The 144,179-nt window shown below is 47.8% G+C and overlaps 2 protein-coding genes across 3 annotated transcripts in view; one reads left to right on the plus strand and one right to left on the minus strand.

The window, feature by feature from the left end:
• Positions 1-16,558: 16,558 nt before the first annotated feature.
• CGREF1 (cell growth regulator with EF-hand domain 1) lies at positions 16,559-104,714 on the minus strand. Of its 2 annotated transcripts, none has more exons than XM_075849270.1 (6): positions 104,612-104,714; positions 51,370-51,456; positions 45,877-45,939; positions 45,181-45,251; positions 25,070-25,194; positions 16,559-17,475 (listed from the first exon to the last, which is right to left on the minus strand). In XM_075849270.1, the coding sequence occupies exons 2-6, from the start codon at positions 51,444-51,446 to the stop codon at positions 17,074-17,076; spliced, it is 738 nt and encodes a 245-aa protein (XP_075705385.1). In that variant the 5' UTR covers positions 51,447-51,456; positions 104,612-104,714; the 3' UTR covers positions 16,559-17,073. The 2 variants fall into 2 exon arrangements, with proteins under 2 accessions (XP_075705385.1, XP_075705386.1); XM_075849271.1 differs by lacking the exon at positions 104,612-104,714 and adding an exon at positions 60,582-60,678.
• A 9,786-nt stretch (positions 104,715-114,500) lies between these two features.
• ABHD1 (abhydrolase domain containing 1) overlaps positions 114,501-144,179 on the plus strand; it is a 33,769-nt gene continuing 4,090 nt past the window's right edge. Inside the window, 8 exon segments of the mRNA XM_075849269.1 lie at positions 114,501-114,670; positions 124,346-124,476; positions 126,639-126,799; positions 128,046-128,228; positions 137,521-137,566; positions 137,662-137,774; positions 141,857-142,030; positions 142,144-142,192. Coding sequence (XP_075705384.1) covers positions 124,372-124,476; positions 126,639-126,799; positions 128,046-128,228; positions 137,521-137,566; positions 137,662-137,774; positions 141,857-142,030; positions 142,144-142,192 — 831 coding nt within the window. The 5' untranslated portion in view covers positions 114,501-114,670; positions 124,346-124,371.

Consider the following 144,179-nt stretch of genomic DNA (forward strand, 5'->3'; position numbering starts at 1 on the left):
TCCACCTGGGTACCATCTAGTGCTCTGCCCCCCTACACATCTGACAGGGTCCACTGAGTATAGGTCTTCTCCACCTGGGTACCATCTAGTACTCTGCCCCCTCTACACATCTGACAGGGTCCACTGAGTATAGGTCTTCTCCACCTGGGTACCATCTAGTACTCTGCCCCCTCTACACATCTGACAGGGTCCACTGAGTATAGGTCTTCTCCACCTGGGTACCATCTAGTACTCTGCCCCCCTACACATCTGACAGGGTCCACTGAGTATAGGTCTTCTCCATCTGGGTACCATCTAGTACTCTGCCCCCTCTACACATCTGACAGGGTCCACTGAGTATAGGTCTTCTCCATCTGGGTACCATCTAGTACTCTGCCCCCTCTACACATCTGACAGGGTCCACTGAGTATAGATCTTCTCCACCTGGGTACCATCTAGTGCTCTGCCCCCTCTACACATCTGACAGGGTCCACTGAGTATAGGTCTTCTCCACCTGGGTACTATCTAGTGCTCTGCCCCTCTACACATCTGACATGGTCCACTAAGTATAGGTCTTCCCCCCTACACATCTGACAGGGTCTACCGAGTATAGGTCTTCTCCATCTGGGTACCATCTAGTACTCTGCCCCCTCTACACATCTGACAGAGTCCACTGAGTGTTGGTCTTCTCCACCTGGGTACTATCTAGTGCTCTGCCCCCTACACATCTGACAGGGTCCACTGAGTATAGGTCTTCTCCGCCTGGGTACTATCTAGTGCTCTGCCCCCTACACATCTGACAGGGTCCACTGAGTATAGGTCTTCTCCGCCTGGGTACTATCTAGTGGCTCTCACCCCCTACACATCTGACGGGGCCCACTGAGTATAGGTCTTTTCCACCTTGGTACCACCTAGTTCTCTGCCCCTTCTGCACATGTGCCCCCCTCCCCCATGGACGCCTGTTATCTGTACACTGATCCCCTTTTTAGAGGATTATTCATTTGTAGCTCGGCGTCCACTGACTCATCCGTCCTGTCTCCTGGCAGTTCTCAATCTGGAACCTACATGGACCAAACTTCAACCAGAACCAAGAGAATGCCGGTAGCCTCCGGTCCAGATGATGTCAGAATCCGTTATTATCTTCTCACTTCGCCAATAACTTCTCCTTCACTTTATAATGAAGATGTTCATCTGAGATGCCGAACACCCGGATTACCGTATCATCACCCAGTGAGGGAACGTGGCGAGATGGGTGTCCTCAGCCTCCAGTCACACCACAGAAACATCCAGACAGGTTAATAGTTCAGTGTCACCTCAGTCTGTGAGATATAGAAATTGGATTGTGAGCTCCTGGGGACAGGCTTTGAAGTGAGTGATGGCAATCTATGTACAAGGCTGTGAAATGAGAGCGCTACACAACAGGCGACCCATAATAAACCTCTCCCCGTCACAGCACCGGCTATACATGTCCTATTAGACTGTGCTGCTCTACAGCAAGACCTGGTCCCGGTGCTCCGCTCTCTCCCCTCTTCAGGCTGCTGCTCGGTAGTAACGGAGCCATCCTGTGATTCCATGCCGGCTGCCGTGCTGTCTAGGAAGGGGGCTCACTTGGTCACTCACTAGTCAGCCTTTGGGGTTGCTCGGGCTGATATATAGTATATATGAGTTATGTGTATATAGGGGCTGTCCGGTAATAGCGCCTGTTATACCTTACGCCTGTCCCAGCAGCGACCTGGACCTATTACTGTATATGCACCGACCATAATGTAATGTGATACAGAGATATGAGACACGTGACATGACATCAAATGTTCCCGGATGTCATTCCTGACGGCAGCCGCAACATCTCAGGGTGTTAAATGTCAGTAAATCTCAGAAAACATTAAAGGATTGCAACTGGCAGTTCCATAGTGTGACTGCTCTTATAATGAAGACCTCCTTCCTCGCTGCCACATGGACATACCAAACCTTAGTCAGAAAATGACTTGTTCACTTCTATGGTAGGGTGTAGTGAGCATGCTCTGTGATGTGTGCAGAAGTTATTGTGCAGGAATGGGTAGGCAAGATGAACCCATCTCATATTGACTTCTATGGTAGGGTGTAGTGAGCATGCTCTGTGGCATGTTTAGAAGTCACTGACCAGGGATGGGGAGATTGACTTCTATAGTAGGATGTAGTTAGCATGCTCTGTGATATGTGCAGAAGTTACTGAGCAGGGATGGAAAGATTGACATCTATGGTAAGGTGTAGTGAGCATGCTTTGTGATATGTGCAGAAGTTACTGTGCAGGAATGGGGAGAAGGAGGTAGGCTGTCTACATGTCCTTTTGACTTCTATGGCAGGGTGTAGTCAGCTTGCTCTGTGACATATTTATGAGTAACTGAGAAGGGATGGGGACATTGACTTCTATGGAAGGGTGTAATGAGCATGCTCTGTGATATGTGCAGACGTTACTGTGCAGTGATGGGTAGGCAAGCTGACCCCATCTCATGTTGACTTCTATGGTAGGGTGTAGTGAGCATGCTCTGTGACATGTTTAGAAGTCACTGAGCAGGGATGGGGTGATTTAATTATATGGTACGGTGTAGGGGGCATGCTCTGTGATATGTGCAGAAGTTACAGTGCAGGGATGGTTAGGCAAGCTGACCCCATCTCATATTGACTTCTATGGTAGGGTGTAATGAGCATGCTCTGTGATATGTGCAGAAGTTACAGTGCAGGGATGGTTAGGCAAGCTGACCCCATCTCATATTGACTTCTATGGTAGGGTGTAGTGAGCATGCTCTGTGATATGTGCAGACGTTACTGTGCAGGGATGGGTAGGCAAGCTGGCCCCATCTCATATTGACTTCAATGGTAGGGTGTAGTGAGCATGCTCTGTGACATGTTTAGAAGTCACTGAGCAGGGATGGGGAGATTGACTTCTATGGTAGGGTGTAGTGAGCATGCTCTATGATATGTGCAGAAGTTACTGTGCAGGAATGGGGAGAAGGAGGTAGGCTGTCTTCATCTCATATTGACTTTTATGGTAGGGTGTAGTGAGCATGCTCTGTGACATGTTTAGAAGTCACTGAGCAGGGATGGGGTGATTTAATTCTATGGTACGGTGTAGCGAGCAAGCTCTGTGATATGTGCAGAAGTTACAGTGCAGGGATGGGTAGGCAAGCTTACCCATCTCATGTTGACTTCTATGGTAGGGTGTAGGGAGCATGCTCTGTGATTTGTGCAGAAGTTACTGTGCATGGATGGGAAGGCAAGCTGACCCCATCTCATATTAACTTCTATGGTAGGGTGTAGTGAGCATGCTCTGTGACATGCTTAGAAGACACTGAGAAGGGTTGGGAGATTGACTTCTAAGGTAGGGTGTAATGAGCATGCTCTGTTATATGTGCAGAAGTTACTGTGCAGGGATGGGTACGCAAGCTCAACCCATCTCATATTGACTTCTATGGTAGGGTGTAGTGAGCATGCTCTGTGATATGTGCAGACGTTACTGTGCAGGCATGGGTAGGCAAGCTGACCCCATCTCATATTGACATCTATGATCGGGTGTAGTGAGCATGCTCAATGATATGTGCAGAAGTTGCTGTGCAGGGATGGGAAGGCAAGCTAAGCTCATCCCATATTAACTTCTATGGTAGGGTGTAGTGAGCATGCTCTGTGGCATGTTTAGAAGTCACTGACCAGGGATGGGGAGATTGACTTCTATAGTAGGATGTAGTTAGCATGCTCTGTGATATGTGCAGAAGTTACTGAGCAGGGATGGAAAGATTGACATCTATGGTAAGGTGTAGTGAGCATGCTTTGTGATATGTGCAGAAGTTACTGTGCAGGAATGGGGAGAAGGAGGTAGGCTGTCTACATGTCCTTTTGACTTCTATGGCAGGGTGTAGTCAGCTTGCTCTGTGACATATTTATGAGTAACTGAGAAGGGATGGGGACATTGACTTCTATGGAAGGGTGTAATGAGCATGCTCTGTGATATGTGCAGACGTTACTGTGCAGTGATGGGTAGGCAAGCTGACCCCATCTCATGTTGACTTCTATGGTAGGGTGTAGTGAGCATGCTCTGTGACATGTTTAGAAGTCACTGAGCAGGGATGGGGTGATTTAATTATATGGTACGGTGTAGGGGGCATGCTCTGTGATATGTGCAGAAGTTACAGTGCAGGGATGGTTAGGCAAGCTGACCCCATCTCATATTGACTTCTATGGTAGGGTGTAATGAGCATGCTCTGTGATATGTGCAGAAGTTACAGTGCAGGGATGGTTAGGCAAGCTGACCCCATCTCATATTGACTTCTATGGTAGGGTGTAGTGAGCATGCTCTGTGATATGTGCAGACGTTACTGTGCAGGGATGGGTAGGCAAGCTGGCCCCATCTCATATTGACTTCAATGGTAGGGTGTAGTGAGCATGCTCTGTGACATGTTTAGAAGTCACTGAGAAGGAATGGAGAGATTGACTTCTATGGTAGGGTGTAATGAGCATGCTCTGTTATATGTGCAGAAGTTACTGAGCAATGATGGGGAGAAGGAGGTAGGCTGTTTTCATGTCCTATTGACTTCTATGGTATGGTGTAGTGAGCATGCTCTGTGACATGTTTAGAATTCACTGAGCAGGGATGGGGAGATTGACTTCTATGGTAGGGTGTAGTGAGCATGCTCTGTGGCATGTTTAGAAGTCATTAAGCAGGTATGGGTAGACAAGCTGACCCCATCTCATATTGACTTCTATGGTAGGATGTAGTGAGCATGCTCTGTGATATGTGCAGACGTTACTGTGCAGGGATCGGTAGGCAAGCTGGCCCCATCTCATATTGACTTCTAAAGTAGGATGTAGCGAGCATGCTCTGTGATATGTGCAATAGTTACTGTGCAGGGATGGGTAGGCAAGCTAACCCCATCTCATATTGACTTCTTTGGTAGGGTGTAGTGAGCATGCTCTGTGATATGTGCAGAAGTCACTGATCAGGGATGGGGAGATTGACTTCTAAAGTAGGATGTAGCGAGCATGCTCTGTGATATGTGCAATAGTTACTGTGCAGGGATGGGTAGGCAAGCTGACCCCATCTCATATTGACTTCAATGGTAGGGTGTAGTGAGCATGCTCTGTGACATGTTTAGAAGTCACTGAGCAGGGATGGGGAGATTGATTTCTATGGCAGGGTAAAGTGAACATGCTCTGTGATATGTGCAGAAGTTACTTTGCAGGTATGGGTAGGCAAGCTGTCCGGTTCTCAAATTGACTTCTATGGTAGGGTGTATTGAGCATCCTCTGTGAGATGTTTAGAAGTCACTGAGCAGGGATAGGGAGATTGACTTCTATAGTAGGATGAAGCCCACATGCTGTTTGACATGCTCAGAAGTCACTGACAGGGATGGGGAGATTGACTTTTATGGTAGGGTGTAGTGAGCATGCTCTGTTATATGTGCAGAAGTTACTGTTTAGGAATGGGGAGAAGGACGTAGGCCGTGTAGTGAGCATGCTCTGTGACATGTTTCGAATTCACTGAGCAGGGATGGGGAGATTTACTTCTATGGTAGGGTGTAGTGAGCATGCTTTGTGGCATGTTTAGAAGTCACTGAGCAGGGATGAGGAGATTGACATCTATGGTAGGGTGTAGTGAGCATGCTCTGTGGCATGTTTAGAAGTCACTGAGCAGGGATAGGGAGATTGACTTCTATAGTAGGATGAAGCGCGCATGCTCTTTGACATGCTCAGAAGTCACTGAGCAGGGATGAGGAGATTGACTTCTATGGTACGGTGTAGTGAGCATGCTCTGTTATATGTGCAGAAGTTACTGTGTAGGAATGGGGAGAAGGACGTAGGCCGTCTAGTGAGCATGCTCTGTGACATGTTTAGAATTCACTGAGCAGGGATGAGGAGATTGACTTCTATGGTACGGTGTAGTGAGCATGCGCTGTGATATGTGCAGAAGTTACTGTGCAGGGATGGGTAGGCAAGCTGACCCCATCTCATATTGACTTCTTTGGTAAGATAGATTTGAGAAGATAATGAGGTGACTCCTGAAAAGTGTGAGAACACGAAGTGACAGTTTATTGTGAGTTCATCGACCACTGTGTGGAGCGTTTCATATAGAGAGCGCCGTGGAAATCTAAAAGACGAGTAACACAAAAATGTAAACGAGATCCCTCTCTCCTTGTAGATTTCTGCTTTCTATCTCCGTCTTTCTATTGGACATGGACATTTTTATCAAATTATTCCTTTATTAGGAATCCTCTGCTGAGTAAACTGTCCCTGTAATTCACACTTGATCTTATTGCCTTGGCAGCAGCTGCCTGGCACGGGTTATTACCATTCACCGTGCAGTCCAGTAATACCCATAAGTCCTTGTCCCCCTGGTAATGTGTTACTCTGTATATACTGGAGAAGGAACCCTCACGTTTTACACTGATGACCCCCCAGTAAGTGATCAGCGATGGTTTAGTCTGAGAAATATGAAAATCCCTTCTTTTGTATTTGAATTAGGCCCCAAAGTTCATCATTTCCAGCTGTTATTTTATAAATGGCTCTTACACTGAGCAGAGTCTTCGTGTCTCGTGACTTTATTATACTGACGACTGACTGAAGGGACAGAAATAACATAAAGTGATGGGGTCCGACCCCTACAGGTGAGAATCACAGTCTGGCATAGGCAGTGGAGCCCACACAGATCATGGGGTCTCCGGCCTTCTAACCTCCCTAACCTGCTCTTACCTTCTGGATTCCTGTGGTTTTCCACCCTATAAAACACCCTGAATTTGTGGAGAGTCTGGAGCCGAGGGATAAACTCCTGTACAGCATCATAAAGGCGACCAGACCCCAACATGGAGGACACGCTGCAGGCCAAAGGGGGAAGAAGAGACTTCTATATAACCGGCTACACCCTCAATCCCAAGGCAGAGAGGACATAGTGGAGACATCACCTCTATAGAGAGGACATAGTGGAGACATCACCTCTATAGAGAGGACATAGTGGAGACATCGCCTCTATAGAGAGGACATAGCGGAGATATCACCTCTATAGAGAGGACATAGCGGAGACATCACCTCTATAGAGAGGACATAGCGGAGACATCACCTATATAGAGAGGACATAGCGGAGACATCACCTCTATAGAGAGGACATAGTGGAGACATCACCTCTATAGAGAGGACATAGTGGAGACATCACCTCTATAGAGAGGACATAGTGGAGACATCACCTCTATAGAGAGGACATAGCGGAGACATCACCACTATAGAGAGGACATAGTGGAGACATCACCTCTATAGAGAGGACATAGTGGAGACATCACCTCTAGCGCTCACTACGATATGGTGGAGACATCACCTCTATAGAGAGGACATAGTGGAGACATCACCTCTATAGAGAGGACATAGTGGAGACATCACCTCTATAGAGAGGACATAGTGGAGACATCGCCTCTATAGAGAGGACATAGCGGAGACATCACCTCTATAGAGAGGACATAGTGGAGACATCACCTCTATAGAGGACATAGTGGTGACATCACCTCTATAGAGAGGACATAGTGGAGACATCATCTCTATAGAGAGGACATAGTGGAGACATCATCTCTATAGAGAGGACATAGTGGAGACATCACCTCTATAGAGAGGACATAGCGGAGACATCACCTCTATAGAGAGGACATAGTGGAGACATCACCTCTATAGAGAGGACATAGTGGAGACATCACCTCTATAGAGAGGACATAGTGGAGACATCACCTCTATAGAGAGGACATAGTGGAGACATCATCTCTATAGAGAGTACATAGTGGAGACATCACCTCTATAGAGAGGACATAGTGGAGACATCACCTCTAGCGCTCACTACGATATGGTGGAGACATCACCTCTATAGAGAGGACATAGTGGAGACATCACCTCTATAGAGAGGACATAGTGGAGACATCACCTCTATAGAGAGGACATAGTGGAGACATCACCTCTATAGAGAGGACATAGTGGAGACATCGCCTCTATAGAGAGGACATAGCGGAGACATCACCTCTATAGAGAGGACATAGTGGAGACATCACCTCTATAGAGGACATAGTGGTGACATCACCTCTATAGAGAGTACATAGTGGAGACATCACCTCTATAGAGGACATAGTGGAGACATCACCTCTGTAGAGAGGACATAGTGGAGACGTCACCTCTATAGAGAGGACATAGTGGAGACATCGCCTCTATAGAGAGGACATAGCGGAGACATCGCATCTATAGAGAGAACATAGCGGAGACATCACCTCTATAGAGAGGACATAGCGGAGACATCACCTCTATAGAGAGGACATAGTGGAGACATCACCTCTATAGAGAGGACATAGTGGAGACATCACCTCTATAGAGGACATAGTGGAGACATCACCTCTATAGAGAGGACATAGTGGAGACATCGCCTCTATAGAGAGGACATAGCGGAGACATCGCATCTATAGAGAGGACATAGCGGAGACATCACCTCTATAGAGAGGACATAGCGGAGACATCACCTCTATAGAGAGGACATAGTGGAGACATCACCTCTATAGAGAGGATATAGCGGAGACATCGCCTCTATAGAGAGGACACAGTGGAGACATCGCCTCTATAGAGAGGACACAGTGGAGACATCACCTCTATAGAGAGGACACAGTGGAGACATCACCTCTATAGAGAGGACATAGTGGAGACATCACCTCTATAGAGAGGACATAGTGGAGACATCACCTCTATAGAGAGGACATAGTGGAGACATCACCTCTATAGAGAGGACATAGCGGAGACATCACCTCTATAGAGAGGACATAGCGGAGACATCACCTCTATAGAGAGGACATAGCGGAGACATCACCTCTATAGAGAGGACATAGCGGTGACATCACCTCTATAGAGAGGACATAGTGGAGACATCACCTCTATAGAGAGGACATAGTGGAGACATCACCTCTATAGAGAGGACATAGTGGAGACATCACCTCTATAGAGAGGACATAGTGGAGACATCACCTCTATAGAGAGCACATAGTGGAGACGTCACCTCTATAGAGAGGACATAGTGGAGACATCACCTCTATAGAGAGGACATAGTGGAGACATCACCTCTATAGAGAGGACATAATGGAGACATCACCTCTATAGAGAGGACATAGTGGAGCCATCACCTCTATAGAGAGGACATAGTGGAGCCATCACCTCTATAGAGAGGACACAGTGGAGACATCACCTCTATAGAGAGGACATAGTGGAGACATCACCTCTGTAGAGAGGACATAGTGGAGACATCACCTCTGTAGAGAGGACATAGTGGAGACATCACCTCTATAGAGAGGACATAGTGGAGACGTCACCTCTATAGAGAGGACATAGTGGAGACATCACCTCTATAGAGAGGACATAGTGGAGACATCACCTCTATAGAGGACATAGTGGAGACGTCACCTCTATAGAGAGGACATAGTGGAGACATCACCTCTATAGAGAGGACATAGTGGAGACATCACCTCTGTAGAGAGGACATAGTGGAGACATCACCTCTGTAGAGAGGACATAGTGGAGACATCACCTCTATAGAGAGGACATAGTGGAGACATCACCTCTATAGAGAGGACATAGCGGAGACATCGCATCTATAGAGAGGACATAGTGGAGCCATCACCTCTATAGAGAGGACATAGTGGAGCCATCACCTCTATAGAGAGGACACAGTGGAGACATCACCTCTATAGAGAGGACATAGTGGAGACATCACCTCTGTAGAGAGGACATAGTGGAGACATCACCTCTGTAGAGAGGACATAGTGGAGACATCACCTCTATAGAGAGGACATAGTGGAGACGTCACCTCTATAGAGGACATAGTGGAGACATCACCTCTGTAGAGAGGACATAGTGGAGACGTCACCTCTATAGAGAGTACATAGTGGAGACATCACCTCTATAGAGGACATAGTGGAGACATCACCTCTGTAGAGAGGACATAGTGGAGACGTCACCTCTATAGAGAGGACATAGTGGAGACATCGCCTCTATAGAGAGGACATAGCGGAGACATCGCATCTATAGAGAGAACATAGCGGAGACATCACCTCTATAGAGAGGACATAGCGGAGACATCACCTCTATAGAGAGGACATAGTGGAGACATCACCTCTATAGAGAGGACATAGTGGAGACATCACCTCTATAGAGGACATAGTGGAGACATCACCTCTATAGAGAGGACATAGTGGAGACATCGCCTCTATAGAGAGGACATAGCGGAGACATCGCATCTATAGAGAGGACATAGCGGAGACATCACCTCTATAGAGAGGACATAGCGGAGACATCACCTCTATAGAGAGGACATAGTGGAGACATCACCTCTATAGAGAGGATATAGCGGAGACATCGCCTCTATAGAGAGGACACAGTGGAGACATCGCCTCTATAGAGAGGACACAGTGGAGACATCACCTCTATAGAGAGGACACAGTGGAGACATCACCTCTATAGAGAGGACATAGTGGAGACATCACCTCTATAGAGAGGACATAGTGGAGACATCACCTCTATAGAGAGGACATAGTGGAGACATCACCTCTATAGAGAGGACATAGCGGAGACATCACCTCTATAGAGAGGACATAGCGGAGACATCACCTCTATAGAGAGGACATAGCGGAGACATCACCTCTATAGAGAGGACATAGCGGTGACATCACCTCTATAGAGAGGACATAGTGGAGACATCACCTCTATAGAGAGGACATAGTGGAGACATCACCTCTATAGAGAGGACATAGTGGAGACATCACCTCTATAGAGAGGACATAGTGGAGACATCACCTCTATAGAGAGCACATAGTGGAGACGTCACCTCTATAGAGAGGACATAGTGGAGACATCACCTCTATAGAGAGGACATAGTGGAGACATCACCTCTATAGAGAGGACATAATGGAGACATCACCTCTATAGAGAGGACATAGTGGAGCCATCACCTCTATAGAGAGGACATAGTGGAGCCATCACCTCTATAGAGAGGACACAGTGGAGACATCACCTCTATAGAGAGGACATAGTGGAGACATCACCTCTGTAGAGAGGACATAGTGGAGACATCACCTCTGTAGAGAGGACATAGTGGAGACATCACCTCTATAGAGAGGACATAGTGGAGACGTCACCTCTATAGAGAGGACATAGTGGAGACATCACCTCTATAGAGAGGACATAGTGGAGACATCACCTCTATAGAGGACATAGTGGAGACGTCACCTCTATAGAGAGGACATAGTGGAGACATCACCTCTATAGAGAGGACATAGTGGAGACATCACCTCTGTAGAGAGGACATAGTGGAGACATCACCTCTGTAGAGAGGACATAGTGGAGACATCACCTCTATAGAGAGGACATAGTGGAGACATCACCTCTATAGAGAGGACATAGCGGAGACATCGCATCTATAGAGAGGACATAGTGGAGCCATCACCTCTATAGAGAGGACATAGTGGAGCCATCACCTCTATAGAGAGGACACAGTGGAGACATCACCTCTATAGAGAGGACATAGTGGAGACATCACCTCTGTAGAGAGGACATAGTGGAGACATCACCTCTGTAGAGAGGACATAGTGGAGACATCACCTCTATAGAGAGGACATAGTGGAGACGTCACCTCTATAGAGAGGACATACTGGAGACATCACCTCTATAGAGAGGACATAGTGGAGACATCACCTCTATAGAGGACATAGTGGAGACGTCACCTCTATAGAGAGGACATAGTGGAGACATCACCTCTATAGAGAGGACATAGTGGAGACATCACCTCTGTAGAGAGGACATAGTGGAGACATCACCTCTGTAGAGAGGACATAGTGGAGACATCACCTCTATAGAGAGGACATAGTGGAGACATCGCCTCTATAGAGAGGACATAGCGGAGACATCGCATCTATAGAGAGGACATAGCGGAGACATCACCTCTATAGAGAGGACATAGCGGAGACATCACCTCTATAGGAGGACATAGTGGAGACATCACCTCTATAGAGAGGATATAGCGGAGACATCGCCTCTATAGAGAGGACACAGTGGAGACATCGCCTCTATAGAGAGGACACAGTGGAGACATCACCTCTATAGAGAGGACACAGTGGAGACATCACCTCTATAGAGAGGACACAGTGGAGACATCACCTCTATAGAGAGGACACAGTGGAGACATCACCTCTATAGAGAGGACACAGTGGAGACATCACCTCTATAGAGAGGACATAGTGGAGACATCACCTCTATAGAGAGGACATAGCGGAGACATCACCTCTATAGAGAGGACATAGCGGAGACATCACCTCTATAGAGAGGACATAGCGGTGACATCACCTCTATAGATAGGACATAGTGGAGACATCACCTCTATAGAGAGGACATAGTGGAGACATCACCTCTATAGAGAGGACATAGTGGAGACATCACCTCTATAGAGAGGACATAGCGGAGACATCACCTCTATAGAGAGGACATAGCGGAGATATCACCTCTATAGAGAGGACATAGCGGAGACATCACCTCTATAGAGAGGACATAGTGGAGACATCACCTCTATAGAGAGGACATAGCGGAGACATCGCATCTATAGAGAGGACATAGTGGAGCCATCACCTCTATAGAGAGGACATAGTGGAGCCATCACCTCTATAGAGAGGACACAGTGGAGACATCACCTCTATAGAGAGGACATAGTGGAGACATCACCTCTGTAGAGAGGACATAGTGGAGACATCACCTCTGTAGAGAGGACATAGTGGAGACATCACCTCTATAGAGAGGACATAGTGGAGACATCACCTCTATAGAGAGGACATAGTGGAAACGTCACCTCTATAGAGAGGACATAGTGGAGACATCACCTCTATAGAGAGGACATAGTGGAGACATCACCTCTATAGAGGACATAGTGGAGACGTCACCTCTATAGAGAGGACATAGTGGAGACATCACCTCTATAGAGAGGACATAGTGGAGACATCACCTCTGTAGAGAGGACATAGTGGAGACATCACCTCTATAGAGAGGACATAGTGGAGACATCACCTCTATAGAGAGGACATAGTGGAGACATCACCTCTATAGAGAGGACATAGCGGAGACATCACCTCTATAGAGAGGACATAGTGGAGACATCACCTCTATAGAGAGGACATAGCGGAGCCATCACCTCTATAGAGAGGACATAGTGGAGACATCACCTCTGTAGAGAGGACATAGTGGAGACATCACCTCTATAGAGAGGACATAGTGGAGACATCACCTCTATAGAGAGGACACAGCGGAGACATCACCTCTATAGAGAGGACACAGCGGAGACATCACCTCTATAGAGAGGACATAGTGGAGACATCACCTCTATAGAGAGGACATAGTGGAGACATCACCTCTATAGAGAGGACATAGTGGAGACATCACCTCTATAGAGAGGACATAGTGGAGACATCACCTCTATAGAGAGGACATAGTGGAGACATCACCTCTGTAGAGAGGACATAGTGGAGACATCACCTCTATAGAGAGGACATAGTGGAGACATCACCTCTATAGAGAGGACATAGTGGAGACATCGTCTCTATAGAGAGGACATAGTGGAGACATCACCTCTATAGAGAGGACACAGTGGAGACGTCATCTCTATAGAGAGGACATAGCGGAGACATCACCTCTGTAGAGAGGACATAGTGGAGACATCACCTCTATAGAGAGGACATAGTGGAGACATCACCTCTATAGAGAGGACACAGCGGAGACATCACCTCTATAGAGAGGACACAGCGGAGACATCACCTCTATAGAGAGGACATAGTGGAGACATCACCTCTATAGAGAGGACATAGTGGAGACATCACCTCTATAGAGAGGACATAGTGGAGACATCACCTCTATAGAGAGGACATAGTGGAGACATCACCTCTATAGAGAGGACATAGTGGAGACATCACCTCTGTAGAGAGGACATAGTGGAGACATCACCTCTGTAGAGAGGACATAGTGGAGACATCACCTCTATAGAGAGGACATAGTGGAGACATCACCTCTATAGAGAGGGCATAGTGGAGACATTCTCCCTGCAGTGGTTTATTCCTCCTGATCTGAGCAGTGATGAAATCATTAGTTGGTTATTGGGGGTTCCTCAAGGTTAAATGTATGAGAACCACTGACCTGGATAATCTTGGTTCTGACCTGGATAATCTTGGTTCTGACCTGGATAATCTTGGTTCTGACCTGGATAATCTTGTTTCTGTCCTGGGGCCATGTTGGTTCTGTGGCGTCGTAGACCTCCCTGGTGTCTCTGATTCAATGCTACTGCGCAGAGACAGCGGCACACGACTGATGTAAAAAACGGCAACCTTTGTACGTGAGCTGGTGTGTCGGACACGGCTGCGGTTTGGTCACAGTCCGGCTCTGGCTTCAGGTTTTATACAGAAACAGTGGAAGGAAAATTCTCCCAGGATTTTTTAATAAAAAGTGGCTATTATTTGTCGGGTACATTTGGCGTGGTCACTGCCCAGATCTTCACCACACCTGCTCCATCTGCGTGTGATTAAAGCCTTAAACCAACCATGCACCAGAGACATTTGTTCTTTCGACATCTATTTCTCCCAACTGCCCGGGAAACATGCACGCCGAGCCTTACTTAGATGATCATTTTATTGGGGTGGGTTGAATAAGCGGCTTCCAGACGCCTCTGTCCCCTCCAAACCCCCCTGTCTCCTCCAAACCCCCCTGTCCCCTCAAAACCCTTCTGTCTCCTCCAGACCCCTCTATCCCCCTCCATTACCTTCTGTCTCCTCCAAACTCCTCTGCCCTCATCAGACACCTCTATCCCCTCCAGACTCCTCTGTCCTCCTATAGATTCCTCTGTCCCTTCCAGACACCTCTATCCCCTCCAGACTCCTCTGTCCTCCTTTAGATTCCTCTGTCCTCCTCTAGATAACTCTGTCCTCCTCCAGACTCCTCTATCCTCCTTCAGACTCCTCTGTCCTCCTCCAGACCCCTCTGTCCTCCTCCAGATCCCTCTGTCCTCCTCCAGACTCCTGTGTCCTCCTCCAGACTACTCTGTCCTCCGTCAGACTCCTCTACCCTCATCAGACACCTCTATCCCCTCCAGACTCCTCTGTCCTCCTCTTGATTCCTCTGTCCCTTCCAGACACCTTTATCCCCTCCAGAATCCTCTGTCCCTACCAGACTCCTCTGTCCTCCTCTAGATTACTCTGTCCTCTTCCAGACTTCTCTGTCCTCCTCCAGACTCCTCTGTCCTCCTCCAGATTCCTCTGTCCTCCTCTTGATTCCTCTGTCCCTTCCAGACACCTTTAGCCCCTCCAGAATCCTCTGTCCCTACCAGACTCCTCTGTCCTCTTCTAGATTACTCTGTCCTCTTCCAGACTCATCTGTCCTCTTCCAGACTCCTCTGTCCTCCTCCAGATTCCTCTGTCCTCCTCCAGATTCCTCTGTCCCTTCCAGACACCTTTATCCCCTCCAGAATCCTCTGTCCCTACCAGACTCCTCTGTCCTCCACTAGATTCCTCTGTCCTCCTCTAAATTCCCCTGTCCTCCTCTAGATTCCTCTGTCCTTCTGCAGACTCCTCTGTCCTCCTGCAGACTCCTCCGTCCTCATCAGACATCTCTATCCCCTCCAGACTCCTCTGTCCCCTCCAGATCATCTTCCACCTCCAGAATTCTCTGTACTTCTCCAGACTCCTCTGACCTCCTACAGCTCAGTCTCCCCCCTCCAGACTGCTCTGCTCATCCCAGACACCTGTATCCTCAGCAAACACCTCTATCCCCCCTTTCTGGACACTTCTGTCTCCTCCCTACTCTTCTTCCTCCAGACTCACCTGTCTGCACCATACATTTATATCCTCAGCTGACTCCTCTGTTTCCACCAGAACTTTTGCCCTCCTCCTAGACCCCTCATTCCTTTCCAGACTCCTTTGCCCTCACCAGACATTCCTGTCTCCCTTCGGAACCCTCTGTCCCCCTCCCGACTTTGTCCAACCTTCTGGATGCCTCTGCCCTCTCCAGTCCCCTCGTTCTCCTCCAGAACTTCTTCCTCACCATCCAGGCTCCTCTGTCCCCTCAAGACTCCTATTCCTGGAATCTCTTTCACCTCCAGAGTTTTCTTTCCTCCACTAGATCCCTCGGTCTCCTCTAGTTTCCTCTCTCCCCTCCTGACACCTCTGTTCCCTCCTTACACCTCTGTCGGTGACTTAATACCTGTAACAGCAAATGATTGGATTAGGGTTAAAACCCATTATGCCCAATTCTGCATTTGCCAACCTTCTGCCATTGGGGGAGTCGGGAAGCTCTGCACACATTAGTTAGTCTGCTGATCCTGACTTTATCAACAGGTTTGGCTGAATTTTATCTCATGTCTATAGACAGATTTAAAGTGTATATTCAATATCCTTTAGGAATTATGTGTATGATGATGTCACTGAAGATAATGGTCTACCAATGCTGACCTGTGGCACAGAGAACATGATGTCACACTACTAAGGACATCCTGAGGGACACCAATGATGGTCAATTCCTGCAGTTTGTATAGAAAGTGGTATTTATTCTCAATCCCATAATGATGGGTTAAAGGCTGGTGGGTGGACATCTTGTACTAGACAATAAGTCATCCTGGAAGGAGGGCGACACCTGATCAATCAGTCATGACACAAGATGTTGCCTCCGGCTGCATAAGCATCTCCTTGTCTACATAGTCTAAGGAGTCAACGTGCAAAACCAATCAACATGTACGGCCATTTCCTCTTAAAACGACGGGATCCCCAGTAAATATAAACCCTAGAGTAATCCTTTTCTGTCAAGTTCCTACAACTTTAATGCTGTCATTTCTAGGTCGTATCTGAGTGACAGAACCTCCAGCCCAGCCCCCATGGGAGAGCGGGAGGGAGGGACTGTTGGGCTGACCTGTGGAAGTCCACAGCTGAATAAATGTAAGAACCTGCAAGGGGGGGCCGACAAGAGGATTTACTGGGGGTCTCTTGATTTTAAGGGGATATGTTCGTTAATTTCAAGTATTTTACCAACTGATGGACACAATGTTCACATCTCATCGTCAGGTTTATCCTCTTCTTCTTCTCCTGGCATCTCTACTAGTTCTACTTCATTGGTGACCTCCTCAGCCACATCATCATTGTTCACCACATCAGGTTCTTCCTGACTGGTCATGGATTCTGCCGGTGGAGGGGCCGGGTCCTGAGGAATATAGTTGACCTCCGCTGGTTGATGGAGCAGCTCTGGTTTCTCAGTTTCTTCTTTATGACTGTCCATAGGTGCTGGAAGCTTTTCAGACTGACCCCCCACAGGAGGTGGAATTGCCATGTGAGCAGAATCAGTGATCGCCTCCTCGTTAAAGCTTAGAGAATCCATTAGTTCTTGAGCACTCAGAAGTCCATCCCGGTTTACATCTTGTATCTCCAAGACCTCGTCTACCAGGGAAATCACCTGAGAAGAGAAACAAGAACTTGGGTTCATTGGATAAATTATGAAGAATGATTTATGGAGATGACTTGGAGCTCTAGATAAGGAGCTATGAAGACACAATGTACTGGATGAGATTTATGTCCATTGTTATAATACATTATAATATTGTAAAACGTAACTTTGATAGAATTTATACAAAATAGCCACAAAGTAAGTTAAAAACCCAAAGAGGTCGTGTAACTGATGCAAAAAGTGAGGCCACCACCGTGCACGCCAGCAGTCGTGTGGATGATGGGATATACCGGATCATATTACAACAAAGCGGCTGCAGACCACACTAGTAATGGATCAGTACTTCTTTATGGGACACCACATAGAGAGGAAAAATTCACAGCCCCCCCCACATGTTTTACCGTGACGTGGCGTCCTCAGCGGGATCGGGGCTAATGGTGTCAGACGCACTACTCTACCTACTTATAACCTCTGTATGACGTTGCTGTGGCCTTCCCTGTGTAATGGACCACTTATAAGGGTACAAACCCACCAATGTGCCTGATAGACAGCTCATGGGTCCAGTGTGGAGAACTTCCAGTGGGCCAATGGAGGAAGAGGGTGCGTGCCTGAGACTGTAAGCACCAGGAGAGCCCCGGGAGCACGCTCGTAGAGCGCAAACTTACAGCTCGTAGAGCGCAAACTTACAGATACAATCGTGGAGATGTGAACAGGGCGCATGACTAGAGACATCGTGAATATTTTACACAACTTCTTACGAATAGAAGGCGGAATAGAAGCGTTTTATTGGTGATGTGACTAATATTTGGCACTGTGAGTAACTAACGGGAGTCAAGTTCAAGATCATTTTATGTCCAGAGAGGGTGAAATGTCTCATCCACCGGGACGATGTAGTAATGAAGTACACAACGGCTGATGTACACGGTGGAGTCCTCACTAGTTGTATCTGATACACGACACCTTTGGGTTTTTCACTTACTTTGTGGCATTTTCTTTATATTTAGTTTCGTTTTTTTACACATTTATGATGCAGTGAGGTTTTGTGGGAGTTGTGAATATTTATGGCGGCCAGCTACTAGGGGATAATTATTGTTATAATACGCTCCAGCAGTGATGGATACGCAGAGGTTACTGGGAAGGCTGTGTAGGTGTCTCCTATATATCTCACCACCGAGGAGAATCATATAACATGCAGTACAAACGCCAATATAAGAGGAAGGGATGTACAGAGTTAACCTCCGTGTCCTCCCACTGTCATCTCTATATCCATGAGTCCAGGAACTTCTTTGTAAGAACATTTGTGCTACAATTATAAACTACTTGGGATAACCCTGTTTACTATACCCTGTTATGAAGTTCGGGACCCTCATCCATTTACCAGAGAGGAGAGCGGCTACAAAAAGCGTCTCTCAGTCTGGAGGACCTGCCACGTTCATACATCACATGAAAAGACCATTGATTTGAATGATAACCGTGTAATTAGTGGCGGAACTACCACTTTCAATTGAATCTGCATCCGCAGGAGGCCATGGTGGAGCAGGGAGTCATCACGCCTATCTGTGCCGAGTCGCCATCTCTATAGGTGGCAAGAGGCCAACAGAGGGAACTGCTCCATTCGTCATGGGAACGGGCCTTGGTTACTATTACTTTTATTATGTTAAGGGGCACTATTTCTGTGTGGGGACATGACTATTGTTTGCGTGGCACTAAGGGGGCATCAATGCTGTGGGGCACTAAGGGAGCATCACTACTGTGAAGAAAGCACTGTGGACATCATTACAGTGTGGGAGCCTCTAAGGGGGCATTATTTGTATGTATGAGCACAAAGTGAGCATCCTTACTATGAGGGGCCACTAAGCAGGCGTCGGCCACTAAGGGGCATTATTACTGTGAAAGATGGGGGACATAATTTCTATGTGAGGGCACAAAGGGACATCCTTAATATATAGGGGCTATAAAGGGCACCCTAACTGTGTGGGGCAATAAGAGAGATTATTACTGTGAGGGGGCATCTTTACTGTTTGATGGGTACTAAGGGAGATTATTACTGTAAGTGGGCATCATCACTTCTATGTGGAAACTATTACTGTGTGTGTAAAGGATCTGCCAGGCACAACTTCTGTGTATACTCCCATAGTTAATCAGTCTGCACCTGAGTCTGTGTCTCTGAGACTGACTCCATCTTCCACCACTCAGGATGGCAGGCTTAGGACTGGGAGAGCCTATCGCAGCCTGGCCAGACGGAGCTAGCTCCCGCCCTCTGTCTATTTATACCTGCCTTTCCTGTTCCTCCTTTGCTTGTGATTCTTCTCGTGTGGTTTCCTGGCCCAGCTACAGCTTCTAACTATTTGATCCTGCTCCTTACTGACCCTGGCTTACTGACTACTCTCCTGCTCTGCGTTTGGTACCTCATGCACTCCTGGTTTGACTCGGCTCCTTCACCACTCTTGTTGCTCACGGTGTTGCCGTGGGCAACTGTCCCTTTCCCTTTGCTTTGTGTTACCTTGTCTGTTTGTCTCGTGCACTTACTGAGTGTAGGGACCGCCGCCCAGTTGTACCCCGTCGCCTAGGGCGGGTCATTGCAAGTAGGCAGGGACAGAGTGGCGGGTAGATTAGGGCTCACTTGTTCGTTTCCCTACGCCCGTCATTACATAATCACAAGCCCATATACCTAGTCTACCCTGCTCCCTGACACTACTATGGACCCCCTTGAGACCCTGGCCCAGCAAATGCAGGGTCTCTCCCTACAGGTCCAGGCCCTGGCTCAGAGGGTCAACCAGCCTGACGCTACCATGGTAGTGCCCCTCACCTCACCTCTTGAACCCCACCTCAAGTTGCCTGACCGGTTCTCAGGGGACCGGAGGACTTTTCTCTCCTTTCGGGAGAGTTGTAGGCTCTACTTTCGCTTAAAGCCTCATTCCTCAGGTTCTAAGAGCCAGCGGGTGGGTATAATTATGTCCCGGCTCCAGGAAGGGCCCCAAGAGTGGGCCTTCTCCTTGGCTCCTGACGCCCCTGAACTTTCCTCCGTTGATCGTTTCTTTTCTGCTCTCTGACTCATTTATGACGAGACTGACAGGACTGCCTTTGCCGAGAGTCAGCTGGTGACCTTACGTCAGGGTAAGAGACCTGTTGAGGAGTATTGTTCTGACTTTAGGAAGTGGTGCGTAGCTTCTCGGTGGAATGACCCTGCCTTAAGGTGCCAGTTTAGGTTGGGTCTGTCGAACGCCCTGAAAGACCTGCTAGTTAGCTATCCCTCTTCTGACTCCCTAGACCAGGTTATGGCTTTAGCGGTACGACTTGACAAGCATCAAGTGAACACCTGTCCTAGGTGTAAGAATAAGCAGCCGGAAAACTTCCGCGCCTAAGTGATCATCGGGGAGGTCACTTGGGCGCACAGGTATTTCCCGTAAATATGAAACGTAATAAAATCTTGCTTCCCTTTCAGGTCTCTTTTGGTGGTAGGTCTGCTACCGGCAGTGCCTTCGTGGATTCAGGGTCGTCTGCTAATATCATGTCTGTGGAATTTGCTATGTCTCTAGCTATGCCTTTGATTGATTAGCCTAAACCTGTCCCGGTAGTGGGTATCGACTCCACTCCTCTTGCTAATGGTTATTTTACACAGCATACCCCTGTTTTCGAACTCCTTGTTGGCTCCATGCATTTGGAGCAGTGCTCTGTACTGTTGATGCAGGGATTATTGTCCGATTTGGTTTTAGGCCTTCCCTGGTTGCAGTTGCATAATCCCACGTTTGACTGGAATACTGGGGAGCTTACCAAATGGGGTAATGAATGCTTGACGTCATGCTTTTCTGTTAATTCTATTTCTCCCCCTGAGGTGGTGAACACGCTACCTGAGTTTGTTCGGGACTTCGCTGAGGTTTTCTCTAAGGAGGCCTCCGAAGTGTTACCTCCTCATAGAGAATACGATTGCGCTATCGATTTGGTACCAGGAGCTAAGCTTCCTAAGGGTAGGATATTTAATCTTTCTTGTCCCGAACGTGAAGCCATGAGAGAGTATATCCAGGAATGCCTGGCCAAGGGTTACATTCGCCCCTCTACTTCCCCGGTAGGTGCTGGCTTCTTCTTCGTAGGAAAGAAGGATGGTGGTCTTAGGCCATGCATTGACTACCATAGCCTGAATAAGGTCACTATAAGGAACCAGTATCCCCTTCCTTTGATTCCTGAACTCTTTAATCAGGTTCAGGGGGCCCAATGGTTTTCTAAATTGGATCTACGGGGGGCGTATAACCTTATCCGCATCAAAGAGGGGGATGAGTGGAAGACTGCGTTTAACACGCCCGAAGGCCATTTCGAATACCTCGTCATGCCCTTTGGGTTGTGTAATGCTCCTGCGGTCTTCCAGAATTTCATAAATGAGATTTTGAGAGATTACCTGGGGGTATTTCTTGTAGAGTACCTTGATGACATACTGGTGTTTTCCAAGGACTGGTCCTCCCACATTGAGCATGTCAGGAAGGTGCTCCAGGCCCTTCGGGAAAACAAACTGTTTGCGAAAACCGAAAAATGTGTGTTTGGGGTACAGGAGATACCATTTTTGGGTCAAATCCTCACTCCTCATGAATTCCGCATGGACCCTGCCAAGGTCCAGGCTGTGGCGGAATGGGTCCAACCTGCCTCCCTGAAGGCGTTACAGTGTTTTTTGGGGTTCGCTAATTATTACAGGAAAAATCATGACTCCGCACTATCTGGTCATCCAGGCATCCTGGGTACCAAACACCTCATTGCCAGAAACTATTGGTGGCCTGGGTTGCCTAAAGACGTTAAGGCCTACGTCGCCGCTTGTGAGGTTTGTGCTAGGTCCAAGACTCCCAGGTCCCGACCAGCGGGCTTACTGCGTTCGTTGCCCATTCCCCAGAGACCTTGGACCCATATCTCCATGGATTTTATCACCGATTTGCCTCCATCTCAAGACAAGTCGGTGGTGTGGGTGGTAGTAGACCGCTTCAGTAAGATGTGCCACTTTGTGCCCCTCAAGAAACTACCCAACGCCAAGACGTTAGCTATCTTGTTTGTCAAACACATCCTGCGTCTCCATGGGGTCCCTGTCAATATTGTTTCGGACAGAGGGGTACAATTTGTTTCATTGTTTTGGAGAGCCTTCTGTAAAAAGTTGGAGATTGATCTGTCCTTCTCCTCTGCCTTCCATCCTGAAACTAATGGCCAAACCGAGAGGACTAATCAGTCTCTAGAACAATATTTAAGGTGTTTTATCTCTGACTGTCAATATGATTGGGTCTCATTCATTCCCCTCGCCGAATTTTCCCTTAATAACCGGGTCAGTAACTCGTCAGGGGTCTCCCCCTTTTTTTGTAATTTTGGGTTTAATCCACGGTTCTCCTCCGTTTCACCTGGTAGTTCCAACAATCCCGAGGTAGAGGTCGTTCATCGGGAACTGTGCACAGTCTGGGCCCAGGTTCAGAAGAACCTAGAGGCGTCCCAGAGCGTACAAAAAACTCAGGCTGATAGAAGACGTTCTGCTAACCCCTTGTTTATGGTCGGGGATCTGGTGTGGTTATCGTCTAGGAACTTGCGCCTTAAGGTCCCGTCCAAGAAGTTTGCTCCCCGGTTTATTGGGCCGTATAAGGTCATTGAAGTCCTCAATCCTGTCTCCTTCCGGCTGGAGTTACCCCCGTCTTTTAGAATACACGATGTGTTTCATGCCTCCCTCCTTAAACGCTGCTCCCCGTCCTTGGCTCCCTCGAGGAAACCTCCTGTTTCCATTCTCACCCCTGAGGGGGTGGAATTCGAGGTGGCCAAGATTGTGGACAGCAAGATGGTCCAAGGCTCCCTCCAGTACCTGGTCCATTGGAGAGGATATGGGCCTGAGGAGAGGACTTGGGTACCCGCCCGGGATGTTCACGCTGGGGTATTGGTCAGGAGGTTCCACCTTCGTTTCCCCAATAAACTAGGTCCACTTAGAAAGGGTCCGGTGGCCCCTCATAAAAGGGGGGGTACTGTAAAGGATCTGCCAGGCACAACTTCTGTGTATACGCCCATAGGTAATCAGTCTGCACCTGAGTCTATGTCTCTGAGACTGACTCCATCTTCCACCACTCAGGATGGCAGGCTTAGGAGTGGGAGAGCCTATCGCAGCCTGGCCAGGCGGAGCTAGCTCCCGCCCTCTGTCTATTAATACCTGCCTTTCCTGTTCCTCCTTTGCTTGTGATTCTTCTCGTGTGGTTTCCTGGCCCAGCTACAGCTTCTAACTATTTGATCCTGCTCCATACTGACCCTGGCTTTCTGACTACTCTCCTGCTCTGCGTTTGGTACCTCGTGCACTCCTGGTTTGACTCGGCTCCTTCACCACTCTTGTTGCTCATGGTGTTGCCGTGGACAACTGCCCCTTTGCTTTGTGTTCCCTTGTCTGTTTGTCTCGTGCACTTACTGAGTGTAGGGACCGCCGCCCAGTTGCACCCCGTCGCCTAGGGCGGGTCGTTGCAAGTAGGCAGGGACAGAGTGGCGGGTAGATTAGGGCTCACTTGTCCGTTTCCCTACCCCCGTCATTACAGTGTGCCACACAAAGGGGGCACAATGAAAGTGTTGGGGCACAAAGGGGCACTCTTACTGAGAGAGGGCAATATTAATGTGTGGCAGGCTGTGTCTGCTTGCCCTATTATTTTTGTGGGCACAATCTGTGTGCCACTATCTTTGCAGCAGGAGGGCACTGGTAAAGGCAGCAGGGTGATAAGTTTCTGTACAGCATAAGGATGTGCTGGTTAAAGCAAAGAACTAAACAACTGGGCAGCAAACTGCGCAGAAATGAGTCATAGCGGTCTAGGTCGGATAGAGAGAAAAGTGTACGAGTCCAATCAGAGAAGACGTCACCTCTGAGTCACTGGATGTAATTGCACCATATTCACAGCAGGATTATACTCCAGCGCCAGTGTAGTACCAGTATGTAACCACTGTATGGGCACCGTATGGTGATATTATTGGTTGTATTGGTCTTTGTGGTAGATATATGTGGTCATGGTGTGGACGTATTAATTTGGAAAGTGCATGACTGTAATACTGAGAGGTAAACTGATATATATATATATCCCAAAAAAAAGAAGAGGCAGCACTCCAAGGAAATTTGTGAAAAAAAGTGGTGTGTTTATCCACCCCAGGCAGGCAACGTTTCGATCCACTTTTTTTCACCAATTTCCTTGGAGTGCCGCCTCTTCATTTTTTTGGGATTTCACTAACATGGGTTCCTAGCCTCAACCTAGGAGGCCTGCACCCACTGCTGTTGCTGTGCTGCTTTATTCTTTTTCTCATTTTATATATATATATATATATATATATTAGTGTTTATTATGGGGTCAATTACTTGGGGACTGGACTAGTGCATCTAGAGATACAGGTTCCAGGCACCACAATGTCCTAACTTTTGCGTGGAGCTGGTAAACGTTCTTTCTCAGGGAGGAATGGGCCGTACTTTCGAGTTACATCCCTGTGTGCATTGCTGCATTCTCCTGGGGTCCCAGCAGCAGGACACCCTGTGCTCAGATTAACTTTGAGATACCTTTTTAACAAAAAGGCATATGTCAATTATAACTTCCATGATGTGAAGATATTAACAGTAAGAATGAGACGTTACTGAGTATTCAGTTGGTTTCTCCTGCAGTCTCCTTGTCAGGACACCGTAAAGCAGCTGCATGAGCTCCAGACCATCAAGAAGACCACTCTTGTCATAGTCATGGAGAACAAAGAGGTGTAAGATGGCTGAAAGCAGAACAAAAGACATTCCTAAATCATGAGACATTTTCATTATTCACACATAAAATCACATACACACAACACAAATACCAAACCTGCAGAAATGTGAGCCCCAAAAATGTCAGCACTCAATACAAATGTGGAGACTATAGGACCAGAATTATGAGACCAGAGGGTCAGAAGAATATAGAAGAGCCGGTATTATGCAGAGACCAGAGCATGAGAAGAATATAGGAGATCCATATTATCGGTAGACTAAAAGGTAGAGAAGAATATAGGAGACCCAGTATTATCAGGAGACCAGAGGATGAGGAGGATATAGGAGACCCAGTATTATCAGGAGACCAGAGGATGAGGAGAATATAGGAGACCCAGTATTATCAGGAGATCAGAGGATGAGGAGAATATAGGAGACCCAGTATTATCAGGAGACCAGAGGATGAGGAGGATATAGGAGACCCAGTATTATCAGGAGACCAGAGGATGAGGAGGATATAGGAGACCCAGTATTATCAGGAGACCAGAGGATGAGGAGAATATAGGAGACCCAGTATTATCAGGAGACCAGAGGATGAGGAGAATATAGGAGACCCAGTATTATCAGGAGATCAGAGGATGAGGAGGATATAGGAGACCCAGTATTATCAGGAGATCAGAGGATGAGGAGAATATAGGACCAGTATTATCAGGAGATCAGAGGATGAGGAGGATATAGGAGACCCAGTATTATCAGGAGATCAGAGGATGAGGAGAATATAGGAGACCCAGTATTATCAGGAGATCAGAGGATGAGGAGAATATAGGAGACCCAGTATTATCAGGAGATCAGAGGATGAGGAGAATATAGGAGACATAGTATTATCAGGAGACCAGAGGATGAGGAGGACATAGGAGACCCAGTATTATCAGGAGATGAGGATGAGGAGAATATAGGAGACCCAGTATTATCAGGAGACCAGAGGATGATGAGGAGAATATAGGAGACCCAGTATTATCAGGAGACCAGAGGATGAGGAGAATATAGGAGACCCAGTATTATCAGGAGATCAGAGGATGAGGAGGATATAGGAGACCCAGTATTATCAGGAGACCAGAGGATGAGGAGAATATAGGAGACCCAGTATTATCAGGAGACCAGAGGATGAGAAGAATATAGGAGACCCAGTATTATCAGGAGACCAGAGGATGAGGAGAATATAGGAGACCCAGTATTATCAGGAGATCAGAGGATGAGGAGAATATAGGAGACCCAGTATTATCAGGAGATCAGAGGATGAGGAGAATATAGGAGACCCAGTATTATCAGGAGATCAGAGGATGAGAAGAATATAGGAGACCCAGTATTATCAGGAGACCAGAGGATGAGAAGAATATAGGAGACCCAGTATTATCAGGAGACCAGAGGATGAGGAGAATATAGGAGACCCAGTATTATCAGGAGATCAGAGGATGAGGAGAATATAGGAGACCCAGTATTATCAGGAGATCAGAGGATGAGGAGAATATAGGAGACCCAGTATTATCAGGAGATCAGAGGATGAGGAGAATATAGGAGACCCAGTATTATCAGGAGACCAGAGGATGAGGAGAATATAGGAGACCCAGTATTATCAGGAGACCAGAGGATGAGGAGAATATAGGAGACCAGTATTATCAGGAGATCAGAGGATGAGAAGGATATAGGAGACCCAGTATTATCAGGAGACCAGAGGATGAGGAGAATATAGGACCAGTATTATCAGGAGACCAGAGGATGAGGAGAATATAGGAGACCAGTATTATCAGGAGATCAGAGGATGAGGAGGATATAGGAGACCCAGTATTATCAGGAGACCAGAGGATGAGGAGAATATAGGAGACCCAGTATTATCAGGAGATCAGAAGATGAGGAGGATATAGGAGACCCAGTATTATCAGGAGACCAGAGGATGAGGAGAATATAGGAGACCCAGTATTATCAGGAGATCAGAGGATGAGGAGAATATAGGAGACCAGTATTATCAGGAGATCAGAGGATGAGAAGGATATAGGAGACCCAGTATTATCAGGAGACCAGAGGATGAGGAGAATATAGGAGACCCAGTATTATCAGGAGACCAGAGGATGAGGAGAATATAGGAGACCCAGTATTATCAGGAGACCAGAGGATGAGGAGAATATAGGAGACCAGTATTATCAGGAGACCAGAGGATGAGGAGAATATAGGAGACCAGTATTATCAGGAGATCAGAGGATGAGAAGGATATAGGAGACCCAGTATTATCAGGAGACCAGAGGATGAGGAGAATATAGGACCAGTTTTATCAGGAGACCAGAGGATGAGGAGAATATAGTAGACCAGTATTATCAGGAGATCAGAGGATGAGGAGGATATAGGAGACCCAGTATTATCAGGAGACCAGAGGATGAGGAGAATATAGGAGACCCAGTATTATCAGGAGATCAGAAGATGAGGAGGATATAGGAGACCCAGTATTATCAGGAGACCAGAGGATGTGGAGAATATAGGAGACCCAGTATTATCAGGAGACCAGAGGATGAGCAGAATATAGGAGACCCAGTATTATCAGGAGACCAGAGGATGAGAATATAGGAGACCCAGTATTATCAGGAGATCAGAGGATGAGGAGGATATAGGAGACCCAGTATTATCAGGAGACCAGAGGATGAGCAGGATATATGAGACCCAGTATTATCAGGAGACCAGAGGATGAGGAGAATATAGGACCAGTATTATCAGGAGACCAGAGGATGAGGAGGATATAGGACCAGTATTATCAGGAGACCAGAGGATGAGGAGAATATAGGAGACCCAGTATTATCAGGAGACCAGAGGAGGAGAATATAGGAGACCCAGTATTATCAGGAGACCAGAGGATGAGAATATAGGAGACCCAGTATTATCAGGAGACCAGAGGATGAGGAGAATATAGGAGACCCAGTATTATCAGGAGATCAGAGGATGAGGAGAATATAGGAGACATAGTATTATCAGGAGACCAGAGGATGAGGAGAATATAGGAGACCCAGTATTATCAGGAGATCAGAGGATGAGGAGGATATAGGAGACCCAGTATTATCAGGAGATCAGAGGATGAGGAGAATATAGGAGACCCAGTATTATCAGGAGACCAGAGGATGAGGAGAATATAGGAGACCCAGTATTATCAGGAGATCAGAGGATGAGGAGAATATAGGAGACCCAGTATTATCAGGAGATCAGAGGATGAGGAGAATATAGGAGACCCTGTATTATCAGGAGATAAGAGGATGAGGAGAATATAGGAGACCCAGTATTATCAGGAGACCAGAGGATGAGGAGAATATAGGACCAGTATTATCAGGAGACCAGAGGATGTGGAGAATATAGGAGACCCAGTATTATCAGGAGATCAGAGGATGAGGAGAATATAGGAGACCCAGTATTATCAGGAGACCAGAGGATGAGGAGAATATAGGAGACCCAGTATTATCAGGAGACCAGAGGATGAGGAGAATATAGGAGACACAGTATTATCAGGAGACCAGAGGATGAGGAGGATATAGGAGACCCAGTATTATCAGGAGACCAGAGGATGAGGAGAATATAGGAGACCCAGTATTATCAGGAGACCAGAGGATGAGGAGAATATAGGAGACCCAGTATTATCAGGAGACCAGAGGATGAGGAGAATATAGGAGACCCAGTATTATCAGGAGACCAGAGGATGAGGAGAATATAGGAGACCCAGTATTATCAGGAGACCAGAGGATGAGAAGAATATAGGAGACCCAGTATTATCAGGAGATCAGAGGATGAGGAGAATATAGGAGACCCAGTATTATCAGGAGACCAGAGGATGAGGAGAATATAGGAGACCCAGTATTATCAGGAGATCAGAGGATGAGGAGAATATAGGAGACCCAGTATTATCAGGAGACCAGAGGATGAGGAGGATATAGGAGACCCAGTATTATCAGGAGACCAGAGGATGAGGAGAATATAGGAGACCAAGTATTATCAGGAGACCAGAGGATGAGGAGAATATAGGAGACCCAGTATTATCAGGAGATCAGAGGATGAGGAGAATATAGGAGACCCAGTATTATCAGGAGACCAGAGGATGAGGAGAATATAGGAGACCCAGTATTATCAGGAGATCAGAGGATGAGGAGAATATAGGAGACCCAGTATTATCAGGAGACCAGAGGATGAGGAGAATATAGGAGACCCAGTATTATCAGTAGATCAGAGGATGAGGAGAATATAGGAGACCCAGTATTATCAGGAGACCAGAGGATGAGGAGGATATAGGAGACCCAGTATTATCAGGAGATCAGAGGATGAGGAGAATATAGGACCAGTATTATCAGGAGACCAGAGGATGAGGAGAATATAGGAGACCCAGTATTATCAGGAGACCAGACGATGAGAAGGATATAGGAGACCCAGTATTATCAGGAGACCAGAGGATGAGGAGAATATAGGAGACCCAGTATTATCAGTAGATCAGAGGATGAGGAGAATATAGGAGACCCAGTATTATCAGGAGACCAGAGGATGAGGAGGATATAGGAGACCCAGTATTATCAGGAGATCAGAGGATGAGGAGAATATAGGACCAGTATTATCAGGAGACCAGAGGATGAGGAGAATATAGGAGACCCAGTATTATCAGGAGATCAGAGGATGAGGAGAATATAGGAGACCCAGTATTATCAGGAGATCAGAGGATGAGGAGAATATAGGAGACCCAGTATTATCAGTAGATCAGAGGATGAGGAGAATATAGGAGACCCAGTATTATCAGGAGACCAGAGGATGAGGAGGATATAGGAGACCCAGTATTATCAGGAGATCAGAGGATGAGGAGAATATAGGACCAGTATTATCAGGAGACCAGAGGATGAGGAGAATATAGGAGACCCAGTATTATCAGGAGACCAGAGGATGAGGAGAATATAGGAGACCCAGTATTATCAGGAGATCAGAGGATGAGGAGAATATAGGACCAGTATTATCAGGAGACCAGAGGATGAGGAGAATATAGGAGACCCAGTATTATCAGGAGATCAGAGGATGAGGAGAATATAGGAGACCCAGTATTATCAGTAGATCAGAGGATGAGGAGAATATAGGAGACCCAGTATTATCAGGAGACCAGAGGATGAGGAGAATATAGGACCAGTATTATCAGGAGACCAGAGGATGAGGAGGATATAGGAGACCCAGTATTATCAGGAGATCAGAGGATGAGCAGAATATAGGAGACCCAGTATTATCAGGAGACCAGAGGATGAGAAGGATATAGGAGACCCAGTATTATCAGGAGACCAGAGGATGAGGAGAATATAGGAGACCCAGTATTATCAGGAGACCAGAGGATGAGGAGGATATAGGAGACCCAGTATTATCAGGAGACCAGAGGATGAGGAGAATATAGGAGACCCAGTATTATCAGGAGACCAGAGGATGAGGAGAATATAGGAGACCCAGTATTATCAGGAGACCAGAGGATGAGGAGGATATAGGACCAGTATTATCAGGAGATCAGAGGAAGAGGAGGATATAGGAGACCAGTATTATCAGGAGACCAGAGGATGAGGAGAATATAGGAGACCCAGTATTATCAGGAGACCAGAGGATGAGAAGGATATAGGAGACCCAGTATTATCAGGAGACCAGAGGATGAGGAGAATATAGGAGACCCAGTATTATCAGGAGACCAGAGGATGAGAAGGATATAGGAGACCCAGTATTATCAGGAGACCAGAGGATGAGGAGAATATAGGAGACACAGTATTATCAGGAGATCAGAGGATGAGGAGAATATAGGACCAGTATTATCAGGAGACCAGAGGATGAGGAGAATATAGGAGACCCAGTATTATCAGGAGACCAGAGGATGAGGAGAATATAGGAGACCCAGTATTATCAGGAGACCAGAGGATGAGGAGAATATAGAAGACCCAGTATTATCAGGAGACCAGAGGATGAGGAGAATATAGGAGACCCAGTATTATCAGGAGATCAGGGGATGAGAAGGATATAGCAGACCCAGTATTATCAGGAGATCAGAGGATGAGGAGAATATAGGAGACCCAGTATTATCAGGAGATCAGAGGATGAGGAGAATATAGGACCAGTATTATCAGGAGACCAGAGGATGAGGAGGATATAGGAGACCCAGTATTATCAGGAGACCAGAGGATGAGGAGGATATAGGAGACCCAGTATTATCAGGAGATCAGAGGATGAGGAGGATATAGGAGACCCAGTATTATCAGGAGATCAGAGGATGAGGAGAATATAGGAGACCCAGTATTATCAGGAGACCACAGGATGAGAAGGATATAGGAGACCCAGTATTATCAGGAGATCAGAGGATGAGGAGAATATAGGAGACCCAGTATTATCAGGAGATCAGAGGATGAGGAGAATATAGGAGACCCAGTATTATCAGTAGATCAGAGGATGAGGAGAATATAGGAGACCCAGTATTATCAGGAGACCAGAGGATGAGGAGGATATAGGAGACCCAGTATTATCAGGAGATCAGAGGATGAGGAGAATATAGGACCAGTATTATCAGGAGACCAGAGGATGAGGAGAATATAGGAGACCCAGTATTATCAGGAGACCAGAGGATGAGGAGAATATAGGAGACCCAGTATTATCAGGAGATCAGAGGATGAGGAGAATATAGGACCAGTATTATCAGGAGACCAGAGGATGAGGAGAATATAGGAGACCCAGTATTATCAGGAGATCAGAGGATGAGGAGAATATAGGAGACCCAGTATTATCAGTAGATCAGAGGATGAGGAGAATATAGGAGACCCAGTATTATCAGGAGACCAGAGGATGAGGAGAATATAGGACCAGTATTATCAGGAGACCAGAGGATGAGGAGGATATAGGAGACCCAGTATTATCAGGAGATCAGAGGATGAGCAGAATATAGGAGACCCAGTATTATCAGGAGACCAGAGGATGAGAAGGATATAGGAGACCCAGTATTATCAGGAGACCAGAGGATGAGGAGAATATAGGAGACCCAGTATTATCAGGAGACCAGAGGATGAGGAGGATATAGGAGACCCAGTATTATCAGGAGACCAGAGGATGAGGAGAATATAGGAGACCCAGTATTATCAGGAGACCAGAGGATGAGGAGAATATAGGACCAGTATTATCAGGAGACCAGAGGATGAGAAGAATATAGGAGACCAGTATTATCAGGAGATCAGAGGATGAGAAGGATATAGGAGACCAGTATTATCAGGAGACCAGAGGATGAGGAGAATATAGGAGACCAGTATTATCAGGAGACCAGAGGATGAGCAGAATATAGGAGACCCAGTATTATCAGGAGACCAGAGGATGAGGAGAATATAGGAGACCCAGTATTATCAGGAGACCAGAGGATGAGGAGAATATAGGAGACCCAGTATTATCAGGAGACCAGAGGATGAGGAGGATATAGGACCAGTATTATCAAGAGATCAGAGGAAGAGGAGGATATAGGAGACCAGTATTATCAGGAGACCAGAGGATGAGGAGAATATAGGAGACCCAGTATTATCAGGAGACCAGAGGATGAGAAGGATATAGGAGACCCAGTATTATCAGGAGACCAGAGGATGAGGAGAATATAGGAGACCCAGTATTATCAGGAGACCAGAGGATGAGAAGGATATAGGAGACCCAGTATTATCAGGAGACCAGAGGATGAGGAGAATATAGGAGACACAGTATTATCAGGAGATCAGAGGATGAGGAGAATATAGGACCAGTATTATCAGGAGACCAGAGGATGAGGAGAATATAGGAGACCCAGTATTATCAGGAGACCAGAGGATGAGGAGAATATAGGAGACCCAGTATTATCAGGAGACCAGAGGATGAGGAGAATATAGAAGACCCAGTATTATCAGGAGACCAGAGGATGAGGAGAATATAGGAGACCCAGTATTATCAGGAGATCAGGGGATGAGAAGGATATAGCAGACCCAGTATTATCAGGAGATCAGAGGATGAGGAGAATATAGGAGACCCAGTATTATCAGGAGATCAGAGGATGAGGAGAATATAGGACCAGTATTATCAGGAGACCAGAGGATGAGGAGGATATAGGAGACCCAGTATTATCAGGAGACCAGAGGATGAGGAGGATATAGGAGACCCAGTATTATCAGGAGATCAGAGGATGAGGAGGATATAGGAGACCCAGTATTATCAGGAGATCAGAGGATGAGGAGAATATAGGAGACCCAGTATTATCAGGAGACCACAGGATGAGAAGGATATAGGAGACCCAGTATTATCAGGAGATCAGAGGATGAGGAGAATATAGGAGACCCAGAATTATCAGGAGACCAGAGGATGAGGAGAATATAGGACCAGTATTATCAGGAGATCAGAGGATGAGGAGAATATAGGAGACCCAGTATTATCAGGAGACCAGAGGATGAGGAGAATATAGGAGACCCAGTATTATCAGGAGACCAGAGGATGAGGAGAATATAGGAGACCCAGTATTATCAGGAGATCAGAGGATGAGGAGAATATAGGAGACCCAGTATTATCAGGAGATCAGAGGATGAGGAGAATATAGGAGACCCTGTATTATCAGGAGATCAGAGGATGAGGAGAATATAGGAGACCCAGTATTATCAGGAGATCAGAGGATGAGGAGAATATAGGAGACCCAGTATTATCAGGAGATCAGAGGATGAGAAGGATATAGGAGACCCAGTATTATCAGGAGACCAGAGGATGAGGAGAATATAGGAGACCCAGTATTATCAGGAGACCAGAGGATGAGGAGAATATAGGAGACCCAGTATTATCAGGAGATCAGAGGATGAGGAGAATATAGGAGACCCAGTATTATCAGGAGACCAGAGGATGAGGAGAATATAGGAGACCCAGTATTATCAGGAGATCAGAGGATGAGGAGAATATAGGAGACCCAGTATTATCAGGAGACCAGAGGATGAGGAGAATATAGGAGACCCAGTATTATCAGGAGATCAGAGGATGAGAAGAATATAGGAGACCCAGTATTATCAGGAGATCAGAGGATGAGGAGAATATAGGAGACCCAGTATTATCAGGAGATCAGAGGATGAGGAGAATATAGGAGACCCAGTATTATCAGGAGACCAGAGGATGAGGAGAATATAGGAGACCCAGTATTATCAGGAGATCAGAGGATGAGGAGAATATAGGAGACCCAGTATTATCAGGAGACCAGAGGATGAGGAGAATATAGGAGACCCAGTATTATCAGGAGACCAGAGGATGAGGAGGATATAGAAGACCCAGTATTATCAGGAGATCAGAGGATGAGGAGAATATAGGAGACCCAGTATTATCAGGAGACCAGAGGATGAGGAGGATATAGGAGACCCAGTATTATCAGGAGACCAGAGGATGTGGAGGATATAGGAGACCCAGTATTATCAGGAGATCAGAGGATGAGGAGGATATAGGAGACCCAGTATTATCAGGAGACCAGAGGATGAGGAGAATATAGGACCAGTATTATCAGGAGACCAGAGGATGAGGAGAATATAGGACCAGTATTATCAGGAGATCAGAGGATGAGGAGGATATAGGAGACCCAGTATTATCAGGAGATCAGAGGATGAGGAGAATATAGGAGACCCAGTATTATCAGGAGACCAGAGGATGAGGAGAATATAGGAGACCCAGTATTATCAGGAGATCAGAGGATGATGAGGAGAATATAGGAGACCCAGTATTATCAGGAGATCAGAGGATGAGGAGGATATAGGAGACCCAGTATTATCAGGAGATCAGAGGATGATGAGGAGAATATAGGAGACCCAGTATTATCAGGAGACCAGAGGATGAGGAGGATATAGGAGAGCCAGTATTATCAGGAGACCAGAGGATGAGGAGAATATAGGAGACCCAGTATTATCAGGAGATCAGAGGATGAGGAGGATATAGGAGACCCAGTATTATCAGGAGACCAGAGGATGAGGAGAATATAGGAGACCCAGTATTATCAGGAGACCAGAGGATGAGGAGAATATAGGAGACCCAGTATTATCAGGAGACCAGAGGATGAGGAGGATATAGGACCAGTATTATCAGGAGACCAGAGGATGATGAGGAGAATATAGGAGACCCAGTATTATCAGGAGACCAGAGGATGAGCAGAATATAGGAGACCCAGTATTATCAGGAGATCAGAGGATGAGGAGAATATAGGAGACCCAGTATTATCAGGAGATCAGAGGATGAGGAGAATATAGGAGACCCAGTATTATCAGGAGACCAGAGGATGAGGAGAATATAGGAGACCCAGTATTATCAGGAGATCAGAGGATGAGGAGAATATAGGAGACCCAGTATTATCAGGAGATCAGAGGATGAGGAGAATATAGGAGACCCAGTATTATCAGTAGATCAGAGGATGAGGAGAATATAGGAGACCCAGTATTATCAGGAGACCAGAGGATGAGAAGGATATAGGAGACCCAGTATTATCAGGAGACCAGAGGATGAGGAGAATATAGGACCAGTATTATCAGGAGACCAGAGGATGAGGAGGATATAGGAGACCCAGTATTATCAGGAGATCAGAGGATGAGCAGAATATAGGAGACCCAGTATTATCAGGAGACCAGAGGATGAGAAGGATATAGGAGACCCAGTATTATCAGGAGACCAGAGGATGAGGAGAATATAGGAGACCCAGTATTATCAGGAGACCAGAGGATGAGGAGGATATAGGAGACCCAGTATTATCAGGAGACCAGAGGATGAGGAGAATATAGGAGACCCAGTATTATCAGGAGACCAGAGGATGAGGAGAATATAGGAGACCCAGTATTATCAGGAGACCAGAGGATGAGGAGAATATAGAAGACCCAGTATTATCAGGAGACCAGAGGATGAGGAGAATATAGGAGACCCAGTATTATCAGGAGATCAGGGGATGAGAAGGATATAGCAGACCCAGTATTATCAGGAGATCAGAGGATGAGGAGAATATAGGAGACCCAGTATTATCAGGAGATCAGAGGATGAGGAGAATATAGGACCAGTATTATCAGGAGACCAGAGGATGAGGAGGATATAGGAGACCCAGTATTATCAGGAGACCAGAGGATGAGGAGGATATAGGAGACCCAGTATTATCAGGAGATCAGAGGATGAGGAGAATATAGGAGAGCCAGTATTATCAGGAGACCAGAGGATGAGGAGAATATAGGACCAGTATTATCAGGAGACCAGAGGATGAGGAGAATATAGGACCAGTATTATCAGGAGATCAGAGGATGAGGAGAATATAGGAGACCCAGTATTATCAGGAGATCAGAGGATGAGGAGAATATAGGAGACCCAGTATTATCAGGAGACCACAGGATGAGAAGGATATAGGAGACCCAGTATTATCAGGAGATCAGAGGATGAGGAGAATATAGGAGACCCAGAATTATCAGGAGATCAGAGGATGAGGAGGATATAGGAGACCCAGTATTATCAGGAGACCAGAGGATGAGGAGAATATAGGAGACCCAGTATTATCAGGAGACCAGAGGATGAGGAGAATATAGGACCAGTATTATCAGGAGATCAGAGGATGAGGAGAATATAGGAGACCCAGTATTATCAGGAGACCAGAGGATGAGGAGAATATAGGAGACCCAGTATTATCAGGAGATCAGAGGATGAGGAGAATATAGGAGACCCAGTATTATCAGGAGATCAGAGGATGAGGAGAATATAGGAGACCCTGTATTATCAGGAGATCAGAGGATGAGGAGAATATAGGAGACCCAGTATTATCAGGAGATCAGAGGATGAGGAGAATATAGGAGACCCAGTATTATCAGGAGATCAGAGGATGAGAAGGATATAGGAGACCCAGTATTATCAGGAGACCAGAGGATGAGGAGAATATAGGAGACCCAGTATTATCAGGAGACCAGAGGATGAGGAGAATATAGGAGACCCAGTATTATCAGGAGATCAGAGGATGAGGAGAATATAGGAGACCCAGTATTATCAGGAGACCAGAGGATGAGGAGAATATAGGAGACCCAGTATTATCAGGAGATCAGAGGATGAGGAGAATATAGGAGACCCAGTATTATCAGGAGACCAGAGGATGAGGAGAATATAGGAGACCCAGTATTATCAGGAGATCAGAGGATGAGAAGAATATAGGAGACCCAGTATTATCAGGAGATCAGAGGATGAGGAGAATATAGGAGACCCAGTATTATCAGGAGATCAGAGGATGAGGAGAATATAGGAGACCCAGTATTATCAGGAGACCAGAGGATGAGGAGAATATAGGAGACCCAGTATTATCAGGAGATCAGAGGATGAGGAGAATATAGGAGACCCAGTATTATCAGGAGACCAGAGGATGAGGAGAATATAGGAGACCCAGTATTATCAGGAGACCAGAGGATGAGGAGGATATAGAAGACCCAGTATTATCAGGAGATCAGAGGATGAGGAGAATATAGGAGACCCAGTATTATCAGGAGACCAGAGGATGAGGAGGATATAGGAGACCCAGTATTATCAGGAGACCAGAGGATGTGGAGGATATAGGAGACCCAGTATTATCAGGAGATCAGAGGATGAGGAGGATATAGGAGACCCAGTATTATCAGGAGACCAGAGGATGAGGAGAATATAGGACCAGTATTATCAGGAGACCAGAGGATGAGGAGAATATAGGACCAGTATTATCAGGAGATCAGAGGATGAGGAGGATATAGGAGACCCAGTATTATCAGGAGATCAGAGGATGAGGAGAATATAGGAGACCCAGTATTATCAGGAGACCAGAGGATGAGCAGAATATAGGAGACCCAGTATTATCAGGAGACCAGAGGATGAGGAGAATATAGGAGACCCAGTATTATCAGGAGACCAGAGGATGAGCAGAATATAGGAGACCCAGTATTATCAGGAGACCAGAGGATGAGGAGAATATAGGAGACCCAGTATTATCAGGAGACCAGAGGATGAGGAGGATATAGGACCAGTATTATCAGGAGACCAGAGGATGATGAGGAGAATATAGGAGACCCAGTATTATCAGGAGACCAGAGGATGAGCAGAATATAGGAGACCCAGTATTATCAGGAGATCAGAGGATGAGGAGAATATAGGAGACCCAGTATTATCAGGAGATCAGAGGATGAGGAGAATATAGGAGACCCAGTATTATCAGGAGACCAGAGGATGAGGAGAATATAGGAGACCCAGTATTATCAGGAGATCAGAGGATGAGGAGAATATAGGAGACCCAGTATTATCAGGAGATCAGAGGATGAGGAGAATATAGGAGACCCAGTATTATCAGGAGATCAGAGGATGAGGAGAATATAGGAGACCCAGTATTATCAGGAGACCAGAGGATGAGAAGGATATAGGACCAGTATTATCAGGAGACCAGAGGATGAGGAGAATATAGGAGACCCAGTATTATCAGGAGATCAGAGGATGAGGAGAATATAGGAGACCCAGTATTATCAGGAGACCAGAGGATGAGAAGAATATAGGAGACCCAGTATTATCAGGAGACCAGAGGATGAGCAGAATATAGGAGACCCAGTATTATCAGGAGACCAGAGGATGAGAAGGATATAGGACCAGTATTATCAGGAGACCAGAGGATGAGGAGAATATAGGAGACCCAGTATTATCAGGAGATCAGAGGATGAGGAGAATATAGGAGACCCAGTATTATCAGGAGACCAGAGGATGAGAAGAATATAGGAGACCCAGTATTATCAGGAGACCAGAGGATGAGGAGAATATAGGAGACCCAGTATTATCAGGAGACAGAGGATGAGGAGAATATAGGAGACCCAGTATTATCAGGAGACCAGAGGATGAGGAGAATATAGGAGACCCAGTATTATCAGGAGACCAGAGGATGAGGAGAATATAGGAGACCCAGTATTTTTTAGGAGACCAGAGGATGAGGAGGATATAGGAGACCCAGTATTATCAGGAGACCAGAGGATGAGGAGAATATAGGAGACCCAGTATTATCAGGAGACCAGAGGATGAGGAGAATATAGGAGACCCAGTATTATCAGGAGATCAGAGGATGAGGAGAATATAGGAGACCCAGTATTATCAGGAGACCAGAGGATGAGGAGAATATAGGAGACCCAGTATTATCAGGAGATCAGAGGATGAGGAGAATATAGGACCAGTATTATCAGGAGACCAGAGGATGAGGAGGATATAGGAGACCCAGTATTATCAGGAGACCAGAGGATGAGGAGAATATAGGAGACCCAGTATTATCAGGAGATCAGAGGATGAGGAGAATATAGGAGACCCAGTATTATCAGGAGACCAGAGGATGAGGAGAATATAGGAGACCCAGAATTATCAGGAGATCAGAGGATGAGGAGAATATAGGAGACCCAGTATTATCAGGAGACCAGAGGATGAGGAGAATATAGGAGACCCAGAATTATCAGGAAACCAGAGGATGAGAAGAATATAGGAGACCCAGTATTATCAGGAGACCAGAGGATGAGGAGAATATAGGAGACCCAGTATTATCAGGAAACCAGAGGATGAGAAGAATATAGGAGACCCAGTATTATCAGGAGACCAGAGGATGAGGAGAATATAGGAGACCCAGTATTATCAGTAGATCAGAGGATGAGGAGAATATAGGAGACCCAGTATTATCAGGAGACCAGAGGATGAGGAGAATATAGGAGACCCAGTATTATCAGGAGACCAGAGGATGAGGAGAATATAGGAGACCCAGTATTATCAGGAGACCAGAGGATGAGGAGAATATAGGAGACCCAGTATTATCAGGAGACCAGAGGATGAGGAGAATATAGGAGACCCAGTATTATCAGGAGACCAGAGGATGAGGAGAATATAGGAGACCCAGTATTATCAGGAAACCAGAGGATGAGAAGAATATAGGAGACCCAGTATTATCAGGAGACCAGAGGATGAGGAGAATATAGGAGACCCAGTATTATCAGTAGATCAGAGGATGAGGAGAATATAGGAGACCCAGTATTATCAGGAGATCAGAGGATGAGGAGAATATAGGAGACCCAGTATTATCAGGAGATCAGAGGATGAGGAGAATATAGGAGACCCAGTATTATCAGGAGACCAGAGGATGAGGAGAATATAGGAGACCCAGTATTATCAGGAGATCAGAGGATGAGGAGAATATAGGAGACCCAGTATTATCAGGAGATCAGAGGATGAGGAGAATATAGGAGACCCAGTATTATCAGGAGATCAGAGGATGAGGAGGATATAGGAGACCCAGTATTATCAGGAGATCAGAGGATGAGGAGAATATAGGAGACCCAGTATTATCAGGAGATCAGAGGATGAGGAGAATATAGGAGACCCAGTATTATCAGGAGATCAGAGGATGAGGAGAATATAGGAGACCCAGTATTATCAGGAGATCAGAGGATGAGGAGAATATAGGAGACCCAGTATTATCAGGAGACCAGAGGATGAGGAGAATATAGGACCAGTATTATCAGGAGATCAGAGGATGAGGAGGATATAGGAGACCCAGTATTATCAGGAGACCAGAGGATGAGGAGAATATAGGAGACCCAGTATTATCAGGAGACCAGAGGATGAGGAGAATATAGGAGACCCAGTATTATCAGGAGACCAGAGGATGAGGAGAATATAGGAGACCCAGTATTATCAGGAGATCAGAGGATGAGGAGAATATAGGAGACCCTGTATTATCAGGAGATCAGAGGATGAGGAGAATATAGGAGACCCAGTATTATCAGGAGACCAGAGGATGAGGAGAATATAGGAGACCCAGTATTATCAGGAGACCAGAGGATGAGGAGAATATAGGAGACCCAGTATTATCAGGAGATCAGAGGATGAGGAGAATATAGGAGACCCAGTATTATCAGGAGACCACAGGATGAGAAGGATATAGGAGACCCAGTATTATCAGGAGACCAGAGGATGAGGAGAATATAGGAGACCCAGTATTATCAGGAGATCAGAGGATGAGGAGAATATAGGAGACCCAGTATTATCAGGAGATCAGAGGATGAGAAGAATATAGGACCAGTATTATCAGGAGATCAGAGGATGAGGAGGATATAGGAGACCAGTATTATCAGGAGATCAGAGGATGAGGAGAATATAGGAGACCCAGTATTATCAGGAGACCAGAGGATGAGGAGAATATAGGAGACCAGTATTATCAGGAGACCAGAGGATGATGAGGAGAATATAGGAGACCCAGTATTATCAGGAGACCAGAGGATGAGGAGGATATAGGAGACCCAGTATTATCAGGAGATCAGAGGATGAGGAGAATATAGGAGACCCAGTATTATCAGGAGATCAGAGGATGAGGAGAATATAGGAGACCCAGTATTATCAGGAGATCAGAGGATGAGGAGAATATAGGAGACCCAGTATTATCAGGAGACCAGAGGATGAGGAGAATATAGGAGACCCAGTATTATCAGGAGACCACAGGATGAGAAGGATATAGGAGACCCAGTATTATCAGGAGACCAGAGGATGAGGAGAATATAGGAGACCCAGTATTATCAGGAGATCAGAGGATGAGGAGAATATAGGAGACCCAGTATTATCAGGAGATCAGAGGATGAGAAGAATATAGGAGACCCAGTATTATCAGGAGACCAGAGGATGAGGAGAATATAGGAGACACAGTATTATCAGGAGATCAGAGGATGAGGAGAATATAGGAGACCCAGTATTATCAGGAGACCAGAGGATGAGGAGAATATAGGAGACCCAGTATTATCAGGAGATCAGAGGATGAGGAGAATATAGGAGACCCAGTATTATCAGGAGATCAGAGGATGAGGAGAATATAGGAGACCCAGTATTATCAGGAAACCAGAGGATGAGGAGAATATAGGAGACCAGTATTATCAGGAGACCAGAGGATGAGGAGGATATAGGAGACCCAGTATTATCAGGAGATCAGAGGATGAGGAGAATATAGGAGACCCAGTATTATCAGGAGATCAGAGGATGAGGAGAATATAGGAGACCCAGTATTATCAGGAGATCAGAGGATGAGGAGAATATAGGAGACCCAGTATTATCAGGAGATCAGAGGATGAGGAGAATATAGGAGACCCAGTATTATCAGGAGATCAGAGGATGAGGAGAATATAGGAGACCCAGTATTATCAGGAGATCAGAGGATGAGGAGAATATAGGAGACCCAGTATTATCAGGAGACCAGAGGATGAGGAGGATATAGGAGACCCAGTATTATCAGGAGACCAGAGGATGAGGAGAATATAGGAGACCCAGTATTATCAGGAGATCAGAGGATGTGGAGAATATAGGAGACCCAGTATTATCAGGAGATCAGAGGATGAGGAGAATATAGGAGACCCAGTATTATCAGGAGATGAGGATGATGAGGAGAATATAGGAGACCCAGTATTATCAGGAGATCAGAGGATGAGGAGGATATAGGACCAGTATTATCAGGAGACCAGGGGATGAGGAGGATATAGGAGACCCAGTATTATCAGGAGACCAGAGGATGAGGAGAATATAGGACCAGTATTATCAGGAGATCAGAGGAAGAGGAGGATATAGGAGACCAGTATTATCAGGAGACCAGAGGATGAGGAGAATATAGGAGACCCAGTATTATCAGGAGATCAGAGGATGAGGAGAATATAGGAGACCCAGTATTATCAGGAGATCAGAGGATGAGGAGAATATAGGAGACCCAGTATTATCAGGAGATCAGAGGATGAGGAGAATATAGGACCAGTATTATCAGGAGACCAGAGGATGAGGAGAATATAGGAGACCCAGTATTATCAGGAGATCAGAGGATGAGGAGAATATAGGAGACCCAGTATTATCAGGAGACCAGAGGATGAGGAGAATATAGGACCAGTATTATCAGGAGATCAGAGGATGAGGAGAATATAGGAGACCCAGTATTATCAGGAGATCAGAGGATGAGGAGAATATAGGAGACCTAGTATTATCAGGAGATCAGAGGATGAGGAGAATATAGGAGACCCAGTATTATCAGGAGATCAGAGGATGAGGAGAATATAGGAGACCCAGTATTATCAGGAGATCAGAGGATGAGGAGGATATAGGAGACCCAGAATTATCAGGAGATCAGAGGATGAGGAGAATATAGGAGACCCAGTATTATCAGGAGACCAGAGGATGAGGAGGATATAGGAGACCCAGTATTATCAGGAGATCAGAGGATGAGGAGAATATAGGAGACCCAGTATTATCAGGAGACCAGAGGATGAGGAGGATATAGGAGACCCAGTATTATCAGGAGACCAGAGGATGAGGAGGATATAGGAGACCCAGTATTATCAGGAGACCAGAGGATGAGGAGAATATAGGAGACCCAGTATTATCAGGAGACCAGAGGATGAGGAGGAGAATATAGGAGACCCAGTATTATCAGGAGATCAGAGGATGAGGAGGATATAGGAGACCCAGTATTATCAGGAGATCAGAGGATGAGGAGGATATAGGAGACCCAGTATTATCAGGAGATCAGAGGATGAGGAGGATATAGGAGACCCAGTATTATCAGGAGACCAGAGGATGAGGAGAATATAGGAGACCCAGTATTATCAGGAGACCAGAGGATGAGCAGAATATAGGAGACCCAGTATTATCAGGAGATCAGAGGATGAGGAGAATATAGGAGACCAGTATTATCAGGAGACCAGAGGATGAGCAGAATATAGGAGACCCAGTATTATCAGGAGATCAGAGGATGAGGAGAATATAGGAGACCCAGTATTATCAGGAGACCAGAGGATGAGGAGGATATAGGAGACCCAGTATTATCAGGAGACCAGAGGATGAGGAGAATATAGGAGACCCAGTATTATCAGGAGACCAGAGGATGAGGAGGATATAGGACCAGTATTATCAGGAGATCAGAGGATGAGGAGGATATAAGAGACCCAGTATTATCAGGAGATCAGAGGATGAGGAGAATATAGGAGACCCAGTATTATCAGGAGACCAGAGGATGAGGAGAATATAGGAGACCCAGTATTATCAGGAGACCAGAGGATGAGGAGAATATAGGAGACCCAGTATTATCAGGAGATCAGAGGATGAGGAGAATATAGGAGACCCAGTATTATCAGGAGATCAGAGGATGAGGAGAATATAGGAGACCCAGTATTATCAGGAGATCAGAGGATGAGGAGAATATAGGACCAGTATTATCAGGAGACCAGAGGATGAGGAGAATATAGGAGACCCAGTATTATCAGGAGACCAGAGGATGAGGAGAATATAGGAGACCCAGTATTATCAGGAGACCAGAGGATGAGAAGGATATAGGAGACCCAGTATTATCAGGAGACCAGAGGATGAGGAGGATATAGGAGACCCAGTATTATCAGGAGATCAGAGGATGAGGAGAATATAGGAGACCCAGTATTATCAGGAGATCAGAGGATGAGGAGAATATAGGAGACCCAGTATTATCAGGAGATCAGAGGATGAGGAGAATATAGGACCAGTATTATCAGGAGACCAGAGGATGAGGAGGATATAGGAGACCCAGTATTATCAGGAGACCAGGGGATGAGGAGAATATAGGAGACCCAGTATTATCAGGAGATGAGGATGATGAGGATATAGGAGACCCAGTATTATCAGGAGACCAGAGGATGAGGAGAATATAGGACCAGTATTATCAGGAGACCAGAGGATGATGAGGATATAGCAGACCCAGTATTATCAGGAGATGAGGATGATGAGGATATAGAAGACCCAGTATTATCAGGAGATCAGAGGATGATGAGGATATAGGAGACCCAGTATTATCAGGAGACCAGGGGATGAGGAGGATATAGGAGACCCAGTATTATCAGGAGATGAGGATGATGAGGATATAGCAGACCCAGTATTATCAGGAGATGAGGATGATGAGGATATAGAAGATCTCTCGTCACACTCACCTGTCTCTCGGGTCATGTTTGAATCATTTTCTCCCAGAGGATCTTGTTCCTTTAGATATCCGTGTAGAACACTGAGAAGAGAAGAGGCAGAACAACTTGTGTTACACCATCAGATGTATCCCGACCCCCGGGCCTGTAGCCTCATATCTGGTGCCTCAGTGCCCTCCCAAATAATAAGTCACTCTAAAAAACAAACCCTTCTTGTAGGTAAATAGGTATTTTTTTTTATTGAGCCTCCAGACCTCCAACCCATGTAGAGAAGAATGGACTGAAGACAACTGCACCAGCTCTCAGTGCTACATCCAGACCTGACCTTGAGGAGCAGCTGCCCTTTTCTGCAGGGTCACCCCTAGACCTGGTCATCCTATGACTCATGGGACATCTGGCCCTGCTGAGCCATGTACCCGGGCGACTACGAGGGAAGGCTCGTGTATGACTGACGGGATATTTCTTACTTTATTCTATGGACCAGAACTTTTTTCTCTGAAATCTGGTAGCTCAATAACAATCTGCAGCTGGCTCTGTAATGTGTCCGCTGGGGTTCTCAGGTCCAACAGAACCAACAGTTTTAGAAGTACTGAAATCTACAGGATCAGTCAGAGTAGAGATGAAGGCCAGCACGTGCTTGAGATAATAGATGGTGTGATGGGGTCACGTCACCTCACATTCGGACAGGTGGAGTCAGTTTATTCTCACCTGAGATGTTCTTCTGCCGCAGTGAATGGGTTGGATATGCGGATGCCGTCTGACTGCCCTGACCTGGGAAGAAACATCCAGGATTAGGAGGAGAAGTAATGATGGATAGTCTAGAGAAGGAGCCTCATCATTGTGGAGCAGTAATGGGGCTGAATCATTAGAGGCGACTTCTTTCATATTAAAGCCGCTGCGGCAATCAACCAATTGCTGTGGATCCATCTCCAAACAGGTAACTGTGTCGGGGGAAGCCTTCTCTGGCCGCTGCGGGGGAAATATAGTACTACATAGCCACCACTGAGAAGAATATACCATGTAATACATGAATGGCGCAAGTCCTCCATTACAGAGCAGCTCTCCATTCTGGCTCATAGGGAGAAGGTCCTGGCCTCCATATACCCTATATACAGAGCTTGTATTCATGAAATAACCCTATAATACAGAGGCTGATGTCTATCTGGATTATCTGGCTGCTGACTGGGACCAAGATCCCATAGCCGTAAATTCTCCAATACTAGAACATGGAAAATCGCTGTCCGAAGAAACAAGCAGTACCAGGGACTGTGACCGTGAAGAAGACCAACGAAATTCAGTACGTTACCACCCAAACCTGAAACTATGAAGGTACGGCCACCATCTGTGCTTCTACAAGAAGGATCCATACCATGACATCTGAAGATACTGTAGAACCAGACAGGTACCCCACTGAGATAGAAACAGAATGGAGATGTACAGGGCCTCATTAACCTGCCTGGACCTGACATCCGAAGATAGAACCAGACAGATGACCAACTAACATAGAACCAGGTAGACATTGTACTGGGGCCTCATCAGCAGGCCTGGACCTGACATCTGAAGATAGGACCATGCAGAGTACCCACTGAGATAGAACCAGGGTGACATTGTACTGGGGCCTCATCAGCATGCCTGGACCTGACATCTGAAGATAGAACCATGTAGAGAACCCACTGAGATAGAACCAGGGTGACATTGTACTCGGTCCTTATCAGCAGGCCTGGACCTGACATCTACAGATAGAACCATGCAGAGAACCCACTGAGATAGAACCAGGGTGACATTGTACTGGGTCCTTATCAGCAGACCTGGACCTGACATCTACAGATAGAACCATGCAGAGAACTCACTGAGATAGAACCAGGGTGACATTGTACTGGGTCCTTACCAGCAGGCCTGGACCTGACATCTACAGATAGAACCAGGGTGACATTGTACTCGGTCCTTATCAGCAGGCCTGGACCTGACATCTGAAGATAGAACCATGCAGGGAACCCACTGAGATAGAACCAGGGTGACATTGTACTGGGTCCTTACCAGCAGGCCTGGACCTGACATCTACAGATAGAACCATGCAGAGTACCCACTGAGATAGAACCAGGTAGACATTGTACTGGGGCCTCATCAGCAGGCCTGGACCTGACATCTACAGATAGAACCATAGAGAGAACCCACTGAGATAGAACCAGGGTGACATTGTACTGGGTCCTTATCAGCAGGCCTGGACCTTACATCTACAGATAGAACCAGGGTGACATTGTACTGGGTCCTTATCAGCAGGCCTGGACCTGACATCTACAGATAGAACCATGCAGAGAACCCACTGAGATAGAACCAGGGTGACATTGTACTGGGCCTCATCAACCTGCCTGGACCTGACATCTACAGATAGAACCAGGTAGACATTGTACTGGGGCCTCATCAGCAGGCCTGGACCTGATATCTACAGATAGAACCAGGGTGACATTGTACTGGGCCTCATCAACCTGCCTGGACCTGACATCTACAGATAGAACCATGCAGAGAACCCACTGAGATAGAACCAGGTAGACATTGTACTGGGGCCTCATCAGCAGGCCTGGACTTGACATCTGAAGATAGGACCATGCAGAGAACCCACTAAGATAGAACAAGGGTGACATTGTACTGGGTCCTTATCAGCAGGCCTGGACCTGACATCTACAGATAGAACCATGCAGAGAACCCACTGAGATAGAACCAGGGTAACATTGTACTGGGTCCTTATCAGCAGGCCTGGACCTGACATCTACAGATAGAACCAGGGTGACATTGTACTGGGTCCTTATCAGCAGGCCTGGACCTGACATCTGAAGATAGGACCATGCAGGGAACCCACTGAGATAGAACCAGGGGGACATTGTACTGGGTCCTTATCAGTAGGCCTGGACCTGACATCTGAAGATAGGACCATGCAGAGAACCCACTGAGATAGAACCAGGGTGACATTGTACTGGGGCCTCATCAGCAGGCCTGGACCTGACATCTGAAGATAGGACCATGCAGAGAACCCACTGAGATAGAACCAGGGTGACATTGTACTGGGTCCTTATCAGCAGGCCTGGACCTGATATCTACAGATAGAACCAGGGTGACATTGTGCTGGGGCCTCATCAGCAGGCCTGGACCTGACATCTACAGATAGGACCATGCAGAGTACCCACTGAGATAGAACCAGGGTGACATTGTACTGGGTCCTTATCAGCAGGCCTGGAACTGACATCTACAGATGGAACCATAGAGAACCCATTGAGATAGAACCAGGGTGACATTGTACTGGGTCCTTATCAGCAGGCCTGGACCTGACATCTGAAGATAGGACCATGTAGAGAACCCACTGAGATAGAACCAGGGTGACATTGTACTGGGGCCTCCTCAGCAGGCCTGGACCTGACATCTGAAGATAGGACCATGCAGGGAACCCACTGAGATAGAACCAGGGTGACATTGTACTGGGTCCTTATCAGCAGGCCTGGACCTGACATCTACAGATAGAACCAGGGTGACATTGTACTGGGTCCTTATCAGTAGGCCTGGACCTGACATCTACAGATGGAACCATGCAGGGAACCCACTGAGATAGAACCAGGGTGGCATTGTACTGGGGCCTCATCAACAAGCCTGGACCTGACATCTACAGATAGAACCATGCAGAGAACTCACTGAGATAGAACCAGGGTGACATTGTACTGGGTCCTTATTAGCAGGCCTGGACCTGACATCTACAGATAGAACCATGCAGAGAACCCACTGAGATAGAACCAGGGTGACATTGTACTGGGTCCTTATCAGCAGGCCTGGACCTGACATCTACAGATAGAACCATGCAGAGAACCCACTGAGATAGAACCAGGGTGACATTGTACTGGGTGCTTATCAGCAGGCCTGGACCTGACATCTACAGATAGAACCATAGAGAGAACTCACTGAGATAGAACCAGGGTGACATTGTACTGGGTCCTTATTAGCAGGCCTGGACCTGACATCTACAGATAGAACCATGCAGAGAACCCACTGAGATAGAACCAGGGTGACATTGTACTGGGTCCTTATCAGCATGCCTGGACCTGACATCTACAGATAGAACCATGCAGAGAACCCACTGAGATGGAACCACGGTGACATTGTACTGGGTCCTTATCAGCAGGCCTGGACCTGACATCTACAGATGGAACCATGCAGGGAACCCACTGAGATAGAACCAGGGTGACATTGTACTGGGTCCTTATCAGCAGGCCTGGACCTGACATCTACAGATAGAACCATGCAGAGAACCCACTGAGATAGAACCAGGGTGACATTGTACTGGGTCCTTATCAGCAGGCCTGGACCTGACATCTACAGATAGAACCATGCAGAGAACCCACTGAGATGGAACCACGGTGACATTGTACTGGGTCCTTATCAGCAGGCCTGGACCTGACATCTACAGATGGAACCATGCAGGGAACCCACTGAGATAGAACCAGGGTGACATTGTACTGGGGCCTCCTCAGCAGGCCTGGACCTGACATCTGAAGATAGGACCATGCAGGGAACCCACTGAGATAGAACCAGGGTGACATTGTACTGGGTCCTTATCAGCAGGCCTGGACCTGACATCTACAGATAGAACCAGGGTGACATTGTACTGGGTCCTTATCAGTAGGCCTCGACCTGACATCTACAGATGGAACCATGCAGGGAACCCACTGAGATAGAACCAGGGTGGCATTGTACTGGGGCCTCATCAACAAGCCTGGACCTGACATCTACAGATAGAACCATGCAGAGAACTCACTGAGATAGAACCAGGGTGACATTGTACTGGGTCCTTATTAGCAGGCCTGGACCTGACATCTACAGATAGAACCATGCAGAGAACTCACTGAGATAGAACCAGGGTGACATTGTACTGGGTCCTTATTAGCAGGCCTGGACCTGACATCTACAGATAGAACCATGCAGAGAACCCACTGAGATAGAACCAGGGTGACATTGTACTGGGTCCTTATCAGCAGGCCTGGACCTGACATCTACAGATAGAACCATGCAGAGAACCCACTGAGATGGAACCACGGTGACATTGTACTGGGTCCTTATCAGCAGGCCTGGACCTGACATCTACAGATGGAACCATGCAGGGAACCCACTGAGATAGAACCAGGGTGACATTGTACTGGGTCCTTATCAGCAGGCCTGGACCTGACATCTACAGATAGAACCTTAGAGAGAACTCACTGAGATAGAACCAGGGTGACATTGTACTGGGTCCTTATCAGCAGGCCTGGACTTGACATCTACAGATAGAACCATAGAGAGAACCCACTGAGATAGAACCAGGGTGACATTGTACTGGGTCCTTATCAGCAGGCCTGGACCTGACATCTACAGATAGAACCATGCAGAGAACCCACTGAGATGGAACCAGGGTGACATTGTACTGGGTCCTTATCAGCAGGCCTGGACCTGACATCTACAGATGGAACCATGCAGAGAACCCACTGAGATAGAACCAGGGTGACATTGTACTGGGTCCTTATCAGCAGGCCTGGACCTGACATCTACAGATAGAACCATAGAGAGAACCCACTGAGATAGAACCAGGGTGACATTGTACTGGGTCCTTATCAGCAGGCCTGGACCTGACATCTACAGATAGAACCATGCAGAGAACCCACTGAGATGGAACCACGGTGACATTGTACTGGGTCCTTATCAGCAGGCCTGGACCTGACATCTACAGATAGAACCATGCAGAGAACCCACTGAGATAGAACCAGGGTGACATTGTACTGGGTCCTTATCAGCAGGCCTGGACCTGACATCTACAGATAGAACCAGACAGATCCGATCCACATCCGGCCACGCTGATGGGAACTGAAGAGGGATTTCCAATCATTGTAGTTTTACAAGAGAGTTGGGGACATAGACTATCCAAACCAGGAGTAGGATAACTATATTGTTGGTGGACCTCAAAGACTGCATTAGGTGCTGAAGTTGCATCATAAATTAGGACTAGGAACGTATTCTAAACATAAGAAGTCACATTTATGGGTTGTATCTCGGGGTTTGACCCCAATTTGCCTGTATTTTTCATCCACTGGATTTTCTAGTAGGGGATGTGATAAGTCGGACTAGTGGAACCAGAACCTGAAGGAGACGCTGCAGCCTCCACATTGTCCCACTTACTGTGTCACTTACCTGCTATCTGTCCTAGGAGCAGCAAGTCCATGACTGAGGAACATGGGCAGCAGCCAGACCAGAACCAAACCCCTCATAGTGGAGTCTCTGCAAAGTAAAAGAAAAGGTATATCAGTCTGTCCGAGCCGTGTGCTGTGGACACAAGATGTGGACCTTCCCTCACCCTGGATACGAAAAGATCAACAAGATTATTGGTTTCTAAATGATAGAAAATGTATAAAAGAGAGGGAATAATAATCAGCAAATTACTGTATAAATATCAGCACATGAACAGGGGCGGGGCCGTGACAACCTCTCACACATGATATGCAGGCTGGTTGTCAGTAGTAATAGATGAATAGCTGTTACTGTATATAAGATGTGTGGATCTCATGTCTGATCACATGTAATTATATTATATATCAGTGATGTCAGTAACAGGGGGCGGAGCTGTGACAACCTCTCACACATGATATACAGGCTGGTTGTCAGTAGTAATAGATGAATAGCTGTGACTGTATATAAGATGTGTGGATCTCATGTCTGATCACATGTAATTATATTATATATCAGTGATGTCAGTAACAGGGGGCGGGGCTGTGACAACCTCTCACACATGATATGCAGGCTGGTTGTCAGTAGTAATAGATGAATAGCTGTGACTGTATATAAGATGTGTGGATCTCATGTCTGATCACAGTGTAATTATATTATATATCAGTGATGTCAGTAACAGGGGGCGGGGCTGTGACAACCTCTCACACATGATATAGAGGCTGGTTGTCAGTAGTAATAGATGAATAGCTGTTACTGTATATAAGATGTGTGGATCTCATGTCTGATTTACAGTGTAATTATATTATATATCAGTGATGTCAGTAACAGGGGGCGGGTGTAATGTCGGGGTAGGGAAACAGACAAGTGAGCCCTAATCTACCCGCCACTCAGTCCCTGCCTACTTGCAACGACCCGCCCTAGGCTGCGGGGTACAACTGGGCGACGGTCCCTACACTCAATAGGTGCATGACAGACAAACAGACAAGGGTACAAAGAAGACAGGGAAATGGGGAAGTTGCCCACGGGAACACCGTGAGCAACAAGCAAGGTGAACGAGCCGAGTCAAACCAGGAGATGAGCGAGGTACAAAAACGCAGAGCAGAAGAGTGGTCAGAGAAGCCAAGGTCAATCACAAGCAGAGGATCAGTAGTTCAAGAAGCTGCAGCAGGGCCAGGAAATCAACAGAGAAGAATCACAAGCAAAGGAGGAACAGGAAAGGCAGGTATAAATAGACAGAGGGCGGGAGCTAGCTCCGTCTGGCCAGGCTGTGATAGGCTCTCCCACTCCTAAGCCTGCCATCCTGAGTGGTTGAAGATGGAGTCAGTCTCACAGACATAGAAGCAGGTGCAGACTGATTACCTATGGGTGTCGACACAGAAGTTGTGTGTAATGGCAGGGGGTAGGGAGTCGGACAAGTGAGCCCTAATCTACCCGCCACTCTGTCCCTGCCTACTTGCAACGACCCGCCCTAGGCGACGGGGTACAACTGGGCGGCGGTCCCTGCGCTCAGTAAGTGCACGACAAACATACAAAGGAACACAAGCAAGGAAAAGGGGCCGTTGCCCACGGCAACACCGTGAGCAACCAGAGTGGTGAACGAGCCGAGTCAAGCCAGGAGTGTGCGAGGTACAAAACGAAAAGCAGAAGAGTAGTCGGTAAGCCAGGGTCTGTATGGAGCAGGATCAAAAATAGCAGGAGCTGTAGCTGGGCCAGGAAACCACAAGGAAAGAATCACAAGCACCGAGGGACAGGAAGTGCAGGCTTAAATAGACCGAGGGCGGGAGCTAGCTGAGTCTGGCCAGGTTACGATAGGCTCTCCCACTCCTAAGCCTGCCAGCCTGAATGGTGGAAGCAGGAGTCAGTCTCAGGGATGAAGATTCAGGTGCTGACTGATTAGTTCTGGGAGTTAACCCCGAAGCTGTGCCTGGCAGATCCTTTACAGTACCCCCCCTTTTATGAGGGGCCACCGGACCCTTTCTAAGTGGACCTGACTTACTGGGGAAACGCAGGTGGAACCTCCTGACCAATACCCCAGCGTGAACATCCCGGGCGGGTACCCAAGTCCTCTCCTCGGGCCCGTATCCTCTCCAATGGACCAGGTACTGGAGGGAGCCTTGGACCGTCTTGCTGTCCACAATCCTGGCCACCTCGAATTCCACCCCCTCAGGGGTGAGGATAAGAACAGGAGGTCTCCTCGAGGGAGCCAAGGACGGGGAGCAGCGTTTGAGGAGGGAGGCATGAAACACGTCGTGTATCCGAAAAGACGGGGGTAACTCCAGCCGGAAAGGAGACAGGATTGAGGACCTCAATGACCTTATACGGCCCAATAAACCAAGGAGCAAACTTCTTGGACGGAACCTTGAGACGCAAGTTCCTAGACGATAACCACACCAGATCCCCGACCATAAACAGGGGGTTAGCAGAACGTTTTTTATCAGCCTGAGTTTTTTGTACGCTCTGGGACACCTCTAGGTTTTTCTGAACCTGGGCCCAGACTGTGCACAGTTCCCGATGAACGACCTCTACCTCAGGATTGTTGGAACTACCAGGTGAAACGGAGGAGAACCATGGATTAAACCCAAAATTACAAAAAAAAGGAGAGACCCCTGACGAGTTACTGACCCGGTTATTAAGGGAAAATTCGGCGAGGGGAATGAATGAGACCCAATCATATTGACAGTCAGAGACAAAACACCTTAAAGAGGCTCTGTCACCAGATTTTGCAGCCCCTATCTGCTATTGCAGCAGATCGGCGCTGCAATGTAGATTACAGTAACGTTTTTATTTTTAAAAAACGAGCATTTTTGGCCAAGTTATGACCATTTTCGTATTTATGCAAATGAGGCTTGCAAAAGTACAAGTGGGCGTGTTGAAAAGTAAAAGTACAACTGGGCGTGTATTATGTGCGTACATCGGGGCGTGTTTACTACTTTTACTAGCTGGGCGTTGTGTATAGAAGTGTCATCCACTTCTCTTCACAACGCCCAGCTTCTGGCAGTGCAGCACTGTGACGTCACTCACAGGTCCTGCATCGTGTCGGCACCAGAGGCTACAGATGATTCTGCAGCAGCATCGGCGTTTGCAGGTAAGTCGATGTAGCTACTTACCTGCAAATGCTGATGCTGCTGCAGAATCAACTGTAGCCTCTGGTGCCGACACGATGCAGGACCTGTGAGTGACGTCACAGATCTGCACTGCCAGAAGCTGGGCGTTGTGAAGAGAAGTGGATGACACTTCTATACACAACGCCCAGCTAGTAATAGTAGTAAACACGCCCCGATGTACGCACATAATACACGCCCAGTTGTACTTTTACTTTTCAACACGCCCAGTTGTACTTTTGCAAGCCTCATTTGCATAAATACGAAAATGGTCATAACTTGGCCAAAAATGCTCGTTTTTTAAAAATAAAAACGTTACTGTAATCTACATTGCAGCGCCGATCTGCTGCAATAGCAGATAGGGGTTGCACAATGTGGTGACAGAGCCTCTTTAAGTATTGTTCTAGAGATTGATTAGTCCTCTCCGTTTGACCATTGGTTTCAGGATGGAAGGCAGAGGAGAAGGACAGATCAATCCCCAACTTCATACAGAAGGCTCTCCAAAACAATGAAACAAATTGTACCCCTCTGTCCGAAACAATATTGACAGGGACCCCATGGAGACGCAGGATGTGTTTGACAAACAAGGTAGCCAACGTTTTGGCGTTGGGTAGTTTCTTGAGGCACAAAGTGGCACATCTTACTGAAGCGGTCCACCACCACCCACACCACCGACTTGCCTTGGGATGGAGGCAAATCGGTGATAAAATCCATGGAGATATGTGTCCAAGGTCTCTGGGGAATGGGCAACGAACGCAGTAAGCCCGCTGGTCGGGACCTGGGAGTCTTGGACCTAGCACAAACCTCACAAGCGGCGACGTAGGCCTTAACGTCTTTAGGCAACCCAGGCCACCAATAATTTCTGGAAATGAGGTGTTTGGTACCCAGGATGCCTGGATGGCCAGATAGTGCAGAGTCATGATTTTCCCTAAGTACCCTTAGCCGGAATTGCAGGGGAACAAACAGCTTGTTCTCAGGAAGGTTCCCGGGAGCTGCACCTTGATCAGCAGCAATATCAGAGACTAAATCAGAATCGATCGAGGAAATGATTATACCTGGAGGCAAAATACAAGCAGGATCTTCCTCCGAAGGAGGGCTGGCCATGAAGCTACGCGACAGTGCATCAGCCTTAATATTTTTAGACCCAGCCCTATAGGTAACCAAAAAATTGAATCTGGTAAAAAATAACGCCCATCGAGCTTGTCTCGGGTTTAGCCTCCGGGCAGATTCTAGGAAAACCAGATTCTTGTAGTCGGTAAGGACCGTTACCTGGTGCCTAGCCCCCTCCAGGAAGTGGCGCCACTCTTCAAATGCCCATTTAATGGCTAAGAGTTTGCGGTTGCCAATATCATAGTTACTTTCAGTTGGCGAAAACTTCCTGGAGAAGTAGGCACAGGGGCGGAGATGGGTGAGGGACCTGGTACCCTGGGACAAGACAGCCCCCACTCCCACCTCAGATGCGTCAACTTCCACGATAAATGGCTCCATTTGGTTGGGCTGAACCAGCACCGGGGCCGAGACAAAGCACTTCTTAAGGACCTCAAAATCCTGGACAGCCTCAGGAGGCCAGTGAAGGAGATCAGCACCTTTGCGAGTGAGGTCCGTAAGGGGCTTAGCGATGACCGAGAAGTTAGCAATAAATCTCCTGTAATAATTAGCGAACCCCAAAAAACACTGTAACGCCTTCAGGGAGGCAGGTTGGACCCATTCCGCCACAGCCTGAACCTTGGCGGGGTCCATGCGGAATTCATGAGGAGTGAGGATTTGACCCAAAAATGGAATCTCCTGTACCCCAAACACACATTTTTCGGTTTTGGCAAACAGTTTGTTTTCCCGAAGGACCTGGAGCACCTTCCTGACATGCTCAATGTGGGAGGACCAGTCCTTGGAAAACACCAGTATGTCATCAAGGTACACTACAAGAAATACCCCCAGGTAATTTCTCAAAATCTCATTTATGAAATTCTGGAAGACCGCAGGGGCATTACACAACCCAAAGGGCATGACGAGGTATTCGAAATGGCCTTCGGGCGTGTTAAACGCAGTCTTCCACTCATCCCCCTCTTTGATGCGAATAAGGTTATACGCCCCCCGTAGATCCAATTTAGAAAACCATTGGGCCCCCTGAACCTGATTAAAGAGATCAGGAATCAAAGGAAGGGGATACTGGTTCCTTACCGTGACCTTATTCAGGCTATGGTAGTCAATGCATGGCCTAAGACCACCATCCTTCTTCCCCACGAAGAAGAAGCCAGCACCTACCGGAGAAGAAGAGGGACGAATGTAACCCTTGGCCAGGCATCCCTGGATATACTCTCTCATGGCTTCACGTTCGGGACAAGAGAGATTAAATATCCTACTCTTAGGGAGCTTAGCTCCTGGTACCAATTCGATAGCGCAATCGTATTCTCTATGAGGAGGTAACACTTCGGAGGCCTCCCTAGAGAAAACATCAGCGAAGTCCTGAACAAACTCGGGTAGCGTATTCGCCTCCTTAGGGGGAGAAATAGAATTAACAGAAAACATGACGTACAACATTCATTACCCCATTTGGTAAGCTCCCCAGTATTCCAGTCAAACGTGGTATTATGCAACTGCAACCAGGGAAGACCTAGAACCAAATCGTACGATAATCCCTGCATCAACAGTACAGAGCATTGCTCCAAATGCATGGAGCCAACAAGGAGTTCAAAAACAGGGGTATGCTGTGTAAAATAACCATTAGCAAGAGGAGTGGAGTCGATACCCACTACCGGGACAGGTTTAGGCAAATCAATCAGAGGCATAGCAAGAGACATAGCAAATTCCACAGACATGATATTAGTAGAGGACCCTGAATCCACGAAGGCACTGCCGGTAGCAGACCTACCACCAAAAGAGACCTGAAAGGGAAGCAAGATCTTAGTACGTTTCATATTTACGGGAAATACCTGAGCGCCCAAGTGACCTCCACGATGATCACTTAGACGCGGAAGTTCTCTGGCTGAAATCTTACGCTTAGGACAGTTGTTCACTTGATGCTTGTCGTCCCCACAGTAGAAGCAGAGACCATTCTTCCTGCGGAATTCTCTACGTTGTTGGGGGGACACGGAGGCCCCGAGTTGCATAGGTATCTCTGAAGCTTTCGGGGAGGAACGAAGCAACGGAGCTTCAGGAGGCATCATAGGGGAGTCGGAGGAGAAAACACATAAACGTTCACGTTGTCGTTCCCTGAGACGTCGGTCAAGTCGTACCGCTAAAGTCATAACCTGGTCTAGGGAGTCAGAAGAGGGATAGCTAACTAGCAGGTCTTTCAGGGCATTCGACAGACCCAACCTAAACTGGCACCTTAAGGCAGGGTCATTCCACCGAGAAGCTACGCACCACTTCCGAAAGTCAGAGCAATACTCCTCAACAGGTCTCTTACCCTGACTTAAGGTCACCAGCTGACTCTCGGCAAAGGCAGTCCTGTCAGTCTCGTCATAAATAAGTCCGATGTAATGGCAGGAAGGAGGTGAAGGGAAAGTGAGCCCTAATCTACCCACCGCCTGTCCCTGCCTACTTGCAACGACCCGCCCTAGGCGACGGGGTACAACTGGGCGGCGGTCCCTACGCTGTCTAAGTGCACGGGAGAACAAACATGGAACACGCAAGGGAAGGGGCAGTAGCCACGGAACGCCGCGAGGAAACGGAGCGGTGAATGAGTAGTCAGGACCAGGATGAAGTGGAGTATACCAAAGTGAGCACGGAGAAGGAAGCAAGCCAGTGGCAAAGCGAAGCAGGTTAAGCGGAACTGCAACAAGGCAGAAGCACGGCAGAAGCAGGCTGGAGCAAGCAGCAGAGAGGCCAGGAATCCAGAAGAATTACAAGCACTGAGGAAGAGAACACAGCAGGTAATAAAGGACAGGGGGCGGAGCTAACTCTGACTGACCAGGCCACGATAGGCTCTCCCACTCCTGAGCCTGCCACCCTGGTTGGTGGGAGATGGTGTCAGTCGAACAGGTCTGGCCTCAGGTGTGGATTGATTAATCCCAGGAGTATACCTAGACGTAGTACCTGGCAGATCCCTAACATCCGAGAGCAGAAAAGAAACAATCAACGGAGGAAAGTTCAGGGGCGTCAGGAGCCAAGGAGAAGGCCCACTCTTGGGGCCCTTCCTGGAGCCGGGACATAATTATACCCACCCGCTGGCTCTCAGAACCTGAGGAATGAGGCTTTAAACGAAAGTAAAGCCTACAACTCTCCCGAAAGGAGAAAAAAGCCCTCTGGTCCCCTGAGAACCGGTCGGGCAACTTGAGGTGGGGTTCAAGAGGTGCGGTGAGGGGAACTACCAGGGTAGCATCAGGCTGGTTGACCCTCTGAGCCAGGGCCTGGACCTGTAGGGAGAGACCCTGCATTTGGTGAGCCAGGGTCTCACGGGGGTCCAAAGTGGTGTCAGGGACCAGGGGTAGACTAGGTATGGGCTTGTGATTATGTAATGGCAGGGGGTAGGGAGACGGACAAGTGAGCCCTAATCTACCCGCCACTCTGTCCCTGCCTACTTGCAACGACCCGCCCTAGGCGACGGGGTACAACTGGGCGGCGGTCCCTGCGCTCAGTAAGTGCACGACAAACATACAAAGGAACACAAGCAAGGAAAAGGGGCCGTTGCCCACGGCAACACCGTGAGCAACCAGAGTGGTGAACGAGCCGAGTCAAGCCAGGAGTGTGCGAGGTACAAAATGAAAAGCAGAAGAGTAGTCGGTAAGCCAGGGTCTGTATGGAGCAGGATCAAAAATAGCAGGAGCTGTAGCTGGGCCAGGAAACCACAAGGAAAGAATCACAAGCACCGAGGGACAGGAAGTGCAGGCTTAAATAGACCGAGGGCGGGAGCTAGCTGAGTCTGGCCAGGTTACGATAGGCTCTCCCACTCCTAAGCCTGCCAGCCTGAATGGTGGAAGCAGGAGTCAGTCTCAGGGATGTATTCTCAGGTGCTGACTGATTAGTTCTGGGAGTTAACCCCGAAGCTGTGCCTGGCAGATCCTTTACATTGTGTCTGGCAGATCCTTTACAGCGGGGCTGTGACAACCTCTCACATGATATACAGGCTGGTTGTCAGTAGTAATAGATGAATCGTTGTTACTGTATATAAGATGTGTGGATCTCATGTCTGATCACATGTAATTATATTATATATCAGTGATGTCAGTAACGGGGCGGGGCTGCGACAACCTCTCACACATGATATACAGGCTGGTTGTCAGCAGTAATAGATGAATAGCTGTTACTGTATATAAGATGTGTGGATCTCGTGTCTGATCACAATGTAATTATATATCAGTGATGTCAGTAACAGGGGGCGGAGCTGTGACAACCTCTCACACATGATATACAGGCTGGTTGTCAGTAGTAATAGATGAATAGCTGTTACTGTATATAAGATGTATGGATCTCATGTCTGATCACAATGTAATTATATTATATATCAGTGATGTCAGTAACAGGGGCGGGGCTGTGACAACCTCTCACACATGATATACAGGCTGGTTGTCAGTAGTAATAGATGAATAGCTGTCACTGTATATAAGATGTATGGATCTCATGTCTGATCACAATGTAATTATATTATATATCAGTGATGTCAGTAACAGAGGGCGGAGCTGTGACAACCTCTCACACATGATATACAGGCTGGTTGTCAGTGGTAATAGATGAATAGCTGTTACTGTATATAAGATGTGTGGATCTCATGTCTGATCACAGTGTAATTATATTATATATCAGTGATGTCAGTAACAGGGGGCGGGGCTGTGACAACCTCTCACACATGATACACAGGCTGGTTGTCAGTAGTAATAGATGAATAGCTGTGACTGTATATAAGATGTGTGGATCTCATGTCTGATCACAATGTAGTTATATTATATATCAGTGATGTCAGTAACAGGGGGCGGGGCTGTGACAACCTCTCACACATGATATACAGGCGGGTTGTCAGTAGTAATAGATGAGTAGCTGTTACTGTAGTATAAGGTGTAGTATAGTGGGTGGGCGGGACTGTGACAACCTCTCATTTTGGAATGAAAGCTTCTGAATGCTGTGAAGGACGTTCCTCACCTGTCTTCTCTAGATGCTGCTGGGACAATCCAGGTGTTTTCTCAGTAGTTGTGTGAGAACATTGGGGTGGGAGCACGGGTGATAAGTTCTCGCCTTGTTTGTAGCCTGTGGGTGGAGTATAACACGTTTTTTTCCCCTGAGTAGAACCCTCAGCAGGTGTAAGTAGAAATGTTCCAGGAAGAGAGGGACAACAATGGTTATGTAGAAATCTCTGACTTTGTTTATTACGTTTCTTGGTCCCAGATAACAGATCTGTAAAGTCTCCGCCTAAACGCAGCAAGAACAGAAAGTGATAGAGAGAGAGGTCTTCCAGAGAGAGAGGTCTTCCAGAGAGAGAGGTCTTTTAGAGAGAGAGGTGTTCCAGAGAGAGAGGCGTTCCAGAGAGAGAGGTTTTTCAGAGAGAGAGGTTTTCCAGAGAGAGAGGTCTGCCAGAGAGAGAGGTTTTCTAGAGAGAGAGGTCTGCCAGAGAGAGAGGTGTTCCAGAGAGAGAGGTCTGCCAGAGAGAGGCGTTCCAGAGAGAGAGGTCTTCTAGAGTGAGATGTTTCCAGAGAGAGAGGTCTTCCAGAGAGAGAGGTTTTCTAGAGAGAGAGAGGTGTTCCAGAGAGAGAGGCGTTCCAGAGAGAGAGGTCTTCTAGAGTGAGAGGTTTCCAGAGAGAGAGAGGTTTTCTAGAGAGAGAGGTCTTCCAGAGAGAGAGGTGTTCCAGAGAGAGAGGCGTTCCAGAGAGAGAGAGGTCTTCTAGAGTGCGAGGTTTCCAGAGAGAGAGGTCTTCCATCCTCAAACCACCCATAACTTGTCCGAAATAATGTGGTAGACCAACTCTAGAGGTGGCAAACCACTGCACAAGCATCAGGGCTTTCACTAAATCACCCACACTCTTAGGGGTTGGATGTGTGAAAATGGGCCCAGCTGCAATACCAGAGACAATCATGGATGGGGAGGGGGCGCTGTAACTGGATAAAATCAGTGGCTTTCTTCAGATACCAGACAACACCACAGTTCTCGGGTGAAGGGAGTTTTGTCACTAACCTTCAACTAACCTTCAACTACTCCAGACGAGAAATAAATGGGGTTTTACACGGGGCGATTATGGGGCAGATCATTAGTTCATATAACGCTCATTGCCAATAATTGTCCTGTGTAAACACGGGAACAATCAGCAGATGAACGAGGAAATGCTGGAGACGAACGAGGAAACGCTGGAGATAAACGAGAAAACGCTGGAGATAAATGAGGAAATGCTGGAGACGAACGAGGAAACGCTGGACATAAACGAGGAAACGCTGGAGATAAACAAGGAAACGCTGGAGATAAATGAGGAAACGCTGGAGATAAACGAGGAAACGCTGGAGATAAACGAGGAAACGCTGGAGACGAACGAGGAAACGCTGGAGATAAATGAGGAAACGCTGGAGATAAACGAGGAAATGCTGGAGACGAACGAGGAAACGCTGGAGATAAATGAGGAAACGCTGGAGATAAACGAGGAAACGCTGGAGATAAATAAGGAAACGCTGCAGAAGAACGAGGAAACGCTGGAGACGAACGAGGAAACGCTGGAGATAAACGAGGAAACACTGGAGATAAACGAGGAAACGCTGGAGACGAACGAGGAAATGCTGGAGATAAACGAGAAAACGCTGGATATAAACGAGGAAACGCTGCAGACGAACGAGGAAACGTTGGAGATAAACGAGAAAACGCTGGAGATAAACGAGGAAACGCTGGAGATAAACGAGGAAACGCTGGAGATAAATGAGGAAACGCTGGAGACGAACGAGGAAACGCTGGAGATAAACGAGGAAACGCTGGAGATAAACGAGGAAACGCTGGAGATAAACGAGGAAACGCTGGAGACAAACGAGGAAACGCTGGAGATAAACGAGAAAACGCTGGAGATAAACGAGGACACGCTGAAGAAGAACGAGGAAACGCTGGAGATAAATGAGGAAACGCTGGAGATAAACGAGGAAACGCTGGAGACGAACGAGGAAACGCTGGAGATAAATGAGGAAACGCTGGAGATAAAACGAGGAAACGCTGGAGATAAACGAGGAAACGCTGGAGATAAATAAGGAAACGCTGGAGATAAACGAGGAAACGCTGGTGATAAACGAGGAAACGCTGGAGACGAACGAGGAAACGCTGGAGATAAACGAGAAAACGCTGGATATAAACGAGGAAACGCTGCAGACGAACGAGGAAACGTTGGAGATAAACGAGAAAACGCTGGAGATAAACGAGGAAACGCTGGAGATAAACGAGGAAACGCTGGATATAAACGAGGAAACGCTGGAGATAAATGAGGAAACGCTGGAGACGAACGAGGAAACGCTGGAGATAAACGAGGAAACGCTGGAGATAAACGAGGAAACGCTGGAGATAAACGAGGAAACGCTGGAGATAAATAAGGAAACGCTGCAGACGAACGAGGAAACGCTGGAGACGAACGGGGAAACGCTGGAGATAAACGAGGAAACGCTGGAGATAAACGAGGAAACGCTGGAGACGAACGAGGAAACGCTGGAGATAAACGAGAAAACGCTGGATATAAACGAGGAAACGCTGCAGACGAACGAGGAAACGTTGGAGATAAACGAGAAAACGCTGGAGATAAACGAGGAAACGCTGGAGATAAACGAGGAAACGCTGGAGATAAACGAGGAAACGCTGGAGATAAACGAGGAAACGCTGGAGATAAATAAGGAAACGCTGCAGACGAACGAGGAAACGCTGGAGACGAACGGGGAAACGCTGGAGATAAACGAGAAAACGCTGGAGATAAACGAGGAAACGCTGGAGATAAACGAGGAAACGCTGGAGATAAACGAGGAAACGCTGGAGATAAATGAGGAAACGCTGGAGACGAACGAGGAAACGCTGGAGATAAACGAGGAAACGCTGGAGATAAACGAGGAAACGCTGGAGACAAACGAGGAAACGCTGGAGATAAACGAGAAAACGCTGGAGATAAACGAAGACACGCTGGAGACGAACGAGGAAACGCTGGAGATAAATGAAGAAACGCTGGAGATAAACGAGGAAACGCTGGAGACGAACTAGGAAACGCTGGACATAAATGAGGAAACGCTGGAGATAAAACGAGGAAACGCTGGAGATAAACGAGGAAACGCTGGAGATAAATAAGGAAACGCTGCAGACGAACGAGGAAACGCTGGAGATAAACGAGAAAACGCTGGAGACAAACGAGGAAACGCTGGAGATAAACGAGGAAACGCTGGAGATAAATGAGGAAACGCTGGAGACGAACGAGGAAACGCTGGAGATAAAAGAGAAAACGCAGGATATAAACGAGGAAACGCTGCAGACGAACGAGGAAACGTTGGAGATAAACGAGAAAACGCTGGAGATAAACGAGGAAACGCTGGAGATAAATGAGGAAACGCTGGAGATAAACGAGAAAACACTGGAGATAAACGAGGAAACGCTGGAGATAAACGAGGAAACGCTGAAAATAAACGAGGAAACGCTGGAGATAAATGAGGAAACGCTGGAGACGAACGAGGAAATGCTGGAGATAAACGAGGAAACGCTGGAGATAAATGAGGAAACGCTGGAGATAAACGAGGAAACGCTGGTGATAAACGAGGAAACGCTGGAGACGAACGAGGAAACGCTGGAGATAAACGAGAAAACGCTGGATATAAACGAGGAAACGCTGCAGACGAACGAGGAAACGTTGGAGATAAACGAGAAAACGCTGGAGATAAACGAGGAAATGCTGGAGATAAACGAGGAAACGCTGGATATAAACGAGGAAACGCTGGAGATAAATGAGGAAACGCTGGAGATAAATGAGGAAACGCTGGAGACGAACGAGGAAACGCTGGAGATAAACGAGGAAACGCTGGAGATAAATGAGGAAACGCTGGAGATAAACGAGGAAACGCTGGAGACGAACGAGGAAACCCTGGAGATAAACGAGGAAATGCTGGTGATAAACGAGGAAACGCTGGAGATAAACGAGAAAACGCTGGAGATAAACGAGGACACGCTGGAGACGAACGAGGAAATGCTGCAGACGAACGAGGAAATGCTGGACATAAACGAGGAAACGCTGAAGATAAATGAGGAAACGCTGGAGACGAACGAGGAAACGCTGGAGTGAAACGAGGAAATGCTGTAGATAAATGAGGAAACGATGGAGATAAATGAGGAAACGCTGGAGATAAACGAGGACACGCTGGAGACGAACGAGGAAACGCTGCAGACGAACGAGGAAACGCTGGACATAAACGAGGAAATGCTGGAGATAAACGAGGAAACGCTGGAGATAAATAAGGAAACGCTGGAGATAAACGAGGAAATGCTGGAGATAAATGAGGAAACGCCGGAGATGAACGAGAAAACGCTGGAGAAGAACGAGGAAACGCTGCAGACGAACGAGGAAACGCTGGACATAAACGAGAAAACGCTGGAGACGAACGAGGAAACGCTGGAGATAAACGAGGAAACGCTGGAGATAAATGAGGAAACGCTGGAGACGAACGAGGAAACGCTGAAGATAAAAAAAAAAAAAGCAGGATATAAACGAGGAAACGCTGCAGATAAACGAGAAAACGCTGGAGATAAATGAGGAAACGCTGGAGATAAACGAGGAAACGCTGGAGATAAACGAGAAAACACTGGAGATAAACGAGGAAACGCTGGAGATAAACGAGGAAACGCTGGAGATAAACGAGGAAACGCTGGAGATAAACGAGGAAACGCTGGAGATAAATGAGGAAACGCTGGAGACGAACGAGGAAATGCTGGAGATAAACGAGGAAATGCTGGAGATAAATGAGGAAACGCTGGAGATAAACGAGGAAACGCTGGTGATAAACGAGGAAACGCTGGAGACGAACGAGGAAACGCTGGAGATAAACGAGAAAACGCTGGATATAAACGAGGAAACGCTGCAGACGAACGAGGAAACGTTGGAGATAAACGAGAAAACGCTGGAGATAAACGAGGAAATGCTGGAGATAAAAGAGGAAACGCTGGATATAAACGAGGAAACGCTGGAGATAAATGAGGAAACGCTGGAGACGAACGAGGAAACGCTGGAGATAAACGAGGAAACGCTGGAGATAAATGAGGAAACGCTGGAGATAAACGAGGAAAAAGCTGGAGACGAACGAGGAAACGCTGGAGATAAACGAGGAAATGCTGGTGATAAACGAGGAAACGCTGGAGATAAACGAGAAAACGCTGGAGATAAACGAGGACACGCTGGAGACGAACGAGGAAATGCTGCAGACGAACGAGGAAATGCTGGACATAAACGAGGAAACGCTGAAGATAAATGAGGAAACGCTGGAGACGAACGAGGAAACGCTGGAGATAAACGAGGAAATGCTGTAGATAAATGAGGAAACGCTGGAGATAAACGAGGAAACGCTGGAGATAAACGAGGACACGCTGGAGACGAACGAGGAAACGCTGCAGACGAACGAGGAAACGCTGGACATAAACGAGGAAACGCTGGAGACGAACGAGGAAACGCTGGAGACGAACGAGGAAACGCTGGAGATAAACGAGGAAATGCTGGAGATAAACGAGGAAACGCTGGAGATAAATAAGGAAACGCTGGAGATAAACGAGGAAACGCTGGAGATAAATGAGGAAACGCCGGAGATGAACGAGAAAACGCTGGAGATAAACGAGGAAACGCTGCAGACGAACGAGGAAACGCTGGACATAAACGAGAAAACGCTGGAGACGAACGAGGAAACGCTGGAGATAAACGAGGAAACGCTGGAGATAAATGAGGAAACGCTGGAGACGAACGAGGAAACGCTGGAGATAAAAGAGAAAACGCAGGATATAAACGAGGAAACGCTGCAGACGAACGAGGAAACGTTGGAGATAAACGAGGAAACGCTGGAGATAAACGAGAAAACGCTGGAGATAAACGAGGAAACGCTGGAGATAAACGAGGAAACGCTGGAGATAAACGAGGAAACGCTGGAGATAAATGAGGAAACGCTGGAGACGAACGAGGAAACGCTGGAGATAAATGAGGAAACGCTGGAGATAAACGAGGAAACGCTGGTGATAAACGAGGAAACGCTGGAGACGAACGAGGAAACGCTGGAGATAAACGAGGAAACGCTGGAGATAAATGAGGAAACGCTGGAGATAAACGAGGAAACGCTGGTGATAAACGAGGAAACGCTGGAGACGAACGAGGAAACGCTGGAGATAAACGAGAAAACGCTGGATATAAACGAGGAAACGCTGCAGACGAACAAGGAAACGTTGGAGATAAACGAGAAAACGCTGGAGATAAACGAGGAAATGCTGGAGATAAACGAGGAAACGCTGGATATAAACGAGGAAACGCTGGAGATAAATGAGGAAACGCTGGAGACGAACGAGGAAACGCTGGAGATAAACGAGGAAACGCTGGAGATAAATGAGGAAACGCTGGAGACGAACGAGGAAATGCTGCAGACGAACGAGGAAACGCTGGACATAAACAAGGAAACGCTGAAGATAAATGAGGAAACGCTGGAGACGAACGAGGAAACGCTGGAGATAAACGAGGAAACGCTGGAGATAAACGAGGAAATGCTGTAGATAAATGAGGAAACGCTGGAGATAAACGAGGAAACGCTGGAGATAAACGAGAAAACGCTGGAGATAAACGAGGACACGCTGGAGACGAACGAGGAAACGCTGCAGACGAACGAGGAAACGCTGGACATAAACGAGGAAACGCTGGAGACGAACGAGGAAACGCTGGAGACGAACGAGGAAACGCTGGAGATAAACGAAGAAATGCTGGAGATAAACGAGGAAACGCTGGAGATAAATAAGGAAACGCTGGAGATAAACGAGGAAATGCTGGAGATAAATGAGGAAACGCCGGAGATGAACGAGAAAACGCTGGAGATAAACGAGGAAATGCTGGAGACGAACGAGGAAACGCTGCAGACGAACGAGGAAACGCTGGAGATAAAGGAGAAAATGCTGGAGACAAATGAGGAAACGCTGGAGACGAACGAGGAAACGCCGGAGATAAACGAGAAAACGCTGGAGATAAACGAGAAAAACGCTGGATATAAATGAGGAAACGCTGGAGATAAACGAGGAAACGCTGGAGATAAACGAGGAAACACTGGAGATAGACGAGGAAACGCTGGAGACGTACGAGGAAACGCTGGAGATAAACGAGGAAACGCTGGAGATAAACGAAGAAACGCTGGAGATAAATGAGGAAACGCTGGAGATAAACGAGGAAACGCTGGAGATAAATGAGGAAACGCTGGAGACAAACGAGGAAACGCTGGAGATAAACGAGGAAACGCTGGAGATAAATGAGGAAACGCTGGAGATAAACGAGGAAACGCTGGAGATAAACGAGGAAACGCTGGAGACGAACGAGGAAACGCTGGAGATAAACGAGAAAACGCTGGATATAAACGAGGAAACGCTGGAGACGAACGAGGAAACGCTGGAGATAAACGAGAAAACGCTGGAGATAAACGAGGAAACGCTGGAGATAAACGAGGAAACGCTGGATATAAACGAGGAAACGCTGGAGATAAATGAGGAAACGCTGGAGACGAACGAGGAAACGCTGCAGACGAACGAGGAAACGCTGGAGATAAACGAAGAAATGCTGGAGATAAACGAGGAAACGCTGGAGATAAATAAGGAAACGCTGGAGATAAACGAGGAAATGCTGGAGATAAATGAGGAAACGCCGGAGATGAACGAGAAAACGCTGGAGATAAACGAGGAAATGCTGGAGACGAACGAGGAAACGCTGCAGACGAACGAGGAAACGCTGGAGATAAAGGAGAAAATGCTGGAGACAAATGAGGAAACGCTGGAGACGAACGAGGAAACGCCGGAGATGTATGAGGAAACGCTGGAGATAAACGAGAAAACGCTGGAGACGAACGAGGAAACGCTGGAGATAAACGAGGAAACGCTGGAGATAAATGAGGAAACGCTGGAGACGAACGAGGAAACGCTGGAGATAAAAGAGAAAACGCCGGATATAAACGAGGAAACGCTGCAGACGAACGAGGAAACGTTGGAGATAAACGAGAAAACGCTGGAGATAAACGAGAAAAACGCTGGATATAAATGAGGAAACGCTGGAGATAAATGAGGAAACGCTGGAGATAAACAAGGAAACGCTGGAGATAGACGAGGAAACGCTGGAGACGTACGAGGAAACGCTGGAGATAAACGAGGAAACGCTGGAGATAAACGAGGAAACGCTGGAGATAAATGAGGAAACGCTGGAGATAAACGAGGAAACGCTGGAGATAAATGAGGAAACGCTGGAGACAAACGAGGAAACACTGGAGATAAACGAGGAAACGCTGGAGATAAATGAGGAAACGCTGGAGATAAACGAGGAAACGCTGGAGATAAACTAGGAAACGCTGGAGACGAACGAGGAAACGCTGGAGATAAACGAGGAAACGCTGGAGATAAACTAGGAAACGCTGGAGACGAACGAGGAAACGCTGGAGATAAACGAGGAAACGCTGGAGATGAACGAGGAAACGCCGGAGATGAACGAGAAAACGCTGGAGATAAACGAGGAAATGCTGGAGACGAACGAGGAAACGCTGCAGACGAACGAGGAAACGCTGGAGATAAAGGAGAAAATGCTGGAGATAAACGAGGAAACGCTGGAGACGAACGAGGAAACGCCGGAGATGTATGAGGAAACGGTGGAGATAAACGAGGAAACGCTGGAGATAAACTAGGAAACGCTGGAGACGAACGAGGAAACGCTGGAGATAAACGAGGAAACGCTGGAGATAAACTAGGAAACGCTGGAGACGAACGAGGAAACGCTGGAGATAAACGAGGAAACGCTGGAGATAAACTAGGAAACGCTGGAGACGAACGAGGAAACGCTGGAGATAAACGAGAAAACGCTGGAGATAAACGAGGACACGCTGGAGACGAACGAGGAAACGCTGCAGACGAACGAGGAAACGCTGGACATAAACGAGGAAACACTGGAGATAAATGAGGAAACGCTGGAGACGAACGAGGAAACGCTGGAGATAAACGAGGAAATGGCGTAGATAAATGAGGAAACGCTGGAGATAAACGAGGAAACGCTGGAGACGAACGAGGAAACGCTGCAAACGAACGAGGAAACGCTGGACATAAACGAGGAAACGCTGGAGACGAACGAGGAAACGCTGGAGACGAACGAGGAAACGCTGGAGATAAACGAGGAAACGCTGGATATAAACGAGGAAACGCTGGAGATAAATGAGGAAACGCCGGAGATGAACGAGAAAACGCTGGAGATAAACGAGGAAATGCTGGAGACGAACGAGGAAACGCTGCAGACGAACGAGGAAACGCTGGAGATAAAGGAGAAAATGCTGGAGACAAATGAGGAAACGCTGGAGACGAACGAGGAAACGCCGGAGATAAACGAGAAAACGCTGGAGATAAACGAGAAAAACGCTGGATAAAAATGAGGAAACGCTGGAGATAAACGAGGAAACGCTGGAGATAAATGAGGAAACGCTGGAGATAAACGAGGAAACGCTGGAGATAAATGAGGAAACGCTGGAGACAAACGAGGAAACGCTGGAGATAAACGAGGAAACGCTGGAGATAAACGAGAAAACGCTGGATATAAACGAGGAAACGCTGGAGATAAACGAGGAAACGCTGGAGACGAACGAGGAAACGCTGGAGATAAACGAGAAAACGCTGGAGATAAACGAGGAAACGCTGGAGATAAACGAGGAAACGCTGGATATAAACGAGGAAACGCTGGAGATAAATGAGGAAACGCTGGAGACGAACGAGGAAACACTGCAGACGAACGAGGAAACGCTGGACATAAACGAGGAAACGCTGGAGACGAACGAGGAAACGCTGGAGACGAACGAGGAAACGCTGGAGATAAACGAAGAAATGCTGGAGATAAACGAGGAAACGCTGGAGATAAATAAGGAAACGCTGGAGATAAACGAGGAAATGCTGGAGATAAATGAGGAAACGCCGGAGATGAACGAGAAAACGCTGGAGATAAACGAGGAAATGCTGGAGACGAACGAGGAAACGCTGCAGACGAACGAGGAAACGCTGGAGATAAAGGAGAAAATGCTGGAGACAAATGAGGAAACGCTGGAGACGAACGAGGAAACGCCGGAGATAAACGAGAAAACGCTGGAGATAAACGAGAAAAACGCTGGATAAAAATGAGGAAACGCTGGAGATAAACGAGGAAACGCTGGAGATAAACGAGGAAACGCTGGAGATAGACGAGGAAACGCTGGAGACGTACGAGGAAACGCTGGAGATAAACGAGGAAACGCTGGAGATAAACGAGGAAACGCTGGAGATAAATGAGGAAACGCTGGAGATAAACGAGGAAACGCTGGAGATAAATGAGGAAACGCTGGAGACAAACGAGGAAACGCTGGAGATAAACGAGGAAACGCTGGAGATAAACAAGAAAACGCTGGATATAAACGAGGAAACGCTGGAGATAAACGAGGAAACGCTGGAGACGAACGAGGAAACGCTGGAGATAAACGAGAAAACGCTGGAGATAAACGAGGAAACGCTGGAGATAAACGAGGAAACGCTGGATATAAACGAGGAAACGCTGGAGATAAATGAGGAAACGCCGGAGATGAACGAGAAAACGCTGGAGATAAACGAGGAAATGCTGGAGACGAACGAGGAAACGCTGCAGACGAACGAGGAAACGCTGGAGATAAAGGAGAAAATGCTGGAGACAAATGAGGAAACGCTGGAGACGAACGAGGAAACGCCGGAGATAAACGAGAAAACGCTGGAGATAAACGAGAAAAACGCTGGATAAAAATGAGGAAACGCTGGAGATAAACGAGGAAACGCTGGAGATAAACGAGGAAACGCTGGAGATAGACGAGGAAACGCTGGAGACGTACGAGGAAACGCTGGAGATAAACGAGGAAACGCTGGAGATAAACGAGGAAACGCTGGAGATAAATGAGGAAACGCTGGAGATAAACGAGGAAACGCTGGAGATAAATGAGGAAACGCTGGAGACAAACGAGGAAACGCTGGAGATAAACGAGAAAACGCTGGATATAAACGAGGAAACGCTGGAGATAAACGAGGAAACGCTGGAGACGAACGAGGAAACGCTGGAGATAAACGAGAAAACGCTGGAGATAAACGAGGAAACGCTGGAGATAAACGAGGAAACGCTGGATATAAACGAGGAAACGCTGGAGATAAATGAGGAAACGCTGGAGACGAACGAGGAAACACGGAAACGCCGGAGATGAACGAGAAAACGCTGGAGATAAACGAGGAAATGCTGGAGACGAACGAGGAAACGCTGCAGACGAACGAGGAAACGCTGGAGATAAAGGAGAAAATGCTGGAGACAAATGAGGAAACGCTGGAGACGAACGAGGAAACGCCGGAGATGTATGAGGAAACGCTGGAGATAAACGAGAAAATGCTGGAGACAAATGAGGAAACGCTGGAGACGAACGAGGAAACGCCGGAGATAAACGAGAAAACGCTGTATATAAACGAGGAAACGCTGGAGATAAACGAGGAAACGCTGGAGACGAACGAGGAAACGCTGGAGATAAACGAGAAAACGCTGGAGATAAACGAGGAAACGCTGGAGATAAACGAGGAAACGCTGGCTATAAACGAGGAAACGCTGGAGATAAATGAGGAAACGCCGGAGATGAACGAGAAAACGCTGGAGATAAACGAGGAAATGCTGGAGACGAACGAGGAAACGCTGCAGACGAACGAGGAAACGCTGGAGATAAAGGAGAAAATGCTGGAGACAAATGAGGAAACGCTGGAGACGAACGAGGAAACGCCGGAGATAAACGAGAAAACGCTGGAGATAAACGAGAAAAACGCTGGATAAAAATGAGGAAACGCTGGAGATAAACGAGGAAACGCTGGAGATAAACGAGGAAACGCTGGAGATAGACGAGGAAACGCTGGAGACGTACGAGGAAACGCTGGAGATAAACGAGGAAACGCTGGAGATAAATGAGGAAACGCTGGAGATAAACGAGGAAACGCTGGAGATAAATGAGGAAACGCTGGAGACAAACGAGGAAACGCTGGAGATAAACGAGGAAACGCTGGAGATAAACGAGAAAACGCTGGATATAAACGAGGAAACGCTGGAGACGAACGAGGAAACGCTGGAGATAAACGAGGAAACGCTGGAGATAAACGAGGAAATGCTGTAGATAAATGAGGAAACGCTGGAGATAAACGAGGAAACGCTGGAGATAAACGAGAAAACGCTGGAGATAAACGAGGACACGCTGGAGACGAACGAGGAAACGCTGCAGACGAACGAGGAAACGCTGGACATAAACGAGGAAACGCTGGAGACGAACGAGGAAACGCTGGAGACGAACGAGGAAACGCTGGAGATAAACGAAGAAATGCTGGAGATAAACGAGGAAACGCTGGAGATAAATAAGGAAACGCTGGAGATAAACGAGGAAATGCTGGAGATAAATGAGGAAACGCCGGAGATGAACGAGAAAACGCTGGAGATAAACGAGGAAATGCTGGAGACGAACGAGGAAACGCTGCAGACGAACGAGGAAACGCTGGAGATAAAGGAGAAAATGCTGGAGACAAATGAGGAAACGCTGGAGACGAACGAGGAAACGCCGGAGATAAACGAGAAAACGCTGGAGATAAACGAGAAAAACGCTGGATATAAATGAGGAAACGCTGGAGATAAACGAGGAAACGCTGGAGATAAACGAGGAAACACTGGAGATAGACGAGGAAACGCTGGAGACGTACGAGGAAACGCTGGAGATAAACGAGGAAACGCTGGAGATAAACGAAGAAACGCTGGAGATAAATGAGGAAACGCTGGAGATAAACGAGGAAACGCTGGAGATAAATGAGGAAACGCTGGAGACAAACGAGGAAACGCTGGAGATAAACGAGGAAACGCTGGAGATAAATGAGGAAACGCTGGAGATAAACGAGGAAACGCTGGAGATAAACGAGGAAACGCTGGAGACGAACGAGGAAACGCTGGAGATAAACGAGAAAACGCTGGATATAAACGAGGAAACGCTGGAGACGAACGAGGAAACGCTGGAGATAAACGAGAAAACGCTGGAGATAAACGAGGAAACGCTGGAGATAAACGAGGAAACGCTGGATATAAACGAGGAAACGCTGGAGATAAATGAGGAAACGCTGGAGACGAACGAGGAAACGCTGCAGACGAACGAGGAAACGCTGGAGATAAACGAAGAAATGCTGGAGATAAACGAGGAAACGCTGGAGATAAATAAGGAAACGCTGGAGATAAACGAGGAAATGCTGGAGATAAATGAGGAAACGCCGGAGATGAACGAGAAAACGCTGGAGATAAACGAGGAAATGCTGGAGACGAACGAGGAAACGCTGCAGACGAACGAGGAAACGCTGGAGATAAAGGAGAAAATGCTGGAGACAAATGAGGAAACGCTGGAGACGAACGAGGAAACGCCGGAGATGTATGAGGAAACGCTGGAGATAAACGAGAAAACGCTGGAGACGAACGAGGAAACGCTGGAGATAAACGAGGAAACGCTGGAGATAAATGAGGAAACGCTGGAGACGAACGAGGAAACGCTGGAGATAAAAGAGAAAACGCCGGATATAAACGAGGAAACGCTGCAGACGAACGAGGAAACGTTGGAGATAAACGAGAAAACGCTGGAGATAAACGAGAAAAACGCTGGATATAAATGAGGAAACGCTGGAGATAAATGAGGAAACGCTGGAGATAAACAAGGAAACGCTGGAGATAGACGAGGAAACGCTGGAGACGTACGAGGAAACGCTGGAGATAAACGAGGAAACGCTGGAGATAAACGAGGAAACGCTGGAGATAAATGAGGAAACGCTGGAGATAAACGAGGAAACGCTGGAGACAAACGAGGAAACACTGGAGATAAACGAGGAAACGCTGGAGATAAATGAGGAAACGCTGGAGATAAACGAGGAAACGCTGGAGATAAACGAGGAAACGCTGGAGACGAACAAGGAAACGCTGGAGATAAACGAGAAAACGCTTGATATAAACGAGGAAACGCTGGAGATAAACGAGGAAACGCTGGAGACGAACGAGGAAACGCTGGAGATAAACGAGAAAACGCTGGAGATAAACGAGGAAACGCTGGAGATAAACGAGGAAACGCTGGATATAAACGAGGAAACGCTGGAGATAAATGAGGAAACGCTGGAGACGAACGAGGAAACGCTGGAGATAAACGAGGAAACGCTGGAGATAAATGAGGAAACGCTGGAGATAAACGAGGAAACGCTGGAGACGAACGAGGAAACGCTGGAGATAAACGAGAAAACGCTGGAGATAAACGAGGAAATTCTGTAGATAAATGAGGAAACGCTGGAGATAAACGAGGAAACGCTGGAGATAAACGAGAAAACGCTGGAGATAAACGAGGACACGCTGCAGACGAACGAGGAAACGCTGGACATAAACGAGGAAACGCTGGAGATAAACGAGGAAATGCTAGAGATAAACGAGGAAACGCTGGAGATAAATAAGGAAACGCTGGAGATAAACGAGGAAACGCCGGAGATGAACGAGAAAACGCTGGAGACAAACGAGAAAATGCTGGAGACGAACGAGGAAACGCTGCAGACGAACGAGGAAACGCTGGAGATAAAGGAGAAAATGCTGGAGATAAACGAGGAAACGCTGGAGACGAACGAGGAAACGCCGGAGATATATGAGGAAACGGTGGAGATAAACGAGGAAACGCTGGAGATAAACTAGGAAACGCTGGAGACGAACGAGGAAACGCTGGAGATAAACGAGGAAACGCTGGAGATAAACTAGGAAACGCTGGAGACGAACGAGGAAACGCTGGAGATAAACGAGGAAACGCTGGAGATGAACGAGGAAACGCCGGAGATGAACGAGAAAACGCTGGAGATAAACGAGGAAATGCTGGAGACGAACGAGGAAACGCTGCAGACGAACGAGGAAACGCTGGAGATAAAGGAGAAAATGCTGGAGATAAACGAGGAAACGCTGGAGACGAACGAGGAAACGCCGGAGATGTATGAGGAAACGGTGGAGATAAACGAGGAAACGCTGGAGATAAACTAGGAAACGCTGGAGACGAACGAGGAAACGCTGGAGATAAACGAGGAAACGCTGGAGATAAACTAGGAAACGCTGGAGACGAACGAGGAAACGCTGGAGATAAACGAGGAAACGCTGGAGATAAACTAGGAAACGCTGGAGACGAACGAGGAAACGCTGGAGATAAACGAGAAAACGCTGGAGATAAACGAGGACACGCTGGAGACGAACGAGGAAACGCTGCAGACGAACGAGGAAACGCTGGACATAAACGAGGAAACACTGGAGATAAATGAGGAAACGCTGGAGACGAACGAGGAAACGCTGGAGATAAACGAGGAAATGGCGTAGATAAATGAGGAAACGCTGGAGATAAACGAGGAAACGCTGGAGACGAACGAGGAAACGCTGCAAACGAACGAGGAAACGCTGGACATAAACGAGGAAACGCTGGAGACGAACGAGGAAACGCTGGAGACGAACGAGGAAACGCTGGAGATAAACGAGGAAACGCTGGATATAAACGAGGAAACGCTGGAGATAAATGAGGAAACGCCGGAGATGAACGAGAAAACGCTGGAGATAAACGAGGAAATGCTGGAGACGAACGAGGAAACGCTGCAGACGAACGAGGAAACGCTGGAGATAAAGGAGAAAATGCTGGAGACAAATGAGGAAACGCTGGAGACGAACGAGGAAACGCCGGAGATAAACGAGAAAACGCTGGAGATAAACGAGAAAAACGCTGGATAAAAATGAGGAAACGCTGGAGATAAACGAGGAAACGCTGGAGATAAATGAGGAAACGCTGGAGATAAACGAGGAAACGCTGGAGATAAATGAGGAAACGCTGGAGACAAACGAGGAAACGCTGGAGATAAACGAGGAAACGCTGGAGATAAACGAGAAAACGCTGGATATAAACGAGGAAACGCTGGAGATAAACGAGGAAACGCTGGAGACGAACGAGGAAACGCTGGAGATAAACGAGAAAACGCTGGAGATAAACGAGGAAACGCTGGAGATAAACGAGGAAACGCTGGATATAAACGAGGAAACGCTGGAGATAAATGAGGAAACGCTGGAGACGAACGAGGAAACACTGCAGACGAACGAGGAAACGCTGGACATAAACGAGGAAACGCTGGAGACGAACGAGGAAACGCTGGAGACGAACGAGGAAACGCTGGAGATAAACGAAGAAATGCTGGAGATAAACGAGGAAACGCTGGAGATAAATAAGGAAACGCTGGAGATAAACGAGGAAATGCTGGAGATAAATGAGGAAACGCCGGAGATGAACGAGAAAACGCTGGAGATAAACGAGGAAATGCTGGAGACGAACGAGGAAACGCTGCAGACGAACGAGGAAACGCTGGAGATAAAGGAGAAAATGCTGGAGACAAATGAGGAAACGCTGGAGACGAACGAGGAAACGCCGGAGATAAACGAGAAAACGCTGGAGATAAACGAGAAAAACGCTGGATAAAAATGAGGAAACGCTGGAGATAAACGAGGAAACGCTGGAGATAAACGAGGAAACGCTGGAGATAGACGAGGAAACGCTGGAGACGTACGAGGAAACGCTGGAGATAAACGAGGAAACGCTGGAGATAAACGAGGAAACGCTGGAGACGAACGAGGAAACGCTGGAGATAAACGAGAAAACGCTGGAGATAAACGAGGAAACGCTGGAGATAAACGAGGAAACGCTGGATATAAACGAGGAAACGCTGGAGATAAATGAGGAAACGCTGGAGACGAACGAGGAAACACGGAAACGCCGGAGATGAACGAGAAAACGCTGGAGATAAACGAGGAAATGCTGGAGACGAACGAGGAAACGCTGCAGACGAACGAGGAAACGCTGGAGATAAAGGAGAAAATGCTGGAGACAAATGAGGAAACGCTGGAGACGAACGAGGAAACGCCGGAGATGTATGAGGAAACGCTGGAGATAAACGAGAAAATGCTGGAGACAAATGAGGAAACGCTGGAGACGAACGAGGAAACGCCGGAGATAAACGAGAAAACGCTGGATATAAACGAGGAAACGCTGGAGATAAACGAGGAAACGCTGGAGACGAACGAGGAAACGCTGGAGATAAACGAGAAAACGCTGGAGATAAACGAGGAAACGCTGGAGATAAACGAGGAAACGCTGGATATAAACGAGGAAACGCTGGAGATAAATGAGGAAACGCCGGAGATGAACGAGAAAACGCTGGAGATAAACGAGGAAATGCTGGAGACGAACGAGGAAACGCTGCAGACGAACGAGGAAACGCTGGAGATAAAGGAGAAAATGCTGGAGACAAATGAGGAAACGCTGGAGACGAACGAGGAAACGCCGGAGATAAACGAGAAAACGCTGGAGATAAACGAGAAAAACGCTGGATAAAAATGAGGAAACGCTGGAGATAAACGAGGAAACGCAGGAGATAAACGAGGAAACGCTGGAGATAGACGAGGAAACGCTGGAGACGTACGAGGAAACGCTGGAGATAAACGAGGAAACGCTGGAGATAAATGAGGAAACGCTGGAGATAAACGAGGAAACGCTGGAGATAAATGAGGAAACGCTGGAGACAAACGAGGAAACGCTGGAGATAAACGAGGAAACGCTGGAGATAAACGAGAAAACGCTGGATATAAACGAGGAAACGCTGGAGATAAACGAGGAAACGCTGGAGACGAACGAGGAAACGCTGGAGATAAACGAGAAAACGCTGGAGATAAACGAGGAAACGCTGGAGATAAACGAGGAAACGCTGGATATAAACGAGGAAACGCTGGAGATAAATGAGGAAACGCTGGAGACGAACGAGGAAACACTGCAGACGAACGAGGAAACGCTGGACATAAACGAGGAAACGCTGGAGACGAACGAGGAAACGCTGGAGACGAACGAGGAAACGCTGGAGATAAACGAAGAAATGCTGGAGATAAACGAGGAAACGCTGGAGATAAATAAGGAAACGCTGGAGATAAACGAGGAAATGCTGGAGATAAATGAGGAAACGCCGGAGATGAACGAGAAAACGCTGGAGATAAACGAGGAAATGCTGGAGACGAACGAGGAAACGCTGCAGACGAACGAGGAAACGCTGGAGATAAAGGAGAAAATGCTGGAGACAAATGAGGAAACGCTGGAGACGAACGAGGAAACGCCGGAGATGTATGAGGAAACGCTGGAGATAAACGAGAAAACGCTGGAGACGAACGAGGAAACGCTGGAGATAAACGAGGAAACGCTGGAGATAAATGAGGAAACGCTGGAGACGAACGAGGAAACGCTGGAGATAAAAGAGAAAACGCCGGATATAAACGAGGAAATGCTGCAGACGAACGAGGAAACGTTGGAGATAAACGAGAAAACGCTGGAGATAAACGAGAAAAACGCTGGATATAAATGAGGAAACGCTGGAGATAAACGAGGAAATGCTGGAGATAAACGAGGAAACGCTGGAGATAGACGAGGAAACGCTGGAGACGTACGAGGAAACGCTGGAGATAAACGAGGAAACGCTGGAGATAAACGAGGAAACGCTGGAGATAAATGAGGAAACGCTGGAGATAAACGAGGAAACGCTGGAGATAAATGAGGAAACGCTGGAGACAAACGAGGAAACGCTGGAGATAAACGAGGAAATGCTGTAGATAAATGAGGAAACGCTGGAGATAAACGAGGAAACGCTGGAGATAAACGAGAAAACGCTGGAGATAAACGAGGACACGCTGGAGACGAACGAGGAAACGCTGCAGACGAACGAGGAAACGCTGGACATAAACGAGGAAACGCTGGAGACGAACGAGGAAACGCTGGAGACGAACGAGGAAACGCTGGAGATAAACGAAGAAATGCTGGAGATAAACGAGGAAACGCTGGAGATAAATAAGGAAACGCTGGAGATAAACGAGGAAATGCTGGAGATAAATGAGGAAACGCCGGAGATGAACGAGAAAACGCTGGAGATAAACGAGGAAATGCTGGAGACGAACGAGGAAACGCTGCAGACGAACGAGGAAACGCTGGAGATAAAGGAGAAAATGCTGGAGACAAATGAGGAAACGCTGGAGACGAACGAGGAAACGCCGGAGATAAACGAGAAAACGCTGGAGATAAACGAGAAAAACGCTGGATAAAAATGAGGAAACGCTGGAGATAAACGAGGAAACGCTGGAGATAAACGAGGAAACGCTGGAGATAGACGAGGAAACGCTGGAGACGTACGAGGAAACGCTGGAGATAAACGAGGAAACGCTGGAGATAAACGAGGAAACGCTGGAGATAAATGAGGAAACGCTGGAGATAAACGAGGAAACGCTGGAGATAAACGAGGAAACGCTGGAGACAAACGAGGAAACGCTGGAGATAAACGAGGAAACGCTGGAGATAAACGAGAAAACGCTGGATATAAACGAGGAAACGCTGGAGATAAACGAGGAAACGCTGGAGACGAACGAGGAAACGCTGGAGATAAACGAGAAAACGCTGGAGATAAACGAGGAAACGCTGGAGATAAACGAGGAAACGCTGGATATAAACGAGGAAACGCTGGAGATAAATGAGGAAACGCCGGAGATGAACGAGAAAACGCTGGAGATAAACGAGGAAATGCTGGAGACGAACGAGGAAACGCTGCAGACGAACGAGGAAACGCTGGAGATAAAGGAGAAAATGCTGGAGACAAATGAGGAAACGCTGGAGACGAACGAGGAAACGCCGGAGATAAACGAGAAAACGCTGGAGATAAACGAGAAAAACGCTGGATAAAAATGAGGAAACGCTGGAGATAAACGAGGAAACGCTGGAGATAAACGAGGAAACGCTGGAGATAGACGAGGAAACGCTGGAGATAAACGAGAAAATGCTGGAGATAAACGAGGACACGCTGGAGACGAACGAGGAAACGCTGCAGACGAACGAGGAAACGCTGGACATAAACGAGGAAACGCTGGAGACGAACGAGGAAACGCCGGAGATAAACGAGAAAACGCTGGAGATAAACGAGAAAAACGCTGGATAAAAATGAGGAAACGCTGGAGATAAACGAGGAAACGCTGGAGATAAACGAGGAAACGCTGGAGATAGACGAGGAAACGCTGGAGACGTACGAGGAAACGCTGGAGATAAACGAGGAAACGCTGGAGATAAACGAGGAAACGCTGGAGATAAATGAGGAAACGCTGGAGATAAACGAGGAAACGCTGGAGATAAATGAGGAAACGCTGGAGACAAACGAGGAAACGCTGGAGATAAACGAGGAAACGCTGGAGATAAACGAGAAAACGCTGGATATAAACGAGGAAACGCTGGAGATAAACGAGGAAACGCTGGAGACGAACGAGGAAACGCTGGAGATAAACGAGAAAACGCTGGAGATAAACGAGGAAACGCTGGAGATAAACGAGGAAACGCTGGATATAAACGAGGAAACGCTGGAGATAAATGAGGAAACGCCGGAGATGAACGAGAAAACGCTGGAGATAAACGAGGAAATGCTGGAGACGAACGAGGAAACGCTGCAGACGAACGAGGAAACGCTGGAGATAAAGGAAAAAATGCTGTAGATAAATGAGGAAACGCTGGAGATAAACGAGGAAACGCTGGAGATAAACGAGAAAACGCTGGAGATAAACGAGGACACGCTGGAGACGAACGAGGAAACGCTGCAGACGAACGAGGAAACGCTGGACATAAACGAGGAAACGCTGGAGACGAACGAGGAAACGCTGGAGACGAACGAGGAAACGCTGGAGATAAACGAAGAAATGCTGGAGATAAACGAGGAAACGCTGGAGATAAATAAGGAAACGCTGGAGATAAACGAGGAAATGCTGGAGATAAATGAGGAAACGCCGGAGATGAACGAGAAAACGCTGGAGATAAACGAGGAAATGCTGGAGACGAACGAGGAAACGCTGCAGACGAACGAGGAAACGCTGGAGATAAAGGAGAAAATGCTGGAGACAAATGAGGAAACGCTGGAGACGAACGAGGAAACGCCGGAGATAAACGAGAAAACGCTGGAGATAAACGAGAAAAACGCTGGATAAAAATGAGGAAACGCTGGAGATAAACGAGGAAACGCTGGAGATAAACGAGGAAACGCTGGAGATAGACGAGGAAACGCTGGAGACGTACGAGGAAACGCTGGAGATAAACGAGGAAACGCTGGAGATAAACGAGGAAACGCTGGAGATAAATGAGGAAACGCCGGAGATAAACGAGGAAACGCTGGAGATAAATGAGGAAACGCTGGAGACAAACGAGGAAACGCTGGAGATAAACGAGGAAACGCTGGAGATAAACGAGAAAACGCTGGATATAAACGAGGAAACGCTGGAGATAAACGAGGAAACGCTGGAGACGAACGAGGAAACGCTGGAGATAAACGAGAAAACGCTGGAGATAAACGAGGAAACGCTGGAGATAAACGAGGAAACGCTGGATATAAACGAGGAAACGCTGGAGATAAATGAGGAAACGCCGGAGATGAACGAGAAAACGCTGGAGATAAACGAGGAAATGCTGGAGACGAACGAGGAAACGCTGCAGACGAACGAGGAAACGCTGGAGATAAAGGAGAAAATGCTGGAGACAAATGAGGAAACGCTGGAGACGAACGAGGAAACGCCGGAGATAAACGAGAAAACGCTGGAGATAAACGAGAAAAACGCTGGATAAAAATGAGGAAACGCTGGAGATAAACGAGGAAACGCTGGAGATAAACGAGGAAACGCTGGAGATAGACGAGGAAACGCTGGAGACGTACGAGGAAACGCTGGAGATAAACGAGGAAACGCTGGAGATAAACGAGGAAACGCTGGAGATAAATGAGGAAACGCTGGAGATAAACGAGGAAACGCTGGAGATAAATGAGGAAACGCTGGAGACAAACGAGGAAACGCTGGAGATAAACGAGAAAACGCTGGATATAAACGAGGAAACGCTGGAGATAAACGAGGAAACGCTGGAGACGAACGAGGAAACGCTGGAGATAAACGAGAAAACGCTGGAGATAAACGAGGAAACGCTGGAGATAAACGAGGAAACGCTGGATATAAACGAGGAAACGCTGGAGATAAATGAGGAAACGCTGGAGACGAACGAGGAAACACGGAAACGCCGGAGATGAACGAGAAAACGCTGGAGATAAACGAGGAAATGCTGGAGACGAACGAGGAAACGCTGCAGACGAACGAGGAAACGCTGGAGATAAAGGAGAAAATGCTGGAGACAAATGAGGAAACGCTGGAGACGAACGAGGAAACGCCGGAGATGTATGAGGAAACGCTGGAGATAAACGAGAAAATGCTGGAGACAAATGAGGAAACGCTGGAGACGAACGAGGAAACGCCGGAGATAAACGAGAAAACGCTGGATATAAACGAGGAAACGCTGGAGATAAACGAGGAAACGCTGGAGACGAACGAGGAAACGCTGGAGATAAACGAGAAAACGCTGGAGATAAACGAGGAAACGCTGGAGATAAACGAGGAAACGCTGGCTATAAACGAGGAAACGCTGGAGATAAATGAGGAAACGCCGGAGATGAACGAGAAAACGCTGGAGATAAACGAGGAAATGCTGGAGACGAACGAGGAAACGCTGCAGACGAACGAGGAAACGCTGGAGATAAAGGAGAAAATGCTGGAGACAAATGAGGAAACGCTGGAGACGAACGAGGAAACGCCGGAGATAAACGAGAAAACGCTGGAGATAAACGAGAAAAACGCTGGATAAAAATGAGGAAACGCTGGAGATAAACGAGGAAACGCTGGAGATAAACGAGGAAACGCTGGAGATAGACGAGGAAACGCTGGAGACGTACGAGGAAACGCTGGAGATAAACGAGGAAACGCTGGAGATAAATGAGGAAACGCTGGAGATAAACGAGGAAACGCTGGAGATAAATGAGGAAACGCTGGAGACAAACGAGGAAACGCTGGAGATAAACGAGGAAACGCTGGAGATAAACGAGAAAACGCTGGATATAAACGAGGAAACGCTGGAGACGAACGAGGAAACGCTGGAGATAAACGAGGAAACGCTGGAGATAAACGAGGAAATGCTGTAGATAAATGAGGAAACGCTGGAGATAAACGAGGAAACGCTGGAGATAAACGAGAAAACGCTGGAGATAAACGAGGACACGCTGGAGACGAACGAGGAAACGCTGCAGACGAACGAGGAAACGCTGGACATAAACGAGGAAACGCTGGAGACGAACGAGGAAACGCTGGAGACGAACGAGGAAACGCTGGAGATAAACGAAGAAATGCTGGAGATAAACGAGGAAACGCTGGAGATAAATAAGGAAACGCTGGAGATAAACAAGGAAATGCTGGAGATAAATGAGGAAACGCCGGAGATGAACGAGAAAACGCTGGAGATAAACGAGGAAATGCTGGAGACGAACGAGGAAACGCTGCAGACGAACGAGGAAACGCTGGAGATAAAGGAGAAAATGCTGGAGACAAATGAGGAAACGCTGGAGACGAACGAGGAAACGCCGGAGATAAACGAGAAAACGCTGGAGATAAACGAGAAAAACGCTGGATATAAATGAGGAAACGCTGGAGATAAACGAGGAAACGCTGGAGATAAACGAGGAAACACTGGAGATAGACGAGGAAACGCTGGAGACGTACGAGGAAACGCTGGAGATAAACGAGGAAACGCTGGAGATAAACGAAGAAACGCTGGAGATAAATGAGGAAACGCTGGAGATAAACGAGGAAACGCTGGAGATAAATGAGGAAACGCTGGAGACAAACGAGGAAACGCTGGAGATAAACGAGGAAACGCTGGAGATAAATGAGGAAACGCTGGAGATAAACGAGGAAACGCTGGAGATAAACGAGGAAACGCTGGAGACGAACGAGGAAACGCTGGAGATAAACGAGAAAACGCTGGATATAAACGAGGAAACGCTGGAGACGAACGAGGAAACGCTGGAGATAAACGAGAAAACGCTGGAGATAAACGAGGAAACGCTGGAGATAAACGAGGAAACGCTGGATATAAACGAGGAAACGCTGGAGATAAATGAGGAAACGCTGGAGACGAACGAGGAAACGCTGCAGACGAACGAGGAAACGCTGGAGATAAACGAAGAAATGCTGGAGATAAACGAGGAAACGCTGGAGATAAATAAGGAAACGCTGGAGATAAACGAGGAAATGCTGGAGATAAATGAGGAAACGCCGGAGATGAACGAGAAAACGCTGGAGATAAACGAGGAAATGCTGGAGACGAACGAGGAAACGCTGCAGACGAACGAGGAAACGCTGGAGATAAAGGAGAAAATGCTGGAGACAAATGAGGAAACGCTGGAGACGAACGAGGAAACGCCGGAGATGTATGAGGAAACGCTGGAGATAAACGAGAAAACGCTGGAGACGAACGAGGAAACGCTGGAGATAAACGAGGAAACGCTGGAGATAAATGAGGAAACGCTGGAGACGAACGAGGAAACGCTGGAGATAAAAGAGAAAACGCCGGATATAAACGAGGAAACGCTGCAGACGAACGAGGAAACGTTGGAGATAAACGAGAAAACGCTGGAGATAAACGAGAAAAACGCTGGATATAAATGAGGAAACGCTGGAGATAAATGAGGAAACGCTGGAGATAAACAAGGAAACGCTGGAGATAGACGAGGAAACGCTGGAGACGTACGAGGAAACGCTGGAGATAAACGAGGAAACGCTGGAGATAAACGAGGAAACGCTGGAGATAAATGAGGAAACGCTGGAGATAAACGAGGAAACGCTGGAGACAAACGAGGAAACACTGGAGATAAACGAGGAAACGCTGGAGATAAATGAGGAAACGCTGGAGATAAACGAGGAAACGCTGGAGATAAACGAGGAAACGCTGGAGACGAACAAGGAAACGCTGGAGATAAACGAGAAAACGCTTGATATAAACGAGGAAACGCTGGAGATAAACGAGGAAACGCTGGAGACGAACGAGGAAACGCTGGAGATAAACGAGAAAACGCTGGAGATAAACGAGGAAACGCTGGAGATAAACGAGGAAACGCTGGATATAAACGAGGAAACGCTGGAGATAAATGAGGAAACGCTGGAGACGAACGAGGAAACGCTGGAGATAAACGAGGAAACGCTGGAGATAAATGAGGAAACGCTGGAGATAAACGAGGAAACGCTGGAGACGAACGAGGAAACGCTGGAGATAAACGAGAAAACGCTGGAGATAAACGAGGAAATTCTGTAGATAAATGAGGAAACGCTGGAGATAAACGAGGAAACGCTGGAGATAAACGAGAAAACGCTGGAGATAAACGAGGACACGCTGCAGACGAACGAGGAAACGCTGGACATAAACGAGGAAACGCTGGAGATAAACGAGGAAATGCTAGAGATAAACGAGGAAACGCTGGAGATAAATAAGGAAACGCTGGAGATAAACGAGGAAACGCCGGAGATGAACGAGAAAACGCTGGAGACAAACGAGAAAATGCTGGAGACGAACGAGGAAACGCTGCAGACGAACGAGGAAACGCTGGAGATAAAGGAGAAAATGCTGGAGATAAACGAGGAAACGCTGGAGACGAACGAGGAAACGCCGGAGATATATGAGGAAACGGTGGAGATAAACGAGGAAACGCTGGAGATAAACTAGGAAACGCTGGAGACGAACGAGGAAACGCTGGAGATAAACGAGGAAACGCTGGAGATAAACTAGGAAACGCTGGAGACGAACGAGGAAACGCTGGAGATAAACGAGGAAACGCTGGAGATGAACGAGGAAACGCCGGAGATGAACGAGAAAACGCTGGAGATAAACGAGGAAATGCTGGAGACGAACGAGGAAACGCTGCAGACGAACGAGGAAACGCTGGAGATAAAGGAGAAAATGCTGGAGATAAACGAGGAAACGCTGGAGACGAACGAGGAAACGCCGGAGATGTATGAGGAAACGGTGGAGATAAACGAGGAAACGCTGGAGATAAACTAGGAAACGCTGGAGACGAACGAGGAAACGCTGGAGATAAACGAGGAAACGCTGGAGATAAACTAGGAAACGCTGGAGACGAACGAGGAAACGCTGGAGATAAACGAGGAAACGCTGGAGATAAACTAGGAAACGCTGGAGACGAACGAGGAAACGCTGGAGATAAACGAGAAAACGCTGGAGATAAACGAGGACACGCTGGAGACGAACGAGGAAACGCTGCAGACGAACGAGGAAACGCTGGACATAAACGAGGAAACACTGGAGATAAATGAGGAAACGCTGGAGACGAACGAGGAAACGCTGGAGATAAACGAGGAAATGGCGTAGATAAATGAGGAAACGCTGGAGATAAACGAGGAAACGCTGGAGACGAACGAGGAAACGCTGCAAACGAACGAGGAAACGCTGGACATAAACGAGGAAACGCTGGAGACGAACGAGGAAACGCTGGAGACGAACGAGGAAACGCTGGAGATAAACGAGGAAACGCTGGATATAAACGAGGAAACGCTGGAGATAAATGAGGAAACGCCGGAGATGAACGAGAAAACGCTGGAGATAAACGAGGAAATGCTGGAGACGAACGAGGAAACGCTGCAGACGAACGAGGAAACGCTGGAGATAAAGGAGAAAATGCTGGAGACAAATGAGGAAACGCTGGAGACGAACGAGGAAACGCCGGAGATAAACGAGAAAACGCTGGAGATAAACGAGAAAAACGCTGGATAAAAATGAGGAAACGCTGGAGATAAACGAGGAAACGCTGGAGATAAATGAGGAAACGCTGGAGATAAACGAGGAAACGCTGGAGATAAATGAGGAAACGCTGGAGACAAACGAGGAAACGCTGGAGATAAACGAGGAAACGCTGGAGATAAACGAGAAAACGCTGGATATAAACGAGGAAACGCTGGAGATAAACGAGGAAACGCTGGAGACGAACGAGGAAACGCTGGAGATAAACGAGAAAACGCTGGAGATAAACGAGGAAACGCTGGAGATAAACGAGGAAACGCTGGATATAAACGAGGAAACGCTGGAGATAAATGAGGAAACGCTGGAGACGAACGAGGAAACACTGCAGACGAACGAGGAAACGCTGGACATAAACGAGGAAACGCTGGAGACGAACGAGGAAACGCTGGAGACGAACGAGGAAACGCTGGAGATAAACGAAGAAATGCTGGAGATAAACGAGGAAACGCTGGAGATAAATAAGGAAACGCTGGAGATAAACGAGGAAATGCTGGAGATAAATGAGGAAACGCCGGAGATGAACGAGAAAACGCTGGAGATAAACGAGGAAATGCTGGAGACGAACGAGGAAACGCTGCAGACGAACGAGGAAACGCTGGAGATAAAGGAGAAAATGCTGGAGACAAATGAGGAAACGCTGGAGACGAACGAGGAAACGCCGGAGATAAACGAGAAAACGCTGGAGATAAACGAGAAAAACGCTGGATAAAAATGAGGAAACGCTGGAGATAAACGAGGAAACGCTGGAGATAAACGAGGAAACGCTGGAGATAGACGAGGAAACGCTGGAGACGTACGAGGAAACGCTGGAGATAAACGAGGAAACGCTGGAGATAAACGAGGAAACGCTGGAGACGAACGAGGAAACGCTGGAGATAAACGAGAAAACGCTGGAGATAAACGAGGAAACGCTGGAGATAAACGAGGAAACGCTGGATATAAACGAGGAAACGCTGGAGATAAATGAGGAAACGCTGGAGACGAACGAGGAAACACGGAAACGCCGGAGATGAACGAGAAAACGCTGGAGATAAACGAGGAAATGCTGGAGACGAACGAGGAAACGCTGCAGACGAACGAGGAAACGCTGGAGATAAAGGAGAAAATGCTGGAGACAAATGAGGAAACGCTGGAGACGAACGAGGAAACGCCGGAGATGTATGAGGAAACGCTGGAGATAAACGAGAAAATGCTGGAGACAAATGAGGAAACGCTGGAGACGAACGAGGAAACGCCGGAGATAAACGAGAAAACGCTGGATATAAACGAGGAAACGCTGGAGATAAACGAGGAAACGCTGGAGATAAACGAGGAAACGCTGGATATAAACGAGGAAACGCTGGAGATAAATGAGGAAACGCCGGAGATGAACGAGAAAACGCTGGAGATAAACGAGGAAATGCTGGAGACGAACGAGGAAACGCTGCAGACGAACGAGGAAACGCTGGAGATAAAGGAGAAAATGCTGGAGACAAATGAGGAAACGCTGGAGACGAACGAGGAAACGCCGGAGATAAACGAGAAAACGCTGGAGATAAACGAGAAAAACGCTGGATAAAAATGAGGAAACGCTGGAGATAAACGAGGAAACGCAGGAGATAAACGAGGAAACGCTGGAGATAGACGAGGAAACGCTGGAGACGTACGAGGAAACGCTGGAGATAAACGAGGAAACGCTGGAGATAAATGAGGAAACGCTGGAGATAAACGAGGAAACGCTGGAGATAAATGAGGAAACGCTGGAGACAAACGAGGAAACGCTGGAGATAAACGAGGAAACGCTGGAGATAAACGAGAAAACGCTGGATATAAACGAGGAAACGCTGGAGATAAACGAGGAAACGCTGGAGACGAACGAGGAAACGCTGGAGATAAACGAGAAAACGCTGGAGATAAACGAGGAAACGCTGGAGATAAACGAGGAAACGCTGGATATAAACGAGGAAACGCTGGAGATAAATGAGGAAACGCTGGAGACGAACGAGGAAACACTGCAGACGAACGAGGAAACGCTGGACATAAACGAGGAAACGCTGGAGACGAACGAGGAAACGCTGGAGACGAACGAGGAAACGCTGGAGATAAACGAAGAAATGCTGGAGATAAACGAGGAAACGCTGGAGATAAATAAGGAAACGCTGGAGATAAACGAGGAAATGCTGGAGATAAATGAGGAAACGCCGGAGATGAACGAGAAAACGCTGGAGATAAACGAGGAAATGCTGGAGACGAACGAGGAAACGCTGCAGACGAACGAGGAAACGCTGGAGATAAAGGAGAAAATGCTGGAGACAAATGAGGAAACGCTGGAGACGAACGAGGAAACGCCGGAGATGTATGAGGAAACGCTGGAGATAAACGAGAAAACGCTGGAGACGAACGAGGAAACGCTGGAGATAAACGAGGAAACGCTGGAGATAAATGAGGAAACGCTGGAGACGAACGAGGAAACGCTGGAGATAAAAGAGAAAACGCCGGATATAAACGAGGAAATGCTGCAGACGAACGAGGAAACGTTGGAGATAAACGAGAAAACGCTGGAGATAAACGAGAAAAACGCTGGATATAAATGAGGAAACGCTGGAGATAAACGAGGAAATGCTGGAGATAAACGAGGAAACGCTGGAGATAGACGAGGAAACGCTGGAGACGTACGAGGAAACGCTGGAGATAAACGAGGAAACGCTGGAGATAAACGAGGAAACGCTGGAGATAAATGAGGAAACGCTGGAGATAAACGAGGAAACGCTGGAGATAAATGAGGAAACGCTGGAGACAAACGAGGAAACGCTGGAGATAAACGAGGAAATGCTGTAGATAAATGAGGAAACGCTGGAGATAAACGAGGAAACGCTGGAGATAAACGAGAAAACGCTGGAGATAAACGAGGACACGCTGGAGACGAACGAGGAAACGCTGCAGACGAACGAGGAAACGCTGGACATAAACGAGGAAACGCTGGAGACGAACGAGGAAACGCTGGAGACGAACGAGGAAACGCTGGAGATAAACGAAGAAATGCTGGAGATAAACGAGGAAACGCTGGAGATAAATAAGGAAACGCTGGAGATAAACGAGGAAATGCTGGAGATAAATGAGGAAACGCCGGAGATGAACGAGAAAACGCTGGAGATAAACGAGGAAATGCTGGAGACGAACGAGGAAACGCTGCAGACGAACGAGGAAACGCTGGAGATAAAGGAGAAAATGCTGGAGACAAATGAGGAAACGCTGGAGACGAACGAGGAAACGCCGGAGATAAACGAGAAAACGCTGGAGATAAACGAGAAAAACGCTGGATAAAAATGAGGAAACGCTGGAGATAAACGAGGAAACGCTGGAGATAAACGAGGAAACGCTGGAGATAGACGAGGAAACGCTGGAGACGTACGAGGAAACGCTGGAGATAAACGAGGAAACGCTGGAGATAAACGAGGAAACGCTGGAGATAAATGAGGAAACGCTGGAGATAAACGAGGAAACGCTGGAGATAAACGAGGAAACGCTGGAGACAAACGAGGAAACGCTGGAGATAAACGAGGAAACGCTGGAGATAAACGAGAAAACGCTGGATATAAACGAGGAAACGCTGGAGATAAACGAGGAAACGCTGGAGACGAACGAGGAAACGCTGGAGATAAACGAGAAAACGCTGGAGATAAACGAGGAAACGCTGGAGATAAACGAGGAAACGCTGGATATAAACGAGGAAACGCTGGAGATAAATGAGGAAACGCCGGAGATGAACGAGAAAACGCTGGAGATAAACGAGGAAATGCTGGAGACGAACGAGGAAACGCTGCAGACGAACGAGGAAACGCTGGAGATAAAGGAGAAAATGCTGGAGACAAATGAGGAAACGCTGGAGACGAACGAGGAAACGCCGGAGATAAACGAGAAAACGCTGGAGATAAACGAGAAAAACGCTGGATAAAAATGAGGAAACGCTGGAGATAAACGAGGAAACGCTGGAGATAAACGAGGAAACGCTGGAGATAGACGAGGAAACGCTGGAGATAAACGAGAAAATGCTGGAGATAAACGAGGACACGCTGGAGACGAACGAGGAAACGCTGCAGACGAACGAGGAAACGCTGGACATAAACGAGGAAACGCTGGAGACGAACGAGGAAACGCCGGAGATAAACGAGAAAACGCTGGAGATAAACGAGAAAAACGCTGGATAAAAATGAGGAAACGCTGGAGATAAACGAGGAAACGCTGGAGATAAACGAGGAAACGCTGGAGATAGACGAGGAAACGCTGGAGACGTACGAGGAAACGCTGGAGATAAACGAGGAAACGCTGGAGATAAACGAGGAAACGCTGGAGATAAATGAGGAAACGCTGGAGATAAACGAGGAAACGCTGGAGATAAATGAGGAAACGCTGGAGACAAACGAGGAAACGCTGGAGATAAACGAGGAAACGCTGGAGATAAACGAGAAAACGCTGGATATAAACGAGGAAACGCTGGAGATAAACGAGGAAACGCTGGAGACGAACGAGGAAACGCTGGAGATAAACGAGAAAACGCTGGAGATAAACGAGGAAACGCTGGAGATAAACGAGGAAACGCTGGATATAAACGAGGAAACGCTGGAGATAAATGAGGAAACGCCGGAGATGAACGAGAAAACGCTGGAGATAAACGAGGAAATGCTGGAGACGAACGAGGAAACGCTGCAGACGAACGAGGAAACGCTGGAGATAAAGGAAAAAATGCTGTAGATAAATGAGGAAACGCTGGAGATAAACGAGGAAACGCTGGAGATAAACGAGAAAACGCTGGAGATAAACGAGGACACGCTGGAGACGAACGAGGAAACGCTGCAGACGAACGAGGAAACGCTGGACATAAACGAGGAAACGCTGGAGACGAACGAGGAAACGCTGGAGACGAACGAGGAAACGCTGGAGATAAACGAAGAAATGCTGGAGATAAACGAGGAAACGCTGGAGATAAATAAGGAAACGCTGGAGATAAACGAGGAAATGCTGGAGATAAATGAGGAAACGCCGGAGATGAACGAGAAAACGCTGGAGATAAACGAGGAAATGCTGGAGACGAACGAGGAAACGCTGCAGACGAACGAGGAAACGCTGGAGATAAAGGAGAAAATGCTGGAGACAAATGAGGAAACGCTGGAGACGAACGAGGAAACGCCGGAGATAAACGAGAAAACGCTGGAGATAAACGAGAAAAACGCTGGATAAAAATGAGGAAACGCTGGAGATAAACGAGGAAACGCTGGAGATAAACGAGGAAACGCTGGAGATAGACGAGGAAACGCTGGAGACGTACGAGGAAACGCTGGAGATAAACGAGGAAACGCTGGAGATAAACGAGGAAACGCTGGAGATAAATGAGGAAACGCCGGAGATAAACGAGGAAACGCTGGAGATAAATGAGGAAACGCTGGAGACAAACGAGGAAACGCTGGAGATAAACGAGGAAACGCTGGAGATAAACGAGAAAACGCTGGATATAAACGAGGAAACGCTGGAGATAAACGAGGAAACGCTGGAGACGAACGAGGAAACGCTGGAGATAAACGAGAAAACGCTGGAGATAAACGAGGAAACGCTGGAGATAAACGAGGAAACGCTGGAGATAAACGAGGAAACGCTGGAGATAAATGAGGAAACGCCGGAGATGAACGAGAAAACGCTGGAGATAAACGAGGAAATGCTGGAGACGAACGAGGAAACGCTGCAGACGAACGAGGAAACGCTGGAGATAAAGGAGAAAATGCTGGAGACAAATGAGGAAACGCTGGAGACGAACGAGGAAACGCCGGAGATAAACGAGAAAACGCTGGAGATAAACGAGAAAAACGCTGGATAAAAATGAGGAAACGCTGGAGATAAACGAGGAAACGCTGGAGATAAACGAGGAAACGCTGGAGATAGACGAGGAAACGCTGGAGATAAACGAGAAAACGCTGGAGATAAACGAGGACACGCTGGAGACGAACGAGGAAACGCTGCAGACGAACGAGGAAACGCTGGACATAAACGAGGAAACGCTGGAGACGAACGAGGAAACGCTGGAGACGAACGAGGAAACGCTGGAGATAAACGAAGAAATGCTGGAGATAAACGAGGAAACGCTGGAGATAAATAAGGAAACGCTGGAGATAAACGAGGAAATGCTGGAGATAAATGAGGAAACGCCGGAGATGAACGAGAAAACGCTGGAGATAAACGAGGAAATGCTGGAGACGAACGAGGAAACGCTGCAGACGAACGAGGAAACGCTGGAGATAAAGGAGAAAATGCTGGAGACAAATGAGGAAACGCTGGAGACGAACGAGGAAACGCCGGAGATAAACGAGAAAACGCTGGAGATAAACGAGAAAAACGCTGGATAAAAATGAGGAAACGCTGGAGATAAACGAGGAAACGCTGGAGATAAACGAGGAAACGCTGGAGACGTACGAGGAAACGCTGGAGATAAACGAGGAAACGCTGGAGATAAACGAGGAAACGCTGGAGATAAATGAGGAAACGCTGGAGACAAACGAGGAAACGCTGGAGATAAACGAGGAAACGCTGGAGATAAACGAGAAAACGCTGGATATAAAACGAGGAAACACTGGAGATAAACGAGGAAACGCTGGAGACGAACGAGGAAACGCTGGAGATAAACGAGAAAACGCTGGAGATAAACGAGGAAACGCTGGAGATAAACGAGGAAACGCTGGATATAAACGAGGAAACGCTGGAGATAAATGAGGAAACGCCGGAGATGAACGAGAAAACGCTGGAGATAAACGAGGAAATGCTGGAGACGAACGAGGAAACGCTGCAGACGAACGAGGAAACGCTGGAGATAAAGGAGAAAATGCTGGAGACAAATGAGGAAACGCTGGAGACGAACGAGGAAACGCCGGAGATAAACGAGAAAACGCTGGAGATAAACGAGAAAAACGCTGGATAAAAATGAGGAAACGCTGGAGATAAACGAGGAAACGCTGGAGATAAACGAGGAAACGCTGGAGATAGACGAGGAAACGCTGGAGACGTACGAGGAAACGCTGGAGATAAACGAGGAAACGCTGGAGATAAACGAGGAAACGCTGGAGATAAATGAGGAAACGCTGGAGATAAACGAGGAAACGCTGGAGATAAATGAGGAAACGCTGGAGACAAACGAGGAAACGCTGGAGATAAACGAGGAAACGCTGGAGATAAACGAGAAAACGCTGGATATAAACGAGGAAACGCTGGAGATAAACGAGGAAACGCTGGAGACGAACGAGGAAACGCTGGAGATAAACGAGAAAACGCTGGAGATAAACGAGGAAACGCTGGAGATAAACGAGGAAACGCTGGATATAAACGAGGAAACGCTGGAGATAAATGAGGAAACGCTGGAGACGAACGAGGAAACGCTGCAGACGAACGAGGAAACGCTGGACATAAACGAGGAAACGCTGGAGACGAACGAGGAAACGCTGGAGACGAAGGAGGAAACACTGGAGATAAACGAAGAAATGCTGGAGATAAACGAGGAAACGCTGGAGATAAATAAGGAAACGCTGGAGATAAACGAGGAAATGCTGGAGATAAATGAGGAAACGCCGGAGATGAACGAGAAAACGCTGGAGATAAACGAGGAAATGCTGGAGACGAACGAGGAAACGCTGCAGACGAACGAGGAAACGCTGGAGATAAAGGAGAAAATGCTGGAGACTAATGAGGAAACGCTGGAGACGAACGAGGAAACGCCGGAGATGTATGAGGAAACGCTGGAGATAAACGAGAAAACGCTGGAGACGAACGAGGAAACGCTGGAGATAAACGAGGAAACGCTGGAGATAAATGAGGAAACGCTGGAGACGAACGAGGAAACGCTGGAGATAAAAGAGAAAACGCCGGATATAAACGAGGAAACGCTGCAGACGAACGAGGAAACGTTGGAGATAAACGAGAAAACGCTGGAGATAAACGAGAAAAACGCTGGATATAAATGAGGAAACGCTGGAGATAAACGAGGAAACGCTGGAGATAAACGAGGAAACGCTGGAGATAGACGAGGAAACGCTGGAGACGTACGAGGAAACGCTGGAGATAAACGAGGAAACGCTGGAGATAAACGAGGAAACGCTGGAGATAAATGAGGAAACGCTGGAGATAAACGAGGAAACGCTGGAGATAAATGAGGAAACGCTGGAGACAAACGAGGAAACGCTGGAGATAAACGAGGAAACGCTGGAGATAAACGAGGAAACGCTGGAGATAAACGAGGAAACGCTGGAGATAAACGAGGAAACGCTGGAGACGAACGAGGAAACGCTGGAGATAAACGAGAAAACGCTTGATATAAACGAGGAAACGCTGGAGATAAACGAGGAAACGCTGGAGACGAACGAGGAAACGCTGGAGATAAAGGAGAAAACGCTGGAGATAAACGAGTAAACGCTGGAGATAAACGAGGAAACGCTGGATATAAACGAGTAAACGCTGGAGATAAATGAGGAAACGCTGGAGACGAACGAGGAAACGCTGGAGATAAACGAGGAAACGCTGTAGATAAATGAGGAAACGCTGGAGATAAACGAGGAAACGCTGGAGACGAACGAGGAAACGCTGGAGATAAACGAGAAAACGCTGGAGATAAACGAGGAAATTCTGTAGATAAATGAGGAAACGCTGGAGATAAACGAGGAAACGCTGGAGATAAACGAGAAAACGCTGGAGATAAACGAGGACACGCTGCAGACGAACGAGGAAACGCTGGACATAAACGAGGAAACGCTGGAGATAAACGAGGAAATGCTAGAGATAAACGAGGAAACGCTGGAGATAAATAAGGAAACGCTGGAGATAAACGAGGAAACGCCGGAGATGAACGAGAAAACGCTGGAGATAAACGAGGAAATGCTGGAGACGAACGAGGAAACGCTGCAGACGAACGAGGAAACGCTGGAGATAAACGAGGAAACGCTGGAGATAAATGAGGAAACGCTGGAGACGAACGAGGAAACGCTGGAGATAAACGAGAAAACGCTGGATATAAACGAGGAAACGCTGGAGATGAACAAGGAAACGCTGGAGATAAACGAGAAAACGCTGGAGATAAACGAGGACACGCTGGAGACGAATGAGGAAACGCTGGAGATAAACTAGGAAACGCTGGAGATAAATGAGGAAACGCTGGAGATAAACGAGGAAACGCTGGAGATAAATGAGGAAACGCTGGAGACGAACGAGGAAACGCTGGAGATGAACGAGAAAACGCTGGATATAAACGAGGAAACGCTGGAGATAAACGAGGAAACGCTGGAGATAAACGAGGAAACGCTGGAGATAAATGAGGAAACGCTGGAGATAAATGAGGAAACGCTGGAGATAAACGAGGAAACGCTGGAGACGAACAAGGAAACGCTGGAGATAAACGAGAAAATGCTGGAGATAAACGAGGAAACTCTGGAGATGAACGAGAAAACGCTGGATATAAACGAGGAAACGCTGGAGATAAACGAGGAAACGCTGGAGATAAACGAGGAAACGCTGGATATAAATGAGGAAACGCTGGAGATAAATGAGGAAACGCTGGAGACGAACGAGGAAACGCTGGAGATAAATGAGGAAACGCTGGAGATAAACGAGGAAACGCTGGAGACGAACAAGGAAACGCTGGAGATAAACGAGAAAACGCTGGAGATAAACGAGGAAATTCTGTAGATAAATGAGGAAACGCTGGAGATAAACGAGGAAACGCTGGAGATAAACGAGGAAACGCTGGAGATAAACGAGGAAACGCTGGATATAAACGAGGAAACGCTGGAGATAAATGAGGAAACGCTGGAGACGAACGAGGAAACGCTGGAGATAAACGAGGAAACGCTGGAGATAAATGAGGAAACGCTGGAGATAAACGAGGAAACGCTGGAGACGAACAAGGAAACGCTGGAGATAAACGAGAAAACGCTGGAGATAAACGAGGAAACGCTGGAGATAAATGAGGAAACGCTGGAGATAAACGAGGAAACGCTGGAGATAAACGAGGAAACGCTGGAGATAAATGAGAAAACGCTGGAGATAAACGAGGACACGCTGCAGACGAACGAGGAAACGCTGGACATAAACGAGGAAACGCTGGAGACGAACGAGGAAACGCTGGAGATAAAAGAGAAAACGCAGGATATAAACGAGGAAACGCTGCAGACGAACGAGGAAACGTTGGAGATAAACGAGAAAACGCTGGAGATAAACGAGGAAACGCTGGAGATAAATGAGAAAACGCTGGAGATAAACGAGGACACGCTGCAGACGAACGAGGAAACGCTGGAGATAAAAGAGAAAACGCAGGATATAAACGAGGAAACGCTGCAGACGAACGAGGAAACGCTGGAGATAAACGAGAAAACGCTGGAGATAAACGAGGAAACGCTGGATATAAACGAGGAAACGCTGGAGATAAACGAGGAAACGCTGGAGATAAATGAGGAAAACACTGGAGACGAACGAGGAAACGCTGGAGATAAACGAGGAAACGCTGGAGATAAACTAGGAAACGCTGGAGACGAACGAGGAAACGCTGCAGACGAACGAGGAAACGCTGGAGATAAACGAGGACACGCTGGAGACGAACGAGGAAACGCTGCAGACGAACGAGGAAACGCTGGACATAAACGAGGAAACACTGGAGATAAATGAGGAAACGCTGGAGACGAACGAGGAAACGCTGGAGATAAACGAGGAAATGCCGTAGATAAATGAGGAAACGCTGGAGATAAACGAGGAAACGCTGGAGACGAACGAGGAAACGCTGCAAACGAACGAGGAAACGCTGGACATAAACGAGGAAACGCTGGAGACGAACGAGGAAACGCTGAAGACGAACGAGGAAACGCTGGAGATAAACGAGGAAATGCTGGAGATAAACGAGGAAACGCTGGAGATAAATAAGGAAACGCTGGAGATAAACGAGGAAATGCTGGAGATAAATGAGGAAACGCCGGAGATGAACGAGAAAACGCTGGAGATAAACGAGGAAACGCTGGAGACGAACGAGGAAACGCCGGAGATGTATGATGAAACGCTGGAGGCGAACGAGGAAACGCTGGAGATAAACGAGGAAACGCTAGAGACGAACGAGGAAACGCTGGAGATGTATGAGGAAACGCTGGAGGCGAACGAGGAAACACCGGAGGCGAACGAGGAAACGCCGGAGACGAATGAGGAAACGCCGGAGTTGTACGAGGAAACACCGGAGGCGAACGAGGAAACGCCGGAGACGAATGAGTTAACGTTGGAGATAAACGAGAAAAAGCTGGAGATAAATGAGGAAACGCTGGAGGTGAACGAGGAAACGCTGGAGATAAACCAGGAAACGCTGGAGATAAACGAGGAAATGCTGGAGATAAACCAGGAAACGCTGGAGATAAACGAGGAAATGCTGGAGATAAACCAGGAAACGCTGGAGATAAACGAGGAAACGCCGGATCATCTGCTGCTTGTATCGTTTTAAAAAAGATAAAAATGATAATAATGGACGGGGACGAGGGATCGGAGTAACGACTGCTCATCCCGATCCATAGCTCCGTGTGAGAAGAGCAAACGAGCGCCAATCAACCATGTCTCATTGATCGGCGCTCGCTGCACCGGACGCTTATCGGCTGGTGTAAAAGGCTTCCAGTTTAGGGGTGAGGCTTGCTGGACCTTGCATGGACCAGGTTAGGTGGTGGGTGGCTTTGTGATGTTTGGGCTGCTACACAATTCACACTCTAATAAGAAATACCAAAATGTGAAACCTAATGAAGAATTCCCATAATAATCTGTCCGATTAGAAAAATAATTAAAAAAAGGCCAATTGCTGAACATCAAACACAGGCTGAGAGACTCTGAGGACAACATGTCATTGGGTGAATAGAAATCACCATCCTCATCAATGTCCACACATATAGACATACTGTATAGCTGCCACTATGTAGATATTGATAATGTCTCCTGACCAACGGTGCAGCTGAGAATAATCAGAAGGGGACATGCTGTCATCAGAAGCTCTCAGTAGTGCAGCTTCAGGCTATGGACATTCGTAAAAGCTCAGCAGGGAGATAGTAACACTGGCTTATACTGAGGAGTCAGAAGATGTCCTACCATTCCTGTACTAGTGGAGAATTGCATCACATCAAACACCTCAGAAGAGATTACAAGGTTTCGGTCATCTAGACTCCTATGAGAACAGGACACATTGGTCTATTTACACCTACTGGAGAAGGAAGACTCCTATGAGGACAGGACACATTGGTCTATCTACACCTACTGGAGAAGGAAGACTCCTATGAGGACAGGATGCAGTGGTCTATCTACACCTACTGGAGAAGGAAGACTCCTATTAGGACTGGACACATTGGTCTATCTACACCTACTGGAGAAGGAAGACTCCTATGAGAACAGGACACATTGGTCTACTGATACCTACTGGAGAAGGAAGACTCCTATGAGGACAGGACACATTTGTCTATCTACACCTACTGGAGAAGGAAGACTCCTATGAGGACAGGACACATTTGTCTATCTACACCTAGTGGAGAAGGAAGACTCCTATGAGGACAGGATGCAGTGGTCTATCTACACCTACTGGAGATGGAAGACTCATATGAGGACAGGACACATTGGTCTATCTACACCTACTGGAGAAGGAAGATTCCTATGAGGACAGGATGCTGTGGTCTATCTACACCTACTGGAGAAGGAAGACTCCTATTAGGACTGGACACATTGGTCTATCTACACCTCCTGGAGAAGGAAGACTCCTATGAGAACAGGACACATTGGTCTACTGATACCTACTGGAGAAGGAAGACTCCTATGAGGACAGGACACATTTGTCTATCTACACCTACTGGAGAAGGAAGACTCCTATGAGAACAGAACACATTGGTCTATCTACACCTACTGGAGAAGGAAGACTCCTATGAGGACAGGACACATTGGTCTATCTACACCTACTGGAGAAGGAAGACTCCTATGAGAACAGGACACATTGGTCTATCTACACCTACTGGAAAAGGAAGACTCCTATGAGGACAGGACACATTGGTCTATCTACACCTACTGGAGAAGAAAGACTCCTATGAGGACAGGACACATTGGTCTATTTACACCTACTGGAGAAGGAAGACTCCTATGAGGACAGGACACATTGGTCTATCTACACCTACTAGAGAAGGAAGACTCCTATGAGGACAGGACACATTGGTCTATCTACACCTACTGGAGAAGGAAGACTCCTATGAGGACAGGATGCAGTGGTCTATCTACACCTACTGGAGAAGGAAGACTCCTATTAGGACTGGACACATTGGTCTACTGATACCTACTGGAGAAGGAAGACTCCTATAAGGACAGGACACATTTGTCTATCTACACCTACTGGAGAAGGAAGACTCCTATGAGGACAGGACACATTGGTCTATCTACACCTACTGGAGATGGAAGACTCATATGAGGACAGGACACATTGGTCTATCTACACCTACTGGAGAAGGAAGATTCCTATGAGGACAGGATGCTGTGGTCTATCTACACCTACTGGAGAAGGAAGACTCCTATTAGGACTGGACACATTGGTCTATCTACACCTCCTGGAGAAGGAAGACTCCTATGAGAACAGGACACATTGGTCTACTGATACCTACTGGAGAAGGAAGACTCCTATGAGGACAGGACACATTTGTCTATCTACACCTACTGGAGAAGGAAGACTCCTATGAGAACAGAACACATTGGTCTATCTACACCTACTGGAGAAGGAAGACTCCTATGAGAACAGGACACATTGGTCTATCTACACCTACTGGAAAAGGAAGACTCCTATGAGGACAGGACACATTGGTCTATCTACACCTACTGGAGAAGGAAGACTCCTATGAGGACAGGATGCAGTGGTCTATCTACACCTACTGGAGATGGAAGACTCATATGAGGACAGGACACATTGGTCTATCTACACCTACTGGAGAAGGAAGATTCCTATGAGGACAGGATGCTGTGGTCTATCTACACCTACTGGAGAAGGAAGACTCCTATTAGGACTGGACACATTGGTCTATCTACACCTCCTGGAGAAGGAAGACTCCTATGAGAACAGGACACATTGGTCTACTGATACCTACTGGAGAAGGAAGACTCCTATGAGGACAGGACACATTTGTCTATCTACACCTACTGGAGAAGGAAGACTCCTATGAGAACAGAACACATTGGTCTATCTACACCTACTGGAGAAGGAAGACTCCTATGAGGACAGGACACATTGGTCTATCTACACCTACTGGAGAAGGAAGACTCCTATGAGAACAGGACACATTGGTCTATCTACACCTACTGGAAAAGGAAGACTCCTATGAGGACAGGACACATTGGTCTATCTACACCTACTGGAGAAGAAAGACTCCTATGAGGACAGGACACATTGGTCTATTTACACCTACTGGAGAAGGAAGACTCCTATGAGGACAGGACACATTGGTCTATCTACACCTACTAGAGAAGGAAGACTCCTATGAGGACAGGACACATTGGTCTATCTACACCTACTGGAGAAGGAAGACTCCTATGAGGACAGGATGCTGTGGTCTATCTACACCTACTGGAGAAGGAAGACTCCTATTAGGACTGGACACATTGGTCTATCTACACCTCCTGGAGAAGGAAGACTCCTATGAGAACAGGACACATTGGTCTACTGATACCTACTGGAGAAGGAAGACTCCTATGAGGACAGGACACATTTGTCTATCTACACCTACTGGAGAAGGAAGACTCCTATGAGAACAGAACACATTGGTCTATCTACACCTACTGGAGAAGGAAGACTCCTATGAGGACAGGACACATTGGTCTATCTACACCTACTGGAGAAGGAAGACTCCTATGAGAACAGGACACATTGGTCTATCTACACCTACTGGAAAAGGAAGACTCCTATGAGGACAGGACACATTGGTCTATCTACACCTACTGGAGAAGAAAGACTCCTATGAGGACAGGACACATTGGTCTATTTACACCTACTGGAGAAGGAAGACTCCTATGAGGACAGGACACATTGGTCTATCTACACCTACTAGAGAAGGAAGACTCCTATGAGGACAGGACACATTGGTCTATCTACACCTACTGGAGAAGGAAGACTCCTATGAGGACAGGATGCAGTGGTCTATCTACACCTACTGGAGAAGGAAGACTCCTATTAGGACTGGACACATTGGTCTATCTACACCTACTGCAGAAGGAAGACTCCTATGAGAACAGGACACATTGGTCTACTGATACCTACTGGAGAAGGAAGACTCCTATAAGGACAGGACACATTTGTCTATCTACACCTACTGGAGAAGGAAGACTCCTATGAGGACAGGACACATTGGTCTATCTACACCTACTGGAGATGGAAGACTCATATGAGGACAGGACACATTGGTCTATCTACACCTACTGGAGAAGGAAGACTCCTATGAGGACAGGATGCTGTGGTCTATCTACACCGACTGGAGAAGGAAGACTCCTATTAGGACTGGACACATTGGTCTATCTACACCTCCTGGAGAAGGAAGACTCCTATGAGAACAGGACACATTGGTCTACTGATACCTACTGGAGAAGGAAGACTCCTATGAGGACAGGACACATTTGTCTATCTACACCTACTGGAGAAGGAAGACTCCTATGAGAACAGAACACATTGGTCTATCTACACCTACTGGAGAAGGAAGACTCCTATGAGAACAGGACACATTGGTCTATCTACACCTACTGGAAAAGGAAGACTCCTATGAGGACAGGACACATTGGTCTATCTACACCTACTGGAGAAGAAAGACTCCTATGAGGACAGGACACATTGGTCTATCTACACCTACTGGAGAAGGAATACTCATATGAGGACAGGATGCAGTGGTCTATCTACAACTACTGGAGAAGGAAGACTCCTATGAGGACAGGACACATTTGTCTATCTACACCTACTAGAGAAGGAAGACTCCTATGAGGACAGGACACATTGGTCTTTCTACACCTACTGGAGAAGGAAAACCCTTATGATGACAGGACACATTGGTCTATCTACACCTACTGGAGAAGGAAGACTCCTATGAGGACAGGATGCTGTGGTCTATCTACACCTACTGGAGAAGGAAGACTCCTATGAGGACAGGATGCAGTGGTCTATCTACACCTACTGGAGAAGGAAGACTCCTATGAGGACAGGACACATTGGTCTATCTACACCTACTGGAGAAGGAAGACTCCTATGAGAACAGGACACATTGGTCTATCTACACCTACTGGAGAAGAAATACTCCTATGAGGACAGGACACATTGGTCTATCTACACCTACTGGAGATGGAAGACTCATATGAGGACAGGACACATTGGTCTATCTACACCTACTGGAGAGGGAAGACTCCTATGAGGACAGGACACATTGGTCTATCTACACCTACTGGAGATGGAAGACTCCTATGAGAATAGGACACATTGGTCTATCTACACCTACTGGAGAAGGAAGACTCCTATGAGGACAGGACACATTGCTCTATCTACACCTACTGGAGAAGGAAGACTCCTATGAGGACAGGACACATTGGTCTATCTACACCTACTTGAGAAGGAAGACTCCTATGAGGACAGGATGCAGTGGTCTATCTACACCTACTTGAGAAGGAAGACTCCTATGAGGACAGGACACATTGGTCTATCTACACCTACTGGAGAAGGAAGACTCCTATGAGGACAGGATGCAGTGGTCTATCTATGATGATGTTCAGTAGTCAGGTTGAAGCTTTGAGTGTTCTATGTGTAGAGTATTATAAAATTGCACTATGGTCATGTCCAGTGGTCGGATCATGTTGGGGGTTGTAGTGTTCTATGTATAGAGTATCATAGAACAGTATTATGATAATGCCCAGTGTTCAAGTCATGTTGGGGGTTGTAGTATTGTAGTTATAGAGTATAATATAATTGTATTATGATAATGTCCAGTGGTCAGGTCATGTTGGGGGGAGTAGTGTTCTATGTATGTAGATTGTGTACATCGGTCAGGTGACAGACTGTAGATTATATATCATCAGGTTATTGTCTCATTGTTACATTATACAGGTAAATATGTGCAGCATTAGAAGAATGTAATAATTGTATTCGTGGCACCTACCTTCTCTCTGCAAACCTCTGTCATCTGCAGCGTCACCTCCTCCCTGCAAGACTCTACTGCCCTCCCTCACTGCATCATCTGTAACCCCTGCACTGCCAGACCCAGCACTGCCCTCCCTTACTGCATCATCTGTAACCCCTGCACTGCCAGACCCAGCACTGCCCTCCCTCACTGCATCATCTGTAACCCCTGCACTGCCAGACCCAGCACTGCCCTCCCTCACTGCATCATCTGTAACCCCTGCACTGCCAGACCCAGCACTGCCCTCCCTCACTGCATCATCTGTAACCCCTGCACTGCCAGACCCAGCACTGCCCTCCCTCACTGCATCATCTGTAACCCCTGCACTGCCAGACCCAGCACTGCCCTCCCTCACTGCATCATCTGTAACCCCTGCACTGCCAGACCCAGCACTGCCCTCCCTCACGGCATCATCTGTAACCCCTGCACTGCCAGACCCAGCACTGCCCTCCCTCACTGCATCATCTATAACTCCTGCACTGCCAGACCCAGCACTGCCCTCCCTCACTGCATCAGCTGTAACCCCTGCACTGCCAGACTCAGCACTACCCTCCCTCACTGCATCATCTGTAACCCCTGCACTGCCAGACCCAGCACTGCCCTCCCTCACAGCATCGTCTGTAACTCCTGCACTGCCAGATCCAGCACTGCCCTCCCTCACTGCATCAGCTGTAACCCCTGCACTGCCAGACCCAGCACTGCCCTCCCTTACTGCATCATCTGTAACCCCTGCACTGCCCTCCCTCACTGCATCATCTGTAACCCCTGCACTGCCAGACACAGCACTGCCCTCCCTCACGGCATCATCTGTAACCCCTGCACTGCCAGACCCAGAACTACCCTCCCTCACTGCATCATCTGTAACCCCTGCACTGCCAGACCCAGCACTGCCCTCCCTCACTGCATCATCTGTAACCCCTGCACTGCCAGACCCAGCACTGCCCTCCCTCACGGCATCATCTGTAACCCCTGCACTGCCAGACCCAGCACTGCCCTCCCTCACTGCATCATCTGTAACCCCTGCACTGCCAGACCCAGCACTGCCCTCCCTCACGGCATCATCTGTAACCCCTGCACTGCCAGACCCAGCACTGCCCTCCCTCACTGCATCATCTGTAACCACTGCACTGCCAGACCCAGCACTGCATCATCTGTAACCCCTGCACTGCCAGACCCTGCACTGCCCTCCCACACTGCATCATCTGTAACCCCTGCACTGCCAGACCCAGCACTGCCCTCCCACACTGCATCATCTGTAACCCCTGCACTGCCAGACCCTGCACTGCCCTCCCTCACGGCATCATCTGTAACCCCTGCACTCCCAGACTCAGCACTGCCCTCCCTCACTGCATCAACTGTAACCCCTGCACTGCCAGACCCAGCACTGCCCTCCCTCACTACATCATCTGTAACTCCTGCACTGCCAGACCCAGCACTGCCCTCCCTCACTGCATCATCTGTAACCCCTGCACTGCCAGACCCAGCACTGCCCTCCCTCACGGCATCATCTGTAACCCCTGCACTGCCAGACCCAGCACTGCCCTCCCTCACTGCATCATCTGTAACCCCTGCACTGCCAGACCCAGCACTGCCCTCCCTCACTGCATCATCTGTAACCCCTGCACTGCCAGACCCAGCACTGCCCTCCCTCACTGCATCATCTGTAACCCCTGCACTGCCAGACCCAGCACTCCCCTCCCTCACTGCATCATCTGTAACCCCTGCACTGCCAGACCCTGCACTGCCCTCCCACACTGCATCATCTGTAACCCCTGCACTGCCAGACCCAGCACTGCCCTCCCTCACTGCATCATCTGTAACCCCTGCACTGCTAGACCCAGCACTGCCCTCCCTCACTGCATCATCTGTAACCCCTGCACTGCCAGACCCAGCACTGCCCTCCCTCACTGCATCATCTGTAACCCCTGCACTGCCAGACCCAGCACTGCCCTCCCTCACTGCATCATCTGTAACCCCTGCACTGCCAGACCCAGCACTGCCCTCCCTCACGGCATCATCTGTAACCCCTGCACTGCCCTCCCTCACTGCATCATCTGTAACTCCTGCACTGCCAGACCCAGCACTGCCCTCCCTCACTGCATCAGCTGTAACCCCTGCACTGCCAGACTCAGCACTACCCTCCCTCACTGCATCATCTGTAACCCCTGCACTGCCAGACCCAGCACTGCTTTCCCTCACAGCATCATCTGTAACTCCTGCACTGCCAGATCCAGCACTGCCCTCCCTCACTGCATCATCTGTAACCCCTGCACTGCCCTCCCTCACGGCATCATCTGTAACCCCTGCACTGCCAGACCCAGAACTACCCTCCCTCACTGCATCATCTGTAACCCCTGCACTGCCAGACCCAGCACTGCCCTCCCTCACTGCATCATCTGTAACCCCTGCACTGCCAGACCCAGCACTGCCCTCCCACACTGCATCATCTGTAACCCCTGCACTGCCAGACCCTGCACTGCCCTCCCTCACGGCATCATCTGTAACCCCTGCACTCCCAGACCCAGCACTGCCCTCCCTCACTGCATCATCTGTAACCCCTGCACTGCCAAACCCAGCACTGCCCTCCCTCACTACATCATCTGTAACTCCTGCACTGCCAGACCCAGCACTGCTCTCCCTCACTGCATCATCTGTAACTCCTGCACTGCCAGACCCATCACTGCCCTCCCTCACTGCATCATCTGTAACCCCTGCACTGCCAGACCCAGCACTGCCCTCCCTCACGGCATCATCTGTAACCCCTGCACTGCCAGACCCAGCACTGCCCTCCCTCACTGCATCATCTGTAACCCCTGCACTGCCAGACCCAGCACTGCCCTCCCTCACTGCATCATCTGTAACCCCTGCACTGCCAGACCCAGCACTGCCCTCCCTCACTGCATCATCTGTAACCCCTGCACTGCCAGACCCAGCACTGCCCTCCCTCACTGCATCATCTGTAACCCCTGCACTCCCAGACCAAGCACTGCCCTCCCTCACTGCATCATCTGTAACTCCTGCACTGCCAGATCCAGCACTGCCCTCCCTCACTGCATCATCTGTAACCCCTGCACTGCCAGACCCAGCACTGCCCTCCCTCACGGCATCATCTGTAACCCCTGCACTGCCCTCCCTCACTGCATCATCTGTAACTCCTGCACTGCCAGACCCAGCACTGCCCTCCCTCACTGCATCAGCTGTAACCCCTGCACTGCCAGACTCAGCACTACCCTCCCTCACTGCATCATCTGTAACCCCTGCACTGCCAGACCCAGCACTGCCCTCCCTCACAGCATCATCTGTAACTCCTGCACTGCCAGATCCAGCACTGCCCTCCCTCACTGCATCATCTGTAACCCCTGCACTGCCCTCCCTCACGGCATCATCTGTAACCCCTGCACTGCCAGACCCAGAACTACCCTCCCTCACTGCATCATCTGTAACCCCTGCACTGCCAGACCCAGCACTGCCCTCCCTCACTGCATCATCTGTAACCCCTGCACTGCCAGACCCAGCACTGCCCTCCCACACTGCATCATCTGTAACCCCTGCACTGCCAGACCCTGCACTGCCCTCCCTCACGGCATCATCTGTAACCCCTGCACTCCCAGACCCAGCACTGCCCTCCCTCACTGCATCAACTGTAACCCCTGCACTGCCAGACCCAGCACTGCCCTCCCTCACTACATCATCTGTAACTCCTGCACTGCCAGACCCAGCACTGCCCTCCCTCACTGCATCATCTGTAACTCCTGCACTGCCAGACCCATCACTGCCCTCCCTCACTGCATCATCTGTAACCCCTGCACTGCCAGACCCAGCACTGCCCTCCCTCACGGCATCATCTGTAACCCCTGCACTGCCAGACCCAGCACTGCCCTCCCTCACTGCATCATCTGTAACCCCTGCACTGCCAGACCCAGCACTGCCCTCCCTCACTGCATCATCTGTAACCCCTGCACTGCCAGACCCAGCACTGCCCTCCCTCACTGCATCATCTGTAACCCCTGCACTGCCAGACCCAGCACTGCCCTCCCTCACTGCATCATCTGTAACCCCTGCACTGCCAGACCCTGCACTGCCCTCCCACACTGCATCATCTGTAACCCCTGCACTGCCAGACCCAGCACTGCCCTCCCTCACTGCATCATCTGTAACCCCTGAACTGCCAGACCCAGCACTGCATCATCTGTAACCCCTGCACTGCCAGACCCAGCACTGCCCTCCCTCACTGCATCATCTGTAACCCCTGCACTGCCAGACCCAGCACTGCCCTCCCTCACTGCATCATCTGTAACCCCTGCACTGCCAGACCCAGCACTGCCCTCCCTCACTGCATCATCTATAACCCCTGCACTGCCAGACCCAGCACTGCCCTCCCTCACGGCATCATCTGTAACCCCTGCACTGCCCTCCCTCACTGCATCATCTGTAACTCCTGCACTGCCAGACCCAGCACTGCCCTCCCTCACTGCATCAGCTGTAACCCCTGCACTGCCAGACTCAGCACTACCCTCCCTCACTGCATCATCTGTAACCCCTGCACTGCCAGACCCAGCACTGCTTTCCCTCACAGCATCATCTGTAACTCCTGCACTGCCAGATCCAGCACTGCCCTCCCTCACTGCATCATCTGTAACCCCTGCACTGCCCTCCCTCACGGCATCATCTGTAACCCCTGCACTGCCAGACCCAGAACTACCCTCCCTCACTGCATCATCTGTAACCCCTGCACTGCCAGACCCAGCACTGCCCTCCCTCACTGCATCATCTGTAACCCCTGCACTGCCAGACCCAGCACTGCCCTCCCACACTGCATCATCTGTAACCCCTGCACTGCCAGACCCTGCACTGCCCTCCCTCACGGCATCATCTGTAACCCCTGCACTCCCAGACCCAGCACTGCCCTCCCTCACTGCATCATCTGTAACCCCTGCACTGCCAAACCCAGCACTGCCCTCCCTCACTGCATCATCTGTAACTCCTGCACTGCCAGACCCAGCACTGCCCTCCCTCACTGCATCATCTGTAACTCCTGCACTGCCAGACCCATCACTGCCCTCCCTCACTGCATCATCTGTAACCCCTGCACTGCCAGACCCAGCACTGCCCTCCCTCACGGCATCATCTGTAACCCCTGCACTGCCAGACCCAGCACTGCCCTCCCTCACTGCATCATCTGTAACCCCTGCACTGCCAGACCCAGCACTGCCCTCCCTCACTGCATCATCTGTAACCCCTGCACTGCCAGACCCAGCACTGCCCTCCCTCACTGCATCATCTGTAACCCCTGCACTGCCAGACCCAGCACTGCCCTCCCTCACTGCATCATCTGTTACCCCTGCACTGCCAGACCCAGCACTGCCCTCCCTCACTGCATCATCTGTAACCCCTGCACTGCCAGACCCAGCACTACATCATCTGTAACCCCTGCACTGCCAGACCCAGCACTGCCCTCCCTCACTGCATCATCTGTAACCCCTGCACTGCCAGACACAGCAGTGCCCTCCCTCACTGCATCATCTGTAACCCCTGCACTGCCAGACCCAGCACTGCCCTCCCTCACTGCATCATCTGTAACCCCTGCACTGCCAGACCCAGCACTGCCCTCCCACACTGCATCATCTGTAACCCCTGCACTGCCAGACCCAGCACTGCCCTCCCTCACTGCATCATCTGTAACCCCTGCACTGCCAGACCCAGCACTGCATCATCTGTAACCCCTGCACTGCCAGACCCAGCACTGCCCTCCCTCACTGCATCATCTGTAACCCCTGCACTGCCAGACCCAGCACTGCCCTCCCTCACTGCATCATCTGTAACCCCTGCACTGCCATACCAAGCACTGCCCTCCCTCACTGCATCATCTGTAACTCCTGCACTGCCAGACCCAGCACTGCCCTCCCTCACTGCATCAGCTGTAACCCCTGCACTGCCAGACTCAGCACTGCCCTCCCTCACTGCATCATCTGTAACCCTTGCACTGCCAGACCCAGCACTGCCCTCCCTCACTACATCATCTGTAACCCCTGCACTGCCAGACCCAGCACTGCCCTCCCTCACTGCATCATCTGTAACCCCTGCACTGCCAGACCCAGCACTGCCCTCCCTCACTGCATCATCTGTAACCCCTGCACTGCCAGACCCAGCACTGCCCTCCCTCACTGCATCATCTGTAACCCCTGCACTGCCAGACCCAGCACTGCCCTCCCTCACTGCATCATCTGTAACCCCTGCACTGGCAGACCCAGCACTGCCCTCCCTCACTGCATCATCTGTAACCCCTGCACTGGCAGACCCAGCACTGCCCTCCCTCACTGCATCATCTGTAACCCCTGCACTGCCAGACCAAGCACTGCCCTCCCTCACTGCATCAGCTGTAACCCCTGCACTGCCAGACCCAGGACTGCCCTCCCTCACGGCATCATCTGTAACCCCTGCACTGCCAGACCCAGCACTGCCCTCCCTCACTGCATCATCTGTAACCCCTGCACTGCCCTCCCTCACTGCATCATCTGTAACCCCTGCACTGCCAGACCCAGCACTGCCCTCCCTCACTGCATCATCTGTAACCCCTGCACTGCCAGACCCAGCACTGCATCATCTGTAACCCCTGCACTGCCAGACCCAGCGCTGCCCTCCCTTACTGCATCATCTGTAACCCCTGCACTGCCAGACCCAGCACTGCCCTCCCTTACTGCATCATCTGTAACCCCTGCACTGCCAGACCCAGCACTGCCCTCCCTCACTGCATCATCTGTAACCCCTGCACTGCCAGACCCAGCACTGCCCTCCCTCACTGCATCATCTGTAACCCCTGCACTGCCAGACCCAGCACTGCCCTCCCTCACTGCATCATCTGTAACCCCTGCACTCCCAGACCCAGCACTGCCCTCCCTCACTACATCATCTGTAACTCCTGCAATGCCAGACCCAGCACTGCCCTCTCTCACTGCATCATCTGTAACCCCTGCACTGCCAGACCCAGCACTGCCCTCTCTCACTGCATCATCTGTAACCCCTGCACTGCCAGACCCAGCACTGCCCTCCCTCACGGCATCATCTGTAACCCCTGCACTGCCAGACCCAGCACTGCCCTCCCTCACTGCATCATCTGTAACCCCTGCACTGCCAGACCCAGCACTGCCCTCCCTCACTGCATCATCTGTAACCCCTGCACTGCCCTCCCTCACTGCATCATCTGTAACCCCTGCACTGCCAGACCCAGCACTGCCCTCCCTCACTGCATCATCTGTAACCCCTGCACTGCCAGACCCTGCACTGCCCTCCCACACTGCATCATCTGTAACCCCTGCACTGCCAGAACCAGCACTGCCCTCCCTCACTACATCATCTGTAACCCCTGCACTGCCCTCCCTCACTGCATCATCTGTAACCCCTGCACTGCCAGACCCAGCACTGCCCTCCCTCACTGCATCATCTGTAACCCCTGCACTGCCAGACCCAGCACTGCCCTCCCTCACTACATCATCTGTAACTCCTGCACTGCCAGATCCAGCACTGCCCTCTCTCACTGCATCATCTGTAACCCCTGCACTGCCAGACCCAGCACTGCCCTCCCTCACTGCATCATCTGTAACCCCTGCACTGCCAGACCCAGCACTGCCCTCCCTCACTGCATCATCTGTAACCCCTGCACTGCCAGACCCAGCACTGCCCTCCCTCACTACATCATCTGTAACCCCTGCACTGCCAGATCCAGCACTGCCCTCCCTCACTGCATCATCTGTAACCCCTGCACTGCCAGACCCAGCACTGCCCTCCCTCACTGCATCATCTGTAACCCCTGCACTGCCAGACCCAGCACTGCCCTCCCTCACTACATCATCTGTAACTCCTGCACTGCCAGATCCAGCACTGCCCTCCCTCACTGCATCATCTGTAACCCCTGCACTGCCAGACCCAGCACTGCCCTCCCTCACTGCATCATCTGTAACCCCTGCACTGCCAGACCCAGCACTGCCCTCCCTCACTGCATCATCTGTAACCCCTGCACTGCCAGACCCAGCACTGCCCTCCCTCACTGCATCATCTGTAACCCCTGCACTGCCAGACCCAGCACTGCCCTCCCTCACTACATCATCTGTAACCCCTGCACTGCCAGATCCAGCACTGCCCTCCCTCACTGCATCATCTGTAACCCCTGCACTGCCAGACCCAGCACTGCCCTCCCTCACTGCATCATCTGTAACCCCTGCACTGCCAGATCCAGCACTGCCCTCCCTCACTGCATCATCTGTAACCCCTGCACTCCCAGACCCAGCACTGCCCTCCCTCACTGCACCATCTGTAACCCCTGCACTCCCAGACCCAGCACTGCCCTCCCTCACTGCATCATCTGTAACCCCTGCACTCCCAGACCCAGCACTGCATCATCTGTAACCCCTGCATTATTATTGTTATTATTATTATTCCTGTCCTTGAGTCTCCGGCCAGTCGTGGTTGCTGTTGCAGCGCGGAGATGCTTGTGCTCCGTACTGATGATAAGGGTATGTGAACACACACTAATTACGTCCGTAATTGACGGACGTATTTCGGCCGCAAGTCCCGGACCGAACACAGTGCAGGGAGCCGGGCTCCTAGTATCATACTTATGTAAGACGCTAGGAGTCCCTGCCTCTCTGTGGAACTACTGTCCCGGACTGAAAACATGATTACAGTACGGGACAGTTGTCCTGCAGCGAGGCAGGGACTCCTAGCGTCGTACATAAGTATGATACTAGGAGCCCGGCTCCCTGCACTGTGTTCGGTCCGGGACTTGCGGCCGAAATACGTCCGTCAATTACGGACGTAATTAGTGTGTGTGCACATACCCTAAGGGTATGTTCACACGGCGGGGGTCCGTAACGGCTGAAATTACGGGGATGTTTCAGCCTGAAAACATCCCCGTAATTTCAGCCGTACCGGCATGTGCAGGCGCTTGAACGCCGCGTCAATTACGGCCGTAATTAGCGCTGCTATTCATTGGAGTCAATGAATAGCGGCTCCAATTACGGCCAAAGAAGTGACAGGTCACTTCTTTGACGCGGGCGTCTAGTTACGCGCCGTCATTTGACAGCGGCGCGTAAATATACGCCTCGTGTGAACAGACAAACGTCTGCCCATTGCTTTCAATGGGCAGATGTTTGTCAGCGCTATTGAGGCGCTATTTTCAGACGTAATTCGGGGCCAAAACGCCCGAATTACGTCCGTAAATAGGCCGTGTGAACATACCCTAAGAGTTATAGTTTCAGAGCTATCACCCCCATCGTGTGTGACCTCTGCCCTCTCAAGCAGGAGATGCATTCAGTAATCATCCTGTCCTGATGTAGATCTCATCATCTGTCTGGACACTGAGGGGTTAACCAGGCTTCCCATTACAAAGATGGCGGCTGGATCTGTGTGTGGGAGGGGCATGTTTCACAGTGGGCGTGGCTGAGTGCAGATGATGGCTGTGTGTGGGAGGAGCATGTTTCACAGTGGGCGTGGCTGAGTGCAGAAGATGGTTTTGTGTGGGAGGCGCATGTTTCACAGTGGGCGTGGCAGAGTGCAGATGATGGCTGTGTGTGGGAGGAGCATGTTTCACAGTGGGCGTGGCTGAGTGCAGATGGAGGCTGTGTGTGGGAGGAGCATGTTTACAGTGGGCGTGGCTGAGTACAGATGACGGCTGTGTGTGGGAGGGGTACGTTTCGCAGTGGGCGTGGCTGAGTGCAGATGATGGCTTGTGTGGGAGGGGCATGGTTCACAGTGGGCGTGACTGAGTGCAGATGACGGCTGTGTGTGGGAGGGGTACGTTTCGCAGTGGGCGTGGCTGAGTGCAGATGATGGCTTGTGTGGGAGGGGCATGGTTCACAGTGGGCGTGGCTGAGTGCAGATGACGGCGGTGCGGCTGCTCCTGTGCCGGGACCTCAGTTCTGTGACATTCAGAGACGACCTGTAAAAGTCAAAAGAAGTTCTGGGAGTTGTGTCTGGATCCAAAGTGCAGGGCGAGTGGTGTGTGCGGGGGACGCGGGGCCACACGGTGTATAACATTGTGCTGTACGTTGTGTTACATTGATTCCTTACATTGTGTGTTCTGCTGTGTTGTACGTTGTGTTACATTGATTCCTTACATTGTGTGTTCTGCTGTGTGTTGTACGTTGTGTTACATTGATTCCTTACATTGTGTGTTCTGCTGTGTGTTGTACGTTGTGTTACATTGATTCCTTACATTGTGTGTTCTGCTGTATGATGTACGTTGTGTTACATTGATTCCTTACATTGTGTGTTCTGCTGCTTGTTGTACGTTGTTACATTGATTCCTTACATTGTGTGTTCTGCTGCTTGTTGTACGTTGTGTTACATTGATTCCTTACATTGTGTGTTCTGCTGTGTTGTACGTTGTGTTACATTGATTCCTTACATTGTGTGTTCTGCTGCTTGTTGTACGTTGTGTTACATTGATTCCTTACATTGTGTGTTCTGCTGTTTGTTGTACGTTGTGTTACATTGATTCCTTACATTGTGTGTTCTGCTGTGTGTTGTACGTTGTGTTACATTGATTCCTTACATTGTGTATTCTGCTGCTTGTTGTACGTTGTTACATTGATTCCTTACATTGTGTGTTCTGCTGCTTGTTGTACGTTGTGTTACATTGATTCCTTACCTTGTTAGTTCTGCTGTTTGTTGTACGTTGTGTTACATTGATTCCTTACATTGTGTGTTCTGCTGTGTGTTGTACGTTGTGTTACATTGATTCCTTACATTGTGTGTTCTGCTGTTTGTTGTACGTTGTGTTACATTGATTCCTTACCTTGTTAGTTCTGCTGTTTGTTGTACGTTGTGTTACATTGATTCCTTACATTGTGTGTTCTGCTGTGTGTTGTACGTTGTGTTACATTGATTCCTTACATTGTGTGTTCTGCTGTGTGTTGTACGTTGTGTTACATTGATTCCTTACATTGTGTGTTCTGCTGTGTGTTGTACGTTGTGTTACATTAATTCCTTACCTTGTTAGTTCTGCTGCTTGTTGTACGTTGTGTTACATTGATTCCTTACATTGTGTGTTCTGCTGTTTGTTGTACGTTGTGTTACATTGATTCCTTACATTGTGTGTTCTGCTGTGTGTTGTGTTACATTGATCCCTTACATTGTGTGTTCTGCTGTGTGTTGTACGTTGTGTTACATTGATTCCTTACATTGTGTATTCTGCTGTTTGGTGTACGTTGTGTTACATTGATTCCTTACATTGTGTGTTCTGCTGCTTGTTGTACGTTGTGTTACATTGATTCCTTACCTTGTTAGTTCTGCTGTTTGTTGTACGTTGTGTTACATTGATTCCTTACATTGTGTGTTCTGCTGTGTGTTGTATGTTGTGTTACATTGATTCCTTACATTGTGTGTTCTGTGTGTTGTATGTTGTGTTACATTGATTCCTTACATTGTGTGTTCTGCTGTGTGTTGTATGTTGTGTTACATTGATTCCTTACATTGTGTGTTCTGCTGTGTTGTACGTTGTGTTACATTGATTCCTTACATTGTGTGTTCTGCTGCTTGTTGTACGTTGTGTTACATTGATTCCTTACATTGTGTGTTCTGCTGTTTGTTGTACGTTGTGTTACATTAATTCCTTACCTTGTTAGTTCTGCTGCTTGTTGTACGTTGTGTTACATTGATTCCTTACATTGTGTGTTCTGCTGTTTGTTGTACGTTGTGTTACATTGATCCCTTACATTGTGTGTTCTGCTGTGTGTTGTACGTTGTGTTACATTGATTCCTTACATTGTGTGTTCTGCTGTGTTGTACGTTGTGTTACATTGATTCCTTACATTGTGTGTTCTGCTGTGTTGTACGTTGTGTTACATTGATTCCTTACATTGTGTGTTCTGCTGCTTGTTGTACGTTGTGTTACATTGATTCCTTACCTTGTTAGTTCTGCTGTTTGTTGTACGTTGTGTTACATTAATTCCTTACCTTGTTAGTTCTGCTGCTTGTTGTACGTTGTGTTACATTGATTCCTTACATTGTGTGTTCTGCTGTGTGTTGTATGTTGTGTTACATTGATTCCTTACATTGTGTGTTCTGCTGTTTGTTGTACGTTGTTACATTGATTCCTTACATTGTGTGTTCTGCTGTTTGTTGTACGTTGTGTTACATTGATTCCTTACATTGTGTGTTCTACGTTGTGTTACATTGATTCCTTACATTGTGTGTTCTGCTGTGTTGTACGTTGTGTTACATTGATTCCTTACATTGTGTGTTCTGCTGTGTTGTACGTTGTGTTACATTGATTCCTTACATTGTGTGTTCTGCTGTTTGTTGTACGTTGTGTTACATTGATTCCTTACCTTGTTAGTTCTGCTGTTTGTTGTACGTTGTGTTACATTAATTCCTTACCTTGTTAGTTCTGCTGCTTGTTGTACGTTGTGTTACATTGATTCCTTACATTGTGTGTTCTGCTGTGTGTTGTACGTTGTGTTACATTGATTCCTTACATTGTGTGTTCTGCTGTGTTGTACGTTGTGTTACATTGATTCCTTACATTGTGTGTTCTGCTGTGTGTTGTACGTTGTGTTACATTGATTCCTTACATTGTTAGTTCTGCTGTGTGTTGTACGTTGTGTTACATTGATCCCTTACATTGTGTGTTCTGCTGTGTGTTGTACGTTGTGTTACATTGATTCCTTACATTGTGTGTTCTGCTGTGTGTTGTACGTTGTGTTACATTGATTCCTTACATTGTGTGTTCTGCTGTGTTGTACGTTGTGTTACATTGATTCCTTACATTGTGTGTTCTGCTGTGTGTTGTACGTTGTGTTACATTGATTCCTTACATTGTGTGTTCTGCTGTGTTGTACGTTGTGTTACATTGATTCCTTACATTGTGTGTTCTGCTGTGTGTTGTACGTTGTGTTACATTGATTCCTTACATTGTGTATTCTGCTGTTTGTTGTACGTTGTGTTACATTGATTCCTTACATTGTGTGTTCTGCTGCTTGTTGTACGTTGTGTTACATTGATTCCTTACCTTGTTAGTTCTGCTGTTTGTTGTACGTTGTGTTACATTAATTCCTTACCTTGTTAGTTCTGCTGCTTGTTGTACGTTGTGTTACATTGATTCCTTACATTGTGTGTTCTGCTGTGTGTTGTATGTTGTGTTACATTGATTCCTTACATTGTGTGTTCTGCTGTGTGTTGTACGTTGTGTTACATTGATTCCTTACATTGTGTGTTCTGCTGTGTGTTGTACGTTGTGTTACATTGATTCCTTACATTGTGTGTTCTGCTGTGTGTTGTACGTTGTGTTACATTGATTCCTTACATTGTGTGTTCTGCTGTGTGTTGTACGTTGTGTTACATTGATTCCTTACATTGTGTGTTCTGCTGTGTGTTGTACGTTGTGTTACATTGATTCCTTACATTGTGTGTTCTGCTGTGTGTTGTACGTTGTGTTACATTGATTCCTTACATTGTGTGTTCTGCTGTATGTTGTGTTACATTGATTCCTTACATTGTGTGTTCTGCTGTGTGTTGTACGTTGTGTTACATTGATTCCTTACATTGTGTGTTCTGCTGTTTGTTGTACGTTGTGTTACATTAATTCCTTACCTTGTTAGTTCTGCTGTGTGTTGTACGTTGTGTTACATTGATTCCTTACATTGTGTGTTCTGCTGTGTGTTGTATGTTGTGTTACATTGATTCCTTACATTGTGTGTTCTGCTGTGTGTTGTATGTTGTGTTACATTGATTCCTTACATTGTGTGCTCTGCTGTGTGTTGTATGTTGTGTTACATTGATTCCTTACATTGTGTGTTCTGCTGTTTGTTGTACGTTGTGTTACATTGATTCCTTACATTGTGTGTTCTGCTGTTTGTTGTACGTTGTGTTACATTGATTCCTTACATTGTGTGTTCTGCTGTGTGTTGTACGTTGTGTTACATTGATTCCTTACATTGTGTGTTCTGCTGTGTTGTACGTTGTGTTACATTGATTCCTTACATTGTGTGTTCTGCTGTGTTGTACGTTGTGTTACATTGATTCCTTACATTGTGTGTTCTGCTGTTTGTTGTACGTTGTGTTACATTGATTCCTTACCTTGTTAGTTCTGCTGTTTGTTGTACGTTGTGTTACATTAATTCCTTACCTTGTTAGTTCTGCTGCTTGTTGTACGTTGTGTTACATTGATTCCTTACATTGTGTGTTCTGCTGTTTGTTGTACGTTGTGTTACATTGATCCCTTACATTGTGTGTTGTACGTTGTGTTACATTGATTCCTTACATTGTGTGTTCTGCTGTGTGTTGTACGTTGTGTTACATTGATTCCTTACATTGTGTGTTCTGCTGTGTGTTGTATGCTGTGTTACATTGATTCCTTACATTGTGTGTTCTGCTGTGTGCTGTACGTTGTGTTACATTGATTCCTTACATTGTGTGTTCTTCTGTTTGTTGTACGTTGTGTTACATTGATTCCTTACATTGTTAGTTCTGCTGTGTGTTGTACGTTGTGTTACATTGATTCCTTACATTGTGTGTTCTGCTGTGTGTTGTACGTTGTGTTACATTGATTCCTTACATTGTGTGTTCTCCTGTGTGTTGTATGTTGTGTTACATTGATTCCTTACATTGTGTGTTCTGCTGTTTGTTGTATGTTGTGTTACATTGATTCCTTACATTGTGTGTTCTGCTGTTTGTTGTACGTTGTGTTACATTGATTCCTTACATTGTGTGTTCTGTGTGTTGTATGTTGTGTTACATTGATTCCTTACATTGTGTGTTCTGCTGTGTGTTGTATGTTGTGTTACATTGATTCCTTACATTGTGTGTTCTGCTGTGTGTTGTACGTTGTGTTACATTGATTCCTTACATTGTGTGTTCTGCTGTGTGTTGTACGTTGTGTTACATTGATTCCTTACATTGTGTGTTCTGCTGTGTGTTGTACGTTGTGTTACATTGATTCCTTACATTGTGTGTTCTGCTGTGTGTTGTACGTTGTGTTACATTGATTCCTTACATTGTGTGTTCTGCTGTGTGTTGTACGTTGTGTTACATTGATTCCTTACATTGTGTGTTCTGCTGTGTGTTGTACGTTGTGTTACATTGATTCCTTACATTGTGTGTTCTGCTGTATGTTGTGTTACATTGATTCCTTACATTGTGTGTTCTGCTGTGTGTTGTACGTTGTGTTACATTGATTCCTTACATTGTGTGTTCTGCTGTGTGTTGTACGTTGTGTTACATTGATTCCTTATCTTGTTAGTTCTGCTGTGTGTTGTACGTTGTGTTACATTGATTCCTTACATTGTGTGTTCTGCTGTGTGTTGTACGTTGTGTTACATTGATTCCTTACATTGTTTGTTCTGCTGTGTGTTGTACGTTGTGTTACATTGATTCCTTACATTGTGTGTTCTGCTGTGTGTTGTATGTTGTGTTACATTGATTCCTTACATTGTGTGTTCTGCTGTGTGTTGTACGTTGTGTTACATTGATTCCTTACATTGTGTGTTCTGCTGTGTGTTGTATGTTGTGTTACATTGATTCCTTACATTGTGTGTTCTGCTGTTTGTTGTATGTTGTGTTACATTGATTCCTTACATTGTGTGTTCTGCTGTGTGTTGTACGTTGTGTTACATTGATTCCTTACATTGTTTGTTCTGCTGTGTGTTGTACGTTGTGTTACATTGATTCCTTACATTGTTTGTTCTGCTGTGTGTTGTACGTTGTGTTACATTGATTCCTTACATTGTGTGTTCTGCTGTGTGTTGTATGTTGTGTTACATTGATTCCTTACCTTGTTAGTTCTGCTGTGTGTTGTATGTTGTGTTACATTGATTCCTTACATTGTTTGTTCTGCTGTGTGTTGTACGTTGTGTTACATTGATTCCTTACATTGTGTGTTCTGCTGTGTGTTGTATGTTGTGTTACATTGATTCCTTACATTGTGTGTTCTGCTGTGTGTTGTACGTTGTGTTACATTGATTCCTTACATTGTGTGTTCTGCTGTGTGTTGTATGTTGTGTTACATTGATTCCTTACATTGTGTGTTCTGCTGTTTGTTGTATGTTGTGTTACATTGATTCCTTACATTGTGTGTTCTGCTGTGTGTTGTACGTTGTGTTACATTGATTCCTTACATTGTTTGTTCTGCTGTGTGTTGTACGTTGTGTTACATTGATTCCTTACATTGTTTGTTCTGCTGTGTGTTGTACGTTGTGTTACATTGATTCCTTACATTGTTAGTTCTGCTGTGTGTTGTACGTTGTGTTACATTGATTCCTTACATTGTGTGTTCTGCTGTGTGTTGTATGTTGTTACATTGATTCTTTACATTGTGTGTTCTGCTGTGTGTTGTATGTTGTGTTACATTGATTCCTTACATTGTGTGTTCTGCTGTGTGTTGTATGTTGTGTTACATTGATTCCTTACATTGTTAGTTCTGCTGTGTGTTGTACGTTGTGTTACATTGATTCCTTACCTTGTTAGTTCTGCTGTTTGTTGTATGTTGTGTTACATTGATTCCTTACATTGTGTGTTCTGCTGTGTGTTGTATGTTGTGTTACATTGATTCCTTACATTGTGTGTTCTGCTGTTTGTTGTATGTTGTGTTACATTGATTCCTTACATTGTGTGTTCTGCTGTGTGTTGTACGTTGTGTTACATTGATTCCTTACATTGTGTGTTCTGCTGTATGTTGTGTTACATTGATTCCTTACATTGTGTGTTCTGCTGTGTGTTGTACGTTGTGTTACATTGATTCCTTACATTGTGTGTTCTGCTGTGTGTTGTACGTTGTGTTACATTGATTCCTTATCTTGTTAGTTCTGCTGTGTGTTGTACGTTGTGTTACATTGATTCCTTACATTGTGTGTTCTGCTGTGTGTTGTACGTTGTGTTACATTGATTCCTTACATTGTTTGTTCTGCTGTGTGTTGTACGTTGTGTTACATTGATTCCTTACATTGTGTGTTCTGCTGTGTGTTGTATGTTGTGTTACATTGATTCCTTACATTGTGTGTTCTGCTGTGTGTTGTACGTTGTGTTACATTGATTCCTTACATTGTGTGTTCTGCTGTGTGTTGTATGTTGTGTTACATTGATTCCTTACATTGTGTGTTCTGCTGTTTGTTGTATGTTGTGTTACATTGATTCCTTACATTGTGTGTTCTGCTGTGTGTTGTACGTTGTGTTACATTGATTCCTTACATTGTTTGTTCTGCTGTGTGTTGTACGTTGTGTTACATTGATTCCTTACATTGTTTGTTCTGCTGTGTGTTGTACGTTGTGTTACATTGATTCCTTACATTGTGTGTTCTGCTGTGTGTTGTATGTTGTGTTACATTGATTCCTTACCTTGTTAGTTCTGCTGTGTGTTGTATGTTGTGTTACATTGATTCCTTACATTGTTTGTTCTGCTGTGTGTTGTACGTTGTGTTACATTGATTCCTTACATTGTGTGTTCTGCTGTGTGTTGTATGTTGTGTTACATTGATTCCTTACATTGTGTGTTCTGCTGTGTGTTGTACGTTGTGTTACATTGATTCCTTACATTGTGTGTTCTGCTGTGTGTTGTATGTTGTGTTACATTGATTCCTTACATTGTGTGTTCTGCTGTTTGTTGTATGTTGTGTTACATTGATTCCTTACATTGTGTGTTCTGCTGTGTGTTGTACGTTGTGTTACATTGATTCCTTACATTGTTTGTTCTGCTGTGTGTTGTACGTTGTGTTACATTGATTCCTTACATTGTTTGTTCTGCTGTGTGTTGTACGTTGTGTTACATTGATTCCTTACATTGTTAGTTCTGCTGTGTGTTGTACGTTGTGTTACATTGATTCCTTACATTGTGTGTTCTGCTGTGTGTTGTATGTTGTTACATTGATTCTTTACATTGTGTGTTCTGCTGTGTGTTGTATGTTGTGTTACATTGATTCCTTACATTGTGTGTTCTGCTGTGTGTTGTATGTTGTGTTACATTGATTCCTTACATTGTTAGTTCTGCTGTGTGTTGTACGTTGTGTTACATTGATTCCTTACCTTGTTAGTTCTGCTGTTTGTTGTATGTTGTGTTACATTGATTCCTTACATTGTGTGTTCTGCTGTGTGTTGTATGTTGTGTTACATTGATTCCTTACATTGTGTGTTCTGCTGTTTGTTGTATGTTGTGTTACATTGATTCCTTACATTGTGTGTTCTGCTGTGTGTTGTACGTTGTGTTACATTGATTCCTTACATTGTTTGTTCTGCTGTGTGTTGTACGTTGTGTTACATTGATTCCTTACATTGTTTGTTCTGCTGTGTGTTGTACGTTGTGTTACATTGATTCCTTACATTGTGTGTTCTGCTGTGTGTTGTATGTTGTGTTACATTGATTCCTTACCTTGTTAGTTCTGCTGTGTGTTGTATGTTGTGTTACATTGATTCCTTACATTGTTTGTTCTGCTGTGTGTTGTACGTTGTGTTACATTGATTCCTTACATTGTGTGTTCTGCTGTGTGTTGTATGTTGTGTTACATTGATTCCTTACATTGTGTGTTCTGCTGTGTGTTGTACGTTGTGTTACATTGATTCCTTACATTGTGTGTTCTGCTGTGTGTTGTATGTTGTGTTACATTGATTCCTTACATTGTGTGTTCTGCTGTTTGTTGTATGTTGTGTTACATTGATTCCTTACATTGTGTGTTCTGCTGTGTGTTGTACGTTGTGTTACATTGATTCCTTACATTGTTTGTTCTGCTGTGTGTTGTACGTTGTGTTACATTGATTCCTTACATTGTTTGTTCTGCTGTGTGTTGTACGTTGTGTTACATTGATTCCTTACATTGTTAGTTCTGCTGTGTGTTGTACGTTGTGTTACATTGATTCCTTACATTGTGTGTTCTGCTGTGTGTTGTATGTTGTTACATTGATTCTTTACATTGTGTGTTCTGCTGTGTGTTGTATGTTGTGTTACATTGATTCCTTACATTGTGTGTTCTGCTGTGTGTTGTATGTTGTGTTACATTGATTCCTTACATTGTTAGTTCTGCTGTGTGTTGTACGTTGTGTTACATTGATTCCTTACCTTGTTAGTTCTGCTGTTTGTTGTATGTTGTGTTACATTGATTCCTTACATTGTTTGTTGTACGTTGTGTTACATTGATTCCTTACATTGTGTGTTCTGCTTTGTGTTGTACGTTGTGTTACATTGTGTGTTCTGCTGTGTGTTGTACGTTGTGTTACATTGATTCCTTACATTGTGTGTTCTGCTGTGTGTTGTACGTTGTGTTACATTGATTCCTTACATTGTGTGTCCTGCTGTTTGTTGTACGTTGTGTTACATTGATTCCTTACATTGTGTGTTCTGCTGTGTGTTGTTTGTTGTGTTACATTGATTCCTTACATTGTGTGTTCTGCTGTGTGTTGTGTTACATTGATTCCTTACATTGTTATTTCTGCTGTGTGTTGTACGTTGTGTTACATTGATTCCTTACATTGTGTGTTCTGCTGTGTGTTGTTTGTTGTGTTACATTGATTCCTTACATTGTGTGTTCTGCTGTGTGTTGTGTTACATTGATTCCTTACATTGTTATTTCTGCTGTGTGTTGTACGTTGTGTTACATTGATTCCTTACATTGTGTGTTCTGCTGTGTGTTGTATGTTGTGTTACATTGATTCCTTACATTGTTAGTTCTGTTGTAAGTTGTGTTGCAATAATTGATTGGTTGTGTTGTTTGTTATATTGTCTCTCGTGTGTTGCAGAACGTGCAGATACAGCAGCAGACGACATGCATGAAGTGTCTCGCCACCAGTTCCCATCCCCCGTCTGGACTTCACTTTTCTTGGGTGTTGGGCTGAGCTGGTTGTTCTACTACAGGACACAGATATCTCAGGTCAGTCTCCCGGTCCCTCAGGTGTCAGGGACTAGACCCAGTGACATCCATATCTGTGAGGACAAAGTCTCTGCCCCTCCCCCCCTGATCTTTTCTTCATTCTCTCTCTCTTATTGGCCTGAAGAAGGATCCGGTGCTCTGAGAGCCGCAGATAGACCTTTTATGGTCAGCCAATAACGGTAACACCTTCTATAGTGTTGTCTTTTGTGACACAATAGTATTTAGCATATTGTTTCTGGCTAACACGGTACGACACTATTTTTTACTTCTCCCTCTTACCAAGTTTCATTCAGCGTTTAGGGGAACAACAACACAATAGTAAACTTGTTCGGGGGTCCACAGCTCAGGTAGGGTTAACCCTCGATGGAAGCCCCCCGGACTACAACAAACAGCAAAAAGTGTTAGTGTATTGGACTTACAGGCCACAAGAACTCACACTCCTGAGGGTCACAAATATCAGGGAGAAGACAAGTCACAAGAAGTTATAGAGAACACAAAGACCCCAAATCTCTAAATGTCCGCACCAACTGACTGTGCAGGTTTATTACAATGTGGAGAGGAAAATAGACCACTGCCAGACCCCTCTGTCGCCCTCCGGACCCCTCTGTCGCCCTCCGGACCCCTCTGTCGCCCTCCGGACCCCTCTGTCGCCCTCCGGACCCCTCTGTCGCCCTCCGGACCCCTCTGTCGCCCTCTCGACCCCTCTGTCGCTCTCCGGACCCCTCTGTAACCCTTCGGACCCCTCTGTCGCTCTCCGGACCCTTCTGTCACCCTCCGGACCCCTCTGTCGCTCTCCGGACCCCTCTGTCGCTCTCCGGACCCCTCTGTCGCTCTCCATACCCCTCTATCGCTCTCCGGACCCCTCTGTCGTTCTCCGGACCCCTCTGTCGTTCTCCCGACCCCTCTGTCGCCCTCCAGACCCCTCTGTCGCCCTCCCGACCCCTCTGTCGCCCTCCCGACCCCTCTGTCGCTCTCCCGACCCCTCTGTCGTTCTCCCGACCCCTCTATCACCATCCAGATCCCTCTGTAGCTCTCCAGACCCCTCTATCGCTCTCTGGAACCCTCTGTTACCCTCCGGACCCCACTGTCACCCTCCAGACCCCTCTGTCGCTCTCCAGACCCCTCTGTCGCTCTCCGGACCCCTCTTTCAACCTGCGGACCCCTCTGTCGCCCTCCGGACCCCTCTGTTCTCTTTCAGACTTCTCTAGACCCCTTTGTTCCCTACATGACTTTACCGTAACCTCCCCAAGACACTTCTGTGTCCCTTCAGACCCCTCTGTCCCCCTCCGGACCCTTCTGTCACGCTCCAGACCCCTTTGTCACTCTCTGGACCCTCTGTTCTCCTCCAGACTTCTCTCGACCCCTTTGTTCCCTACATAACTTTACTGTAACCCCAACCCCCAGACCCTTCTGTACCCCCTTCAGACCCTTCTGTACCCTTCTGTCCCCCTCCAGACCCCTCTGTCCCCTCCAGACCCTATTGTACATCTCTGTCCCTCTCTAGATACCTCTGTACCCTCCAGAGGCCTCTGTCTATTTCCAGACCTCTCTGCCTTTCCAGACCCCCCCCCCCCACTTCCTAAACACCTTTGTCCTCTACAATCTCCTCTGTCCATTTTGAATCGCTCTTTTTTTTTCTTCAAGACCTTAGTTCTGTCCCTTCCACATCCAGATCCCTCCGCGTCCCACCCCAGATACCTCTCCCTCCAGACTTCTCTGTTCCTTCTGAAGCGTCTTCCCTTTAATACCTTATTTCTATCCCCTCCAGACCCTTCTGTCTCTTCCAATTCCCTCTTACCCTTTTAGACATCTTTGTACTCTCCAGACCCCTCTGTCCTACCCAAATTACTCTGTCCCCTCCATACTTCTTGGTCCTCCTCTAGGCCCCTCCATCATCCTCCAATCCCCTTAGTCCTTCTCCAGACACTTCCGTCTTCCTCCAGCCCCAGTGGCTTACCAGAGGACCAAGGATTGGGAAAGCCTAAAGTGAACTGGTCCCAGATTAAGGTCTCGTATGGAAAGACACAGGATTAGTGGTGTAGAAACCATATGTGCAAGGCTAGGTCAGATACATGTGATGGGTCCATGATTTGTGCGTTGGTTCGTTCACACTCTCATGTATCTGGGTTGCATTAGTGGATTTGTGTTTCTTCTTTGTGTAGAGACCTCGTCTGGTATCCCCGGGACCCTTGCGCCAGTTTCTGGAGTCTTACTGCCCAGTAATGATGGAAAAGTTCTGCCCAACCTTCTGGTGTCCTGGAGGGAGACTACAGACCATTGTGAGGGTCATGTTATCCTCCAGACCTCATGTGTCATACAGGAAGTAAGTGACCCCCTCCAGTACTAAGCAACCCGCTCCAGTACAAAGTGACCCCCCCCTTCAGTACAAAGTGACCCCCCCTTCAGTACAAAGTGACCCCCCCTTCAGTACAAAGTGACCCCCCCTTCAGTACAAAGTGACCCCCCCTTCAGTACAAAGTGACCCCCCCTTCAGTACAAAGTGACCCCCCCTTCAGTACAAAGTGACCCCCCCTTCAGTACAAAGTGACCCCCCCTTCAGTACAAAGTGACCCCCCCTCCAGTACAAAGTGACCCCCCCTCCAGTACAAAGTGACCCCCCCTCCAGTACAAAGTGACCCCCCCTCCAGTACAAAGTGACCCCCCCTCCAGTACAAAGTGACCCCCCTCCAGTACAAAGTGACCCCCCCTCCAGTACAAAGTGACCCCCCCTCCAGTACAAAGTGACCCCCCCTCCAGTACAAAGTGACCCCCCCTCCAGTACTAAGTGACCCCCCCTCCAGTACTAAGTGACCCCCCCTCCAGTACTAAGTGACCCCCCCTCCAGTACTAAGTGACCCCCCCTCCAGTACTAAGTGACCCCCCCTCCAGTACTAAGTGACCCCCCCTCCAGTACTAAGTGACCCCCCCTCCAGTACTAAGTGACCCCCCCTCCAGTACTAAGTGACCCCCCCTCCAGTACTAAGTGACCCCCCCTCCAGTACTAAGTGACCCCCCCTCCAGTACTAAGTGACCCCCCCTCCAGTACTAAGTGACCCCCCCTCCAGTACTAAGTGACCCCCCCTCCAGTACTAAGTGACCCCCTCCAGTACTAAGTGACCCCCTCCAGTACTAAGTGACCCCCTCCAGTACTAAGTGACCCCCTCCAGTACTAAGTGACCCCCTCCAGTACTAAGTGACCCCCTCCAGTACTAAGTGACCCCCTCCAGTACTAAGTGACCCCCTCCAGTACTAAGTGACCCCCTCCAGTACTAAGTGACCCCCTCCAGTACTAAGTGACCCCCTCCAGTACTAAGTGACCCCCCCTTTAATACTAAGTGACCCCCCTCCAGTACTAATTGACCCCCCCTCCAGTACGAAGTGACCCCCCCCCCAGTACTCGTTTGGTTGTGGGACCTGTAGATGTTGTTTATGTGTTAGATTTGATCAGGGATAGAGGTCGTGATGAGATGAGACTCTGCTCCATCGCACCCATGTAGGGTCTACTTTAATGGCGTCTCCATACAAGAAGCTCCTCCCTTTATTAAACAAATTGCACTTTTTCCACGCAGTGAGGTCATCAGCACTGAAGATGGCGGTCAGATATCTCTGGACTGGGTGGACAATGATGAGAGCTCCCATTACCCAGATGCTGCCTCTCGCCCCACCATTATCCTACTACCGGGTCTCACGGGAAACAGTCATCAATCCTATATACTGCACCTGGTGACAGCGGCCAAGAGCGATGGCTACAGGTCAGAAAGGGGGGGAGTCTATATAGTACCGGGACCAGTGTTATGTCCTCTAGACCCACAGCTTCACTAGCTGCCGGGGTGCCGGCTACCGCCACCTGCTTCCTCCGCATGAGAGCCCTGTGTGAACAGATCACCCCCTCTTAAAGGGCCAGGATATCATTCGCCTTGTTAGACCGCCTCCCTCCTCTGTGATCGGCTTAGATCACATAGATTTACTGCCACTGAGGTTTTTGTAGTCATTGCCATGAAATCTGCCTCATTGATTTCAATGGATAATCCACAAGTCTATATAGAAAAGCCGGCGAATGTTCAGGGTGGATACGCTGCATAAAAGTACACGACGAACCCGCCCCGGAACCCGCAGGGAACTCCGACAGAAAAACCGCACCACATTGTGCTGCATTTTATCGGGGGGATTGTCCGCTGCGGAATACAAAAAAAAGAAGCTTATACTTACCCCGCTCTCCGTAGTCATGGCAACTCTGCTGTCCATGCAGTATAGCCTCCCGTGATTGGCTGCAGCAGTCAAATGGGTTGATACGTCTTCCCAGGAGACCGGGATGAAAAGTGATGCAAAAACAGGGATTAAATGTAGCGCTGCCAAAATCCAAACGAGTCCGGTAAAGAAACGGGATTTATTCACATAACATGAGTGGCCACGAGGTTCAACGCCGCCCGACGTCAAATACAGAGGAGAACATTGGAGAAAAAAACTGCAAAAACACGTAAAATGACGTCATAAGCATAAAAAAAAAAACTTCCCAGGACGCCGGCCTGGACTGAGGCGGACAGACGGAGGGGTCGGTATGAGCTTCTTTTTATTTTTGGATTTTTGCGATGGAATCGCAGCTTTTCTGCCACAAAAATCACAACATCCGCTAATTGTTGCGGGTTTTACCTCCATTGAATTTAATAGTGAAAACCCGCAACAGAAGAGCAGAGACTCCCCAACATAAATTGACAAACTGCGGATTAAAAAAACGCACCGCAGGTCAAATTATGAGCGATTTATTGGTGGATTATTTTACGCAGCGTGTGGATGAGACGTGTTCAAATATCACCGACTCTGCTGCTGAGGTAACACGCCGCCGATGGGCTGCAATCAAACCCGTTGTGGGAAATCTGCAATGTTTTACCTCGTGTGGACCTGCCCTACAGACAAAAGTATGTGCCCCCTGTAGCGTCCATGGCCGCGGGCCGTCGGGTTTACTCACCTCCCGACGCCCGCAGCCATGGATCCGTGAGCACTGGTCCCCATCTCCTTCCTAGGAGACGCCGTCCTGTGATGGCGCGGGTACTGTCACTGTACCCACGCGATCAGCGGCAGGAGCACGGCTGTTATACCCAGCCTGGCTCCTGCTGCAACTGCCGGAATCGAAGCGCGCTCCGATTCCGGCAGTTTAACCCATTAAATGCCGCTGTCAATAGTGACAGCGGCACCTAATGTGTTTGATAGAGGGAGGGAGCTTAAAAAAAAAATGTCAATCATAAAGTTTGTGAAGAAACAAAATAATAAATTACAGTCAAAGTCAAATAAAACTTCTTTTTTTTGCCCAAAAAGTGGTTTTATTTAGTAAAAGTGTCAAAACAAATAACACATGCACATATATGGTATCCCCGCGATCGTAACAACTTGACCAATAAAATGAACACATTAATTAAACCGCCGGATGAACGGCGTCCAAAGAAAACGAAAAAAACAACGGCAAAATTCTCTCTTTTCTCCCATTCCCCCCACAAAAAATAAAAGTTTAATCTATAAGTCCTATGTACCCCAAAATAGGACTAATGAAAACTACACATTGGCCCGCAAAAATCAAGCCCACATACGGCCACATTGACGGAAAAATACAAAAATGACGGCTCTTGGAACGCGGCGATGGAAAAACAAGTAATTTTTTTCTAAAAGGCTTTTTATTGTGCAAACGTAGGAAAACATAAAACCTTTACATATTTGGTATCCCCGTAATCGTGCCAACCCATAGAATAAAGTTAACATGTTATTTACGCTGCATAGTAAACAGCGTAAATTTATAACGTGAAAATCAATGCTGGAATAGCTGCTTATTTTCAATTCTCTCCTAAAATAAAGTTAATAAAAGTTAATCAATATGTTATAAGCATCTAAAATGGTACAATTACAAAATACAACTCGTCCCGCAAAAAACAAGCCCTTATACGGCGATGTTGACGGAATAAAAAAAAAGTTACGACTCTTGGAATGCGACCGTGAAAAAACAAAAAATAATCCTTGGTCATTAACGTGCAAAATGGCCCGGTCATTAAGGGGTTAAAGGGCCAGCGTGCGCACAAAGGAAATCGTCATCATCATCAACTGCCCTGATTTCCTGGTCTATAAGTCCCCAGGCCTTCTGATCCTTGCCTGAGCATTGTTAGTCTATCCCAGTCTGTCTTGCAAATGGTCCCTTAGTGTTTCCCCGTTCCAGCTGTTACCCGTTACTGTATCCCGTATTGTTGTTGTTCCTGTGTCTACCGGTGTTGGAGTCGTGTCTACTGCACCTGCTGTCGTTTACCACGTCCAGTGTCTTCTGCCACGTCCAGTGTCTTCTGCCACGTCCGGTGTCTTCTTCCACGTCCCGTGCCTCCTGCCACGTCCAGTGTCTTCTGCCACATCGGGTACTGCCCACCACGTCTGGTGCCACCTGCCGCACCGGCCTCCATCCGTGCTGAAGCCACAGCCACCGTCTGGACTAGTTCAGGTACCCAAGCGTTACTATCTGCTATTGACTTTCGTGTAGACTGTGACCTGGTCAGCTGCCTCCCCGCTACGGCGGAGCAGCCTAGTGGTTCCACATACCCTGTGACCATGACAGTACGCTCAGGCCATGGAACCCGCTGGCCAGCCCAAGACCGCATTCCAGAAGATACAGACGGAGAGGCATGACCTACGCACACGTCAGGATCAACTCCTTGAGGCGGTGAATTCTATCCTGGTCCGCCTAGATCTACTCGCTGTTCCACCTCCGGTTCTTCCTCCTGAAGCTGTTGCTGTGCCACTGCCCGTTGCTCCTCCTGTTTGTTCCGGATCCTCAGTTCCTCTGCCTCTTCCTCCTCGCTACGATGGAGATCCCAGAGCATGTAGAGGATTTCCTAATCAATGCACGGTTCATTTTAGGCTACAGCCTTATCTCTTCCCCTCCGAGGATGCCAAAGTAGCGTTCATTATCTCCCTCCTCGCTGGCAAGGCCCTCGCATGGGTGAACCAAATCTTGGAGCAACAAGGACCTGTATCCATGGACCTAGCCTTGTTCCTGGAGTCCTTTCGTGCCGTGTTCAAGGAGCCGGGTCAAACATCCTCTGCCGCAGCCACTCTGTTGATCCTCAGGCAAGAGGGCTCCACAGTAGGGAGTATGCTATCTCCTTCCGTACCCTAGCAGCCGAGCTGGCATGGAACAATGAGGCACTGGTGGCGACCTTCTGGCAGGGACTGTCCTCTCACATCAAGGATGAACTGGCGGCCCGCAACCTTCCTTCTACCTTGGATACCCTCATCCTGTTAGCCACCCGGGTTGATATGAGAATCCGGGAGCACACTCAAGAGGTTCGACAGGAGAGACGGGCCCACAGACCAGCACCCTCAGTCCAGAGACCACTATTGTCTTCCCCTAGTGCGCTACCTGAAGAACCCATGCAAGTAGACCGAGTCCGGTTATCTGAACAGGAGAAGCAGCGCAGACGCTCCTCTGGACTATGTATGTATTGTGGCCTTATGCCCACAGAAACCGGAAAACTCCAGTACCTAGGGTTTGTTGGAGAGGCAACTCTAGGTGGAACGTCTCGAAACGTTAAAACCTCTCCCAAATTATCAATTCCTGTGGCCATTGTCTCTGGAGAGACGTCACATCCTTCCTCCACCTATCTTGAATCTGGAGCGGCTGTTAATTTCATCCAGCAGGATCTAGTGGATCGTCTAAGTCTACCCACAGTCCGTCTGGAGAGACCCCTGGCTGTTGCCTCTGTGAACGGTCTACCACTGCCCGATCCGATTATGGTCATCACGGAGCCATTGACACTACGGGTCGGAGCCCTTCACTCAGAACAGATCACCTTCCTGGTACTACCTAAGGCTATCAATCCTATCCTGCTGAGTCTGCCATGGCTCCGCCTACACGCCCTGGTCCTTGACTGGAGTTCCGGAGAGGTTCTTCAATGGGGTTCCAGATGCCATAGCCATTGCCTGTCACAAGTCCGTCCTGTTATGCCCCCTCTGCCTCAATCACTCTCCGGTCTACCATGTCAGTATGCCAGATTTGTGGATGTCTTCTGCAAACGTGAGGCTGAGACGTTGCCTCCACATCGGCATTATGACTGTCCCATTGAACTGGTTCCCAATGCTTCTCTTCCTCGTGGACGAGTATATCCTCTCTCCTTGCCTGAGTCTCTATCCTTGTCAGCCTATATCAAGGAGAACTTGGAGAGGGGTTTTATTCGAAAATCTTCCTCCCCGGCTGGGGCCAGCTTCTTCTTCGTTAAGAAGAGAGATGGATCTCTTCGACCCTGCTTTGACTACCGTGGTCTCAACCAGATCACGGTCAAGAACAAATACCCGTTACCACTTATATCCGAGCTGTTTGATCGCATACGAGGAGCCAAAAATGTTTCTAAGCTAGATCTGCGGGGGGCTTATAATCTAATCCGGATTCGCCGGGGTGACAAATGGAAGACGGCATTTAACACCCACGATGGGCACTACGAATACCTAGTGATGCCCTTCGGTCTGTGTAACGCTCCCGCAGTGTTTCAGGAATTCGTCAATGATATTTTCCGAGATCTCCTCTATATGTGTATTGTAGTTTATCTCGATGATATTTTGACTTTCTCCCCAGATCTGATGACCCATCGGAGGCATGTTCGTCAAGTTTTTCTGTGACTAAGGGAGAATCGCTTGTATGCCAAGTTGGAGAAGTCTTTGAAAATAAGTCTTTGCCCTTCCTGGGCTACGTCATCTCGGATCAAGGCCTTAAGATGGATCCTGAGAAACTAGAGTCTGCCCTGAAATGGCCACGTCCTCCAGGCCTAAGGGCCATACAACGGTTCCTGGGATTCGCCAATCTCTACCGGCAGTTTATTCCAAACTTTTCATCTCTGACGGCTCCCATCTCTACCCTTACCAAGAAGTGTGTGAACGCCAAGGTGTGGACTTCAGAGGCAGAGTCCGCATTAATTAGCCTCAAGAAAGCCTTCACTTCAGCCTCGATCCTCCATCATCCTGACGTATCTCGGAAGTTCTCTCTGGAAGTGGACGCTTCCTCTGTTGGTGCAGGTTCACTTCTGTTCCAGAGGAGCTCCAAAGGAAAGGCAGTAGTATGTGGCTACTACTCAAGACTTTTTTCTTCTGCTGAGCGCAATTACTCCATTGGAGATGGAGATCGGGAGCTGCTGGCCATCAAATTGGCTCTGGAGGAGTGGAGACATCCTCTAGAGGGCACTGCTCACCCCATCCTGATCTTCACCGACCACAAGAACATCACCTACCTTCAGTCTGCACAACGACTGAATACCCGTCAAGCCAGGTGGTCGCTGTTCTTCACCCGTTTCCAGTTTGTGCTCCACTACCGTCCCGCGGACAAGACTGTGAGAGCCGATGCCCTGTCCAGATCATTTGAGACGGAAGACACGGTGGAGTCCCTTCAGACTATCATAGACCCATCCTGCATTGTCACTGCTAATCCGCTGCAGATTAGAGACATCCCTCCGGGGAGAACTTTTGTTCGGTTGGCAGACAGGAGAAGAATTCTCCGCTGGGGACACAGTTCTAAACTAGCTGGGCACGCCGGTGTCCGTAAAACCCAAGACCTGATTGCTCGTCACTTCTTGTGGCTCACGCTACCTAAAGATGTTCTGGACTTTGTCTCTTCTTGCACGGTGTGTGCCTCTAACAAAGTTACTCACTCCAAGTCTGCCAGCCTGCTTCAACCTCTACCTGTACCCAATGCCCCTTGGCAGCACATTGCAATGGACTTCGTCACAGAGCTTCCTCCCTCAGCATGATGCAACACCATGGGTGTTGGTGGACCGGTTCTCTAAGATGGCACATTTTATCCCGCTGACCGGCCTACCTTCTGCTCCTTGTCTGGCGAGTCTCTTCATTCAGCACATCTTTCGCTTGCATGGCTTGCCTCTTCACATTGTTTCCGACCGGGGGGTTCAGTTTACATCTAAGTTCTGGAGAGCCCTCTGTAAACTCTTGGATGTGAGTTTGGACTTTTCCTCTGCCTATCACCCCCAGTCCAATGGGCAAGTTGAGAGGATCAACCAGATCATGGAGAATTATCTCCGCCACTTCATCTCTTCACAGCACGATAACTGGGTACAGCTTCTTCCATGGGCTGAGTTCTCATACAACAACCACACAAGTGAGTCCACCACTTCCACTCCATTTCACATTGTATACAGTCAACATCCTAGAGTCCCTCTTCCTGTGTCGACTTCATCTCAGGCACCCACGGCTAACTCTGCATATGGGGACTTCCTGCCCTGCAAATCTGGCAACAGACCCGGTCCTCTATATTGCTGGCAGTAGATCGCATGAGGCGAAAGGCAGATACTAGGAGAAGAGTGCCGCCTCAGTATCTTCCGGGGACTAAAGTCTGGCTGTCCTCTCGGAACATTCGCTTGAAGGTGCCCTCATACAAGTTCGCTCCCAGGTTCCTTGGTCCTTTTGAGATTCTGCAACAAATCAACCCTGTCTCCTATAAGCTGCGGCTGCCTCCTACCCTCAGAATCCCCAACTCCTTTCATGTGTCCCTCCTGAAGCCAGTGGTACTGAACCACTACAGCAAGACTTCTAGTTCCACAGTTGCTCCCAGCGGTCCTTCTGATATATTCGAGGTAAAGGAGATCCTGGACTGCAAGAGGGTAGGAGGAAGGACTTTATTTTTGGTGGACTGGAGAGGGTTTGGTCCTGAGGAGAGGTCCTGGGAGCCAGAAGAGAACCTCAGTGCTCCTGCTCTTATTGAAAAGTTCCTCTCTCGCTCTGGCCCCAAGAAGAGGGGGGATACTGTAGCATCCATGGCCGCGGGGCGTCGGGTTTACTCACCTCCCGACACCCGCAACCATGGATCCGTGAGCGCTGGTCCCCATCTCCTTCCTAGGAGACGCCAGCGCTCACTTCCGCTCCGTTCTGCTGTGACCTCTGCATATAATACGACCTCTGCATTTAATATGACCTCGGCACATATGACCTCTGCATATAATATGACCTCTGCATGTAATATGACCTCTGCATGTAATATGACCTCTGCATGTAATATGACCTCTGCATGTAATATGACCTCTGCATGTAATACGACCTCTGCATGTAATACGACCTCTGCATATAATATGACCTCTGCCCATATGGCCTCTGCACATATGGCCTCTGCACATAATACGACCTCTGCATGTAATATGATCTCTGCATATAATATGATCTCTGCATATAATACGACCTGCATATAATACGACCTCTGCATATAATACGACCTCTGCACGTATTACGACCTCTGCACGTAATACGACCTCTGCACGTAATACGACCTCTGCACGTAATACGACCTCTGCACGTAATACGACCTCTGCACGTAATACGACCTCTGCACGTAATACGACCTCTGCACGTAGTACGACCTCTGCACGTAGTACGACCTCTGCACGTAGTACGACCTCTGCACGTATTACGACCTCTGCACGTAGTACGACCTCTGCACGTATTACGACCTCTGCACGTAATACGACCTCTGCACGTAATACGACCTCTGCACGTAATACGACCTCTGCACGTAATACGACCTCTGCACGTAATACGACCTCTGCACGTAATACGACCTCTGCACGTAATACGACCTCTGCACGTAATACGACCTCTGCACGTAATACGACCTCTGCACGTAATACGACCTCTGCACGTATTATGACCTCCGCGTGTTTTCAGCTACGCGCAGTTATTCTTACTCTTAGCCCCTCCTTTCCTTTCACTACTATTAGTACAATACTCTCGGCAGGAGCTCGCCTCTGCTCATTACTAGCATTTTACTTACTCACCAGTCCTGCAATCCTCCTGCGCCAGACTTGGTTTGACCCCCCTCTGCTTCCGTAGTTCGCCTGTTACCTTGACTCCGGGGCCGCTCTCTCGCCATCGCCTACGTATTCGTGTGATCGCCTCCCGATCCTGTTTACTCTTGTTTTTCCCTTGTTTCCTGCAGAGAACATGAGTAAATAACTATCCCCACAAGTGATCGTTTTCCCGTGTTTGATGCTTATAGCAGCCGATATTACTTTACCTTGCTCCGATCAGGACCCCGCCGTTCCCCGGTTACACAAGGTTTATTTCTTTATATTCATGTATTTATTTTCTTAATATATAATCTTTATGTAGAACTTCTGTTTTGTAACTTGTGGGTTCCCTTGGCATCATTGGGGCCTCCGCCTGACGTCATGACAGCTCTTTGCGCAGATTTGGCGTTTTTTTTAAGTGAATGAATTGTATGTAAGAAGGAGTGATGTTTATCATGTCTACGGACTGATGAAGACCTCACTTCCATGTCGGAACGCGTGGCCTGTGTGAATTAATCAGCATTGACCCCCCCATTATATGTCCAGCAGCGCCGTTTTGTGCTCCCCTTTTTACCTATTTCCAGGTTACTGGATCGGAGAGTGGCGGCAGCGTTCCTGTGGCTATTTAACCCTTGTGTACCTCAGAGTTGTGTCTGAATAGCAGAACTCTTCTAGGTGATACCATTGCTGCTGCCTCTTTATTATTTCTCCGTTTTACCTGCACTAGGTGGCGCCGTGATTCTCCTCTTTTTTCCACAATATAAGACGACCTCACAATTGATCTTCTGGATGAAGGGGCAAAAATTCCCAGACCCCAAAATCTTGTAGAAGACCCAAAGGGGAGGATGTTTTACTGCGGCGGGGTCCATAATAATGTCTCCGGATTTATAATGGGACGTGATAAAAGCTCCTGAAGTGTAATCTGGGGGGGCCACATACTTTTCTCCATATAGTGCATATATCCAGGTTTAGACTCGGCACACTGGGCATAGATCTAGGTGTACACCCGGCACACTGGGCATATATCTAGGTTTAGACTCGGCACACTGGGCATATATCTAGGTGTAGACCCGGCACACTGGGCACATATCTAGGTGCAGACCCAGCACATATATCTAGGTGCACACACAGCACTTGGGTACCCCACTATGTCCACATATTATATGTTATGACGGGGGGCACATATTTGGGGTTTTCTGGCCGCTACATGATAACGTGATGTCTCTGCTTCCGGCAGGTGTGTTGTCTTTAATAACCGTGGCTTCGGTGGAGAGAAGTTACTGGTAAGTTAAGTTATCTCAGACACAGGTTCAGTGATGAATGTGGTGACCATGAATGGTGGTCAGGTCAGGTCATGATGTCCTCCATCTCTCCACAGACTCATCGCACTTTCTGTGCAGCCAACACAGAGGACTTGGCCCTGGTGGTCACCCATGTCCGCAGCCGCCTCCCAGCCGCCCCTCTTGTGGCTGTAGGGGTGTCACTTGGGGGGTAAGTGTTTATGTGACATCACATCTTCTGGTTTGGGGGACATTAGAAGGACTATGCTGAGTGTGGCCGCTGATCTGGACTCCCAACTAGATCTACAACAAACCTCAGAGCTGGTAGGAGAAAAATCAATGGAAAGGAAAGGTTAGATTGTTCCCCTGGTGCTGTTATTACGTCATCAGGCGTAACACGTGTGACATCACAGGTGAAGGACAAGGTCACCAGCAGCATGGCCCAAGAGCCAGCCCTGACCCTACACCCAAGCTTACAGCTGAACCTCACTTTTCACTTCACGTTTCTGGATAACTTCCCTTGAGTGGCTGTATAAATGCTCTTCATTCTATCCTCCAGTCACAACCAGAGCCGCAGTCCCCTCTTTGCTTTTTTCCGTTCGCTCTCAGACCGCGGGTCCTCACATTTTGCTGTATGCGTGTCTGCATTGTCAAATAGAGATCACACATTATTGTACAGCCATCTGCAAAAGACATCTCCCACAATGCAATGTACTAGAGGGCCGTGCATTGTAGGGTCTGAAGAAAGGGTTAAGGAATGGATGATATACTCTAGTCACATGCAGAGCTGCAGTGACTTAGAATAAGTCATGAATCAGGATCTGCGTAACTGAGATGTTTAGTGCCCACTTTACTACAGCAGGCTGCAGACCAAGGAGACTTCTAATATTATTAGAGGGGGAGGGGGCATTAAGCCTTATACATATCTTACCTGCTTCAGAACTTCTTTTTTAAGCGAGAGCTTCATGTAAAGCATCGATAATAATAATTGATGTGAACCAAACTGAGGATCTGCTGAGCTGAGGTGAGCGTCCCACAATAAAGTGTCAGGGGTCCCATCCAGATCGTCACAATATCCCTTATTTACAGCCCCTGCCCCCATACAGTGCCAACCACACAGCGCCCCCCCCAGACTAAAGCCACAAACCCGAACCCTCCAACCGCCATCCCCAACACTAACCCTGCCCCTCATCCTCAATACCAACCCTGCCCCTCATCTCCAATACCAACCCTGCCCCTCATCCCCAATACTAACCCTGCCCCTCATCCCCAATACCAACCCTGCCCCTCATCCCCAATACCAACCCTGCCCCTCATCCCAAATACTAACCCTGCACCTCATCCCCAACACTAACCCTGCCCCACATCCCAAATACCAACCCTGCCCCTCATCCCCAATACTAACCCTGCCCCACATCCCCAACACTAACCCTGCCCCTCATTCCCAATACTAACCCTGCCCCATCATCCCCAATACTAACCCTGCTGCTCTTCCCCAATACTAACCCTGCCCTGACCGTTATCCCAAATACTAACCCTGCCCCATCATCCCCAATTCTAACCCTGACACTCATCCCCAATACTAAACCTGCCCCTGACCGTTATCCCCAATACTAACCCTGCTGCTCTTCCCCAATACTAACCCTGCCCCTCATCCCCAATACTAAACCTGCCCCTGACCGTTATCCCCAATACTAACCCTGCTGCTCTTCCCCAATACTAACCCTGCACCTGACCGTTATCCCCAATACTAACCCTGCCCTGACCGTTATCCCCAATACTAACCCTGACCGTTATCCCCAATACTAACCCTGACCGTTATCCCCAATACTAACCCTGATCGTTATCCCCAATACTAACCCTGCCCCTCATCCCCAATACTAACCCTGCCCCTCATCCCCAATACTAAACCTGACCCTCATCCCCAATACTAACACTGCCCCTCATGCCCAATACTAACCCTGCCCCTGACTGCCATCCCCAATAATAACCCTGCCCCTGACCGTTATCCCCAAAACTAACCCTGCCCATGACCGTTATCTCCAATACTAACCCTGCCCCTGACCGTTATCCCCAATACTAACCCTGCCCCTCATCCCCAATACCAACCCTGCCCCTCATCCCAAATACTAACCCTGCACCTCATCCCCAACACTAACCCTGCCCCACATCCCAACCCTGCCCCTCATCCCCAATACCAACCCTGCCCCTCATCTCCAATACCAACCCTGCCCCTCATCTCCAATACCAACCCTGCCCCTCATCCCCAATACCAACCCTGCCCCTCATCCCAAATACCAACCCTGCACCTCATCCCCAACACTAACCCTGCCCCACATCCCAAATACCAACCCTGCCCCTCATCCCCAATACTAACCCTGCCCCACATCCCCAACACTAACCCTGCCCCTCATCCCCAATACTAATCCTGCCCCTGACCGTCATCCCCAATACTAACCCTGCCCATGACTGCCATCCCCAATAATAAACCTGCCCCTGACCGTTATCCCCAAAACTAAACCTGCCCCTGACCGTTATCCCCAATACTAACCCTGCCCATGACCGTTATCCCCAATACTAACCCTGCCCATGACCGTTATCCCCAATACTAACCCTGCCCATGACCGTTATCCCCAATACTAACCCTGCCCCTCATCCCCAATACCAACCCTGCCCCTCATCCCCAATACTAACCCTGCCCCTCATCCCCAATACCAACCCTGCCCCTCATCCCCAACACTAACCCTGCCCCTCATCCCCAACACTAACCCTGCCCCTCATCCCCAATACTAACCCTGCCCCATCATCCCCAATTCTAACCCTGACACTCATCCCCAATACTAACCCTGACCGTCATCCCCAATACTAACCCTGCTGCTCTTCCCCAATACTAACCCTGCCCTGACCGTTATCCCCAATACTAAACCTGCCCCTGACCGTTATGCCCAATACTAACCCTGCTGCTCTTCCCCAATACTAACCCTGCTGCTCTTCCCCAATACTAACCCTGCACCTGACCATTATCCCCAATACTAACCCTGCCCCTCATCCCCAATACTAACCCTGCCCCTGACCGCCATCCCCAACACTAACCCTGCCCATGACCGTTATCTCCAATACTAACCCTGCCCCTAAATATCCTCCATACTAACCCTGCCCCTTCCTGCCCCTCATCCCCAATACTAATCCTGCCCCTGACCGTTATCCCCAATACTAATCCTGCCCCTCATCCCCAACACTTAGGGTATGTTCACACGAGGTCATTACGTCCGTAATTGACGGACGTATTTCGGCCGCAAGTACCGGACCGAACACAGTGCAGGGAGCCGGGCTCCTAGCATCATAGTTAGGTACGACGCTAGGAGTCCCTGCCTCGCTGCCGGACAACTGTCCCGTACTGTAATCCATGTTTTCATTACGAGACAGTTGTCCGGCAGCGAGGCAGGGACTCCTAGCGTCGTACATAACTATGATGCTAGGAGCCCGGCTCCGTGCACTGTGTTCGGTCCGGTACTTGCGGCCGAAATACGTGCGTCAATTACAAACGTAATTACCTCGTGTGAACATACCCTAACCCTGCCTCTCATCCCCAATACTAACCCTGCCCCTCATCCCCAATACTAACCCTGATCGTTATCCCCAATACTAACCCTGCCCCTCATCCCCAATACTAACCCTGCCCCTCATCCCCAACACTAACCCTGCCCTCATCCCCAACACTAACCCTGCCCCTGACCGCCATCCCCAATATTAACCTTGCATCTAATAGTCATCACTGATACTAACCCTGCTCATACTGGTCCTGCCCCTGACCGCCATCCCCAATACTAAACCTGCCCCTGACTGTTATCCCCAATACTAACCCTGCCCCTGACTGTTATCCCCAATACTAACCCTGCCCGACTGTTATCCCCAATACTAACCCTGCCCCTGACTGTTATCCCCAATACTAACCCTGCCCCTAAATATCATCAATACAAACCCTGCACCTGACCGTTATCCCCAATACTAACCCTGCCCCTGACCGTTATCCCCAATACTAACCCTGCCCCTCATCCCGAATACTAACCCTGCCCCTGACTGTCATCCCCGATACTAACTCTGCCCCTGACCGTTATCTCCAATACTAACCCTGTCCCTGACCTACCCATCATCGCCGATACTAAACCGTCTCATAACCGCCATCGCTAATACTATCCCTGCTCCTCATCCTACCTACCAACCATACACACTGGTAAAATCTCACTATAACCTCATTTTATGAATATTGATGATTTTCGTCTCACTTTTTAGGATGATGCTGTTAAATTATCTGGCTGACACTGGTCACAGATCTCAGCTGTGTGCAACGCTCGTCTTCTCCACCCCATGGAACGTCTTTGTGTCCACCGCCTCCCTGGAGCAGCCTCTAAACTACCGATTATTCAACCGCTCCCTGGTCACCACATTACGGAGCACGGTGCATAAGTAAGAGGCATCGGAGCAGGAACTTTTCCATCATGTCTTTCACTCCTGGACGCTCTGTCCTGTACTGCCTTCTTCTTCCCATGTCCCACATCTCATTGTCTGTTGTTTCGTAGGTTCCGTGATGTTATTGGTAAAGTCCTAGATGTGGACCAAATCTTACAGGTGAGAAGCTTCAGACATATGAGGAAAGTCTCCCATTAATAACAGAAATAGACAGGGTCGTTCTGGTATAAACATGGTACACAGTTGTCACATTATGAGCAGCATCTAATATCCAGAGTAACCGCCGTGTGCAGCACTGACAGCAGTAGACGGCGGGGAGTGATCAATAAGGTGCTGGTCGGTGGTCTCCGGTATCTGGCGCCATGATGATTGCAGAACATCCCACAATTGCTGGAGGGTGCGTGGGGGAGGATCTATAGAGCGAACAAGATGACCAAGGTCCCACAGATGCTCAATTGGGTTCCAGTCTGGAGAATTAGGGGCCCAGGAAGTACTTGGAGGTCTTGGTCATGCCACTGTCGGACATTTCTAGCCGTGTGACATGCCGCATTGTCTTGAAGGAAGATTCCACCTGCCCCAGGGAAGACAATCAGCGTGTATGGGGGGGACGGGACGTGATCTGCAACGATGGATTTATCCCCAGATCTCTTCATAGCCGTCCACATGGATGAGTGGCCCAGAGAACGCCATGAATTAATCCCCCGACCATAACGCTGCTGCCACCGGCTCGTGTTCTTCCAGGAGTGGTTGCTGGGTGTTTATTCTCTGATGTTTCTCGCCTGACGCCAACGTCCATCCGTTCCATGAAGCAGAAAACGTGACTCATCGGAGAAGACGACCCTTCACCAATCATCGGGGTTCCAATTCCGATCCTGTTGCGCAAATTGAAGCCTTTATTTCCGCTGCACTTTTTTACATAGGAGCAGTGACATCCATCGGCTTCAGAGCCCCATGCACAGTAGGTTGGCTGTTGTATAGACACATGTCTGGTCGCTCTCTGGTTGATTTTGAGCTGCTCCACTCTAGCGTGCCATTCGGCAATCGGGCACCTTCGTAGCCGACGTTCACCTCTCACATCAATGGCACGTGGTGCTCCGCAGTTTCCACATTGGTTATTCCCAATAGCGCCATTTGTCCACTCACGATACACTGTCACCACAGCAGCACGAGAACAGTTCACAAACTGCGCTGTGAGAAATACCGCCACCCGTGGCCCGAAAGCCGATAATCAGCCCTTATTACAACTCTGATAAATCGCCCCTTTTACCCATGACGAGTGATATGTGATCAGACACCCGACCGCACCCCTTATATACCCACCAAGCCTTCCTTCATGGACTACACGCTGCCGAAGGAGGAGGTGGTCATAATAATGGGACTGCACTGTGTGTGTATGTTGTGTAAAGGACATGCTGTAAGAAGTTTCCTTATTGTGTGTGGAGAATGTTGTATGGACTTTTTTCTTGACATGGAATACTGGAGAACGAATCTCCTACCAGAGAGACCGGCCCTGAATCTGATTTCATACTCATGGAAAGTTACAGCCCCATCAGGCCCTGCACTCGGTAGGACATATGGATCCGTTTTGCCGGGAGTTTTACTGTCGAGCTTTCGCATAGAACTTTTATATCATATCTACACAAACGATAAAAGTGTGATTGCAGGAGTCCGACCACTGGGGCCACTGATCCGCACATTCAATTACGGGAAACCCTCATAAAGGACAGAGCTGTGAGGTACATGGACTCTAGGACCTTGTATGAAAGTAAAGCAGATGTCAGGAACGTCTAGGGAATCAGATGGAAAAAAAGACATTTATTGCTTCTAGTTGCGAGAAGAAATAACCTGATGAGCATTGGGGCCCTTAGGGTATGTTCACGCGGCCTATTTTCGGGCCGTAAACACCCGAAAAACGGCCAAAAAAATAGGCAGCAGAACGCCTCCAAACATCTGCCCATTGATTTCAATGGGAAAACGGCGTTCTGTTCCGACAGAGCGTTTTTTTAACGTGTAAAAAACAGCCGCGAAAAAGAAGTGCAGGACATTTCTTGGGACGTTTTCCATAGACTATTGAAAAAAGCTCCAAAAACGTCCGTAAAAAACGCAGCGAAAATAGCGAGTGGCACAAAAAACGTCTGAAAATCAG

This window comes from Rhinoderma darwinii, unplaced genomic scaffold (assembly GCF_050947455.1).
Source record: "Rhinoderma darwinii isolate aRhiDar2 unplaced genomic scaffold, aRhiDar2.hap1 Scaffold_728, whole genome shotgun sequence".
Classification (NCBI taxonomy): Eukaryota; Metazoa; Chordata; class Amphibia; order Anura; family Rhinodermatidae; genus Rhinoderma; species Rhinoderma darwinii.

Coding starts and splice junctions, on each gene's coding strand:
- CGREF1 (XM_075849270.1), bottom strand. CDS start 51,446: ATGAGGGGTTTGGTTCTGGTCTGGCTGCTGCCCATGTTCCTCAGTCAT. Junction 45,252..45,876: donor GCGGCAGAAGAACATCTCAG/GTGAGAATAAAC, acceptor TTCTCTTCTCAG/TGTTCTACACGGATATCTAA. Junction 25,195..45,180: donor AAACATGACCCGAGAGACAG/GTGAGTGTGACG, acceptor TTCTGCTTTCAG/CCATCTTACACCTCTTTGTT.